This window comes from Lutra lutra, chromosome 2, assembly GCF_902655055.1.
Source record: "Lutra lutra chromosome 2, mLutLut1.2, whole genome shotgun sequence".
Lineage (NCBI taxonomy): Eukaryota > Metazoa > Chordata > Mammalia > Carnivora > Mustelidae > Lutra > Lutra lutra.
The window spans coordinates 131,114,995-131,259,173 of NC_062279.1; the positions used below are offsets into that span (position 1 = coordinate 131,114,995).

The 144,179-nt window shown below is 34.8% G+C and overlaps 1 protein-coding gene and 1 long non-coding RNA gene across 5 annotated transcripts; one reads left to right on the forward strand and one right to left on the reverse strand.

The window, feature by feature from the left end:
• Positions 1–11,764: 11,764 nt before the first annotated feature.
• On the reverse strand, positions 11,765–23,220 carry LOC125093389 (uncharacterized). 3 transcript variants are annotated; one of them, XR_007125226.1, is made up of 7 exons: positions 23,025–23,220; positions 21,834–21,949; positions 21,350–21,426; positions 18,030–18,085; positions 16,408–16,493; positions 12,316–12,568; positions 11,765–12,085 (listed from the first exon to the last, which is right to left on the reverse strand). It is a non-coding gene; the product is annotated as an uncharacterized LOC125093389 (long non-coding RNA). The 3 variants fall into 3 exon arrangements; XR_007125228.1 differs by having other exon boundaries at positions 11,765–12,568; XR_007125227.1 differs by having other exon boundaries at positions 11,765–12,568; positions 16,408–16,496.
• A 217-nt stretch (positions 23,221–23,437) lies between these two features.
• On the forward strand, positions 23,438–84,468 carry PCDH10 (protocadherin 10). 2 transcript variants are annotated; one of them, XM_047718443.1, is made up of 5 exons: positions 23,438–26,936; positions 28,484–28,542; positions 29,097–29,203; positions 36,885–37,190; positions 84,029–84,468. In XM_047718443.1, exons 1-5 carry the CDS (start codon positions 24,306–24,308, stop codon positions 84,094–84,096), a joined length of 3,171 nt encoding a protein of 1,056 aa, XP_047574399.1. In that variant the 5' UTR covers positions 23,438–24,305; the 3' UTR covers positions 84,097–84,468. The 2 variants fall into 2 exon arrangements, with proteins under 2 accessions (XP_047574399.1, XP_047574400.1); XM_047718444.1 differs by lacking the exon at positions 84,029–84,468 and adding an exon at positions 63,948–65,202.
• The last annotated feature ends 59,711 nt before the right edge of the window (positions 84,469–144,179 follow it).

Sequence of the window (144,179 nt, forward strand, 5' to 3'; positions counted from 1 at the left end):
TCATTCTCCATTCTGACTAAACCTATCCATTCACCTTCACGGAGCTTCTTACCTTCCTAACTAAAAATGCAAGTATTAAGTTGAATGGTGGTTCAGAGTAGAGATCCTGACTTTTTTTTTTTTTTTAAGACTTGTTTGTTTATTTATTTTTAGAGAGACAGAGAGCAGAGGCAGCAGGGGAGGGAAGGAGAGAAAGGGAAAGAACCTCAAGCAGACTCTGCGCTAAGTACAGAGACCAAAGAGGGGCTCAATCTCTTGATTCTGAGATCAGGACCCTGAGATCATGACCTGGGCTGAAACCAAGAGGTGGTCACTTAACCAACTGAGCCACCCAGATGCCCCTAGGGAGATCCTGCCTAATTAAGAAGAAATAGGTAAACTGTGATTATGAGTTGACAAAGGGTTTCTTACGTATAAAATTCTTAGGTCTAGTATTTAGCAACTCCGGGTCTCAATTTAAGTCATTTAATCTTTCAGACCTAAGTTTATTCATTTATAAAATGGAGATTATTATACCTACAGAAAAGGGTTAGTGCACATAAAGCATTCAATACATTAATAGATAGCATCACTTAATAAATATTAATTGGTCCTCAGCCTCAATACATCCTCCATTTCTGAGTCACCTTTTTCTGAGTTAGCTTCATTCTTCACAAACCCTGTATTTTTGGACTACTGTCCTATCTTCTTTCTTATATCTCATCCAAGCTTTTTGAAGGATTTTTCTGTTTCTCTTTAGTTACTCATCTTCCATTTATTGCTCAACACACAAAAATCTGACTTCGAAATAAGGTTTTTTTTAATATACATGCTGTGATTTATATATATCCACATTTCAAAATGCAATCTATATGCTAGTGACTTAATAGAGGCCTGTGAGATGCATACTCCATCTTCCATTCCCTTATTTCTATTTAAATATAAAAAGTCATTTTTTTGTTTTGTTTTTAGCTTTCCATGTTACCATACAGAGTAAAAGATAATATTTCCAAGGCATCCTGGTAACCTGATGAGATACAACTAAATTCTTGTGAAAAAGATATAAACAGAATGGGGTGAAAATTTGGCTAAGTCTCCTTAAAAGGGATGAGTTATGCCTTCTTCCATTTTGCTACTGGATACACCATTGTGATGGAACATTTACACTAGAAATTTTGAATCCTATGGAAGGGGTGCCACACCTTGGAATGGCAGAATGAATATCTGAAATAAGTCTGGATGAATGACTTTTTAGTGTTCAATTCAGCCTAAGTTGACTTCCACTATGCTTCTTTCACAAGTGAAAAAAGTTAAGTACCTGTGATATGGGAGTCTTCCTGTTCTGTAAAGCTTAACTAATTCAATCAATTCTATATACTTGAACCAAACCTTTCTGATGAGGTCCAGTCCTCATCAGATTGCTGATTGCTATTTAATATTTCAAAAGATTAAAGATTATAGGTTGCTATTTAACATTTCCAAAGATCCTCAAGGTTAGTGCATCTGAAACCAAAACAGTTTTCTCTCCCAAACTTCTTTCCCATATATCTCATAAACCTACATTCCCATAAACCTACATTCCTTTGGATGTTTCCGCTCTCATTTGTAATATGAAATAGTCAACAATATTACCTTGAATTGACTTGAATTCATCTCCTTCCAGAGTTTACCCCCATTTCAATAGTATACTCTTATCTCTAGCTCATTTATAGAAATTTAATGCTACATATGAATATGCTCACTGAATTTTATACATTTGAGCAGGACATTTTATATTGGCCAATGATATCAATATTTTTATAAGCATTAGTGATGTCTGAAACATGGACAACAACAGTGGCAGTTTTTCTAGAAACAACAGATTCCAATATTACTCATAGGACGTCTCATCCATACACTTTTAACATTTGGAACTGAGTACTTTAGAAAATCAATTGAACACTCTGGTAGGACTGGTGATACATTTTTACTGATGAAGGAATTCAATCAGTATATAAATATACGTATTTTTTAAATCATCTTTATTCCAGTAGAAGATCTGATTTGAATTCTGTTATTAGCAAGTAATAATTTCTCACAAGAACATTTCACCATCTCAGCTAACATAAAGTTATTAATGTGAATTCACTAAAATAATAAAAATTTTGAATTACCGAATTGTTTTACAAATTAAAATTATTCTACGTGACTTCTGGTTGAACATGGTTTCCCTCTGATGCCTCTCAAAACTGTATTAAAATGACATGTAAAAAAATAAATAAAATGATGAGTAAATTAATTTTTAAGAAGTTACATATACAGAAGAGAAAGAGAAGAAAAGACAGCGGATGAGAGATGTCACGAAATTTTTTGGTAAAAGAAAAGTAGATGGATACATGATAACTGACATAGCATTGCAAACAAAGCCAATGCTAAAGTGTCTTCACAGGAAGAAAGTCATGTCCCTCCTTAGACACGAATGAATTGTTCAGGAATTGGAGTTACCAGTAGAGCAACATGGAGAGCACATGGGATAAGACTAAAAATAAAGAGATTTGTTAAAAGATGGAATAGTCACTTCTCAGATCTTTCTAATCATTCCCCCAGTCCTAAAAGTACCCCTTCCTTCCCTCAATACACATTAACTTTATGCAATTGGGAAGTACAAGAGGCTGTTATTTCTGGGTCACCAGACAAAGGTGACAGAGGTAGAGGTAAGGTACCCAAATAAAAACAAATGTTTTAACACGAAAATCTGGAGTCAAAAGTGGCATTTCCGGCCCATTTTACATCTTTCTGCAAGAGATTAGAAGATCCTGCTTTGTGCAAATTAGTCCCAGATAAATGATCCCAAACATTCATTTTTAAGAATCCCTGATTAGATTCTTCCTACTGTGAGGGACACATATTATTCTCACACTGACCCTTGTACACTGAGCATCCAGTGAACTCTTTTATTCTGATCATTAAAGCAACATTTTAGCTCTGCTTTAAAACCGAATTGATGGTCAACAAGCACCACACGTAAAACAATCCTATAAATTAAAAACATTGAACAAAATCAACAAACAGAAAATAGGATCTGAGAAGAAGAGTATATAGGAAAAGAATAATAATTCAGAAAAAAAATCTTTTTTTTTTTTTTTTTTGCTCAGAGAGGTATTAAAAAGGCACATTAAGAATAAAAAACCTCTTATGAGTTAAATATATGATAGCAGACATAAAAATACCCAATAGAAAACCTGGAAGATTAAATTGAGAAAAAAATTAGATAGCAGGAGAAAGATCACAAAGACATAGAAAATAAACAGGAAAATATAATAAAGTTAAGACACTGATTTAATTAAGTTTTAGAACAACAAAATAGAGAAAGTTTAAGAAATAGTATCAAAATATGTCCAAAACTGAAAGATACACGTAAGGGCCTGGTTGGCCAGAGGGAGCCATTTTGTTGCGGTGAACTGTATTGACCCTGCCCCTCCCAGAGGAATTTGCTTGCAAAGCCTAGATACAAGGGCGGGGCAGGCTGGATGAAGACATCCAATCAGTGGGGTGCGCGTATATCCACTAGGGTGAATTGAAAATCAATTGGCCACCTAGCAGTTTTTTCTGTATGTGGCAGACTTAGCATGACTGTGCAGTTTTCTCTGTATGTTGCAATCTCATTGGCCACCTGTGTATAGCCTGGCTAAACTACCTCTATAAAAGTTAGTCTGTGAGGCTGGGAGGGGTCACCTCTTTGCAAGAGACGGCCCTGACCGGTCATTTTAATTCTCGATGCTTGGCACAAAATAAAGCTTTGCTTGACCTTTGCTTTGTATCAGTCTCGCTCCTTTGATTACGGACCCTAACAATACACATATATATGTATATTTAAACAGATGTATTTTAAAAACACACACATTTTAGAATGCAAAATGGTCCAGTGAGTACTCAGCTCAGTGAAATGTGTTTTTGTTTTGTATTGTGTGGAGCAGCACACAGGTTGTATCATCCTGAAATTTCAGAATACCAAAGATAAAGAGAAAAATCCTAAAATCTTCTGGAAAGATAAATAAACACAACAGGTCACATTACACAGAGCTAGATTTAGAATCAGAATGTCAGATTTTTCAAGAGCAACCTTCGGAGCTAGAAGAAATGAAATCTTCAACTTTTGGAAAAATAAACATTTCTGAACTAGAATTAGATCTTCAGTCAAAATACAATGTTCAACAAAGTTTTTCAGAATTCTATGACCTCAAAAATGTGACTCCCAAGACAAACCCCTTTCTCATTTGTTTCTGGACAACACATTCACCTAAAATTAAGGAAAAACCTAGAAAGAGGATAAATATAAACTGGACAAAAGAGAACACACAGGAAATTTCCAGATGATGGTGAAAGGAAATCCTGGGATTGATAACTGTTTCTCTGACCTGCAGCTCAGCTGCCGCAGAACAGAGTAAGATGCTGGCAGTGAAAAGGGAAAAAAAAAAAAAAAAAAGAATCTAAAAGATTATCTGATATGTATGTACTGAGGGAATTTTATAGCATTTCTGGAGAATTTGGAGAGATAGGTATATACAAATTAAAGACATACTTTATCATCCACTCCATATAAAATCCATTGCACAAGAAAGCAATTATATTCATAGCATATGGCATTTGACTAAGATATAAACAAATTTCATACTTATAATAATGTAATCACCAAATAATATTTTAACCAAAATTATAGTAAGATTCCAGTGGGATAATGGAAGGTATAGAAGCATGTTTTAATATGTATGAATGCATTGTTAAAAGAGCTTCTACTCTGGGACATTAATAGCTATAAGCAGCCTAAAATTGAGAGGTCAAGAAATAAAAATATCAATGAAGTATCTAGATACATAGCTAGAAATAGCCAAAGAAAAAGCTTATAAAGTTCAAAATACTTGCCCTTGGTGACTGGGTATCTTGGATGGGGAGGGTGGGAGCAGAAAATTCCCGTTTTTTGCACACTGAACTATTTAGTTAAAATGTATGCAAATGTATTACATTTAAAAATTAAATGAAAATTAGTGACTTTTAAGCAACTGTAACCTGAAACATACTAAAATCTAAAATATTTCTTAGGAACATAAATGCTATGATTAATAAATAAGTTGAAACTGTCATGTCAAAGTGATTGAAAAAGAATGCTTTCAACAACAAAATAGAATGTTTTCAACATTTTCAACTATTTTTTAAGACTATGAAAACTGCTTGATCTCTAAGTATGTATACTTCTCATATATGATTTTTTACACTATTATTTGTTTCATATACTCTTTTCCACTGGGCCAGAAAAGTTCAATACTACACCAAAATTTTCAAAAATTCCAAATTAATTAAGTGTGAATTGATAGATGCTAGACAGCAAAATCCCAAATGCTGGCATAAATTTTGCCTTTGAATCAATCTCAACTAAAAAGTAGCAAAACTGAAAATAATCTCCATAAAAATCCAATATTTTACAACACAAAAAAATCATTGGTAAGGAAAAAAAAAGCAGTCTTCATAATCTATTCGAGTTGAGGTAGGAAACACAAACAAAATGTTGCTCTTTCTATTACTTGTGCATTCAATTCTGCAATTTATGTTCTCCCTGTCTTGTGTTCATTTTAAGAAAAGTTACCCTGCTTTTTTATTAAAGTGAGAGGGAAAGGAAAACATTAAAGGGATTGGCCTAGTATAATGCATTTGCAAAGGTGAAACCTTAAAGTGAAATCGAATGGGGCACAGGAAATCAAATGAGCTTAAGGATTTAACTATAACCAGGGAATAAAAGGTTATTCACTTTTGCAAAATCAAAGCAGTCTCTGACGAGTCTAATTAATGAATAAAATTATTGTTTCTTTTACAACAGACCTTTAAACTATTTCTACTCAGCAGTCTCAAAATGATTTCACTAGGAGCTACTGGAGTTATTGAGCTGAAATGGCAGCTGCTCTTTTTCTTAGTTTCCTTTATTCCATAAAAGGACTAGTAACTTAAATTGGGCTTCAAACAACTCCCCTCGGCTTTGTTTCTCCCCAAAAAGTTTAATCTAATTTAGAGTGTTCAAAGGGGGAAAGAATCAGGTTATTTTTATAAAGTAATTAAAAGCATGATGCTTTTTATTCAATTGCTTCTAAATTAGGACTGCCCTTTCAGAAGAAATATTAAGCTGAAACAGGTAAAGTTCACCTTCATAAACACTACAATTAACTGGGGACAGAAGGATCTATATGTAAGCCAAGTTCTCCACACCTGTGGTTTACCAATATCCACAAGAAAGATTAAGCAGCTCTTGAACTACATTTTAAACTAATCAGTAGATGTCAAAATATTAAATCCCTTACTCTTAAAGATCAATGAAATCTATTTTCATATTTGAATACATCTTTATCAAAAAAACATATTCATGCCTTTCTGGTAACAAAATAAGTTAGATATTGGCCCTAGATTTGACCATAGAGAGACTTCAACAAAATATTACTTAGACAAAAGTATACAGTCTGGAATTTTTTAGTGAGTCATTTAGAGTGACTAAACCTAAATCAAATGAGTAGAGAGAAATGTAAAAAGGTGAAAAATCCTCTGATTCAATTAACTAAAGGCAAGCTCCCTCTGACTTTTTACAACTAAAGATTCTTCTGTGGATACAAGTAGGCTAATTAAATAGGTAGCTTTATGCTGCTTAATTACTCACATTTCTCCCAGAAAGATATTATTTGAAATTTAACAATTATTCTATAGAAACTAAAACACATATTTCCAATATGTGATAAAATTATTAGAAACAAGACATCCACAAGCATATATAAGATAATTACATATATGGTGTACTGTACTGAGCTCAGTGTATGTAAATGCAAGAATGATTTAAATATGATTCTTTTAACATTTAGAATTAAAAATATATTCATTAACTGCATTATAAATCTGTAAAATAGGAAAATCTTTATATAAAAATAGGTTTGCAGCAAATCAGGTACAGCATATCAGTAAGCTAAATATATATGAAGCATCTTTTAAAAAATGTAGATTAAATACAATCTATAATGGTATAATTTATTTACCAAATTCTAAAAATATAATCCATACAAAATAATTTTCTTTATGAAAGAACTTTAAAAAATAACTAATCAAGGACTTCACAAACTTCTTAAATACATAAATGTAAAGGAGTATTACCATTAATGTAATTTATTATTAACTTTGTATAAATGTGAACCACTGTGTTGAAATCATTCTGAAATATATTAAAAATGTCTCTTTCTTATTAAAAGCAAAAACATTTAACTTTTTCTCTTTGTCTTCATTATGTACATCATCACATGTGTAGCACTTAACTGAATTTATACAGATACCTCTCTCTGCTTTCTGGTGTATCCGGTGTATCGGAAGTATCTAGTGATACTTCTACCCATATCCTGCCTGTCATCCATCTCTTCTTATCTCTATACAGCTATAAGCCAGAAAGAACTAAACCATGGCTCTCAAATCAGGTACTCAGACTAGTGGTATCACCTTACCACTTTTCATATGAAATTTTTTTACTAGAAAGTTTTTGTAAGCACTGAGCACAATGTCCCAAACATATAGGACTTTATTTCACATTTTTAAATAAGTGAGTAAATAAGTATATGAAGTCAGTAACAAATAAATATGTAAGCTTGGAAGAGAGGCATTTTACTAAAATAAAACTAGGAAATTTAGGCAGCAGAAGAAAATCCTTCAGAGCATTAAAGCAAGATTGAGCATTTTGTAATTACAGAGTACGCATTCACAGAGGACAGGACTTCTGCTTGCATAAGAATGGTATTTTTGCAAAGAGCAATGGAGGAAGGCTCTTGGAGCAGTCAAGTTTGATAAAGTTCTTTGTTGTCAGTTTCCATGTGAAATTTACTTGTTCAAATGGCAATAACTACATTTTCTTTTTTGCTTTTAATTTATTTTTATTATTGTTTAGCCATTCCTCATGGAAGATAAGGGTTTTGATAATGTAACTAACAAATTCTCCTAAGGTCTTCTGGGAACTCAAGATCTTAAACCAGAGTTTTACCTCCAGTGACACATTCTTAAATACTAACTTCAGTTACTGCCAAGGGAAAAAAAAAAAAAAAGGAAACCTTCTCTCTATCCAAATAGCCCTTTACACCTTTTCTTTAAAAACCTTCTTGCCATTAGAATGACAAAGTTATCTTAGTGGTTCTCCCACTAATTTAGTGTTTGGGGCAAAGCGCCTAGTGGGAAAACATTCAATTTAATGGCTAATGAGAAATCTACTTTAAAGCAACTCCTGAAGGAAATGTTAAAAAAGAACAGCTAAGGTTGTGTTTGTTTTCTCTTCCTATGGCAAAACAACCATAGTCACTTAATAATAACACACTCTATGTCATCTCTGAATTCTATAACCCTCATCAATTTCAGAGGTACTTAATTTTAAATTAAAGATCCTCTTAACCTGTTCAGTTTTTCCTTTTCTCCATAGCACTTTTCACCTTCTGACATACTAGATGATTTATTTATTTAATACATTGATTCGTTGTTGTCTGTACACACACACACACTAAAATGAAGGCAAGAACATTTGTCTGTTTTATTCACTAATATATCCCAAACACCTTGACACATGGTAGATGCTGAATATGCATTTCTTTAAGGAATAAATGAATGAACCAAAACTTCCTGCCATTTTTTATTTCATTTTATTTCATATTGAAGCATAAAGATGTATTAACTTCTGGGGAAGACCCTATATTAAATAAATTTGAGTTCATAAACTTGAAATCTAGATTATCATACAGATCTATGCAAGCACAACCGAAATAAATGATTTTTTCCTAGGCTCTAGACAAACACGCAAAATAAGTCCGCTGTACTCACACTGCAATATCTATCGGCATCTTGAACATGTTTATTCATTATTTATTTTTATTAAACCTAGGCATCTGTAGTGGGAAAGATTAAGATCTCAACTAATATAATAATAAAACATTCTCAGAAAGACATAATCTGTGGGAATATGATAGCTCCAAGCATAATATGTCTTTCAGGTGAAAAGATACTCATTCTTAACATAACTATTTGACTCAAAAGCTATCTGAAAGAGTAAATTATTCAAAAACAGGGAGGCTAATTCCTGGAGTCCACTGCATTTCTCCAATCCAAATGGGAGGAGATTGGGGTTTATTTTCATTATTTCCATTTGTTTTTCAAATGAATTTAGCTCAATACATTTAACTAAAGTCTTCTTATATTTCTGCAAGCCTATGCCTACCTCAGGACTCCAAATGCTTAAGGGTATTCAGACTTCCAAATGCTAGAGAACCACATCTTATCAAAAAACAATAAAGCCGGGGCGCCTGGGTGGCTCAGTGGGTTAAGCCGCTGCCTTCGGCTCAGGTCATGATCCCAGGTCCTGGGTTCGAGCCCCACATCGGGCTTTCTGCTCAGCAGGGAGCCTGCTTCCTCCTCTCTCTCTGCCTGCCTCTCTGCCTACTTGTGATTTCTCTCTGTCAAATAAATAAATAAAATCTTAAAAAAAAAAAATAAATAAAGCCTGTTGGAAAGTACTTCAGAAACACTCAAGTTTTGAGAACTTATCTTTTTGATCTTGAAAAAAATCTGAAGAAACAGTTTCTGAATTCCTCTACATCTACTTATTTCTTATTAGAATTAATAATGTTTCAGTATCAGCTTGAGAGAAACAAATGATCCTAAAACAACTGCCCAGCATTAATGTGAGCATTTGCAAGCAAGCAAATTTATTTGAAAATTATAAGTTACATATAGGCCCAAAATTGCAAAATAACTGACTGCATTAAAATAAATAAATTATGGTACGGAAAGGGACAAAGCAAGCAAGGAAACAAACATAAAAAATCCCCACAACAGAGAAAACACATATACAAAGTAAATACCACTTATTGGTTAGCAGTATAGTAGCAATACTGGGTAAAGTCAGCCCTACACTGCTAATTATTGACTTGACCCTCAGCAAGTATCTCAGTCTACTCAGTCTACTCCATTGTCAATTTTCTCCTTTATATGTAAGGATTTGGGATTAGATAAAATGGTTTTAGGTTAAAAGGGAAAGATTGTTTTACAAAGTTCAACATGTAAAACAAAGCAACAGGAAAATTGCAGGGCACCAGAGTTTGACCTGCTTGCCTCTTTGGCTCTCACCTCTACTCTGCCACATCTTCCAACCCTGCATGTCTCTGAGTAACCTTCATAAATCCTTTGAACACACTTTGTGAAAATTTCCGGAAGGGATGGTGTCAATGGACCACTTTAATGCCTAATGTTCTTATTCTCCATAAGATGGGTATGGGTATTGATCATCAATTTAAAGTTTTTCTGTTTCTCTACAACATGTATAATTTTATAATCATAGTCATGAATATAATACTTTCAGAGTGGATATGAGGCATAAAGAATAGCAATTTTCTACTTCTTCTCAAAGATAGATATCACACGTCAAGAAAGTAAATCAAGAAAGTATTGAATTTTTACAATTAGCAGTCAAAACACATTTGCTTGTAACTTTTAAAACAGAAGATGTAAAGACAGATTAAAAAATCTCCTATCACTGGTTTGATATATAATTCTAAGAGGATTTTCAGTTTTAAAATTCTGATGTTAATATTAAATCAACTGGTCAGTGAATATTATCTGTTTCTAATGTACCTTTAATAACATTACAAAAAAAAATCTTTGTATCTTTCAGAATAAACTTAAGCTTTAAAATACTTCCCAAGAGCATATTCTTATTTGAGGAAGTTTATCTGATATTTTTATATCAAAAACAAAAAGAAGAGGGGAGTTTAGAATGGAAGTTAGAATTACAAAAAGCTTAAATATGAAACTGTTAACCAACTGAGATATCTTCTATCTATCTGCAATAAAACAGAATTTAGCTATGTATACTGCCACCTATAATTCACTGAAATAAAACACATTCTTCTCAGATAAAAAAAAAATTTGCAAATGTTGCTGAACACAATACAAATTCAGCAGGGATTCTGTGATCATCAGCAATTTAAGAGAACAGCACCGTATTAAAAATATGTTCTTAAATGCCATAACGTTTAATTTTAATCTATTTTATTCATAATTATTTAAGTTAGAATAAACTATAAAATCAACAGCATTTCTATCCTTATATCTAAAATTCTTCTTCATATGTAAAATTTCAGAGCACAGAAATAGAGGCGTTCCTGTTATAGTCTTCAATCTATAAATCAGATCTCACGCTCCCATGAGTGTCCTTATTTTAAACATAAAAATGCTACATAAGTCATAAGAAAGTCAGCTAAGTCTAAGCCACCAACTTTAAGAGTAAGAAAAAAAGGAGCATTTGTTTAAATGAGCATTTATTTTAAAGTTATAAATGAATTTTCCCATCCTAGATTAATTCAGGTGTGCCATTAAAAAGAATCATGACAAAGATCAATAGATTTTTTTTTTTTGAGATTTTATTTGTTTACTTGACTGATCACAAGCAGACAGAGAGGCAGGCAGAGACAGAGAGAGGGAGAAGCAGGCTCCCTGCTGAGCAGAGGGGCCAAGGTGGGGCTTAATCCCAGGACCCTGAGATCATGACCTGAGCCCACGGCAGAGGCTTAACCCAATGAGCCAGCCAGGCACCCCAAAGATGAATAGATTTTTAAAATAAAGCCTGTGTTCTAGGTTGATATTTACCCTTTTTTTTTCTTTTGCTTTTCAGAGATAAATCTTATATATTTGATTGTAGAAAAACAGTTAAATAAGAAATGATATACTAAAACATGAAAGAAAAAACAAAAACATTTTAGACAAATTTTAATTTGAATTTCAGTAAAAAATAACCATAAAACAACCAATAACTTAGTTTTCCAATCAGAAGACATCGTCCAAGCTATCTATGCATGTTAGAAATACTCTCCACTTGGAGGATGGGGCGCCTGAGTGGCTTGGTCGATTAAGCGGTTAAGCATCTGCTTTCAGCTCAGGTCATGATTCCGGGGTCCTTGGATGGAGCTCTCTGCTCATCAGAGAGTCGCTTCGCCCTCTGCCTCTGCCTCTGCCTACCACTCGCCCAGCTTGGACTTACGTGCCTTGCTCTCACTTCGCGCACGCGCTCTCTCGCTCACTCGCGAATGAATAAATAAAAAACAAAAACAAAAACAACAACAAAAAAAAACTTTCCACTCAGAATCTGAAAAACAGGTTATTAGTTCAGGATTCCCTAACCGAGTAACCTCTTACGAGTTTCTGGAATCTCAACACCAAAAAAATGGGTATTTTTCTAACCCTGGTAATGAAGAAAGGCTCACAATATTAATTCCCCTCCTCCCACATCAATGTCAAAAGGGAACTCACATTGCAGTAAAGAGAGGTCCAAAAAGTTCAAGCCTCGATTTCCCCTTCCAGAATCTCCATCTGTTGCCACCATTAGCAGTTTTGGTTAATTGGGGTGGGGATGCCAGGAGTGCCTCGGAGGAGAAGGCTACTGTTCTCCCTTGGAGGGCCTCACGTAGTGGAAGAGCACAGTTTCTGCTATCTCTCACATATTTGTTCCGGAAGTTTTTTTACTTGCCTTCGGGAGTAAACCCTAAGAGCACAACGTTAAGCCCTATTGGAAGAAAGGTATCTGAGCGACCTAAACCTGCCGCGTTTGAAAGGATTTCAGTCTAAAACCGAAACCAAGCCTCAGAGGTTCGGAGATGCAGAATCTCACGCATGCGCTCTTAGGGAAACCTGGGATACTGATTTGCTGTAAAAGCCCCATTTAAAAAAGAGGGAAACTTATCTCTGGGCCAATGGACATCCGCAAAGAATCTCTCCCTCTTCTCAAGCCAATAAATTTACTGCTTAGATTCTGGCTGGACTCCCCACTCTTTGCACTCCTTGTCCATTGCAGCGCTCTGCAGCCCTCGGTCACAAAAACTCGGTAAGTTTTGCCTTCCGATCTGTAGTTCTTTTGCTATTCCTGAATAAACTCAATTTCTGGTAATTCGAGTTTACCTCTTTTTTCAGTTGACAGATGCTATCATAAATCTAATTATCCCATGGTTTTATATATTTTAATTAATGCTCAAATCCTGCAGGGAATTCATTTTCATTTATCATGAAATATGAAAAAATAAACCTTTCTTTTCACAAGAGACATGAAACTTCTCCATTTTAAACCAAGCAAACTTCTATATCACCCGATGTGTCATCTATCCTTTTCCAATTGGTACTTTTTTTAAATTTTCCTATATCAAAAACATAGTTTTAACTACTATGCTTTTTTTTTTTTTTTCCTAAAGTGTGTACTTCACCTTTACACTGAAATCTTTCATTCTGGTCAACTAATCCTGACTTTATTAGTCTGTGAAAAACCTCACAGGATTATTCTGAATCTTGCATATGTAAAATAGTTGTCAGACTAATGACAGAATTGTTTCCAAACTCCATAACATCTAAACTACAATATGGGTCTGGCAATTATGGAATAAGGAAGCTGGGGAATATGAAAGAAAGATATATATATAGATATATCTATATATCTGTACACACTAAGACAACTGATAGCCTTTTCTTGAAGTGACATAATTCCATTTAGGGAGATTAAAGAATAGAGAAGCTTAGAAGCAAGACAGTGTCCCCTCTGGCTTGAAATTCAGTATATCACTTAGAGTCTACAAAATTAATCAACATTTTTTTAACTTAATCCTGAAATACTCTTCTAAATTATAGTATCTTCTGATTCTGTCTGAGGCAGCAAATGTCCTCCCATCTCATCAATGTTTACCCTTAACATCTAACATTCTAATCACAGAGAACTCCTTAGTTTGTCATGACCTTATAAAAGGAATAAAACAATTCAGAATATCGGCCATTTTCCTTGCTCTATTCATATTTGTATATAAGGTCAACATAGTATATATGAAATAGGGTGAAAATTAGAAAACAAAATCATAATGATACATCACTTTTGAGTAGTAATTGGAGAGAGAAGAAATGCATTTCATTAGTTGTAAGCACTTACATGGTGAACTTTCCATCTTGTGTTTCTTTGCAATAACCAACTTAAAAAGACCTTTCTCAAATACAGATTATTAAAAACATAGATTGTGGAATTGAGCAAAATATCTTAGAAATACCTTTTAAGATGAATAATAGTAGAAAGTTAAAAGGTCAATCATTCATTTATTTAATCAGCACATTTTTATGAAGTACCTGTTATGCTGCCAACAAATCCATCAAAAATGTGACCAGTTAGCTGAATGTCTGTTAGGTTCCTTAGACTTAAGTAATACTTCTCTCTCTTATCTGTCCAGCAGAATGAAAATATGTTTTTGTTAAATTAGATACTTAGGTATTCTGAGTAGGAAAGGTTAAAAAATGGTTTAAGAAAATCAGCAATCAGCACTTCATCATTAGATTAACAACAGCCCCAAGGTCCTCAAATATAGATGCTAATGAACAAGCAATAATATTACGTTTTATCATAATTCTAATTCTAAAGCTGAACTTTGGCTATTAGCCCAAACCATACCAAAAGCATTACTCAGGTATGTATGCTGAATGAGGATATCACCCTTGCCTGCTGACCTTAAATTTGGCCAAGTTCTTGCAGGTGGTGATGGAGAGGAAAAAAATCCAATGAAACAAAATTAAGGCCTTCTGACATGGTAGACTTAAGGAACTGAGTCCAGGGTCAGGATATTGCCCCATAATTGAAAAGATTATTTTGCTCTTTTTATGATCTCTACAGAAAGCTTTCTGCTCTCACTGCCTTCACTTCTCCACTGTGCAAACCCCTCTACCCTGCTTCAGATAGTTTTGAATCATAACAAGAGGCACTTGGGTGGCTCAGAGTGACTGATTCTTGATTTTAGCTCAGGTCATGATCTCAGGGTCCTGTAATCAAGCCCGGGGTCAGGCTCTGTGCTCAGCATAGAGTTTGCTTGAGATTCTCTCTCTCCCTCTCCCTCACCCTCTTTCCACCCCCACTCGTGTGTGCTCTCTCTCTCTCAAAAATCAATCAATCATAACCAAAAATGCCCTTTAATGAAAATCTGTGCCGAACTAATTGGTTTTATTGTAGTCTTTTCTTTATCTGTTATGCACTTGGTGGTCATAGTCACTATATGTTTTAACAGGTTTTTTTCATTCCGTTCAATGAAGTTATTCAAACCTTTTAATGTATGTTCTTTATATTTCAAATTGAGTATGAATCCTTAAAAAAATATATCCATGATTTACATTTTTTCTATTCTTTCAGTATTCCTATGACTATGCTCCTATCACACTAGCACCCATGCATGTTTTTGCTTCTAAAATTCTAAGAAGCTGCTAAAAGAATACAATACTAATAACAGCAATATTAGGCAGAAAAATTGCAAGGAGAAGGATGCTGAGGAGAAAGTCAAATACGATTGAAGCTTGAGACTCAGAATTGAGTCTAATTCTAACAAACTCATTCTATCTTAAGTAACTGATATTCACTAATTTGTTTTTAATTTTGAGAATTTTAGTACTCATCAGCATGAATAGAATAATAGGTATGAAGGCTTTACATCAAAGAACTGGAAGAAAAATAAGTGAACCTATCAAATAAGTGTACTTTAATCCTAAAATTTCGATAAAAACAGAAGTAAGAAAAACAAATTTTCACAATGAAAGAGCATGTTCTTAACAAAATGATTTTTAAAACCTGTCTATATGTCAGTATTATATAAATTAAAAACATAGAAAATTCAAACTTATCTGGAAGAAAACAAAAGTTTTAAAATAAAACACGACTATGAGAAAAGGTCATTATTGATTTTTATGTCTTGGTACCTAATTAAAATGTTGGTTTAGTCTTTTTCATATATTATTTGCATCCAATTTTCAAAATTATAATTTCCTATAAAATAGAAACAATGTGAAATTGTTTTTGCACCTCAAAGTAAATAGTTTGTGTTTCATGAAGGAGATAAAAGAGTTAGGAATCAGTGCCAATTATTTTCAATAAGCATCCTATTTAAGGACACTTTATTTCAAACATTTTGCTATAATAATATTTAACATTTATTGAGAGTCTACTATGGGCCAAGAGTTTTACATAGAACATTTTAGTTAAGCCTCACAATGATTCAACAAGGTCAATATATATTATCATATTTTAACAGATGTTCAGCATGTTAAATACACTTTCACAGAATTTCAAAGGAATTAAGTAGAGTGTTCAAGTTCAAATATTTTGAGAAGCAGGGATTTGAGCCTAGTTTGACTTGATTCTCAAGTTTATGTTCTTCATAATTGACTGTACCATTGCCTTCCACAGTTGGGTACTTTTAGAAATGAGTAAGATATAGAACCTACCCTGTAGAGTCTACATTGCACATTCTCTGAGTGACTGGATACACTTCTAAAAGAAATATGATATTTTCCTCTGTCAATACTTATTATCAAAATAATAATACATATTTTACTTACAGTAGGTAAATAAGATTCCATAATCATCTTCCTTTGATTATTTCTTTCTGTATTAAAATTATTTTAAAGTTGTTTCCTTTCATTTTCTGCTGGCACAAAATTGTCAAATAAATTTCTTTAACTTTAAAATAGAAAGTTAAAACAATCTTTTCTGAGCAACACTGAAGAAATTAGTATAAAATGATAGTAGAAATTTTGCTCAAAGAAAGTTTTCCTTTTAAATTAAAGACAAGTTCAGAAACCTATACAAAATAAACACTAATATTTGAATTGTAAAAATCTGATATACTTCTTGGTTTTTTTCTAGCTTTTAACAAACTCTAGTAAACTAAGACAATACTTCTGGAACCACTGATTAACATTGTATTTTTCAGGACTGGATGAAGCAGAGCTGCCTTCCTTTTGGACATATTTGTTTTATCAATTTCCATTTTTAGTTATTAAAACCTACAATTTACATATCAAACACTTCTGCATGAGAAAGAGGTGGGTGCTAGAAACCATTCAATCTTGTAAGAAAACATATTCAAGCTTGGGTTTCCTGAAAATACTCCCTCATACATACATACACACACACACACACACACACACACACACAACAGCTCCTTAAATTCATTTATGAATTTCTCCATGGCTCAACTCAGTTTACTAGCCATTTTGACTAGGATAAAACCAGCACTATTGCCGTACAAAATCTGGATGAACCCCACCTCTAAATTAGCTCATTGTTTGTTTGTTTCACCTCTTAAATAAATCTAACTCAAACTAGAAAAACATCATGGTGTAGGAAAGTGAGCCTCAACATGAGCATCAAAAGGCCTGAATGTGAATTTTGTATTCATTCGAAGAGTTACTTAAACTCTGAACAGCCTTAGTATCTTTACCTATGATGTTGAAATGATAAACTCATTCTAAATTCTCATTTTGTATACTTATAGATATGGGGAGGGATATGATAACTCATGTAAGAATGCTTGGAAAACATTGGCTGTTGTTAAAAGTCATTAGTCAAGGGGCGCCTGGGTGGCTCAGCGGTTAAGCGTCTGCCTTTGGCTCAGGTCAGGGTACCCGGTTCTTGGTTCTTGGTTCTTGGCTCTTGGATCGAGCCCTGCATCAGGCTCCCTGCTCTGTGGGAGGACTGCTTCTCTCTCTCCCATTCTCCTGTTTGTGTTCCCCTCTCTCTGTATGTCTCTTTTCATCAAATAAATAAAATCTTAAAAAAAAAAGTCATTAGTCAATTTCACCTAAAAAGCCTCCAAAAATTGTAATAAAATAAAGCACTTTACAGTGTAGCATCCTAGGCCCATTGAAATAAGAAATCATGAAAATCAAGTTTCTGATTTATAAAAAGTTATACTAAGTAGGGTGGCAATCAAACCGAAATAGATAAATTTTTATTGAAGTATCTATTTACTGTTTACTATTGTAATTCCAATTATTAATTACTAATGTAATTCTCAAGTTATGTTTGATATTCTTTGCCTGGTGTCTGTCTCCAATAACATTTTCAAACTCTTCAGAAAATAATGCTATGGCTTATAACCCTAATCACAATTTGGGTAATCTCATTTTGTATTTACAAACTCAAGGGGCTTTCCCTTAAGAACACAATTTATACTTACCAGACAAATGCTAGCATTATGCTGACTGTATCATTGTCAAATAAGAAGCAAACACACTGGGGAAGAAAAAAACACAGAATTCTAAACATCTTTTTTTTTCTTACTTATATAAACTTAATCAGGCCTTGCAATTACTTTTTGAAATTGTTCTGAATTGATCCTAATGTTTCAACCTTCATTTCTACCATTGGGCTCCATCAGTAAAACCCACACATCACTTATATTAGCAAAGCAGCTTGCTTTTTAAATGTGATATCTTGTAGTTCTTATTTACAATCCTAATCACTTCATTGATTTCAGTAAGAGTGATTATTAATGCTGTCAAAAGCAGAAGCTGTGATTCAATTTTTTTCTTTTTCTTTTTTTATAAACCTGGATAATTAAGATTAAGCCTAATAATGTGGCTCTGGAGGCCTCTGGGTAATTAGAAGTTTCCTGTGGTTGAGTACATAATACAGCAAAGACAGTCTTCACTTAAAATTCTACCCATGCCCTAAAATACTTTTATAAGCCAAAAATGGTTAAATAAAAGTGCTAGGAGTAGACACTCATCATAACACAGAGGTAACTAAACTTTTTTTTTTCCAGACTCAAAAAACAAGCACCACATAAAATTTAATCTGATTTTTTTTCCTGTAATTTATGACAGCCATAAAATCTATTCTGTCTACTAAGACCAAAATAAAACCAAGGTATATGACCTTTTTACTAACTCAGGTGTGTCTTTAACACACTAAGGAATTAAACAATGTTCTGGAAAAATAGGATAAAACAAATATGAAGAAGGTAAGACACATTTTGGAGAAACCAGATTTTTCAATATCAAAAGCAATGAAAGGAAAAGGTAAGATGAGATTATGCATTTTGATTTTCAGAGAATGAGGTCATGATGTAATAAAGCTTGTCATTCTAAATTAGATCTATTTATTTGCATTCTGAAAGGTGTGGAACAAAACATAAGTTTCCAAAGGACTATTTATCACCCAAAGACACAATATGTGAAGGAGCTGCTAGAATATTATTATGTTCAATGTTCACCCCCTGCCCCATACTCAGAAAAAATATATATATTTGGAACCCATATCAGACACCATTGCCTAATTTAAAAATATTCCTGGACCTCTTATTGATCAATATCTCTTATAGAAAGGATGAGAGTGTAGCATCTGAACTGAAACAGTATTATTAGAAAATGATATCGTGAGCATTAGGATGTATAATTCATGTTGCTTTCATTTGCTCAGACCATTGTAAAAATCCATAAATCATTTTCTTCTTCATGTATTGCTTAAGTGCAATTTGTCATTTTGCATTAGAGGGCTGCTTCAGCTCATCAGTGCTTTTAATTCACTGTTTAGAGTTTAACAAAACACTGGCCCTGTCTGATAACTGAAAAAAACATTGAAATGTGAAGCCGCACCAAGATTAACTAGGTTAAACAAAATGGAGAAGAACATTTCTACTTTGAACATAAGTAATGTTTTAATGGAATAGCTAGTATTCCCAATCCTCAAAACATGGATTGGTTTGTTCTCTGTTGACCAGAACATTATAACACAGTATCTAAAGAGTCACCTAAATGCTTATAATAGCATAAGTTATAAATCTTTTCTAGAAACTCTAGTCAACATTCTCTTTCTAAAGTAGATGAACAAAACTAACACAGTGTCTTGCCCCCAAAGCCTTGCCTTCCTACCTCTTAAGTTAGGTTACACTACTACAAATAAACCTATCTCATGGATACCCATAAGAAATGCAGTAAGGTCCAGGTCCTCTGAGTTTGCTCTCTGCACTCTCCTTGCTGGGAAGACAAATGCCAGGAACCACCTAGCTCAATCCTGGCTGGATCTGGTGTTTGAAAGACTTCTCATTGACGATTTAAATTTTTCTCTTCCATTTCTTAAAAAAAAAAAAAAAAAAAAAAAAACCTCTCAAAGCTCTGGGCACACTGCAATAATAAGAGGATTTAGAAACAAATTGCTTTCAAGTCAAGTTAAATCACTGCAAACACTCATTTATACAAACGCTGGTTAACAAACTTGTTTCCCTCCCGCCTTTTCCAGAAAAGGGTAGGGAAGAAAGCAACCCTGTTACCTAGTTTTGAAGTTTGTAACTATGTATATAAAACGCATTTGTGGGATCCTTAGCGCCCCCCAGTTTCTGCTGTACTTAGAGGCCAATGAAATACATGAGTGTGCATTATCATTCTCATACACCAACCAGGACTTTTATGACAATTGATTTTGATACATCCCTCGAAATAATAACTACTTTCCCCTTCTGGTTTAGGATGCAATTTGTTTTAGCCCATATGGTTGGCTCCCCTGGAGGGGATGTTGAGGGTGGGGGATAAGGTTGTGTTCGCTAGGCGTTACTGCTCCCTTCGCGGTCCATAATGGGGGGAGGGAGGAGAGTGGGACGCAGTATCACAGGATATTCTGCACTTCAAAGAGGTCGTGAACCCCTCTACCAAGGTTCTTATTTTTGTAATCATGGCCTCACTAAATTCCGGGGTTCACCGAAGGAAATGTAAAAAGAAAAGGAATTAAGAGGCCTTTTTCAAAGGCCTTTGTTTTGTGGGTGGCGGGGTGGGGCTGTGTAATGGTTCCAGGGTAAAGAGGCAGGGAAGGCTATTAACGCCAGTATCTGAATCTTGGCCTGAACAAAATACTCTCTCAATTGCCCTTGGATGGAGCTACCTAGAGGGAGGAGGACGGCTGGGCTCGGGTATGTTCCCTCTGGCAGAAGACCCCGTCGTCACCCCGAAGGTCCCGGGGCAGCCTCAGAGACCAGAAGTCCGAGAGGCGAGACCTCTAGAGGACCTGGGCTGGCTTCGCCGGCGCGGACACAGGCCTTCGCGACCCAAGAAATCCTGCAGAGCCCCCAACAGGCGAACCCTGCCAAACGAGAAAGCGCCAAAGAAAAATTCTCTGGCTTGCCCTATGCTGCTTTCGCCGCTAGGAGACGCCTGTAACCCACGTTTACAGAGAGAATTCCCGGCTCAAACACAACAGCTACCAAAAAAAAAAAAAAAAAAAAATGCAGCTCAAGTGTTACAGTGGATGTAGTGATTATTTACAGGCAAATCTGGCCATCTCTCCACGTTCTCATCTTCACCTCTGGAAGCTCTGTGGCTCTCAGCGAACGCCCCAAGTCGGCTCAAACTTCATCTACATTTTGAAAACACAAACCCTCTTCCTCAAACAATTTCTGGATCTGCATTGTCATTCAGCCACACGTCTCTCACATGCAAACACGCGTGCACTCGCGCTCACACACAAGTGTTTCCAAACGTATAAATGAAAACATTAGAAAATTACCGTCATTTTAAAAATGCTCCAGAATTCTGATGAGTCAGTTGAAAGAGCTCAAAATATTTCATTTCAATCCCGCAGATCTAAAGAAAAGGGGGGGGGGGGGTAGAAAATACAGAGGCAATGCCGTTATTAATATTCAGATACACTATAATCTCCTTTTCATTGATCCACAGGTCCTTTTTATAAACTGCCACTCCATTCTCAGCGGTAGACACGATGCTAAAATCATTTTAACTGCAGCGGTTTTCTCTTGGCTATGGCCAGTAGTCAATTTACTGCTGCTGAAAAAGGATTAGCCATTTTTGCTGGCATCTTTTCCTTCTAACCGCTCAAAGGCAGGACCCATCTTCATGAAAGAGCCAAGGGTGGGGGTGTCAGGGCACTAGACACGCACTCACGGGACTCACAGAGCCATGCCTCAGTCTGTAATCACGCCTGTGGGCACTCGCTCTCCTTAATTCCTTGCCACGAAGAAATGTCGACGTACCTCAGGATTGGGTAAAGGGCTCTCCTTTTCTCGCAGGTTGTGGCGGTGTTACTCTCGGGTCATTCATTACCAGGAAGCCGCAGGGGACCATTCTATATTGTGGCATAGGAAGAAGACTGAATAGGGACAGCTTTAGTGAATAACAACCCTCTACAGCCCGTTAGTTAATATAAAAAAATACGCTTTAAAAAATCTTTTTCTTGGAGAATTGACATTCATTCCACTCTCTAGCATTGAAGAGTTCGCGCTGTATTTTAACTTCACAAGAACTGGATGCATGGATGCGCTGCTCTGCCCCCGCGTCATGGCAGTGGGCACTCAGAGCTCCTCAAGCGCATCCTTCGAGATCGGGGTGTGTGGTTTGGCGCTCCGTTGGGGCTTTGCACAGTCTTGTGCACCGGGCCAAGGAGGATGGATGCGAGCACCGTTAAGTGTGCAAGCGCATTTTCCGATACCCGGAGCCCCACAGACTAGGGCACTGCATGCGCTCGGCCCCTGCCCACCTACCCATCCTCAACCCGGCCCGTGTTCTCAGCCGCTCCGCTGTTCCCATCCAGCGGTCTTGTCTCAAACTGGGCAAAAATCGGTGCCACGGTTTAGCATGGGGGTGAGGAGGAGGATCTCCAAATGTCAGAAAAAGCAGAAAATAGCCTGAGCGCGCCGCTGCAGCGTAGCACTTGGCGGGGTGAGGCGCAGGGATATCCGAGGCGCCTCGCAGCGCCCAGCGATGCTAAGATGCCAGCGAGTCGAGCCTTAGGCTGGCGTGCTTGAAGGCAGTGCTCAAATGAAACTCCTCAGTCATTGATCAAGGCGCTCTCAGTTTGAACTCGGTCCCCAAGGGATTAATCTATTTGGTAAGAATGTCGTGGATATACACCGAGGAAGGGAAGAGGCAAGTCTGAGGGTTCTGCACATCTATAGTACCTGTCCTCCCACATCCCTTGGCGTGAATCCCTGGGCGTTTCAGGACCCACCTCCGCCCCACACTCCAACCGCTTCACTCCTTTCCACACAGCCCCTTCAGACCCTCACGCTTAGTTTTTACACAATCCATATCTCTAAAAAAAAAAAAAAAAAAAAGCCAAACTCTGCCAGAGTCCCTTATTAGGTAACCCCTGTAGTTAGTGGCCCCTCTGCAACTTTTTCCCTTCCCGGTGATTTATTTCCACGATTAGTAGTAAAGGAAAATACCTTAAAGGAAAAAGAATGTTAGCGTCATTGGAAACCCCGCTCCGGAGAGAGGACACCGCTGCTGTTGCTATTATGTTTTCGCATTTGCTGATGCAAACAGGGAACCTCTCTATTCCCTCTCCATTACCTGCGGCTGGGGACTGGGAACTTTCCGCGGCAGAGTCCCCAGCCAGCGCCTCGGGACCTGCGAGGCTGTTCTCACTCTCACACTCACACTCACCCCGGCCGCCAGCCGGGACACTGGTTCCATCCCGCCCCTCCTAGCTGCCGAATGACGCACCTGCTTGACAGCCAGGTTGGCCAATTAGCGGCAAATCGGTGGGTGGTGCTCCTCAGCGATTGGTTGGCAGAATGAGGGCGCTGCGCAAAAACAGAAAAGCGGAGCGTTCGGAGCTCAGAAACTGCCAGCCGAGATCACAGGCTCTAGGGCTGAAGCAGGAGGAGGGAAAGACTGGAAGGAAGAGAGACAGGTTAGAGGGAAAGAGGCTTGGGAAGAAAACAGCAGGAAAGAAACTGGTCATCACACTTAATAGAGAGGCAGATGATGGTGGAGATGAGGACAGAGGGAGACAGAACTATGAAAGCCAAAAAATACAGATAGAGCGAAAAGAGGAGAAAATGCCAAGAAGAACATCCATCCGGAGAAATGAAGAGAATGAAAGTTTTATGCTGCAGAGCCGTTCTATGTTTTTCCGGCACAAAATTCTCTTGCTGTTTTTAAGCCCTTTTGCATTTGCCAGCCGTTGACATTGAGGCATGTTCAGCGGTGCCAGCAGCATCTCCTCTTCCTTCTCCTCTTCCTCTTCATCTTCCTCCTCCTCCTCCTCCTCTTCCACCTCCTCCCCCTTCTCCTCCTCCTCTTTTTCCTCCTCCTCCTTCTCCTCCCATCAGCAAGAAGACAAACCGAGGACAGTCTTGAAATATCGAAATTTCCTCCTTGGGATTTGCCAGCGCCGCGTTGCGCCAAGACTGTCGGGATAAAGGACGCTGACTATTGTATTATTATTTTATTAATTGGTCAGTGGGAAGATTACAGATGAGGAAAGGGGACGCCTGTCACCCTTCCTGCGCTAAGATTGAAAAATGAGGCTGATTTGGGGGAAGCCCTAAAATGAAGCAAAAGGAATAAGATTTTTAAGGACAGAAAGCCACAGGAGCCCCCCACATAGCGCACTTTTATTTGTATTTTTTTTTTCAGATTTTTTTTTTTTTTTCGTGGTGGTGGGGGAGGTGATTGGGTGGCTGGCTGGCTGCGGGAAGCTGCTTCCTTTCCCTTTGGAGATGATTGTGCTATTATTCTTTGCCTTGCTCTGGATGGTGGAAGGAGTCTTTTCCCAGCTTCACTACACAGTGCAGGAGGAGCAGGAACATGGCACTTTCGTGGGGAATATCGCTGAAGATCTGGGCTTGGACATTACAAAACTTTCAGCTCGCAGGTTTCAAACGGTGCCCAACTCGCGGACCCCTTACTTGGACCTCAATCTGGAGACCGGGGTGCTGTATGTGAACGAGAAGATCGACCGCGAGCAAATCTGTAAGCAGAGCCCCTCCTGCGTCCTGCACCTGGAGGTCTTCCTGGAGAACCCCCTGGAGCTGTTCCGGGTAGAGATCGAAGTGCTGGACATCAATGACAACCCCCCCTCCTTCCCGGAGCCGGACCTGACGGTGGAGATCTCTGAGAGCGCCACGCCGGGCACCCGCTTCCCCCTGGAGAGCGCATTCGACCCAGACGTGGGCACCAACTCCTTGCGCGACTATGAGATAACCCCCAACAGCTACTTCTCCCTGGACGTGCAGACCCAGGGGGATGGCAACCGATTCGCGGAGCTGGTGCTGGAGAAGCCGCTGGACCGAGAACAGCAAGCGGTGCACCGCTACGTGCTGACCGCGGTGGACGGGGGAGGAGGGGGAGGAGGAGGAGAAGGAGGGGGAGGCGGCGGGGGAGGAGGCCTACCCCCCCAACAGCAGCGCACCGGCACTGCCCTACTCACCATCCGAGTGCTGGACTCCAACGACAATGTCCCCGCCTTCGACCAACCCGTCTACACTGTGTCCCTACCAGAGAACTCGCCACCCGGCACGCTCGTAATCCAGCTCAACGCCACAGACCCAGATGAGGGACAGAATGGCGAAGTCGTGTATTCCTTCAGCAGCCACATTTCGCCCCGGGCGCGGGAGCTCTTTGGACTCTCCCCGCGCACCGGCCGGCTGGAGGTGAGCGGCGAACTAGACTATGAAGAGAGCCCAGTGTACCAAGTATACGTACAAGCCAAGGACTTGGGCCCCAACGCCGTGCCCGCGCACTGCAAGGTGCTAGTGCGAGTACTGGATGCTAACGACAACGCGCCGGAGATCAGCTTCAGCACCGTGAAGGAGGCGGTGAGCGAAGGCGCCGCGCCGGGTACAGTGGTGGCCCTGTTCAGCGTGACCGACCGCGACTCAGAGGAAAATGGACAGGTGCAGTGCGAGCTGTTGGGGGATGTGCCGTTCCGCCTCAAGTCTTCCTTCAAGAACTACTATACTATCGTGACTGAGGCCCCTCTGGACCGAGAGGCTGGAGACTCCTACACCCTAACAGTGGTGGCTCGGGATCGGGGCGAGCCGGCGCTCTCGACCAGTAAGTCGATCCAGGTACAAGTGTCAGATGTGAACGACAACGCACCGCGGTTTAGCCAGCCGGTCTACGACGTGTATGTGACCGAGAACAACGTGCCGGGCGCGTACATTTACGCGGTGAGCGCCACAGACCGCGATGAGGGCGCCAACGCCCAGCTAGCCTACTCAATCCTCGAGTGCCAGATCCAGGGCATGAGCGTCTTCACTTACGTGTCCATCAACTCCGAGAACGGCTACTTGTACGCCCTGCGTTCCTTTGACTACGAGCAGCTCAAGGACTTCAGCTTCCAAGTGGAAGCTCGGGACGCCGGAAGCCCCCAGGCTCTGGCTGGTAACGCCACTGTCAACATCCTCATCGTGGATCAGAACGACAATGCCCCTGCCATTGTGGCGCCCCTCCCTGGGCGCAACGGGACTCCAGCGCGGGAGGTGCTGCCCCGGTCGGCGGAGCCGGGTTACCTGCTGACCCGCGTGGCCGCAGTGGACGCGGACGACGGCGAGAACGCCCGGCTCACCTACAGCATTGTGCGGGGCAACGAAATGAACCTCTTCCGCATGGACTGGCGCACTGGGGAACTCCGCACCGCGCGTCGGGTGCCGGCCAAGCGCGACCCCCAGCGGCCTTACGAGCTGGTGATCGAGGTGCGCGACCACGGGCAGCCGCCCCTGTCCTCCACTGCCACACTGGTGGTGCAGCTGGTGGATGGAGCTGTGGAGCCCCAGGGTGGGGGCGGGGGCGGTAGCGGGGGGTCAGGGGAGCATCAGCGCCCCAGCCGCTCTGGCGGCGGGGAGACCTCGCTGGACCTCACCCTCATTCTCATAATTGCGCTGGGCTCCGTGTCCTTCATATTCCTGCTAGCCATGATCGTGCTTGCAGTGCGTTGCCAAAAAGAGAAGAAGCTCAACATCTACACGTGTCTAGCCAGCGACTGCTGCCTTTGCTGCTGCTGCTGTGGCAGCGGGGGCTCGACCTGCTGCGGCCGCCAAGCCCGGGCGCGCAAGAAGAAACTCAGCAAGTCGGACATCATGCTGGTGCAAAGCTCCAATGTACCCAGTAACCCGGCCCAAGTGCCGGTGGAGGAGTCCGGGAGCTTCGGCTCCCACCACCACAACCAGAATTACTGCTACCAGGTCTGCCTGACCCCTGAGTCCGCCAAGACCGACCTGATGTTCCTTAAGCCCTGCAGCCCTTCACGGAGTATGGACACTGAGCACAACCCCTGTGGGGCCATCGTCACCGGCTACACAGACCAGCAGCCCGACATCATCTCCAACGGAAGCATTTTGTCCAACGAGGTAAGGCTGAAGCGAAAGGACCACCATCTCTCATCTCCTCCATCTGAAAGCCTTCTCTAGCCCGGCCCTTGTATCTCTGGTGCACTGTGTATTTATATTTAGGATATTAACTTATTTGTATCTTTGTGGGGGCAGGAATTGGGGGGAGGCTATCCCACCCCTTCCTATGTAACCTAAACTTCTTGTTGTCCCTAATTTTCTGCGCTCCCCCCCCCTCCACATTTACTTTCATTTCCTCCCCTTGGTGCTTTGCCACCTTGGACCCTCCTTCTTCCCTCTGGCATCGTTCCTTTAAAATCCTAACCCCTTCTCAGTCCTTTCCCTTCTCAGAATTCTGAGGGGAGCGAGGGAACTGCGATGGAGGGACTTTTTGGTACTGGCAAAGGTCTTTTTGCGTTTGTCCCAGACATTAATAAAGTTAATTCTGTTTGCTTTGTTTATCGATGCTTTCAGTCGCGTGTAAAGTAAGCTATAGATTGTTTTAACTTCGCACAGTTGTCTAAACTCAAATGCATGTTTTAGTGAATAAGTTATCAGATCCTTGTCCTCTGAACTCGGGTTGCAGAAAAGCCTTCAGTTCTCCTCTGGACAGCATTTACAGACGCTCCTCAAGTCCAACGCCCACACAGTGTGAATTTGAATGAAGTTGCTTTGGCACAAATCCCTGTAAGCGTAAACTAACAAAAGGCTTAAACAATTGTTACCTTAAATACATCTTTTAGCTAATAATCACATTTTGCCACTGTTCTTGATAAATCACTGCTGTTGGCTTTCCTTCCTCGAAGAATTTGGCTTGTCAATTCTGATTTCTTTTTAAAGATGGAGAAGTGGCAAAGTTGGAAGGAGGGAGGGAGGGGGAGAACAGAGTTGATTTATGTACAAGAAGGTTTGGAGCAGAAAAGGTGTGTGGATGGTGGAGGTGGGGAGGAAAATGCAGAGGGTGTTTGGAGGGGGAAAAGTTTTGGAGGGGGATTATGAATTCCTTTCTTGGCAGGTTATTTTATTTATTTGAGTCTTAGATATTATTAATTGACTTTCATGAATATTTGTACAGCTCATTTGTATCTTAAGCACATTTTGAAAATAAACAACAAAATAATTCCATAAAATATCCAAACTTTTTCTTATTGAGCGTGCTGTTTTTCTTGTGTCAACCAGTATGCACCTAAACACTTTTTTAGGCCACTGGAAGGAAGACTGCAGAGTATACCTAGGTTGACTCTATTAGGGACAATAGTTTATGAGCCCTATTAATGAGGTAATTTGCATTCTCTCATTAATGACACACACACATGCACACACACGTTTAAAATTGGCCTTTTATTTTTGCAATTTTTTTAACTTTTACTGAAAATCTAGACTGACATGTCTCTGCATATAGCCCTTACCTTACCCAGTAATCACTAGGATGAAGTCTTAGAACAGCTTGAAAATTCATAAAACTACACACAATTACTTAAACTAGACTCAGTTCCTAACCTCAGAAGAAGACTATTAGTTAAACCCTTAGCATTCAAATGCTTTTGATTTATTTATTTTTTTTCTAGACTAAACACCAGCGAGCAGAGCTCAGCTATCTAGTTGACAGACCTCGCCGAGTTAACAGGTATGGACTTTTTTTTTTTTTCCCTAGCCATGTGTGGACAGTTTACTACTTACTAAAATTAGGAATTAGGTGTATTGTCCAGTATTAAAATATAAGATGTATAAAGCATCTCCAGCTAGGTCAGAACATAAATACTGATTATGTTGGGGTTCCTGGACAATACATTAAAAATATGGATATAATTCATCTATATAAAGCTTACTGGATATATTTAAATATTTTAATATTTTATCAATTTATACTCCTACACTGCTTCTGATAGCCTCCCTTTTCCAGGTGAATATATACTCTTTTATGAAAATGATATACACATATACATAACGCTAATCATAGAATAATGACTAAAGTGATATGTCTTAAGGGCTCGAACTGACTGTTCAGCTCAGTTTTAAAGAATTAGGCTTAAAGTGATGAAAACTAGCTTTCTGCAGAAATAAAGCCAACTTAGAGGTTTATGAACCTGCAGCACCATTGGTGACCATGTGGTGGCAGAAGAATGTTTTCTGTGTTTCTTCACATTTTTTATTCTAATATTCACGTTTTTGTACTTCTAGTTCTGCATTCCAGGAAGCTGACATAGTAAGCTCTAAGGACAGTGGTCATGGAGACAGTGAACAGGGAGATAGTGATCATGATGCCACCAACCGCGGCCAGTCAGCTGGTAAGTGTGTTCAAAAGGCAATGCTGACTTTTAGTTTGTTGTTGTCATTGTTGTTAAAAGTAAATCTAGAAAGAATGATGTCCCGGGTAATTTTCTGTAGGTTCAAGGTTGGTAAGTCCACAGGAAAATATGTGTCATCCTATGTTGATAATTGTATATTCAAGGAGGATTATAAAAATCTAATGTTCCTTTGGGTAAAGTTAGAGATTCGTTGTGAAATATGATAGAATATGAGCTATTTCTTTTTTATGTAGTGTTCTTTAGTGTAATCATATTGCATAAAAAAAACCCTATAGATTTCTCACCTGGTCAGGCCTTGGTCTTCAGTCAACTAAGGTATTATTAGACTTGTTTATGGATGAGGTAACTGAAGATGAATGAAATTAATTGACCTGCACAAAATCACAGAGAATAAGTGGATGGTTGGGAAATAGAATCCAAATTTATTCCTTTTGAGAGCAACACATTTTGTAAGCCACTGAGTATTGAATGAGAGAAGGAATGGTGATTAAAAGTCATGAATAGGCTGAAAGAAAGATTTCCAATGCTGGGTTCTTAGGCTTCAGGTCATTAGTAAACATTTCATAATGTGTATTTTCTCAAGCATCCTAGGTTTCCCCATATTTTCAACAGGGTCCCTGACCTGTCAAGTGTTGAATCTCATGTGTATTTGTATGTAAGGGTAATGATAGCCACTGATGGGGTTGCAGTATAATGCATATATTTTACATTGTTTATTTTACTTTTTTCTATATAAATTTAACTGTTAAATTTTATAAGATGCTGATAACTCTGTTTACTAATCTGTAAAGAAAACACTTTTAAACATAAAACATATACCTTATAATGATGAAAATGATTTCACAATGGTTGGATTTTCTTCCCCCTTCATTTGCATTTCAACTAAGAAAAGTGCTTGTTGATTTTTTTTTTTAACTTTTTATTTTTTGATTGAGTTTTGTGTTTTTCTGACTTATAAAGAAATAGAAAGGCAAGTTAACCTTTGTAACTTATAAAAATGTCCATCACTGGGTTATCTCTAGATTCAACTCTGTTCACTTGATTTTGAGCTTCATTTTGGTTAATGATGTAACCACAGAGAGATAGAGCCCTCATTTTCAAGGTAACCTTGGTCCTAGAGAGCACACATTCCTTAACACACTTGGTGGACCTCTGAATGGTGCTGAGGCAGTGTGTCAAAGGGCAGTACCCGCCCCATGGTCTCCTGGCAGCCGTGGTTACTGCAAGCCTCTCACTTGGCTAATGTGTGCTGTGTCTGAGGCTGCCTTAGCCTTGGGAAACACAGGCAGGAGGAGGGGGAAAAAAGGCTGCTCAAGGGTCTCTTTATATTGCTGCAAGTCATTAATATGCAGACCTAATGAGACTTGAGAACTGCCAAGAATCCCCGGAGGTCCCTGCCCCTTGCGGGCCTTCACGCTAAGTGAACAGAGCATCTATTTAGTGTCTGGGAACCTGACAACAAACCAGATCTTGCCAGAAGTTTATATTTGAGTACAAAGTCCCTTTCATTTTTGGCCTATATATGGCATATGATTTATTGTTATCTTCAAAAAGCTGTATGTTTAGAATTGTTCACTCCTATTCGTTTTTCAGGGTTTCTAATTTAAGTTAGCCTTTTTAAACTTTTAAAACAAAATGTTTAATATTTAAACAGTATCTGCGGCATGTTTCCTTGGGTGCATTTTATTCTTTTCCCACTCCCCCACCCCCTGCTTTGTTTTTTTCTGTAGCACTCCAGTCTCAATGAACATTTCAATTAGCTTAGTCCCTCAGACATAATGAGCTATAATAACCTAACCAAAGAAAGAGAAACGAATAAACATCTGCAAAAAGTGCTACATTTGTAAGATGGTTGGGAATAGATTCTTATCAATGCGTCTTCCCAGTACCTATTTTATTTCTCAGAGACTCAATGTTGCCATTTTGGTAATATTTCTTTCAAATTATTTGAGATGTTAAAGATTTAAAAGGAAAATGAAAATGCCAAATCGTGTCCTGGAAAACATTTTTAAAAAGCAAGGCAGTTTGTATTTTTCTTTATCAATAGCAAAAAAAATTTCCCTATCCCTTTACATTCTTAAACATGAAAAGTGTTACAGAATTAATTTATTTTTGTATTTCATTGGTGGTTCCAGGGCAGTTACAGCATACTGAGCACAATAATTGCTGTTGGAGAATTGTAATGACACATTTGTGTTAAGAAGTAATCTCACCTTTGTGTACTGAATAGCAATCAGATTTAATATGTCTAATTTTATTGTAAGAATGATTCTGAAGTGTTTTCATTTTTAAGTATAAAACCCTAAATGCAGAGAATTGAAATACATTTACTTTTATGACTTTCTCCAGTTCACACTAATGTTGTATACCATAAACTTTATAGCAAGCAGCTGTAATATTTCCTTAAAGTTAAATCCATTTCAGGTGAATAAGTACCTCTGTTTTATTTTCTTGTAAAGCCAGGTATTGATGACCTTCCAATTTTGTAATATTTAGGAAATATTATTCACAGCACATCTATTTCCAGGTTTACGATATGGAAAAAATTCATACCATGACAAATTTTACTTGGGCACTTTTTAGGGGGAAAACACCAGGTTATCAAGGAAAAATAATACTAGAAAGTCATAGACCCTGAATTCTGTCTTTCAGTCTGTACCTCATTCCATATTACATACATTATATATACTACTGAGCTTAGTGTTTCACCTGTTTAAACTTCTTTACTTGCTGTTTATTCTCAATTTCTTTTTCTATGTTAACATTATTTTGTATTTATTTATTTAGATATGCCTTCTATTTATTCTTCTATGAATAGTTTTCTTTTTTGTTCTTTCTCCCCTACCCCCATTGCTTTTCTCCTTTCTAAGCCATTTGCAGTCACCAATCTTGTTCATAGAAGGGCTTTAAACACGGAGGCAGCTGCACAGAGAATCACATAAGCTTTTTCAGTTTTCTACTGCACCTGGCTCCATGTGTGAAATTCTTCGGCTTGACCACTGCTCTGTGGCATTTTCTTTCTATAGCCTTGTCAAGGTGCTTTCCGTTTTTTTCAGTGCACTATTGATGTATTGGTTAGATATGGCAGAAGTCCAGGGAGATGTGGTAAATATATGCATAAAAGAGGAAAATCACAAGAGGAAAATCTGATTAATCACAACTCAAATAGCCAAAAAAAAAAAAAAAAGTCAAAGTGTACTTAAAAGAAATATAGTTTCACTTTTGTTTAGTATCTTATTAGATTAAAATAATTTTTTTTTCTGATTTGCAACACTGATATAAACAGTTTAGTTGTATATTCTTAAACATTTTAACATTATTGCAGGTACATCTGAGGAGATTTATTCAATTGTAAGAATGGTTTTTGCCTCGTTTTTAAATATTTGCAATATGCATACTCCTGGAATTAATTGCTCCTTCTTAAAAAGTATATTGAAGAAGATAACCCTAATAAGTGATTCTGTTAATGTTACTTGTTATGGTGTACCTGAAAGTTGTCAAGTCACTCATTCTTGAAATTTCTTCTTCCAGCTACAGTTAGCTTCTAAGTGTGTTTATTTTTTAATTAATTCTTGAGCTTGATACATGAAACAGGTCAATATTAGGCTATACGTAAAAACAAATAAAGTGATTTGAATCGTCAGTATCTTCAAACTAGTAGGTAAAGTATATCATGAAATGTGTTCAGCCATTGCACAACTATTACATTATCAACAAGACAATTTATGATTTATCGAAAGTACAAATTTCCCTTTCCCAACTCCAGTAAGAATTTAGATGCTGGTTGATTAGTGTCTGGACTTACAAATAAAATGAATTTACATGATTGTTTGCAAAAGCTTATTCAGGTTTCTGGTGAAAACCTGAACTACAAATTGATGTTACAGAAAGATTTATAATTGGAAAAATATATGACAAAATATTAGAGAAAATAGAGAAAAATATAAACATTTTGAATGATAAGTAGGGAGAAATTTTGATGTACATGTTTTGACTTTTTCATGAGTGAATTATGTTGATAAATATCTGACTATGAGCTATATTTTCCTAAAAATTATAGCAACTTTTGTGGTTGTAATTAATATCTCTCCATTTTTTTGGTGCTAAGTGGTTAAAGGAGGACCGGAAATTTCTTCAAAAAATTAAGTATTGATTTTCTTTGAAATTAATTTATCATGTTATGAAAAATTAAACATTTTTATGAAGCTTTGATGCATGAGGAAGAAATGTACCCATAACTTCATATTATTACATTCATCAGAAAACAGCACAAATTGAATACAATTATAATATTTTTGAAATGACAATTCATTCTCGGTAATACTATTACTGCCTCTGACTATAAGGAACAAGTTACTTGCTGGTTAAAAAATATGTATTTTAAAATTGGTCTAAATATATCTTTGCATTAACAGGCAGTCTATCACGTCAGCTGTCATGCCTTATAGAACAGATTATTTCTGAGAAGTTGTAAAAATAAATAACTAGGAGAAGAAATTTCAAATAATATATATATATGTTGAGATATTTCTTAGAAAATACCCAAACTTTGAAACTGAGGTTTGGTTGGCCTGTATTTTTCTGCTGTGCTAATCTCATAGGTTCTATAGTAAGGGCATTTGAATAAGAAAAACTAAAATCAAGTTAAATTTATTTTCTCTTGGGACTTCAATTTGGGATATTAAAAAATTCCAAGAGCAATGTGAAAGGCATGCATTTTAATATGTCACCTGCCCTATAATACCAGGCATTCCTGTATATCATGTAATTTATCACAACAAAATTGAAATATAATTTTGTTTATTTGGTCATTAAAGAGTATGTTTAATGGGCCTGGGGATAAATTTTTAAAAAGGTAAATACTGTTAGTCTTTTAGAGACTCCCTGAAGTGAGGAGTGATAATAGGAACATTTATCTGGTTCTCAAACTATACATCTAAAAGGCAAATGATTTGAAATTTATTGATGTACTGTTTGTTATTTTTCTTTTAATTTTGTTGCTATGTCTGATATTTTTTTCCTCATGAGAAATTGGTACACTTGTTTTATAAGTAAAACTGGTGAAATATATTCATGCACAATTTGTGGCACCAAATTTCTCATTCTGGTCATATAAAGCTGTGTGTTATTACTATGGGAATCACACTTTAAAAGTACTAATTCATAAATACACTAAGAACATTATTTACAAGTGTTTTCTTTCTTCTGTCAAGTAAGATTATTCTTCCAACAAAAACTTTATCATATTTCACATTTTTCTTGTTATGCACACGACATATTTTCTGTACAGTTTCTTAACTCATGAGAACTTGATTACATCATCTAAGGGAATTTTAACTAGCCTTTAATAACTAAAGAAACCAAAAACCAGAAAAACCATTAGCTTCAAGAAGAGAAAATGGGCAGAGTTGCGTATACACTATCTATAAAAACCAGTCCTACTGAAAGTAACTTCTAATATAATCAAACATCTTAATAATGTTGAGAGACTAGTTTATTACAATTTTTCTATAGATAGATGATCATATTTAAGAATATGAGAGTCTGGGTACAGGTGCCCGAAAAGACATAGAAGATTATTAATGGTTCTGTGTAGTATATTTAAAATGATATTTATCAGTCCACGTGAGGAAAAATTGCATTAATTCCAAATTTTGCATTGGATACCTATCTTTATTAGGGTCTAATAATACAATTTGATCTTACTATTTGAATTAATTCCACCAACTTCAAATTTAGTGCCTTGAATTTAATTTTCAAACAAATGATTGCTCATAATAATTGGACTTTTAACAGTAGTTCCATCTATCAAAAAATCTTTTTTTCTCTATCACACTGCAAATATGGAGCAGTTCTAGTACAGTATTTACAGTATTCAAAATACAAATCTCTCTGGTTCTATAGCTTCTGCCGACTTTTGTATGTCAATGTGTATCAGGGACATTGTCATTCCCTTACTCTTTTCCTTTACACATAGCTCCTTGAAGAAATTGGATAAAAAAACTGAGCTACTCTGGTGTCTAGAAAAACATTGACTTGTTTTACATGCTTTTTTAGTCTGGGTCCTTATCCTGGTTTCAGCTCACGTTTTAAGTTCCTCAACAGTTCACTGATCAGTAATTTATTTCCCGGTTTATGCATGACAATTATCAATGGAACATTATAATCGAAGTCAGACTCGGCATTATACATAGTTTAATTTAAAATAAAAAAGTCATAAAGTGAGATTAATATAGGATAAGAAGCTTTGTTTTATTTCTTTAAACATAATTTACATAATTCACTGTTCTGAACTCCAAAATACTTGTGGATAATCTAGAAGATTAATACTCTGAAAATTTTTTTTTCTATATTTTATTCATACAGATGTTAACATACACACACAAACAAGTAAAGCAGTTTGCGACACAATACCATCAGGAATTTATAAACTAAAGCTGACTCAAGAGTTCAATCGCTCATGGTATTTATAAGAAGAAACAATCAGATGGGTTCATTAAACAAATATTAATCTGTCAATTAAAAAAAGAAATCTATGCTCATTTGAGAGTTTCTTTTATACAGAATAATCACACTTAAATTACTTTAAATTGATCCTGTTTAAAAATAAGCACAGTAAATGTGTTGGTATGTTTAGAAAAATATTAAAATGTGATTTGGGTTTATGTACTTGTTTTTCTGCATGGGGTGTTTAACAAAATAAATATCAAAAAGTATTCTATAGTGCTCAAAAATTGTTATGCTCTGCTTAAGAAACTGAACTTTCTTGAGTCATAATCAGATAATGTTGAATAATCTTGTTAATCTGTGGGAGACAGTGAAATTTGAAGATTTCATTTGAAATCTTAATATTCTCGGATTAGTGGGGAAACAGTTCTGTGTTGACGAGGACAAGTGTTTTTCCAATATGGAACAAGTAATAAAGTATTTGTCAATAGTATCTGCACCTGACTCACAATACACTCGATTACCCTGGTTTCACTAATTACAGTCGTTTGTTCTGGGTTTGTCTGCAGTGGTAAGTGATAAGTGGTTTGTAGTAATATGGGCTACGAGAATGTCATTGAAATATACCTTTTAGGGTCATTTTCTGAGAACCTGAGAAAGCATGCTTTTGGCCACTCATGTAATGTTTCATTCTTGTTATTTATGAGTTTATCAATATGAGTGCTGTATTTCTGTTGAATTTCACTTTTTATTTCATATCCAGATTTCATAATCTGTATATCATCATTTGTGCTTCACATAGTTCGATGTTTTTGTCTCTAAGGAAGAAAAAATGTTGGATGCCTTATCATCATTAGAGATTATGGATTATAAAAGATATACACTGTGCATTTTTCTCTGTTATGAATTTCACCAGAGATTTAAAAAAAAATATTTGTCCTTTTTCTACTCACCATTCCCTAGTTACTTAAATAATTTAGAGTCAGACTTTTTTCCCAATACTCTGAGAATTTTAGAAACATCTACCTCAGGGTCCTCTTTGCTAGAAGTCTAACCCTTTGGAAAATAGTACAAAGACATTTTTGGTTCCTATGAGGTTAAGGCAAGAAAATTTGGGCAAAATGCATTCACCCAGCACTCTTTATGTTACCTGTAATCTCTCACATTAGTGAAATCTGAATCTGGAGTTTCTTTTTTTTTTTCCGGGTTACAGGTATGGATCTCTTCTCGAACTGCACTGAGGAATGCAAAGCTCTGGGCCACTCAGATAGGTGCTGGATGCCTTCTTTTGTCCCCGCTGATGGACGCCAGGCTGCTGATTATCGCAGCAATCTGCATGTTCCTGGCATGGACTCTGTTCCAGACACCGAGGTGTTTGAAACTCCAGAAGCCCAGCCTGGGACGGAGAGGTCTTTCTCCACCTTTGGCAAAGAGAAGGCCCTTCACAGCACTCTGGAGAGGAAGGAGCTGGATGGACTGCTGTCTAATACACGAGCGCCTTACAAACCACCATATTTGAGTAAGTATTACATAAAAGGCTTTATCAAAGTATTCCCTTTGAGGGAATAAGTTCAACATGCCATTCTTCTTAGTAAAAATAGAGTTCAGGTTGTTTTCCGAAACAAGATAAAAGTGACTCTTGGATGCAGGCAGCCCTTTACTATGGAAAAATGAATATACGTATCAGGAAGACAGGTTCCTGTGTTAGGACATGGTTGTTGACAACAATCAAACATAACTTTTGATCTTGAAAACATTTTTCAAATGTGCTTCATATTTCCTTTGAATATTGATCTCTTGTTTACTTGATTTCCATGTGTTTTGAAGGGCTTAATTAAGATGGAAGAACATCTCTTGACACTTGAGTCCCTGAGAGATTTTATTTATTTATTTTTTTGATGCCAGCATTATCACATAATCATCCTTTTTCCATAGTGACATTAAACATTTTAGGCTAAATTAGGAAATCAGTGCAGCCATCACTTTGGCCATTCAATGTAATTTAGAAATATGTTCATATGGAGTAAGTCTCTGATCAGAATCAGAGGAACTATGTGAAGGAAACATAGAAATAAAGCAATAATCTTCATTTACTTAAAATAATATGTTCTTCTAACATGGAGACATTGAAACCTGTACTCAGCTCTTTCAATATTGGGACCATATTCTCTAAGTGGATTATTTTATACAATCATTGTGAAAATAAAAATGCTTAGAGATTTTGTGGTGTATTTCCTTTGAGGATCTTGGCAATGAAACAATCCTATATTCTCTGCTACATAGTTATCTTTTCCTTTAGTTAATGGGTAAATGCCACTGACAATTCAATAGGTTGGTCAAACCATAGAAACTAATGTTTGATAAAGGTGAAGCTCATAAAAACTCAGTCAAAAGATGACTTTTATCTTAAATAGCAGATCCAACATACATGATGTTTTCTTTCTTTCCTCTTCTAGTGTAAAAAAATCATAGAATCATAAGCTAGGAACAAAAATGAGACAGATTGCTGATGTGTCATTTCTTTTATGATTTATGGATGGGAGGGAAATCGAAAAAAATACTGAAAGGAAAGAAAAAAGCTAGAAGAACATATATTTTAGCTTTTGTGAATGTAAATATGAAAGGCATTTCATTGAATGCATTGGGGACAAGATTGCTACTCTAGATATTGATAAGTCCTATGAATAAAGGAATAGATCTGCCACTGGATATATACATTGTGATGGCAACAAGGATTAAACTGTTTTATGAAGGATTGCCTCCAACTTTTCAAATTACTCAGAAATACCATTACCCCACACATGATATAGTAAGTATTTTAGCATTTTAGAAACAAATAATTGGTCCTAAACTATTAGGAGTATAAATATAATTGTATAAATATAATATGTATGCTGTATATTGTATTGAGTATAAATAATTGCTCCTAAACTATGCTGTCTATAAACTATTGATATTTGTTTTGCTTTATCTTTTGAAGTTAAAAAATACAAGAAGAGCACATATACTTAAGGGAAGTGTTGAAATGTCAAACGTAGTAACTATGATGAAATTTGGATGCTTGAGTCCTAAAGTTTAGCTCACACATCTACACACATTAGTGATTTCAAATAGCCTAAAATAGTTATGTGTGTTGCTAGAAATCAAAGAATGCATATGTTATTTAATTAAGAAAATTAAGATTTGTTTGCATATGATGCAGATATGGAAAAATAAGTTAGGTTTTAAAAACTATTTTATTTTTTCTGTGTTAGCCAACTCATGCCACTTAAAATTTAGGGTTTGGGATGAAGTGTGACCTGGCTGAAAAATAAGCAGAAATAGAAGTATTTTGTTGTTTTTACTTATACTATCCTTAGTTCTTCATAGAACTTCAGCTTTCAGGGTTTAATGCTATCTTAGACTCACACAATTATCTTAAAAATTATATCATGGTTCTGATTTAATAGACATAGATAATTTTATGGTTAATTTGATAGTATAAACTACAAATAACAACCCTGACCATTTTGCCCTCCAAATTCACATGAGAATAGTTGTTAATACTTGTACTATTTATCTTCAGGAATGGAAATATTCTCACCTTCTAAATTGAAAAGAATGTCCCTTACATAATTAAACTAAGAACTTGGCACCTATAACTTGTGTTTAACCAGAATGCTTAAATAATTATTGGGGTAGTAGTTTTCTTTTGTTGGACATGCATTTAGTTTTTTAGTGACTAGAAAGTTTACTTAATCTTAAGAAAGTAGCTGAATATTTATTTATTTTTGTAGAGCTCTAAAAATAAAGCCCAATGAAGCTACCACTGTCATTTATAAAATGATCAGGAAATGATAATATCCTTAATAATACAAATGAAATCATTGTCTATACCCAGGAACTTCCCATTTCTTTTTTGTTTTGTTTTGTTTTGTTTTAAAGATTTTATTTATTTATTTGATAGAGATCATAAGTAGGCAGAGAGGCAGGCAGAGAGAGAGAGGAGGAAACAGGCTCCCTGCTGAGCCTGCTGAGCAGAGAGCCCTATGCGGGGCTTGATCCCAGGACCCTGGGATCATGACCTGAGCCGAAGGCAGAGGCTTTAACCCACTGAGCCACCCAGGTGCCCCGGAACTTCCCATTTCTATACTTCTGATTATTAAATTTAAAATTAAAAATCACGAGGAACCAACTTCTACACAAAAGTACGTGTATGCACATGCTAAAAAACAGTTTGTGTTTTTTTAAAATGCCCAAATACAACTATGTTTCCTTTTTTTTTTTTAATGTGTAAGGAAAGATCCACAAAGAGTATGGATGATGAATTTAATGAAATGGAAGTTATTTTTTAAATCAAGAATAATTTTGAAAACGTCAATTCAAACTCGTTAGTCATGAGCACTTTATGAGCATGCTTGCTCTTATTTTTGTTGTAATGTCATAGTTTGTTAATACTTTGATGAAAACCAAAGGGATACACTGAAAGATTAAATAATTATAAACATGTAAAAAATGGTTGTATTCAAAACTCAGTGTTTTGATTTATCTTAAAGTGCTAGTGAATTTTAGCATAGCTTTACCTTTTCAGAGTCATAAAAAATACTAAAATATCACCTTAACTTTTAATAAAAATTAATCACTGTTTTTGACACTTATTAAAATAAAACATGAAAAAAATTATTACCTGGAGTTTAAAAATAATACCACATTTTATTTTGAGGAATTCAAGAATTTCTTTAGTATTATAGACATCTTATTTAAAATAACAGTATTTCAAATGACACAACGTTATACAGAAAAAAAAAGGAGCATAAAAATAATTTAAGTTCAAGAATATAATACATAAAAGCTATATTTTTAAGAAAATTTAGAAAAACCCAATAGTTAATACAACACCTAAATATTACTCTTGCAATCATTCTTACTTATGATTTTGGCTTCACATTTTGAACAACATTGCTTACAACTTTTGTTAGTAAATAAGCATATCTTTTGGTTCTAATCAGCATAAACAGTACAGTAGTAAAGGTGTAAGGATTCATTGGAAACTTGCTGATTTCTTGTCATTAAACCTAATCAATGCCTAAGAATTGACAACAATCAATAGACAAATAACCAATGAAATTTCACCTAAAATATATTTGTGAAAAATCCTTCTTTCATTTATTTAAAGGGTCATACAGTAATAAAATATACTGAACGAAATGAAAAACATACATTTACATAATAATTTTTTAAACCCTTAATCCAGGAAATTTTCTAGACTCACAGGGCTGTAGGTAGTTCCCTATTCAACTATTTATTGAAGGGTCGTGGTTCATCCTCTGTTCACATTACACAGCATTTAGACTAGTCGGTATGTGCCAAAAAATTACTGGTTTTCTCCTGACCTAATTTTATTTTTGCCTACTTTTTGAGTCCTTTTGAAACTTCAATTCAACTCAATCTTAACATAACACAAGAAAAGATGTCAGAACTTTGAACCATCCCATTTGAAAAATTGCTGACATTTTACCTAGACTTTTTTCAATAAACATCATTTTGAGAAAGTTCTTTTGGGCATCTGTGTTATTTCTATGGTGCACTTCAAGTTTTTAGTTGATTAAAATTGTAGAGCATGTTTTGTTTAGACACATCTCTCAATCTCTTCATTGTCTCGATCTGCCTTCTCTGTGATTTTGTAATTTTTTTAACTCAATAGTGTGGTTAAGAGTATACATAAGATTCAAAATAAAACCTCTTTTCTTATTGGTACACATTACCATCATATTTATGAATCCTTGTATATGTTTTCTCTGGGATTTCTATATTCCTGTAACGTCATAAACATAGCATCAGTTTATCAAATAATGAGGTCCATAAATAAGCATTATTATACAGGGCCTTTTTAACGTGTCTTTCTAGGTCCATACATCACTAAATGAATGGACATCTTTTTCAGGATATTTTTTTCCTAGTACATATGTTAATTTTAGTACATATGTTCCCTTTTTCTCCAAGTTGTGTTACTTTTTAATATCTTATTTCTGAGACTTTTGCTTCTCTCACTCTTCTTTATAAGAATAGCTCTGGATTTGTGAACCTAACTTTTTCACTTTTTTAGTTTAAACCTTTGTGACAAATCCCTGGTCTTTGAATCACACCAGTCCTTCTGTTTTTCATTAAATTCCTTTGTTTAGTAATTAAAAATTGATCTCTCATAATTAAAGTAGTTTACTCACCTCGGTTTTGTGAGCAGGAAATAAATGATAACTCAGGGTCAGGAAAAAACCCAATCCCAGTTCATATTCTCTGTATATCTACTGTTAGATTTAATGTTCACTGAAGTTTATGATCTTTTACTTCTTTGAAAAATGATAATCTATTCACGATTTGTATTCTTACTGCAGTTAGCTGATGCAACAGCTGTCTGGAACTTTCCTGCAACTCCAGATAACTGAGATATTATCACATTATCTTATTTCTTCTGTAGTTGTTCAGTAATGGTCTACCTCAATTAATACGACTTCAAGTGAAAGCTATAAAAATCCTTCTGAGGTGAACGCTCATTTTGCATCTAGACATCTGGCAATTTCTGTAAGCAATTTGTTCACTTTCTGACATCAGTGCTTCTCAGTGACTTATCACTTGTCATTTAAAACTTGTGCCTTTGGGTGCATTGGAACTGGTTGGTATCTAATACTCTCTTGGAGTATTTAGACTCATTATCCAGCTATGCATATTATAAATGCTAAAAAATTATGTGATAAAAAATGAATGAATGGCTGAATGAGTATTTTGAAGTACCCAAATAATCTTTAATGCTATCATTATACTTTCATTCACACACACGTCTGTACACAGTTTTGTTTTTTCATCTCTAAGCAAACTTTATTTTCTTCCAATTCTTAAAATATGTTTTAAATTAGTTATCCTTCCCTCGTGGCTATTACAATACTACAAGTTTTTATAACGGGAAGGAGATTGTGAACTCATTCAAAATATTGATATGCACATATCCAAGGTGCTTTGTAAAATATGTTGGAGTTTTTCAATACTCTGAGATTTTAAACACCTTTTGATTCATTCTAAGAACTTATATTCTAAAAAGGTGTTAAATTTGTTTCATACTTGTTAACTCTCTTAGAATTTAAAAACTCGCTTTCGTACCAGATCTTTGAGATAATCTTCCTTGACATATTTTATTTACTAGCAGCTTTCATAGTTTAGGTCTTATCTTTCACTTCTTTGTAAAGCTAATAGATACAAATTTTCATCTAGTGTAGTTACTTATTTTTCTTATATAATTCCCATGTAGGAATTATTTATTTGCATGTTATTAATTATATTTTTGAACTGACAGATACTTGGCTAAATAAAAAATATATTCAAGGTTTTTAGAGAAGACTTAATTGAGAAGTAATTAATATCTTTACTCAATATTTTACAATCCTTAGTATATGAGTCTCCACCTACTATTTAAAGAAGTTTATTTCATGCATACTTTGCATTTTATTGGGCTAACATTTAGCATGTTAATATTATTTATATACCTCATTTTATATTACAGATTATTTCCATCTTCTTTCTTATTTTGTAATTGGAAGTAAATCCATATAAGCACTTGTCCATCATGTGAGCCTAAGAAAGGAAGATTATCAATTAAAATATAAATAGAATTATTCAATGAAAAGGATTATCTACTTGGGATTTTTTTCCCTGCTTCATCATACTGAAGATGTGTGGGTCAAAATTCAAATGCATTAAGTAAAGTAAAGAATCTGGAATATATAAATTCAATTGCTTATAAACATCATTCAACATTATTTAATACTCAATGTGCCAGACATTTTTTGGGTGAGTCTGCGTCTTCTAAAGTCCCTTTAATAGGAATTAGATAGCATCATTTAGACAATATAGCTTGGAAATTTGGACTGTGAGGTTCATTCTTCAGGATTAAATAGTACTATCAAATTAGGACTAAACTCAGCATAATGGGAGTCAATTTAATGTTTCCCAAAGTATAATAAAAAAATCTTGGAAGTTTTCTATCAAGGTCCAATAAGACTCCCTAATTACTTCATTAGTGGTCCCTAATCACCTACATCAGTTTAGGTGAGGACAGTATGGAGGATTTGAAAACACTGAATCCCAAATGTAATTGCACACCAAAGGACATGGATAAGGACAAATTATAAACTAGAAATTTTCACAGATAAAGATCAGGGTTTTATTTCTGAATCTTTCATCAGTACATTTATGACATTATACTTGTACATTATACCTAGGCACACACCATTTTCTTTTTCCTAGGAATATCTTTCTTTTAACTATGAGATTGAAAAGATTATATGTGAATTTAATTTCAACAAAATTTCCATTATCTGTACAGTAGAGTGTTATTACAAAATTTCCATAATCTGTAGAGTGTTACTAAATTATCAGTGACAAAAAAATTATCAATGATAACTTTTAAGTCATTGAATTCGACAGGTGATTGTAAACATATTTTTTGTGTTCCATTTCATGATTCTGTTGTGTGGATACATTTGTGCATATAGATATCTCATATAGAAACATTATATTTTTAATATGATTTAATTTTTAATTTTATCTCCCTATTATTTTAGCATGATTAACTAATGGCTCCTTCATTATCAGAAGCTGCTAAACATCAGAATATAGTGTTTTTTTGAGAAACAGATAAGTGATGTAATAAATTTTGGTCTGTTTCTTTATTTTTAAGATACTGATTGTACTTTTTGAGGACCAGTTCACACTGTGTATTATAGTAAAATTAATCATGACAGTGTGGAGGAAATAGAGGCCTATATTCTGAGGAAAACATTATTGTTACTGTTGGTAAAAATGTTATAATAAGTAGGACTTTTTTCCTCTTTTCATGCTGCTATTAGACACAATCCTACCCTAGAATATTACCTGTGTTGGATATTCAATGGTGTATCTTACACATACTAGACAAGTGAGTTAGTTTGTCATCTAGTGGTGTTAAGTTTCATTTTATGCCAATAACTGTATTTCAGCTGCAAGTTAGATAAAGACTGCATTATTCATAAAAAGCGTATTTGTAAATATTTTTTGTTAAAATTTTCAAATAAGTGTCTTAAAGAGGAAAAAAGACCCAAGCTGAGGAGAAATACATAAATAAAGTCAATATCAAATATATATTTCTTGAGTTTAATTTTGAATCATGGTGGATAAAGAAATAGCCATAATGAAGGGATTCTTTGCGAGCTCACTAAACATAACATTGGTTTTTGTCTCAAAGTGCGGCACGTGGTAGAAAGTTCTGAGTCAACAATGACAACAGTATATAAAGTGTACATAATAAGTTTCTGGGATACACTTGATAGTGTATATAAGATAAAACATTTCCCATGTAGGCTTAATCAAAATAGTGTTAGGAATTGGTCCATAGATATGAAGGTGAATGTTAAATAGTTTAACTGTTGCTGTCATTTCATTCTTACAAAACATATAGAAAATCTGGAGGCTGACCTGTAAAATTAATATAAAATTATTGTGTTCTTTCTTCCCTACTGTTAATAAACCTAATGCCAAAACTAGTCCCCTTGCTAGTCACTGGTGGTGTGGGTTTAAGATTTATTTGCCAGAGAAGTACTCATCAGATGATTATACTGAAGGTCATGAAATCAAGATGTTTTGGTAGCTGTATCTTGATTCTTGAATTACCTCAATCTTTTTTGATAAGAACAAAGGTAATAGAAAACAATACTATGTAGAACCCACAGAGTTCTACTAAATTATACTTTTAAACATAGAAATGATGGATAATTTCATGCATATACAAAAATTGAGTAGTACTAAACTCTCCATATTCTCCAGCCTAAACAGTGATCAATTCTTGGCCATACTTGTTTCATCCAAATGTGAAAACACTGTCTTTTCACTCAGATTTTTCAAGCAAATCCAGAGATCCTACAGCTTACTCCATTAATATTTCAGCATATGTTTATTAAAGATAAAGTTTATTTTTAACATGACCACAAGAACAGTATTCCTCTTTAAGGAAAGTTCTTACTATCATTGGTTATCTCATTAGTGTTTAAATTTCCATAGTTTTTTCATAAATATTATTTAATTTTACATTTATTATTTATAATTTTCTCATAAATATTATTAATATCACCTATATTTTATTAACTTGATTCATAATTAAAATAAGCTCCACACATAGCAACCCATTTTTAGTTTTTTATTTTTAAATTTTTATTAAAGTATAAAATACACGTAAAAAGGTGCAGAAATCACAAATGCATAACCCAAATTTTCACAAAATGAGCTCACTTGCATAATCAGCGATCCCAACATTAACTTGGTACCATGTCCAGTAGCCAAAAAGTCCTAGTACTTCAAAAAGTACCTCAAAAAGCCCTGTATTCTGTCCTCTTCTACTACCACCAGAGGAGGCGCCACTGTCCTGACCTCTAACCAAAAATGAACTTTTCTGGATTTTTGAATTTATATAATTTGAATAAATGAAATAGAATAATATTTTTGTTTCACTAAAATATAATAACCAGATATTCCCTCTGATAATATAGGGAAAGCAGTCAGCAGAGCCTAAAATACACCAATATGTAAACTAAAAAGACAAGTTAGTTAGCATGTGCTCCCCTTGAACATGATTGCTCTTAACTATCTTTGGAATTCTTATCATGTCTAGTCTTTCACAAATGCTTGGTACCTGTCTTTATATCTTTCTTATTTATGGAAACATTATCTGTTAACTTAGTGGTGTTTTATAAAAGCAAATATTTAAATATGTTCATTTGAATACCAGATTATTTGTCTGTATTTCCCATTTTTTTGAGTCTAGGTTAGAGGATTGTGGCAAATTGGCACTCAGGATGCTAAAGGGAGACTTACTAAAATAAAGAGATTAACCTTTTGGAAAATGGCATATCTAAAGAGAGTTTAAAAGGATTGAGGGACTGTGAATTGAGAAGAAAAGGGGAGAGGTGACTTAACAAATGTTAAGTGTTTAAACAAATACTACATAGATAAGATAAGGATCAGTTAATCTGTCTTTATTGAGAGCAGAAAGGAAAAAAATGGATCTATATTGCATCCTGAGAGATGTGAATTACACATTATGGGAAATATCCTGACCCTGACATTGGTATTTGCTCCTGAGAGATGTGGAAACACTTTACCTAGAGAGCTTTACAAACTACAAATGTAGGCATATGTCAGCTGTGATTTGGTGGAATAGCGCTTTCTAGCCCTGATATGTATTTCCTGCAGAACACGCCTTTCCCAGCACTGGGGCTGGTGAAGGAGTGAAGCGGATGAGGCTCAGTTTTCCTGGAGGACAAAGAAAAGGCAAGTGAGAAAGCCTAGGTTTTTATACATTCCCTTCCCTTTCTGTTTCTGTGTAGATGGCTTGTATTCCTGAAGGATTTTGAAAGGAAAAAAATTGGATTCGTAAAGCCATTTTTGTCCCCCTCACATTGAATTGCAATGGATGGTTAAATATCCAGGACCAGAAATTAAGAAATCATAGTTTTAGAAGGAAATTTGCGGACATGTGTACAGGGCAAACGTCAAGTATAAAATGTCTATTACATTTATAAATATATACAGAGATAGATATGCAATATATAACATAGATCATGTCTATTGAAAGTATGTGTTACAACTTAAAAATGTATATAATAATAATAAATAAAAGGAAGACAGATAACTAAACTTTAAATACCTGACTTTGTCAAATACTGAATCTTCATTGAGCTGCTTTATTTCTCTTATAATAAGAATTCTCCACTTGTGGTATCATATTATCTTCTGCTGAATTTTAAGGAAAATCCTTGGTATCAGTTACTGTGAAATGGCTCACGATTAAATAAAAAAATGAAACAGACATTAATAATGATTCAACGTCAAGTTGCCTCTTTTCTTTTTTCTTTTCTTTAATTTTTTTTTTAAGATTACATTTATTTGAGAGAGAAAGAGATAATGAGAGAGAGCAGGAGCAGGGAGGAGAGGGAGAAGCAGGCTCCCTGGAGCAGGAAGCTTGATTCCAGGACCCTGAGATCATGACCTGAGCTGAAGGCATATGCTTAAACCGACTGAGCTACGCAGGCGCCCCAAGTTGGCTACTTCCTTAAACCTAGTAGTAACATGTGTTTTCTTAATTATTTTGGAAGATATTACAACACACTGTATATGATCATTATATTTTGGTTACTTTGGAGAGTAAATTAAAATGTAGCATTGGCCTGAAAACAGAAATCATGAATGAATTACATACTTAAGAAAAATAAAATGAAAAGAAAAATAATCAAATGGGAAATTGTATTAGTTAAACATTAAGTCTAAATCTAATAACAGTAGTAGCTACTACTGAAGGTCCATTTTACAGGGAAGAAAAGATGAAATAAGACACGATAAAGGCACTGATTTCATAAATACACAACCAATGTTATAAGGTGATAGTTATTTTTATCTATCAAGGGTGATGAAGTAATTTTTGAATTAGATATAGGAATAATTTGTGATTATATAAATATACTTAATTATATAGAGCCAAAGGGGTTGTTTTGTATTAGACAATGTAAAAATGCCTTTTATTGATAGACTGGAATGAATTCTATCTCCTTTGAACTTTACTAAGCTAAGTATTTGGGAAATCAGTATTTTTTAATTATATATGGGATGGTGTGAAGATAATTATTTCTCAAATTATAAGAACAAAATATTGACTCATTGAAATTACTGAGAAAGGAAATTTTTTTAATGCAGGCTTACTTAGAATTATTTTTAGGAAATACTTGATTTTAAATGATTTAATTTTCATCTCTCTCATTTAATATCGAGCTTGGAATCTAGGGACATAATTCTTGGGAACTTAAATTGCTTGCTTTGTATGAATTCTTCATAGAAATTATATTTTCATAATGCTTATAGGGAAGGTGTGCTAATATATCTAAAATGGGGAAATATAGTCTTCCCCTTAAGTAAAAACATTTAAGGTAGTTTATAAAAGATATATTATATTGCTTTGAGGTTAATTTTAATTCTATGCCCTTTATTAATCTTTCAGAGTTTTTCATATTTCAATTACTTCCTAATTTCAGAAGGATGTTGATAGGTCCTATTATTTGTAATAGTATTATATATTGTAAAGTAGTGCCATGGTAGAGTAGAACTGTAAGGAAAGCGTTTAGCTAGCTGCTTTAGGCATGTCTTCCCAAGCTACTGACAAAAACAGGGTGACCCACATTCAAGAAAACTTATTGTTAAGAACCTGTTATATTCCACGCATAGTGGCTTTCAGTTTTGTTCGCCCTAGAACTATATTACATAAATGTTCTCTAGGCCAACTATATAGGAAAATGATTATGGCTCATGAACTCATCACCGTCACATGCGAAAATAAGATTAATATCTTAATTTCAATACATATGTAATAACGGAATCAATTGAAATACTTGAGAGATATCCAGGAGGAAAACAGAAATATTATGAGAAGTTTGGTTGAAAAAGTAAAGGGCATCAGGTCAGGTTCATTGTTAGCGATCATACATAGCCTTCTGCATCATCCTTAGGTAGAAGGATACAGTATCTTCTGCATAGATCAACATACTCAGATCAGGTCATCTCAGAGTCACCTGCTCTGCGCCAATCTAGAAATACGCAAAAACATATTTAATTATTGATATCTTCCCACCCTATACCTCATGCAAACTACCAGCCCTCTTCTGAGGTAATTTTGGGGAAAAAAAAAAAAGAGGCATATTACAACACTAGTAAAAAGTTCTCAACTCCCTCTTTAAAATGTACATGAAGCACAACCTTATTTACTTAGTTGGATTGTGGTCTTGGCAAATACTTGAAAAATATTCTAGTTTTGTTTTCAGGGTAAGTTTCCCCAAGCATCACCAATTTTATCCATTTTGACTTTATGATAACTTGAAATTATTTTCAGCAAATAACACTTTCTGATTTTGTTCTTATGGTATATGTATACTTCCTTTGGACTTGTAGCCCATGATACAATTACAAGAGTAGGTCTTTATATCTGTCCTCCTATCAGAGATGTGATGTGGTATAGTTAAGAGCGCCGGTTGCAGGGCTGATCTGCCAGGGTTCCAATACTGATCCAGCCAGTTACTAGCTGGGTGACCTCTATAATTTCTTTAACCTTCCTGTAACTCATTTACCTCCTCTGTGACATAGATCCTCAAAAGCTCATTGTAGAGATTAAATTATTTAACATATCTGAAACAGTGAGTGCTTGGGCCCAGAGGAAGCACTCATTAAGTGTTCAAGGCAACCATATATTCAGTTAAAATTGGAACAATGACATCAGCCTGAGTATGGAGAAAATTAAAATTCTGGCTCAAATAGAACTAATTATGCTTTCTTTTACTTCCAGAGAAAAATCAGACTCCAAATGTTCTTTTCACAATATATCACTATTTTACATCTGCAGTATATATTCTTTCACATAATACATATTTTTTAAAAGTACAGTATCCCTATTTTTCTTTTATATCTGTGAAATCAATGAAACCGATTGAATAGAACCAAAGGTGTAATGACCAGCAAAGACTAGGTTTTATTCATTTTATGGTGATGTTAGTCACAAAGTGTGATTTTTAAAATGTCATGTTCTCATTATTTTACTTACCTTGTGCATTTACAATGAGTAAATATACTTGATCGTGTACGACAAACAGTAAAAATAATCTAACAAAGAATATACTTTTGAGATGATAGATTCTTATTTCAGTATAAGCAGCAGCCATATAATATTTGAAAATAAAGAATTTATATTTCTTCAGGCCAAAAACAAAAATTTTAAGTGATACGAGTAGATGCCCATATCTAATTTGACACAATCTACATTTTGACAATCGTACTAACACATTAGAGTAATTTCTGGCCTTAGGCAGGGCATTGTTACTCCAAAGAGTTCTGATATCCTTGTGTCAGAGACGCAGATGCCCAAAGATCATCACAAAGTAAATGTGAAAATTGAGTCTTTCTATAGGATATACGATAGATATCTCTGTCTGTCATAAATCAGTACTTGAACATGCAAAAGCTCAGATATTTTCTTGCCTCTTTCTCCACTAAAATCCCATTTGATAAACCTAATTCTCTGAGGCGTCATTGTATATTTATGTTTTTGTAACTTTGTCTTTAAAAGTCACATAGAACTAGCAAGTGATGTCAGAAGCTCATTTGAGAAGTGCCATGATTCTATGATTCTATGTGTTTTCTGTCTCCTGCCTTCCAGGTTGGTTTTGCATGTATATCACTAATCTGCCTGAATAACAATAGCCCTAACAACTAAGTTTTAGTGCCTGATTACAATCCTACATTATATATTCTTTTTATGTGCATATTTCATATGTTTTCATATGAAAATAAAAATTTCTCATCTTTTTATAAAATGGTGAAAATTCCTGCACTTAATAGAACTGTTGCCCAACTATGGGGAAAAAAATGGAATTTTAAAACAGATTTAATTGGTTTTTTTTCATTTACATATCTGTGAATGAAATCACAGCGTCAACTGCAATTAAGCGTTTTCTCTCTTCTCAAAATGCACTGTTTTTCAATGATTCTACTTTAAGTTTCTCAGCTCATTAACAGATACAGATACACAAGATATTTACTTTATTATAATAAATGCCTTTGGCTATCATTGGAAAAGATCTCTCAGAGTGTAACCAAGGAAGGATTTATAGAATTCTACTTTGGGGCCATTATTGGAGCACTATCTGAATGATTTTAACTGATAGAGAATAAAAGGTGTTCTTGGAGTACAGAATTGAACAAAAGTGTGGAACTGGAGAGCAAAAGTATATGAAGAAGTGAATAATATAGGTTGCCAAATCTATAACATAAATCCAGGGGGAATAGTTTGAAATAGTTTAGGGAATAGTTTGAAAGTTATGTTTTGGAGAGATTAAGACTCATTTTAAGTAACAATACCAATAGTAATAGTAGCTAACAATTGTTAAGAACTTATCAGCCTAGCACTCGTGATTCTAAAAACTTTTCAGATATTAATACATATAAGCCTTACAATAACCAAATGAATTAGGTATCTGGCCCATTTACAGATTATAAAATTAAGAAAAAGAAATGTTCAGTAGCTTGTCCGTGGTCTGATGGCTAGAGGGAGAGAGCTAGACTTTATTTAGAGACCACCTGATTCTAGAGGGAGCATTTGTTTGTAACCCATTCACTATTTGAATCCCAGGCTTAAGAAGTGAGCACTGTTCAGAGGGGGTCAGAAAGGATGTGTTGGGTGGTGTTTTTGGTTTTGTTTTTTTTATCAGAAGAGTGTTATTGGCATTGTCAGGCTTTGTGGCAATAAGAGCCTGGTGGACAACGACAATGAAAGGATTACTATTAGAGAAATTTTGAAAAAAAAAAAAAAAGAAAAGAAAGAAATAGAAAGTATTAGAATTCTCAATGTAGCAATAAAAGATAAAGAAAATAGTTATCCAGGACCATTCTGAAAACTTTAGACTGAATGATTGGGAAAAGTTTGCACTCCCGCTTTACTACTACTGAGGATCACGTGCTAGAAGGCAATACGTGTTTTTGTTTTTATTTTCTAAGATTTCATTTATTTATTTGATAGAGAGAGAGAGAGTGCGAGTGGGGGTGAGGAGCAGAGAGGGAGGGACAAGCAGACTCTGTGCTGAGTGCTCAGACCTACAAAGGGCTACATCTCACAACCCTAAGATCAGGAACTGAGCCAAAACCAGGAGTTGGTAGCTCAACCCACTGAACCATCCAGGCACCCAGAAGGGACTACATTTTGATTGGAAAACTAATAACCAGCTAGGAGCACCCTTGAAAGTACGTATCAGTAAGATGGAGAAGATGAAATATGGGGTACTTTATTAAATTAATATTTAATATTTTTGGAAATGAAAAGTAGATACAAGGAAAGATGATAACTGAAAATATTAGTAGGTTGAGGTTATTTTTGGATAGGAAAGATCTGATCAACACATGTGACCTTTAATCACTTAAAATATATTATTTTAAATGCCATAATTAAAATTATCCCTGTGTTTTCACTATTTCTGTGAATTGCCAACCAGATGTTCCCAGGATGAGACTTACTTGTGCGTCTCCGTGAAAGAATAAACCAGAAGCTATATTTTACTTAAAAAAAAATCAGTTTCACAGTTATAAAGTAAATTTAATGTTCGTTTATGATCATTACCTGCCTTATTTTTTTCTTTGTTAAGATGTGTGGGAAAAAATGTTCCGTGCTTTTCTATCGGTATTTAGCTTTTATTGCTACTGATACTACTCGAGGCTTGAGATTTGGGACAGAATCACTTCTTTGAACAGCTCCTTTCACCACTTTTTTCTTTCACAATTACCTTAGTATTGAGTGATCAGCTCCAAAACACCCAGGTAATCATTTGATTGCAAAATATTTTGTTAAATTTGGGAGATTTAGGGTGATGGAATGCAAACTATTTCCAGATTCGTAAAGTATAAACTCTGGGTCTTCACTGGGCTCTGTGAGGAGATGCAAGTGTACTTTCTTTTGCATTCCCCAATCTGAGTCCTTTCTAACTAGCTGGCCAAAATTAACAAAGACCCCTCTGTTTTTCCATCTGGCTTCTACCGCCAAGTAGAGTATTAATTTATATTTATAGACATTTGACTTCAGTAGCCTCCTCTGAAAATTTTGGGAAGCTCCCTGTTGTGACCACAGTAATGTTCTCTAGCTTTCAAGTTTTTTTATGTTTAAACCCTGCCTACAGTCTTTGCTTCGTGTCATTCAATGATTGTCACCTTCTTGATACACCATTTTCCCCAGGTCCTTGTGCTTTGACACATTCTGTTCTCCCTCTGGAATGCTCTCTCTTCTCCAAAACTGCTCCTCATTACATCAGTGTGGCCATCTCTTACTCATTAATCAAAATTCAACTCATTTTACCTTTAATAAGAAGCCTTTCCAGACAAAGACAGATACACCTTCTTCTTATAACTTCTAGATTTTTATACATGATTGCTGTTTTTAAAATATCTTGTGAAACAATTGTTTTTACTATTGGATTGTTAAATCTTTTATTTTTTTATTTATTTATTTTTATTTATTTATTCGACAGAGAGAGAGAGAGATCACAAGTAGGCAGAGTAGCAGGCAGAGAGAGAGAGAGAGAGAGAGGAAGGGAAGCAGGCTTCCCGCTGAGCAGAGAGCCCGATGCGGGGCTCGATCCCAGGACCCTGGGATCATGACCTGAGCCGAAGGCAGAGGCTTAACCCACTGAGCCACCCAGGTGCCCCGGATTGTTAAATCTTTTAAAGCAGAATCTATGTGTATTCATTTTAGAGTCTCAAGTCCCAGTAAACACCCATAAATGCTTATAGACTATACCAATGAATCAACAAATGAAACATCCTAAAGCTAAAGAAAGCAAGTGCTATTTTTTTTTCTCTTTAGTTATCTAGGTAGGCATCTTCCCAACTTACACAAATTAATATAATTAAAATAATGTCTTAATGCCAAAACAAATAATCAAACAAACCCCCAAACCTAACCATTTTCATTCTTAACATAGTCTTCCCTGATTTCACCATCTTTCAAACTTCCATAATTTCCATGTCCTTTTTATTCTGGCCTTAACTATATTAGTCCTTTTGTTCTTTTTTTCTGATTGATCACTTTCTCTTTAAAAACTCCTTAAGCCTCAGGGTGACTGGGTGGCTCCCTTTGTTAAGCATCCAACTCTTGATTTCAGCTCAGGTCATGATATGAGAATCCCTGCAGCAGGGAGTCTGCTTAAGATTTTCTGTCTGTCCCTCCTTTTGACCCTCCCCCACACGCAGGATCCTGCACAAGCACACCTGCTTTCTCAAATAAATAAAAAAATCTTTAAAAAACAAAACAAAACAAAACAAAACAAAACCCTTAAGCCTCATGTTTCACCATCACCAACTGCTAATTTCACTAATATATTTTTTCAATGGTCTGTTGTGTGTCATTTGCAAACATGTATGTAAAAATTTAAGTAAATATAAGGTAATTAGACGTGAGCATAAATGGAAATCCATTGTATTACATGTTTACAGGCAGGGACAGGATAACTATGGCTACAGGCAATTTATCTGACTTTCCTTTAGCTTTGGGGAGTTTCAGTGTAAGAATTTTTAAGTGTTGGATATTTTCACTCATCATCATTATTGCATAAATCATTTCCAGATTGGTTCTTAGACAGTTATTTTTCTGTGGTCTTGTGGCAACTGAATATCTCAGATTTTTTTTTTTTTTTAATAAGACAAAATTTTGATTTTTTTGTGTGTGTGTGTGTGAGAACTTTATTACATATGCAGGTAGGTTTGTACAGTTATCATGTTTTAATAATGTTATAGATATATATAAACATACATTGTCAATACTATTTAACTAGAATCTGTTACTGGCCTCAGCAAAGGTTGATTATTTAAAATTTGAACTCTTTCCTAGATTTATTGTGATATTTTTCATAAATAGCAAGTGTATAGCATGACTTTTATTTATTATGTGGTTAAATATTTATAGTAATTAAGACGAACTCTATTGAAACACAAAGTGTAAAGTCATGAGAAGTAATTTAACTATTTAAGGATCCAAATCTTGTCACTTAATTAGTATATAACTAAACTTTAACAAGCATGATATAGTCTTATTTCAATATTTAGCATTTCTGAGATTTTTTTAAAAGGTGAGTTTGGCTCACTATCAGTTTTCAAAGATTTTATTTATTTATTTGAGAGAGAGAGAGCATGAGAGAGCAGGAGTGGGGGCAGGGAGGCAAGGAACAGAGGGAGAGGGAGAAGCAGGCTCCCTGCCCAGCAGGAAGCCCGGTGCATAGGTTGAGATCCTGACCTGAGCCCAAGGCAGATGCTTAACTGATGAGCCACCCAGGTACCCCGCCTATCAGTTTTCAAATCTTTATTTATATGATGGTAGGTTAAATTGAAAGGGCAAGGGAGAGGTGGTTTAATGAGTTTCTAGGGGATAACTAAAATTAAAATGTGCACAAAGGCTTAGATTTTAGAGTAAAGTATTTAAAATTATATTTATTATGCAAAAGAAGAACATTTTATCTAATATGTTATATCTATCTCACAAAAACAAAGACTTCATTCAAAACAAAGTTAAAATTTAATCCTGCTACAAAGAACTAATTTAAATGACAATTAAGGGTCCATCTATGTATGATATTTAATTCACTAAATATGAATTTATATTGTAGATAATGGAGTTTCATTTCTCTATCTTTTTTTGAATTTTATTTGTATTTTTATTTACTTCTTTTGAATTTCAAATCTTAATTTAAATTTACAAAATTTTTTGGTATCTTAATTTTAAATCATTTTAGATGGAAAGACATATAAAATATATGAATTACAGTGTTATAAAATAATTAGAAAACATAATGCAACATTTTTCTAGGAAACACCGTAATATTGGCCTCAGTGGTAACCAGTGTCATCTGCGGTGTCATGAAGCAGACGCCTTAGGGTAGGTTTGCCAGGTTTAGCAAATAAAAGACATGACACCTAAATACTGCATGGGACATATGTATACTACAAGATATTCATTATTGATTTGAAATTCAGATGTACCTGGGCACTCTGTATTTCCTCTGCCAACCTTGCTCAAAGGGTTTTGGAAGTCCATATGTAGTCTTGGGGTTCCTAACCTGTTTTAGTGTGAGTGGTCAGCCTTCCAACCCCTCTCTGAGCCAGTAGTTCCTGTTTTTAATCTGCTATTTGTTTTGATGTAGAAGCAACTGAATCATGTTAGGGGAAATCATATCATTAAGAATATTAAATAAACAGCCATTTTTACACACAGTTTCTAAGTCGTGTGTATTGTGTGTATTGTGTGTGTCTTTCTTGAAAATAAACTTGTATAAATTGTGTTGTAAGTATTTTAGTGACCAGTCCAGAAGATTTTCCACTTATTTCCATGGCTTAATTATCTAAGGTTTTACTTAAATTATTTTGAAATTGTATCTCTGTTTCAGTAGGTTAGTAGTGCTTAATTAGATGTATGTCTACATATTTTTTGAAGGAAGGTCTTATGTATTTATTTTTGAAGTTTTTCCTATCTTTGGTGGAATTTATGCTTGGTTTTCATATAAAAGACAAAGTTGCACACATCACTAATAGTTGATCGAATATCACGGTACAATGATGTTTGTTGCGGATAGATCTATATGATCTCTATACCTGTAGGAATGACCAATCCCATTCAGGCATTTTTTTCATGCCTTCTGCTTTGAAAATTAATGCTAATTTCAACCTTACAGAGAAATAACTAATTTGATCTTATAATGTTGTTTTGAAGGAAATTAGTTGAAATACAAGTGTCTAAATGTCAGTAAATGTTATCACTCATGATTCTAAAAGGAAAAAAGAACTATTTATTCTTTAAAGGAACATATAGATATCTTGTTAGAATTCTAGATACATAGAATAATGTTATTTATTTAACTTGAATGAAAGTATTCTTTGTTATTACTAAAGTCAGATAGTTGAGTGGATTGTCTTCAAAAGAAATTTCAAGGATACTTCTTCATTGCCAGTATAAAAAATGTGATTTTCAAATAGTTCTGGAACAAATCAGTGTTCATATTTTAGTGGATTATGATTCCAGGAAAATTTTAACGATATCATAAACATAAAGGGCCACATATGTTAGAGTTCCATTGCCTCATTATATACCAGTGTAGGGTGGAAGCATTTAAAAACTAATTCAGTCTCCAAACTCCATTTTAAGACACCAATTAGGCAAGGTGGTTTTGTTCATCAAAGAGAGCCTGATAGAGTGGCCAGAGTGTGCTGGGTAGGGTCATGTCCTATTAATTTTTCCCTTCAGAGAAAATTTGTTAAGCTTCTGAGTCATAATTTTCCACATTTCTAGATGAATGTGTAATAGATCCTTTCAATCTATAAAATTTTATGCAATATCTTGCCATAGTAGATTTTTACTTTTCCCCAAATATTTTAACTTTAAAGTGTAATGTTTTTAGCATTTAAAAACAGGTATTTAGAATATTGACAACTCTTGTGTTTAGATGGAAAAATTATGCACGATTATTGTTTTTAGCTATCTTGCTTAAATCAATTTAGATAATGATAATAATCAAAGTGTATTGTCTAATTAAAGGAGCTGATACACTATCACTGGTTTTTGCTATAGAGTTCAAATCACTCTTAATTAATCTAGTTAATTGGAGTCAAAGATTTTTAAACCAAACAAAACTGAGTTACTATAATTTTACATCTACCCTGTCAAAAATATTAGTGGTACTTGCGCGGATGCCGTAACCCACAGACCAGAAACTTTCTAGTGAACTAGTTGTAAATGTACCAACACCTTTGTGTGAAAGTAATTTTAAATTACACATCCCACACACACACAAACACATGCAAGTATATAGAAACTTCTAAAAGCTTATGGATTCTCTATCTAGAAGGAACCCATGATGTTTCAGGGGATTCATTTCCTCATGCAAAGTTATGTGAGGGTCATGGTATATTGTCACAGTTGTGGAATGTACTTCTGGACAAATGGAAGCTACTATTTTCAAGGTTGTTAAGTCTTTTAATTAACAATAAAATTTAGCTTAAAAATAAACTTTGAGCAATAAATTCTGAAATTTTCACTGATAGCAAATTCAGGTCTTTGCACAATGCATCACTCTACTTGATCTTGGGGGGCACATTCCAGCTTACGAAATAAATTCCTTCTTTGCACATACCATTCTTAGTGAGCAAAGTCATTTTTAATCTGTAGCTTCAAATTAGTATGCGGTCTTCATCATAACTAAAATAGAGCAGTACGGGTTATGCTGACTATTGTTCAGTAACAAAAATTTAAGGGAGTACATTTTAAAGATCTAATTGGCTTTATTAAATGATTCACAATCGGACGGCATCCCTTCTAGCAAATACAAGAGCCCTCCAAGGAATTTTACACAATGGAAGGTTTTTATAGAAGAAAGGTGGGGCAAGAAAGTTATTAGCAAAAGTAAAGGATTGTTCCAGGCAAGGCTGCTTTCCCTTGGGGGAATAAGATAGGGAGGGGTCTTAACATGCAGATTACCTCATCTTCCTTTGGGGAAGGGAGAGGGCACTTGTGTCTGACTCACTGGTGCTAATCGCTCATCAAAAAGTTTCTTCTGACTGGTTAATACTACATCTCTCCGGGAGACTGAAACTGCATTTAGATTAGGTATGAGGCTCCAGTTTAGGAATTTGATCTAAGTGATGTCATTTTGAAAGATGAAAACGACAGGCAGTGGTTTTCTTTTTAATAGTAGTTAAGGGTGCTAGAATTGCTAGAGCTAGAATCCAGTCTCTGGAAAGAATGTGCTCAACATGCTAGGCTCCTCTCTTAGAAAAGATCCATTTTACTCATTCATTCATGTCAATTTCTCTACCACAAAATTACACTTGCCAATTTCTTACCTCTTCAAATACGCATGAATTTATCTTTTAACAAACACTTATTAATTGCAAATCACATTGTAAGCACTACGTACACATATAGACTGACCTGAACACTTGGCTTTAATATGTATCTTTCTTGCACGTGTGTTCTGAGGGATTATTTGAGTCATTTATTTCACAAAGTTTTCTTTCTAAAAGACTAATCAAGTTTATATCTGGGAACCACTTTCTCCAGATGAACTCTTGTTTTCCAGATATATTCTATAATCCCTTACTGCTTGACGGAAGGAAGAAGGGAGATTTAGCATGAGGATGTTGTGAATGTTACAAAGTAAATGTAGGAATACAAGTTTATGATGCACTAAGCTAGTACTATTGGACAAAAGACAATATATTATATTAACTGAAGGCTTTGGGTCTTTTTATAATTCATAATAAACTATAGCATTTAATCAATTTTTTCATTATATGTATCTTTTTTTTTAAAGATTTTATTTATTTGTTTAGCAGAGAGAGAGATCACAAGTAGGCCAAGAGGCAGGCAGAGAAAGAGGAGGAAGCAGGCTCCCTGCTGAGCAGAGAGCCAGATTCGGGGCTCGATCCCAGGACCCTGAGACCATGACCCGAGCCGAAGGCAGAGGCTTAACCCACTGAGCCACCCAGGCGCCCTCATTATATATATCTTAAAATTTAAAATCTTTCTGTCTTTTTTTTTGTGGAAAGGAAACATCTACAATATGAACCATGTACAATTATATTTTAAAATATAAAAGCAAATCTAATACTGTTCAAGGGGTGTTCAAGCAGTGACCCACATTTAGTAGTTACCGCTACTATGCTTATTGCTGGACTTTACAGTTAAACAATAACAACAACAACAACAAAAAATTAGCAAGATTTTGAAAGAGAATCCTCGAAAATATCTCAAGAATAAGATAGAGGAAAGTTAAAAGAATTGATTATTCAACTGGACAGATCTCTAATGGAGGCTTGCTTTTAAACGATATTTCAGTTTATGATATGCTTTTACTCAGGGAACAGAGGGCAGGTGTTTCTGACTTCTCTAAGGGTAATGGGCTTTAACTCTTGTCTGCTAGATTCACTTTACATATAAAGAAATATCCTGACCGTGAGGCTCATTAAACATTTTAATGTGCTTTGGAGTAGGTTACTGATCTCAGCCTCTGGAAGTTTTTTACTGCAGTGGAGTCTCAATCATCTGGGATATTTGAAGGCTGTTCTTTCTTTCAGTCACAGAAATAGGTTAAGTCCCTTCACATATGTATATATTTCTTTAGCTTCTGTGCTTCATACTGTCATAAAGTATAAAAGGTATTTTGCTTCCTGTTATGCAAGTACAGAAATGTGAATATTTAAATTATTACGTTGTCTTTTTAATATATTACACCAAACTATTTTTCACCAAGGTAATTATACTATTATACATGGTATAAAATAGGATATCAGTACTGATATTTTTACTATTGTCTTTGCAACATACATGCTTATAGTCATCAATCAGAATTTATAGAGTCCCAAAGTTTAATATTATACTTTACAAATTATCAAAGGCAATAATAGGAGTCCACAATATGAGGAAAAATATGCATCCTGGAACTTTTATCAAAAAATATGTTAAATATATGCATACATATGTATTAAATATAAACACATATATATGTGCTAAAGTACAAAAAGTACATATTTGAGTATCTCTTTTCCTTAAGAGTGATTTTTTTCATCCATAGTTCAAACAATAAGATAAAGCTCTTAAATGTGAGATTTCTGTGATTTACTTTGAAGAATAAATGCAATGAATGAGTAAGTAGAAATAAAAAGAAATACTAACAGTCCTTTTCCTATTACTTTAGATTTGACTGAAAAAATCTTTCATCTCTATCAAGTGACCAGTTCCCTACATATGCTGATGAATAGCTAGGGGAAAAAAAAAACGCATTTGTGAATTCAAAAGAAAAAGCAGAAAATTTTCAAGTATGCTTTCATAATTCCGAAACACATGTAGAATACATCATAAAACATAGAGATTCAATGTATTTGACCCATTCTCTATAGCCTGAAATGCTTCAGCAAATGCATAGCCTTACTATTTAACGCTGTGGAATAGCTATCTTTGGCACTGACTCTAAAATGTAATAACATTGCTTTTTTATATATATGTATATATTTGTGTGCTACTTGTCCAACATTAACCCAGACAACCCCCAAAGATAATGAGTATTTAGTATTCAAACTCAGCTCTTAAAAGCCTTGAAACAAAAATGTATGTGACTGTAACTGTAGTAATAATATTTCATTTTCTCTAGTTTGTCTGGCAGTACTTCACATTTGGGAAATTTGCTTCGGAAATGGAGGAAATCTTTCCTCCTTGTCCTACTTTGTTCTGACCTTCAACTTCAGCCCTTAACACTTGTCCTATTCAGATTTACATTTCTGAATTAACAGATAGGTGGGAGAGGTAATTTAATAAAAAGCGATTATATTATTCATACAACTGCTGAAATACGTGCACTTTTAAATAAAAGCAACACCCCCGTAACTCTAAGTAGTAATTAAAATATGCATTTAAGCTTATGTTTAGACTTAAGATATCAAGTATAATCTGTGTTAAACTTCTTTGTTCTTAAAACTCTGGACTATTTTAATAATATAATTTCATTTTGTATCTTGCTTGAATCAAATGAACATATAATATCCATGCTAATAGCTTTTCCTATAAGTAATCTTTTAACTTAATTAGAAATATTTTATTGATTTAAATATGTATGGGGTTGGCTAATTTCTGCACTATACTATGATGTAGTTTTTCAGTATATTAAGTTTTGCACATAATAAACTACTTTATAGGTTGAGGATATGTCACTCTTGAGTTTCTTTTGTCCTCAAACTATAAGTGTTCGAGATGTTTCCTATAAATTAGTTTCCGATAAATGACCATTTTAAGATGCTTCCTCTAAATGAGTATTTTAAGAAAAAACTTCATCCTATAAATAATATCTCTAACTTATTTTTAAGAAAAGTAGTATTTTTATAAGGTGTTCATATTTCCTGGTTGTCCATGAAAGCATAAGATTATGTCTTATGTAATTATTAATAGTATTCCCTTTTACTTACAAAATTGTTCATCTTGGACAATAAATTATTTGGTCACTGTAATTATTTGTCCAATTCATTTTACAAACCTGAATTTCTACGGTGCTTCATTATTTGAATTTACTGAAGAATTTTAAATTCTGATAGGTATAAACCAAATATATTTATAAAAATCAGATATACTCAAGTATATCATGAAACAGGAAATTTGAATTCAGCAACATAGGAAAATAGGATTTGACTATTTAAAAAGACCAAATTTATATTTGTTTTTATAGAATATTCTCTGTAGCATTATGACCAGGTAAGTTATAATAACTACCATGTTAGAGCTAACTCATTTTATAATTCATGATGTTATTATATAATATTACAAACCAAAATATGTTTTGATTGTTTTTGATACTAATTACTATATAGTACATGTGTATATTCGTTTTCACTTTATTTCTGTCAATGGGTGGTGCCTGACTTTTACAATTTTAATTGATGTGTCAGCTAAACAGTGGCCTAGGGAAGAAATTTTTCGTAGTCTGGTCACAAACTGAGCTTGTGAGGAAAAATAAATGAGAGAATCAGGGAAACAAATTAGGAAAAACATATAACCAGATAATCTACTTGAAACTAATGAAAATACCATAGATGAGGAATTGAACTGACCTGTATGTTCTTACATTTCTGTCAAGAAACTGCAAAAAGAAACAAAAAAAAATCCAGCTATTCACCAGATTGAAACAATTCAGTTATGCTCTTTAGAGTAGTTCTTATTTTTTAATTCTCTCTCTCTATATATATAATTTTATTATAATTGATTTTCTGCAACCAAATTGCCTCTTATCACAATTGTACACAGTTTTCAATACCTTTTTATCATATGTCTGCTATGTGCCAGATACTGACCTAGGGGATGCTGTTTCTGTTCTCATTGTGCTCATTGCCAACTATAAAGATTATGGATAGGTGGGAAGAAATACCCATTATCATTATAAATAAAATGCTTAACATCATAAAACCTAAATGATTGAATTTAGAAATTCTACTTCAGAACTCAATACATTTTATAAGACTGGGCCAAATTCAGTATTTTTTTCTCTTTTCACTCTTACCTTCTTTATAAGAAAACTGATTCCTTTTAGGGGATGAATTTTTTTTTTAATTTTGTAGACATAAATAGGTTTGGTTTTTGCATAATTTCAAAGATGAGATAAAGTAAACCTAGAAAATGTGAAATATCCTTTAGCTTTTTAACTACATAAACATTTTCTGATATAGTTTTCTGTATTATATATTGATTTAATAAATATAATTTAGAATTTATTGCACCAAACATAAACCAGTTGTTCATAGTAACAACTCTAGAATGTTTAAGAGCCACACATATTTTTCTACACTCTGATCATGCATAAGTAGTGAAGTGAAGTAGGGATTGTTTAGTATGTCACTTTAAAAGGTTAGTCTGTACATTACTGGTGGTTGGTATATAAAGTATACATCTCCCACACAAAACTGATTTTTTAAAAATCAAAATTGTCATTTTTAGAAAGCCAAGCCCTTGACTATTAGAAACCAAGTTTACCACTGAAATATTTTGACACTACATGGGTCTGGTATAGGGACACAACTTATTTCCAGTTGTATTTGTTTCTTTTACAATGACATGCACTTCTAAAAACTCCAAAACCCAGGCTCCTTTTCTTAGAGTATTTTTCTTTCTTTTTCACAGCACGGAAAAGGATATGCTAGTCAATTCTACAGGATTTACCTGAAGCAGCATGATTTGCACAAAGTCGACCAACAAAAGCATCAACTTTTCAACTTCATTATCTTGGCCATCCAGTTAGTTGTGTGTAACTGAGTATTAGATTGCCGGCGGAGTCATCGTGGCCAATTATAGGACCTAATTGCTCTCAGCAGGCCTGAGAAATGAGTTGAAATGTGCAGAACTGTAGAAACTTTAGAGGCAACTGATTTTGCCTCTCCGATCAGTGTGTGCCTGTTTACAGCACTATATATCTTTCTCTCTCCAAATGTCACTGAGCCCTTTAGATGTTTATATTCACCACGAGAAGCCAGTCATAGAGATAAAGGAAATTTGTGCATTATAAATGCAATATCACTGTTTTAAACTTGACTGTTTTATATTATTTTTGTGTGATCAAGTGTTCCCCAAACTATTCCAACTTTACAAGAGAGATTGTGATTATGTTCTTTTCACCTGTGGGTTATAAAAAATGTTGTATTCTGAAGACCCACAAAATATCAAAGACATTCTGTAGTTTATACACCGTGTTGCAAAGTGTTTACTGTACTATTTCAAAGCTTCTAAATAAATATAAAATATATATATTATATTATATAATTTTCCTAAAATGTGGTACAACTCAGTTGGTTTTTAAATGGATTCATACAGTCCACATCATACAGTAAAGTAAAAGGTAATTCAGGGTCCCAAAGATAAACTTACTAAGAAAAAAAAATCATTAATAATTTCATCCCAATTTTCATATCTTACTCAACCCTGTTTTTCCTTGTTTAAAAGAAAATGAAGCTCTAAGCTACAAAATTTTGTCAAGAACTCATACTGAATTTTCAATGCCAAAGATATAGCTGTCGATGTTATCAAAAGAGCACTGAACATGTAATAATATCAAAATCTCTAACAATCTACATTCTTTCGATTCTATTTCTATGGCTTTGAATTTAGAATCATTTAAAGTTTTTATAAGGAATCTATAAATTCTCTTGTATTTGTTGTTAGAAAAAAACAAAAGCAAATATTGGGTGTCTGTACATTTTGTGATGTAAAATCTGACATTGAGATGACTATTTTAAGAAGTCCTCAACCATAGAACTCACACAGAATTTTATTTTACATAGTTTTACATAGTTTTGTGTCTCCTAATAACACATGAATATAAAATCTATTTATAACTCTATATGAATATATAGAGATATATCAATATCTGAACTGGTAAAAAGTAAGTGTAAGATATAAGGGATCTCTAAATTTAAAATAAATAAATTTGGAGATAGAAACATGATATGTTATTGTTTCAGTATTATCTTACATGTGAAAGTTTTATAGCTTAAATATAGCCAGTGTTTTATTAATGAAACAAATTCTCCCAGAGTCAACCTTGAAAGGTTAACCTTGCCTCTTATTTTGGGGTCAATGAAGTTAATTATTAAATCTGTTAAGATGTACTTCTCTTTCTTTTACATATTTTTCTTTTTTTTCCCCTGCTGTTGTTTATTGCTTAACTAAGAGAGAAATTAAGAGAGAAATATCCGAGAATTTGAGATAATCTTCTTAGCAAAAACCAGAATTCTCATAGCTCCCCTCTAAAAAAGCCTTCAACATATCTGAATGTTGTCCAATACAAATTACAGATCAATTTGGCAATATTTACCTTAATTGTCAACTGATCTTGTGAATTCAGTGGTAGTTTGAGCTGTGCTGTATTATTAAGGAACAGACTAAAACTTAACACATAACAAATGTTTCCCACCCAGTTTTATGGTCATTTAAATGGGAATATATTCCTTCGATTTAACATTAGAATGCATACACATATTATATGTCCTTGATATGTATATATTTGAGTGGATTTTGGCATCACTCATTTGACTGTTATCGAATTATAGATATTAATACATCATAACCCCAATCATTTTATATATTGAAATAATATGTGTAGTGTTCCAGCCTTTTGGGGACCCTTTAAAATATATAAAACTAATCCATCACATACGACACAAAAAGCACACACATTCAAACAAGTGCAGCAGTAACATTTTCTCAAACTTTTGGCACTACTACATTAATATTTTGAATGATAGACTATTTTAGTAAGGTTCTGTTTCTATATAATTTAGTTGGATAAACGTCTGTTTGTTGTAATTGCTTTTTAAACAAGAAAATGGTTTTCTTGTTGAGTCACTCTGCTTTAATTAAAACCTTTCATTCATCATTTTACAATTATGGGGAAAAACACACATCCATCTGCCTCATCACATGCATTAAAAATAAGGATATTCTCACTTTATGTATTACAGTTATATTCATTCGTTCAACCTTAAGAAAGTTTCTTTAATTATTTAGCCCTTTATGTCATTGTGTATAATCTCACTTGAACAAATTTTTATGCCGTATATTTATGCGTTAGTTTTTTATGTCATAGTAACAGTTCTAATTTGCATTTAAATTCTTAAATTATATCATTAATCTACAAAAACAAACAATAAGAAAAAAACAAGGAAACTTTACCTAATATTTGGGAAAAATAGAATTATTTAAAACAAAACACTAAATTTTAGTTATTAATCAATTTTCTATTGCATCCAGAATAAATCAGAAATTACAATTGAGTAGATATAATTTTAGCAAATTGGCTAAAGTGTTATCTACCGATGATGGTGGAACTATAAAACAGAAAAATGCAATCCTCCAATAGTAAAGGTTTCCAAGTTAAAGTTTATTAGAGTAGCATGAAAAGGAATTTTAGAATAGTTTTTCTATTTAATCCAGTTGTCCTAGTATCCAGTCTTATATAACTTTATACTTATCAAAGGAAAATAATATCTAAATTATTAGACAATATTTCATCAATAAATTATTTCCAAAACAAATAATCATGATATTTACTCCTTGATAACATGGTTAGTTTTAAAATAGTAAGAATGTCAAAATATTTTCCTGTGGAAACAGTGTCTTAATGTTTCAAAGATATGTCAAACGACAATTTTTAGAAATATTTTATCCACATGTGAAATTCTAATTTTTACCTTATAAACATAATTCTGTGAAATCATTTTAAATCCAGTACTTAAATATCATGTCAGAATTACTTAACAGATATAATGGTGTCACGATAAGTGTATCATCTTTCTTGGGAAATATGAAGGGAATATGTTATATTGTTTTTTGAAGATATTAAATGCAATGCCTTTATCAAACATTGCAAGTTAAGTACTATAGGAGAAGATTTAAATATTTTAATTACTCATCCTCTTGCTTTATTTCTTAATAGTGTTATAATTTGACATCAGATCTTCTGTAATGTAGAAACTCTCCTATCTCTCCGACAAGAGGAGGAACAAAAATCATCACAATTCTCAACAAAAACTTTAATAACGGCATATGCATTGTACCATTTCACCTTACAAAAAGTATTTGCTAGAGTAAAGGTAATATTTAATATAATTACCCAGAATATTGCAAATGTTAGGCAGGATAAAGAAAATTATGATACTGAAGGATAAGAGCACTGTTAATTGTCATTTCATGTGGTTTTCTTTCTTCCCCCTCATATTTCTACGTGTGCTTTTAACACCCCAGGAAGTCAAAAATATTTAAAACATTGGTATACTTGATAATTTTTCTGAAAATCCTATATTTTTCATATTGCAATTTCTTGGGTTCTTTATCTTTTTCAGCTAATTTTGTAGTGGTAAAGGCTTTGCACTTAACATCCTTTTTATGTTCCTTTTTAACAAGGAAAAACAGAAAATGACAGAATTCCATATTTTTTATGTCATGGAGTAGTAAAATTATTTTATATATTGTTAGCACTTCAAAGAATTTCCCTCTGCTAGGTCCAACAAAATGCTGATATAGTAATTTGTGAAACTACTGTTCAGTAGAGTATTTTTTTTTTCTTCTAAAACTTGGCATAGGTTTTAGATTATAGCATTCTATGAGGATGCTGGTAGATGGGAGCCGCCAGAGTATTGCAGGCAATAATATGACTAAAATTCTGATACCTTTAGTGTGCATGCATGTATTTCTAACCACTGTTATTTTTTAAGTATTTGTAAAATTAGAAAAATGACTTTTATTTCTTGAAAGCTTGTCACATGCTTCGTTTGAAGTTTTACACTCCAGATGTTTTTGAGTTGCATGAAAATTTTGCATTAATGATGCAATATTAAAATTTCACATGAGACTCAAAAATTTCTGAATGATAGAACTCAGACTTCCAATACATCCGTACATCGTGGAGCTGAAAGTAAGCAGGGAATTTCAGCTCTGAACACATTTTGAGACAGTTATCTGTGAGTGAAAACAGGGTATTATAACAAAAGATGAGTTTAAATCTTAACTATAGTGTTTGTTACTGTGAATGCTATAATAATACATAAGTAAAATGAGTGTAAATGTAATATATTATTTTATACTGCTGTATACATATGAAATAAATAAAACTAGGATACATATTATGCCATTTTTCCATGCATGGATCTTCCACCAACGTCCGTGGGAGCTTTGAATAAAAATCAGTGGCAAAATATGGCCCTAAGTTTAAAAACAACTAATGCTGATTTAGTAATTTTAGTCTTAATATAACAGGTCTAAGGGGACATCTGTTCAAAACTGAGTCTTATTCAACGAAACATATGCTAGGTTTAAAGGATTTCATGATATTTATTCTTCTGAAAGTAGACATTTAGATCCATATGATTCTCATGATTCCTACAATGAATATTTTAAATATATATATATATATATATATATATATTTCCACCTAATGTAAATTTTTAAAAAATTTTTTTTGATTTGTAGCAATACCAAGGGTCCACAGGGAATGATATAGAGAAGTTGTACACAGGATATGAGTGCCTTCAAGCAATAAGAGGAAAACATTTTATCTAAAATTTTAGAAATTATTTCATATTTAAAGTCAAAGGAATCATAAGAAAAAATAAAATACAGATGGGTATCATTATTCAAGAAGAAAATATAAATTATGGAATAGATTTTTTTATAATGTAAAAATAATCTGAATGAATCTTACAGAAATTTACAGTCTGAAACAGCTAAAAGGTAATAGAAGAAATGTGCTTTGTAATCTCGTGTGGTTTATGTAACTGATTTTCTTGAGTTCAGACTACATGTATCTGGACAGAAATTCATTTTATGAAGCAATGAGAGACAGGACTAAGTTCTTCTCATATTTGGACATCAAATAAAGCCAACCCTATGGTGGAAAAGTACTAATTGAAATACACAGGAATGATGATTCTCAATGAAACGTTGACAGCTATAACAGCAAGTTACTTTGTTCCCCTAGACCTGTGCCTCCTATCACTTCACTTACTTTTACCCTTTCTGGGAATCATATCATGGAATCTTCCATTTAACCAAGACTATGAATTTTCAGACACAAAAATTAACTTTTATTAAATTACACACCTATAGTAAGGTCCAACAATGAGGGGAGGTAAGGATGGATGGAAGTAATATCTGCCTTCATGAAAATTCTAGTTTGCCTTGAGAACCAAAGAACTCATAGGAAAATACTGAATAATTAAATGGTCAAATAATTAAGTAATCAAATTTGTGGTCAAAACCCAACTGTGGACATGAGAGTAATTCAATATATTAAGATGAGAACATAAAACAAAACTATAAGTAAATAGAATAGTAAAAATGTAGAATAGAAAAGTATGAAAGCACATCACTCATGGTAGAAAACAAATAGTTCTCTGTGAAACATTTTTTCTGATACATGTGTGAAATAGGTCACAATGTGAAATATATTTCTTGTTGTGAATCATTGCCCAAATGTTTGAAAAGCACTGCACCATATGATCACTATTTCAAATTAAATTTATTTAATGCTGTAGAAAGTGAAGGAAGATCTTATCAAAAAGTTCTTTAGCATCTGAATCTTGATCTTTATCTTTGTAAAATATGAAGTACACTTAGCTGTAAAAGTCTTATGAGAATTTAGTGAACTGACACGTGAAATGCATAGCACAATGCTAATGCACATTAGGTAGTGTATTTTACTATTAATATCACTTTCATCCTTTTATCACTATTCTTGATTACCAGAAGTATGGAATACAGTCTACAAATGGAAATTATTCCTTTCTCAAAACTCTAGACTGCTTTCAAGTTGTATTTAAGCAGTGCTTATTGCAAAATCTCAACATGCAAGCTGACTTGCCTTTGGTATCCACTCATTAGCTCAGTTCACCTTTGCCTCTCTATTTATTGGTGGTTTGGAGTCCAGGAAATAAAACTCACAGATGCTGAGTTCCAGTCATTTCCCTTTGCAACTCTCAAATAGCCCTCTATTCCTACTATTGAAAAATATATGTGTGTGATTGCACTAGGATATATTTACCTGATTTTTCCCCCTCAACCCCTAATGTGCTTTTTGAATAACTTTCTATTTCCATGCAAATAAATGTTTGTTGGAATTACTGAATAACTGACAGAATGATATTTTTTTGCATATGATTTATATTATGAAATGAATTTGGGAAGTGTGAAATAACAAAAATTCAACTGAGTAAATTTTAAATATCTGACTTCATTGAACAATTCATAAATCAGGCAACATCCCATCTAAAAAGTAGAAGAGAGCTCCGAAGTGCTACAGAAAGGGAAAAGTTTTTAAAGCCAGGACAAGGGAGTCATAAACAAAATAAAGGATTATTTCAGGAAAGATCACTTCCCTTTGGGGAATAAAAGGATCTTATTATGTGGGTTACTTCACTGGTGCTGAGCAGAAAATTCCAGACGGACTAATTAAGATTGCATTCCTGGGGAAGGTTGAAACTGCAATTAGGTTAGGAATAAAGCCCCCATTTGGTGATGTGGGCCTAGCAGAAGTGAGTGCATTTTGGACCTGTGGCTTCCTTTTTAACAATTTCTTCCTTTTGATCAGACTGTCAGCTTGACTGAGAGATGTGATCAAAATTCAAGGCATTAGCACCACTCTCAGCTACCACTTGGCAGTTTCTGTTGTTTCTTTTTGTGGTATCCATAGGTCATGGTTCCAGGTTCACAGTCCTTAAATTTGTCATTCTCTTCGCTTCTTTTCTGGAATTCTAGTCTTAGGGAGATCATTTTCTTGGTGGTTAGCAACTGTGAACATGCATTTAAGGCTTTTGAGTGAATACAATGCACTAGGGCGATTATTACAATTATAATAGGCGGGATATTTTTAATGTTTGGAGTGCACTTTGGAGCCATGGTCCCCAAAACCCAAGCCAATCAAAATCAAACGAGTCAAAGACCCCATTAAAGGAGTCTTTTTAAGCCAAGTGGCTTGCTCAGGGATCCAAGTGCCCAAGATTCAACTTCCTCAGAAGTGTTAATCCAGGTTCAGCAGGTGATGGTGGCCACAGCACAGATACCTCCTTACTCAGCTGAAAGAAAATCGAGGACTTTCTTGTTTTTAAGAATGACCGTGTTCAGAAAGTCTAAGTCTGAGTTGTTGGGTAGCTACTGTCTTAGCAACAGATTCTACACTATCTTCAAAAGTTAGGGAGAGGGTTCTGATCATATTCTCATTGACATTTATTCCTAATTAGGGAAGTATGGCCCTGCCAAAGGAAGCAAATTCTGAGTCAAATTTTGAGATGAATACATTTGCCCCTTCAACCCAGGGATCAGTTGGATTTCAGCACATTCAGAGAGTAAATCTCATAGCCTAAAACAGTCATTCTGAATACCTTATAAAGATGTGTGCTGCTGGAGAGATCTCTTAGTGATTGGGAGCAGATCCAATCTAGATACTCATGGGAATATGAGAGTGTGATTGTACAAAGATCTACATAGCTATATGAGTTGAATTGCATAAGTAGAGTTATAATTGGAGAAAGGAAAAAACAAGGCACTAGATGTTCTGTCATAAAAGTTGAACTTGGTAAAAGACTTCTAAGAGGGACTGACTGAAGCTCACCACCATTAGCATGGTCTGGGAAGTATGGATGAGGGTGTTAGATTTCCAGGCCAATGCTAGAGTAAAGGAAAGACACAGAAGAAAAAAAAAAAGCTTTCATGTTTAGTTAAAGGAGGAAGTTTTAATCTGGTGTGTTGGGTGGAAGTAGTCTATCCTAATGTCAGCTACTTGTATTCTTTGTCAGTTTGATTAAGGGGTCTTCAGTGTCTGTACAGGACCAGATGTCAGGTAAAGCCTTCTTTAGCTGTGAGATGTGTATGTACCATAGACTTGGTGCCTTCCAGTTTTGCAGCAGTGTTGGTGGTTCAGAGTGCTTGGTAACATCCCTTCCAGTAGCGTTCAAGAGGAGTCCTCTGATGATGATGTTTCCAGAATATCTAGTCACCAGGCTTCAGACAATGGCCAACAAACAGGATCCTTTGAATTAGGATCTGGGAGGGGTTCTTTAACTGATTGATACTCTTCAGCATAAGGCATTAAATAGTTGCAGTAGCTAGCTATACTAGCAAGACAATGCGGGAGCAGCAGAAAGTTGTATACCAATAGACATTAGTGTACCAGTGACTATCTCATGTAGAGTTAGTTTATGTTTCCCAAAGGGGGTCTGAGAGCAGTCAGCAAGGCCAGAGGCAATACTGTAGGTGAAGGGAGTCCAGTAGTTTCAACAAGCATAGAGATTTTGTGTTTGACAATACCGTTAGTTTTCTCGACCTTGCTTGATGATTGAGGATGATAGGACTAGTAATCATTCCAAGAAGTCTGCAAGGTTTTTGTTAAGGTTCAGATGATTCATCCAGTGAAGTGGGTGCCTCTATCACTGGAGACTGCAGAAAGTAATCCCCAAGTGGAAACACATTCTCTAATAATTTCTTTGTCACTCTGAGAGCATCAGCTTTGAAGCAGGGGAAAGTTTCAATCACCCAGAAAACATGCAGAAAATAACAAGTACATATCAATAACCTACAGTAAGTGGCAACTGAATGAAGTCCAGCTACAGGTGCTTGAAAGGACCAGAGGGAGTAAGTCTGAGGCCTCGTGGGACAAAAATAGTTTCTCTATGATTATAGATCTGACAGGCTAGATGTTGGTAGTAAACTATTTGCACAATTTTATGGAAGTTGCTACACCAATGTCTATTCATAATTTCAGTAATGTTAAAGGCACTGTGGTGGATAAAGGAATAAAAACCTGAAAATTGGGGTTTACTAGAGGGCTGGGAAAAACCAACCTCTTGGGTTTCCCATTGCCCCAACTGTTTATTTAATTTACAGCCATTGTTTGCCCATCTTATTTTTTCTGATTCAGGATCAGACAATTGCTATGTTACAAGTGTCTCAAGATGACAAAAGTCTAGCAATGAGGGGTTATTTTTTGCTGAAACAGAAGGAGTTCACCACCTGAGTTGTGACTTTTACAGATTCCATTGTTACTGTCTCTGCATGAAAGTTAGCTAGATTTCCCTGACGTTCAATTTCAGTCTTTTTCATGCGGACCTCAATTTTGATGACAGCAATTTCAGAAGGTAAAAGAATAGTAGTAAGAAGTTCATTTACTCATGGTCCTTTTTTGATTAGGGTCTCAGAGGACATAAGAAAATCCCCTGGTTTCTATAACATCCCCAAATCATGGATTACCCCAAAGGCATACTGGCTGTCAGTATAAATATTAACAGTTTATCCTTCCGATAACTGGTATGTTCTGGTAAGGGCCTGGAGCTCTGCTAGTTGGGTTGACTTAGCTTGTGGGAGATTCCCCTTTCAAGTAGTCCTTGATGGATAGTAACAGCATAAACAGCTTTGATTTCTTTCTTTATTTCTACAGTATCATCTTTAAACAAACAAGATTAAATCAAGATAATAAAGGAGTGCCATGTAAACCCTCCGTATTCAGTATCTGTTGCACTGAATGTACTTTTCCCCCCAATGGTTGTAATTGTAGACATCTTGAAGTTGTCATTTCTTAGGTTGGCAGACCCTGTTCCCTAGATCTGTCCTTGGGTGGTTCAAAATTGTTTTATTTTTTTCTTTTCTTTAATTAATCAAAGCTTTTATTTCCTCATAACAAAAGCTAGGTTTTTAAATTTGCCACCAAACTAAAGCAGTTCCCATTAATCTGTGACTAAATTAGTGTTTCTAAAGGGGTGCTTAAATTTTAAAAGAAATGTAATTAATTATTAATTACTCCATGTAAAAATTCTATTGAGAATATTGTATAGATGAAGACAGTTTTTAGTTTGCTTCATCTTACATATTTACTTTTCTTTGAGAGAGTAGTTGCTAATCATTGGATCATTGCTCACCTAGTCTGCCTGGGAATAAGAAACATTTAATGAATGTCACAATTATCTAATTTGGAACACCATCTCCATCTGCTTGCTTCTTTATCGTGATGAGTGACTCTTCTCTTAATCAATGAAAAGAGGGATGAAAACAAGCATTGGTGTAGTGAACTACATAAGACTGAAACTGAATTTTATTCTAGAAGTGTGAGAGTTTTTAATATTCTTGTTGTGTTTCCTAATTAATAATGGAATGAATGGCCAACTTCAAGATTTTCTGGCAATATGCTTTTCCCAAAATTGATATTTGTGTGTGTGTGAGTGTGTTTCTGTGTGTCTGTTTATGTCTGTATGTATGTGTCTGTGATGGGGAGAGATATTAACCAACACAAAGAGACTCATGGAGGAATGCATGGATAAAATCATATTATAGGCAAACATATATTCCTTACACTCTATTAATTAATCTTTAGACTATCAGAATGTCTGGTTGGAAGGCAATGATATATTTGATCTTCAAGAAGCTGGCACGACCTTTTCCACATGTAGGAAATCAATGATCCAATTTCTTCTGGCATTTTGTGGTCACACCCTTATTTTATACTGGCTACATGGATCACAAAGAGAGAACACGATGGTTATAATAAAATATATTAAGTAAAGTTGAATTAGAGAGAGAAAGTGAGAAATAAGAGAGAGAGGGAGAGAGAATACAACCATTGCCTTCCTTCATTCTCCAGTAAGCTTTAAGAGACTGAGAAACAGTTATGATTTTTAAAGTTTATGTAGTCATATACATATGTAAGTTAAAACAAGGAGAAAGCTACTGAAAATAAATGATGGTTGGGTAATTCTAATTAAAATATGATAAAGACTGAGGTAAAGTGAGATACCTTAGAAAGGAGTAAAACAGGAGAATCTGGGTGACTCAGTTGGTTAAGCATCTGCCTTTGGCTCAGGTCATGATCCTAAGGTACTGAGATTCAGCCCAGTGTCAGGCTCCCTGCTCAGTTGGGAGCCTGCTTCTCCCTTTCCACTCCCCCACAGCTCATGCTCTCTCTCTCTCTGTCTCTCACTCTGCTGCCTCTCTCTTTCTCAAATAAATAAATACAATCTTAAAGAAAAAAAGGAGTAAAACAGAGAAAAGATATATAAATTTTATTTTAAAATATACAGATACCAAACTATCTCATTGGGATATTTCTGTAGAGGTGTGTTTTATGTCCATTGTTTCTCTGACAAGGATGTATGGATTTACATGACAGTGTTTGCAATATTTTAAGTTCAAAGGTGTCTCAGTAATCTTGAGAAAGTCCACTTGCAATTATAGGAACCAGAACAGGGGAGAAACTGGAAATGCCATTAAGAGATCTTGCAGAATCATGTGCACTGGCATAACATTTCATAAAGTTAGATGACAAGTTTACAGCACTGTGATTATTAGTCAAGAGTATTGCTGCTGAGATGGTAAGTATGTTTTCAATTACAAGTCAGGTAGGTGGAGTGATCAAGGATATTAGGTATTTTTAAAATTTAGATATGTAGCATAGTTTTAGTTTCGATATAATACTTCCTTTAAGACTCTAGAAGAGTCTATTCCAGTATTAGATATAATAATAATTAAGAGATGAAAATAAATGCTGCAAATAATGACACTTTATGATTTAGATGATGTTATGAGATAACTCATAACAATAAAAACAGAAAAAAAAGAGAAATTGGGATAATGAGAAACCTATTGTTGTAAATCTAGCTAGGAAGCAAGTGAGCACGAGTAACTTACAGACTGGACTAGTAAAAATGGAGGTGGAAGGACAGAATTGAGAGACAATTGAGAAAGCAAACAGATGGTATTTCCTCCCTGGGTAGGTGGTCAGATGACTGATGAGGGAGAGGGAGAAGTAATTATGACTGGGAGTTTTGGCTTGTCGGAGTGGATCATGCTGCCTTCAAGGAAGACAACATAAAAGAAAGAAAAGGGTAATTTTATTTGTAGGAGAGGTTGTTAATTTTCTATCATTCAATTTTTGCTATGCTTGCTGTCCAACTGGAACCCAAACTGCATTATATTTAAACATATTCAGAATATTTTAGATTTTTACTCTTATAATCAAATGACAGTCTCTACTGTATTTTACTTCGTTTTCTCTGTGGTAACATTATTATTATGACCATTTAAATTAAAACTCTTAAGTTGAATTTTTTCTTTATGATTATTTGAAAATAATTCTACAAATACATAATATGTAAATTAGAAATATTTTGAAATGTTTTCTTTTTTTCCCATGTGCAACTTTGGCTAGTGTTAATGCAAAAGTGATCTTGATTAATTTAAAAAGGAGGCAGATTAAGTCAAAACCTCTGGCTCTTTTTGTGACATGCATGACACTACATAATGAAGAGGAACACATATAAATAAAAATAAACAAGACATGATAATTGTAAAGTAGTTATTTATCTTTTATCTGTTTATCTTTTTTAATCTATTTATCTTCTATTATCTGTTTGACCTGTATTCATCAACTCCTATTTAAACTCTATTAGCAATTAATTTTCTTTTCTCTTTTCTTTTTAAGTGGACCCCATGGAATAATAAACTTTTAGTGCAGAGCAGGTCCTTGAAAATATTCTTGTCCTTAACCTACCTATGAAGCAAATGAGACAAATATAGACCAACTGATGGAAGAACATAACCATAAATGTAAGGTCCAAACTCTTTCTCTTGACTGAATTCTTAACCTATGCCAGGCTACATCTCTAGTCTCTGTGTCTTATTTTAACTTGAAATTCTAGGAGTAACTATATTTGAAAATATAAAAATAAGCTATAGCATCTAGAACTTCACTTTATATTTTTAAATTTCAATGCTCTCCCTACGCCACATGCTCATTTCTAAGGATGATTCCCATGTAGAAGGCACCATGAAATGTGGCCTAAGAAACTAAAGACAGTTCTGACTGTCCTTTTATGATTTATATTTAGAATAAACTGTTTTAATATATGCGTTTTTATTCCTCTTAACCACCATGTTATGTTGGCAGTGAATAAGCAAAACTAGAGTCAAATAGAAGTACATCTCCCAGAGAAATGCTATTAACAACTGCTACTTCATTAAGAATAGGTCTGAATAACCTGACTTTACAAAATCATCATCATCCCAGCTAATAAATTCCCCCAGCCTAGCTCAACTTACTTCAACTAATTTAGTCAAAATAAGAAGTCAAGTAAAGGGTGATTTTAATTGTCAGCTATCCACCCTATTGGCGAGGGAGAGATTTTCACCTTAGGGTTTTGGAGATGGGGAACACAACATCTGACGCTAGAGAGACAGACAAAATTGACAACAATTTATGAATCACATATTCTCACAGACCAGGGGAGAAGGACACCACACAAAATACAGGGCCACACTATGGGGGGTGTGGTGGGGAGGCTATAAGAAGCAGGCTGTTTTGGTATCAAAAGGGAGGGGTTCTCCCTGGTTTCTGCTGGAGGATGTGACCAGGGAGAATTCAATGGAGCTAACAGGGAAATGAAACCACGCTACTTAAAATCAGCTGTAATCTGTCCCCCTGATAGGCAGAGCTGTTTGGCCAGGGGATCATATCTTTCCGAGAATGAGGAAGGTGAGGTTAGACCATTCAAGGTACTCCTAGATAGGCCTGATGGCAAGGTAGAACATAATATTGGGCTTCAATTTTAGTCCTTATACTTTAATTGACTCCTTGCTATCTTAATACCAATTTTTACCTTGGTGATGAACTGAAATTTCTAGGTAGTAGAAGTACCTCTCTAGGACATGAAGTAAGCACTTGACCAGGTAGAAGACAGTGTGAGGAGAAAAATAAATATTTTGAGTTGCTTCCTAGGCTTTTCAGAGTATGATAACCCTGTTCTTGCAGAGAGTCTGGATGTTTAGATCAGGACCTGAGCTTAGGATTCCCACCAGAAGTTCCCACTTTGCTCTTCCTGGGACACCTTTTAAACTGACCACTTAGAATTAAGCCAGTGAAAAGTCAGTGACGTCCACTGCAACCCCTTTTTAGGTGCTTGCTACCCCGTTCTCAATCACCTGCTTACTCATGGCCTGGGACAGGGATCTGCCTTTCCCTGGCTCTTTGACCACAGTCCTGAGATTTGTAGTAATAAATCTCGTGACTTGACTTCCTTTGTGTGAGTGTACTGAAACTGTTTTTGATCAAAATGACTGTGGTTTCACTTTCACAAAGTGGGAGTTTAGATGCTGAAGGAGATATCTGCCAAATTTGTGAGGATGGATTATGCCTCTTTATTCAGCAGATCATAAACTGTATATTTTCAATTGAATGCATCGGCCATGTTTCTTCCCAACACAGAGGGCCACATAGTGAGGTGAACTTCAAAAATATGAACTTTAGAGGTTTTTCCCTTAGAGGTTTTCCCTTTATGGCCAATAAAGGAAATTGAGGAACATGCGTGGCATTAGTACAGGGAGTGCATGTCCCTAGGGAATGTGGATTTAAACTAATTCATACCTGTGGAAATAGCATAGTGTTATTTGCTTTCTTTGGAATTCTTCCAAGGAGGCATTAAACCTCTCAACTAAACGGGCAGCCTGAGGCCTATAGGGAACATGGAAGTTGTATTGAATGTCTTCTTTCAGAGCCTAACGGTGTCTGTTTTGAGAAGTGAAATGAATGCCTTGGTCACTATCAATAATCTCTGAAATTCCAAAGGGGAGAATAGGAATGTTCTGGTGAGGCCAAATTGTGGCCTTAGTACACATAGTGACATCTGTTCCTTTGATTTATATTTTAGGTCTCTGTGAGACAAGAGATTGCTAGAGTCCTTTATCTCTAAGGGAGCAATTCTTATAAAATACACCAAGAGTTTAGAAAAATGTACATATGGAGCCATTTTCTGGCCAGGGTATCTGGTGCTAAGATGACTGCCTGATATATGGTCAACTGTGCTGATCCTTAGATCCTGCATTATCTGGGACATCCTAGATAGGGAATAAAAAGCAGAACATTCCACCAGGTTCCATCATATGTAATGGTGGCAATATGTTCCAAAAAGTGTATAAACTCCATTAATGATTCACTAACTTGCTCCTATGGGGCTTTCCATGTTGCTAAGGGGGCTGGGAGAGGGTTGACCTCCTCTAACACCGTGGTATCTAGCAAGAATCTGAGGAGAGGTGAGGTTACACCTTCCTGCAGATGGGATATGTCAGAGGGTCAGATTTGACTCCAGCTTATAGAATGGAGGGCTTGATAACTATGCAGATCTTGTGAGTGCTGGTTCCTTGACCCAAAGCGTAATGACCAGCGTGGTATGGAAGAATAGATGCTCAGGGTCTGTGAGAGACTGTTTGTAGAGGAGCTCGGTATGTGGCCAACAATTACCACTGCTAGTCAATTTGTTAGTTGAGTGGTCAAGCCCCATGATTAGATGATTAACCCTTTGGCCTGCTGGTAGCCAGCAGCACAAAGACAAGTCCAGGCACAATGGCTAGGGACGTTTCATTGAAACAGCAGTTGTGTCACCTCCTCCATTATTTGGGGAGAGCCTGGTACCCCATGTTCTTTCCCCTTCTTCTTCTTCTTCTTCTTTTTTTTTTTTTGTCCATAGGTTTGGTCCATAGGTGCCTGGTCCATAGGTTGCCTGAAATGTATACTTGGGATAGCAGCAAGGAGAATAGCAGCACAGGAAATGGGCAAGGTATCTGTACTTGCCCAAACAACTCTTTTTTTTTTTTAAGATTTTATTTATTTATTTGACAGACAGAGATCACAAGTAGGCAGAGAGGCAGGCAGAGAGAGAGAGAGAGAGAGAAGGAAGCAGGCTCCCCGCTGAGCAGAGAGCCCGACGTGGGGCTCGATCCCAGGACCCCGGAATCATGACCTGAGCCGAAGGCAGAGGCTTTAACCCACTGAGCCACCCAGGTGCCCCCCAAACAACTCTTATTAAGTGACTTAGGTGTCATGATTAATTCTCGCTAAGGTGGTGATCTTCTCCCTTTCCACAAACCTCATAATGAGCCTCCCCTTGACTCCCCATGAGGGTGGACAATCACAATAATGTCCAGATGGCTGCCCCAAGTAGCTAGTGATGGTTCTCAAGTTAGATGCAGTGACTGGAGTGCTCTAGCTTATCTTTGTAAGTGGAACAGAAGCACCAGCTGATCAGGTAAAGTTTTGTATTGTCACTGCCATTACAGGCAGAAGTCCCAGAGACTCTTGCTAGACATAGACTGACTCCAGTAGAACATATGCTGAGGAATCGTTAATTAACAACAGATCTCTTCTTGAGGACAAGAACATTCTGTGGTGGGAAGGGAGGGCAATATCTGCTAAAGACAACACAGTGGCCAATAGGCCAAAGTGCAAGTCCACCAGCAATGACAGTTTGGTTCCAGGCAGCCATGCTTATATCATGAAACCATTTAGTTATCCAGGAGCAGTTAATTTAAGCTGACTGGGTGTCCTTGGTCATGGTTGTATCATCATGTAAAGAGTTGTTTTACTTACGTCTTCATCACCCCTTTCGTGAGGGAGAAATTTCTGTCCTAGAGTTATGGGGTTGGAAAATATGTAGCACCTAATACTGGACAGAAGAAACCAACAGCAATTTACTAGTCACAGCCTTGGGCAGGAAGGATGCTGCACATGGCCATAAGGGATTGCATTTAATAACAGAGTGAATAGCCAGGGGCTGCAGGAGGTATGCTTTGTAGTATCAGTGGGGAGGCATTCCTTGGTTCTGGTGAGATAGGATTGGCTTGTTTGAATTGGCTTGTTCTATAAGTGAGCAAGGAACTGACACCCACCTTCAACCGGTACCCCTGATAAATAGGGTTGTTTGGTTAAGGGATCTTATCTTTGGGAGCAGAATGGAGTGAGAAACTTGGGAGTTAGGTTATTTGAAGTCTTCCTTGTTGTGCCAGATGTCAAGGCAACACATACATTGGGCTTAATTTTTTTTATACCATAAGAGTGAGTGGTATGCTGTTGGAGAGGACCAAAATCTTGAACAATTAAGTCTTGGTTAGGCTTGCTTCAAGCCAAATTTGTCAGATATTAAGCTTAAGTTCTTTGAGAGGTTTCCTGCATTGCCTTCCAAAGTAGAACATTTTCCAAAGTAGAAACTAAACTTTTTATGAGCGTAGGTCCCCCAGCTCCTATGGAAATGTATGAGAGGGTCTCTTTGTCATCAAGTTCTGAAATTTCATAGTTATCACATGATTTGATGTAGATCTGTTTCCATCTGAATTTCGGATACTTAGTACACTCTTTCAGTCTTTACACCCAACCTTTCAGTTTTTGGAAATTTTCTTGAATTATTGCTTTCATCATTTCTTCCCTTACTTCTTTTCATCTTTTTTTTAATCTTAATATTTAGATATTGAACTTCCTCTACTGACCTACCAATTTTCTTCACTTTTTCTCTCCTACTTTCTACAGTTTTTTAATCTACTTTCTCAGAGATGTTCTTATCTTTATCTTTCAAACTTCTACTGAGCTTTTTATTTCATTATATTATTATTAAGACTAGGAGTTTTTTTTAATGTTTTCTCAATATTCCTCTCTAAAGGTATTTTGAACTCTTTTCATGTATACAATATTTTCCCTTATTCACCTGAAGAGATTAATGATAGCTTATATTACATTTTATTTTATTGCAATAGTGTCTCTTTCCAGGAATCTAAAGTAGAGATTTTTTTTTTTTTTGCCAGTGTCTGGTGATGCTTAGCTGTGTGTCCATAATTAAAAATGATACTCTAAAAGGCTGAAGGTAAACTCTGCCCTTGTATGGAAAGCTTGTTGAGTATGTTTGTCTATAGGGTGATCTTGCTGGATCATGTAATTAAGGAAAACCCAAAGTCAATATGTTTGGTATATTTTTCTTCTTAGACTAGTTAGAGGTATCCAGAGAAATGTGTTCAGATCTTCTGCCTGGAAGTATAAGCCTTTGTACTTGCATTCTGAAAGTTAATTGGGGAAAGACGTCTGGGAGACCCAAGAGCCTAAGTTTTCTGGGTATGATGATCTCACATTAAACCGTACCTGCTGTCTTCCAATGTAGGCACCTCTGTTTTCACCTCCTTAGAGAATAAATTTCCTGTCTTCTAACCAGAGAGGATAATTGATCACCTACATATGCATAGTCGATGAAAGAAACCTGGAATCTAATTGCTTCTCAATGACATTTTTTGATCCTTCTCTTTATTTTTATATTCACTCCTACTTCAGAACTAATTTGTTCTATTAATTCCTTAGCCTTTGGAATATTCTGTGGAATAAATCAGATTTCTTTCCTCATACTCTTAACTTCCAGCTCAAGATTACATATTTTTAAAACTAGTACTTTGATAGCAACTTACTGATCCACTTCCAAACTTCCAAAATGTTGTTATAACTGTTTGCTCACTTGTTTTTTTGTCTTTTGCTTGTTCTTGTAGGCTTTTCTGCAGAAAATGTTCTTTTCATTTATGTGAGGTTTTATGAAAAGCAAAGGTTTGTGCATGAATTCATCTCTTCTCTCTCTTTAAATGGAAGCTTAAAAATAAGCTTTCACATAATGAGCTGTCTTACAACACAAAATCATGAAAAAATCGGCTCTTAGATTATGGAGAGTTTGTGGGATTCTTGCTAGAAGTACATATTTCTTTGTTAGAACCATACAGAAGACACGTATACGCTTCACATTTGGTTACATTTGGGAATTAATTAATGTAAGATATACATATTTTCTCTTTATATATCAATAAATGAAATTATAAAAAATGATATGCAGTTTCTATTTCCCAAATGTGACTATTACAATGATTTATTTTTCTTTTGGTTTGTAACAAGTTTAACATTATTTTGAGTTTTAAAATTGATAAACTTTAAACTTGAGCTTTAGATTGATAATAGTAAAACCAAGTAGATGATATGCATTGTTATATTTGATATAGATTAGAATTGTGATTATTTATTCAATTGTTTTTAAGATTATAATTATGTATGAATAGACATTTTGAAACCTGATAGTGCTTTTCTCTTACATTAGTTTATTCACCATATTATTCTATTTTGAATAATGCCTGAAATTAGTGTCCAAAAGTATCAGGCAACTTGCAAGCTTTAGTACTTGAGGTCAATTTAATTACACTGTGCATGACAGAAACTAGGCCATTTGGGTATTGCCTTTGCCACCAGCAATTGACACCTGAGTGTTAATGAGCCGGTAATTAAGAGCTGGCACATACAGACACATTTTACTGTTTGGGACTAGGATAACCATATGCTACATAACTTCTTTGCTAAGTATTTTGCTAGCTTCAGAATTTACACAATTATGTTTGTGAGGTGTTTTTTTTTTTTTAAATCTTTCTTTTGCCATGGTAAAAACAAAAAAAGATTAACAAAGAGTTACTTTAAAGATTTAAAATAACCGTACTTGTCATTTTCTAGTTATGAAATGTTTGAAAACTACTAAAGTCATATTTGGAGAGCAGATATTTGGAAAAAATAAATTTGTGTAGTGGCAATTACTTTCAGTTTAAAACCACAACTACAGGACTTACATTTTCAAAAGTCTTCTGTAATATAACAAAATACCAAAAGCAATTTAACATGAATGTAGTATGTAGGGTAGGCAGCCTCTAGGATGGCCCATAATGATGATCACCTCCAGGTATTGAACTTTTTTGAGTATCCCCCTCCTCCTGAAAGTAGTTGAGCTATGGAACCCCTTCTATGAAACAGAATTTGGTTCTGGGGTTAGATTATATAAAGGTTATGTTTTCCATCTTGGAACTCTCCTTGTACACTTTCTCATTCTCTTCTGAATTGCTTGCAGAGATGTGGAGGCAGCTCTGTGGTGAGACCCATGTGTCACGAGATCGAGGCCCTTCAACAAACACATGAATGAACTCTGAAGCAGATGACCTTTCCCAAATTTCATCTTCAGAGGAGACCACACCTTCTGCCAACAGCTTGAGTGCGATCTCAAAGGAGCCCTTAGGCCGAGGTTCCCAGTTAAAGTGCACTAAGAGTTTTGAATCATACAAATTTGGAGTATAGTGTTTTCCAGCAACATATAACTAATACAATATGGAATTGGCAATCCTATTGTCTGCCATAGCAATATGAATTATTGATTTTTCTGATGTGATGTGTATAATCAAATAATATGTATAATGTACCTGCATCATGTTTTTGCTGTCCTCTCCAATTTTCCTTTCTTACTCTCCTCCTCCCTACCTCACAAAAAAAGTCCCCAACACTTTCTTGATTAATCTTCTATTGGTTTAAAAAAAATAAAACTGTTCTCATCAGATGAAAAATGTATTAACTTTTGTGAATTTTAGTTGTGGGAATTACTTCTAATTTTCTTCTTTGAAAGAGTTTGCTTTTCCATCTAACCCTCTGTAGGACATAGAGCCTTTTATATGCAGATTGGTATAATTATGCTTTGAAATATCTTTGAATTCCCTGTAGCTTAAACTGAGAACATGAAAGGCCAAATGTTATATCGAACTGAAGGATATAAAAGTGCACGTACATCAATCCAAAATGAGATATAGAAATGAACAGCTCTTTACACTGTGATGTCAGTTTTTGACAGATTATTGAAGGATCTTTATAACTGCCGAGACTGCTTTGGGTAGCATGAAAACTCTGCCTGGGGATAGTCTTATCAGTTTGTATTTTTTATTCTTTCAATACCAAAAGGTGAGTAGATGTTAAGTGAAACAAGAGAAATACTCTCTGACAAAAGCTTTAACTCTCTTCCCCAAAGATGACATCTGGCCCCAAATGGTAAAACATAGTGTGACGCGATGATGGAATCATCCACCCAATCTGTCATGCTAGAGCTGGCAGCCTGGATGAGGAGGTTACATTTTAGGAAGTCGACAGAAAACCCACTTGGCAATCATCACCTCCGGAGAGATCCCAGTGACAGACAAGGGTCTCTTCTGCTCAGGAGGGGAGTTTATTGTGCTGGTGACAGACATGTCAAGAGGATTTAAAGCGCCCACATTTTTTCTTATAACTAACAGGAAGATAAAAGCATAAAAGGAACCCAGTGAATTTTTGTATGTTCAAAACCTTGAAATCAATGCCATGTTTATTTACAAGCAGATTCTAAAAAACCTAACTTTTATGTTGAAAGAGTATGTACTGCTCGCTTTTAATATCCTAACTGCTTTGCGTTAAGTAAAAGTACATCTTAGAATTGTTCTTTATATCAGTCATGAATAGACCTTTTTTTTCTGCTTAAAGGGCAGAAATTATAATCCAAACAAAAGAATGAAATATTCATCTCTTCTGGGTTTGTTAGTAAAGGGGAATAGGTCTTAAAATTGAAGATGAAAATCTCCTAAATTCTGGTGTTTCTAGAATGTGCAGATATTAAGTAAGTATAATTGAAATCAGATCAAGGGCAAAGGGTAAAACTTTGAGCAAAATATATACTTTGATACTAATACTGATTCAAGCAGAACTGAGTGGATGATGAATTTAATACTTTTGTATTCAGTCTAGGCTAGGGAATTGTACCATGTTTGGCACTTTGCAAAGCTTGCCACTTATTAATCTGCAAAATATATATGAAAGGAGATGATGATAACTTAAACAGTAGTTGTGAAAAAACATAATCGTTAATTAGTTCTGATACTATAATCAAAAAAACATATATACCCATATACTAAAATGTCTCTTTTCAGGAAAGGATTGACATGAATTTAAAAGAAAATTCAAAGGCTTTAAACATGTAACTTAATGTATATATTAGATTAGTACCACTCTTAACTTTAATACTATAGAAAATATACAAACAACATGAAACGGGCAGCATAATGCCTCTGAAATTATTTCAAACTAGATTATCTCCTAGCTCTACTACTGAAAATCTTATGACCTTGATAGAGTTCTGCAGTTGATTTAGAGACTCTGGGGAGGGGGGTGGGGCATGGCATACTCATTCCATAAATGCATGTGAAATCCCCTGTTCAGTAGAAGTTCTGGGTGGGAATAAAAAGTAAACTAAAAAATTCTTGCAATACTGTGAAGGACCTATTAGAATGGTTCTAATTATTAGTGATAAGAAGGAATAGTTATATTTTAAATTATATTGGCAGGTGTGACTAAAAATCTTTTCTTGATAAAGGTGGTATATGACCACCTCTACCATGAATTTTTTTGAAAAGATTTTATTTATTTATTTTACAGACAGAGATCACAAGTAGGTAGAGAGAGGCAGGCAGAGAAAGAGAGGGGAAAGCACGCTCCCCGCTGAGCAGGGATCCTGATGCAGGGCTCGATCCCAGCACCCTGAGATCATGATTTGAGTGGAAGGCAGAGGCTTAACCCACTGAGCCACCCAGGCACCCCTCCACGATGAATTTTTATACAATTTCAAATTGTGGCACAAAGCAAAGTTAACATAGAGGACTCACATTAAAAGCAAAACTATGATAGTTTTAAAACTATAATAAAAACTAATATTTATTAACTATTCCATCTGTGACAAGTACTGTGCTATTCATCACAACATTTATATGAAAAGTGATACTTTCAATCAATTTGCAGTTGAAGAAACCATGAGAAGCACGTAAACTTGATTATTTCTTAATTATAAGGCTAGTGAATGTTGAAGCTTCAAAATGACTTCTGATATATGGATCCTACTATTAGGTGCTTTAAATAATATGGCAGAAGAAAAGATAAAATGAAGCAATTAAGCAAATAATGTTTCATTAGAAATGCCCATAATAGGTATATGCTGAAATTTAAAGGTAAACTAAGATATATACATTCCTCTCACATTTAAACCACATGGTCTTGTGGTCTAAAAAAAACTTATGGTGCAAGTATTAGAAGTGATAAAAAAAGACTAACAGATTTAAATTGTAGGTTGTATGCTTTTTCCTGCAGCTTCAAACTACAATAGTACATCTCACACTATCCTGATTCTGTGTGCAAGTGAGTCTGTGTGTGTGTGAATAAAATGAGGTAGGAAGTTGATGGTCACAATATCAGACATGAATAAAATAGTATACAATAGAGTACAGTCGAATATGTTGCAGTAAAATGTGATTTAAAGATCTCCTTGCCTAAAGTTTCCCAAAGCATGTCACATGAACCTTCAGTGTCACTTGATCAAAGGTGGGAAAAAAGGCAGAAGTTAAGGAATTTTCATTTTCAAATGGATATTGCATGCTACAGCCATTTCTGAAAGATTTATAATTCACCTCAATGTGTTAAGAGTCTCACAGGAATCTTTTAACTTAAAAAGGTCCTGTTTAATACTTTTTAACCTAGTATGTGTGTATGTATACACACACACGTATATAGGCAGGTATGTTATATGTATGTTTATATACATAATGCATGTACATATATAAAGTTTAATAGACATTTCACCTCATCATCTAAAAGGGTGTCTATCATCCTTCAGATACGCTGTGAAAAACAATGCTTTTTGTTTAAAAACAGATTATTTGTAATTGATTTGTACGAAATCAAGACTAATAAGGAACACTTTAAGACACTGATAAATTGCATTTATTATTTATTCTTAATTAAAAGGAATAGAGAGAGGGGAATTAATATAAGCATTGGGAAAATATTTTGAAGATATCCATTTTTTAGCCTTTCTAACAGGAAGCTCTTCTAACATGATTTATCTAATTAATACTTGATGTGTGCAATTATCAGTAATACCAGATCATGTCTACTTTTTCAAGTTTGAATAGTTCATCTAGGATAAGTATATATATATTCCCAATTCAAGAACCAAATGATATGAAAATTAACATAAAACTTATTAAACTTATTTTTCTGAGAATACTTTCTAGTAAATTGAAAATTTGACAATACCTTCTATAGTTAGTTAAATTTCATCAAATCAGATTGCACAGTCTAAACATTGCAATGTAATCTCATTTCATACTATTTTCTATTCCTTTCCTTTTCAATATTAAATAATCACAACTTTCTTCAAGCCTGAAGTCCAAGCCTGAGTCACCTGTAGTTTTCAGTGGATGACCTTGCTTCTTAATTCAGAGAGATAGTTTAGTCATCAGAAAGGATGATATAACTTCTAAAAGTCTCATAATTTCCACTTCGCCTGCATCCGTCCTTACATCTTAAAAAGAACATTTTTTTCACTGTTTGTATTTGTCAAGACTCCTCATAAGCAATAGGATGTCAACCTACATGGGCTTAAGAGGAAAGGATTACTTTCACTCAGGTAACTGAAAGGTCTACAGATGGGTGTATTCAAGGATCCAAATGTGAAGACGAATTCTTAAATTCCAAGGTTAATCTATTCACTGATGATTTTAATCCCATTGCTTCCCTCTTGCCTCTTGGACATCTTGCTCCATTCAGTTGTCTCCTCCTTTCCTTCTTCCTCTCCACTGTTTGTTCCTCAGTATATAAACATGTTCAAACTACCCTAACTTAAAAATTACATCCTTACACAACATCTTGATTCATATATGTATAGTCTCTCACTTTGTCTCACTAGCCCAACCACTCTGATGTCCCTTCACTTCAAACCCTCATGTTTCTCAGGCCAGTTCCACAAACTCAATACACCTGGATATTAAAGCCTCACTCTGGACCCTGTAGAACTGTCCCAGTACTGCTGACTTTCCTTTGCCACAAAAGGGGTCAAGGTACTCTCCAAAGCTAGAGCCTATACTTCATTCAATTCAATTCTCAGAGAATCCTTGCTTTCCAGCTCTTCTGTTCATTCTTTAAGGTCTCACTTCTAGCTCAAATGAGCCAAGGCCTCCTCTTACTAAGGTAATAGCAGGCATATGTTGCTTTATTGCCCTTCATCTAAGTGCATCTTTTACAAATTGAAGATTTGTGGCAAGGAACTCCATTGTGGAAGTCTTCTGGTGCCGTTTTTCCTACAGCATTTGCTCACTTCATGTCTCTGTGTCACATTTTGGTAATTCTCACAGTATTTCAAATGTTAATTATTATTGCATTTGTTATGGTAATCTGTGATCAGTGATTTTTTATGCTACTATTGTAATTGTTTTAAGGCACCATGAACTATGCCCACATAAGACAGCAAACTTAATTGATAAAGGTGTGTTCTGCTTGCCCCACTGTTGGGTGATTCCCCCACCTCTCTTCCTCTCTCCAGGCCTCCTATTACCTCCCAATATTTCACCGATATTGAAATAATCATGTGAAAGGAAGAGTCACATGGCTCTGACTTTATTTATTTTTTATTTATTTAATGGCTCTCACTTTAAATCAAAGCTAAAAATGATGAAGCTTAGTGTGAAGGTATATTGAAAGATGAGACAGGCTGAAAGCTAAGCCTGCTGTAACAATTACCCAGGCTGTGAATGCAAAGGAAAGGCTCCTAAAGGAAATTAAAAGTGCTACACCAGTAAAGGTATGAATGATAAGAAAACAAAACAGCCTTATTGCTGATTGTGGAGAAAGCTCCAGTGATCTTGATAGAAGATCTAACCAGCCACAGACATTCTCTGAAGCCAAAGCTTAATCCAGAGCAAGGCCCTAAATCTCTTCAATTCTATGAAGACTCAGAGAGGTGAGGAAGCTGCAGAAGAACAGTTTGAAGCCAGCAGAGGTTGGTTTATAATGTTAAGGAAAGAAGCTGTTTCCATCTCATAAAAGTGCAAGGTAAAGCAGTCAGTGCTGATAGAGCAAGTTATCCAGGAGATCTAGCTAAGACAATTAATTAATAAAGTAGATCTAGCTAAGACTACATTAAACAACAGATTTTCAAAGTAGATTCTCAAAGAAACATCCTTCTATTGGAAGAAGATGCCACCTTGGGCTTTTTAAGTTAGAAAGGAGAAGTCAGTACCTGGTTTCAAAGCTTTAAAAGACAGCCTGACTCTTGTTAGGGGTTAATGCAGTTGGTGACTCTAAGTTAAAACCAATGCTCATTTATCATTCTGAAAATCCGAGGGACCTTAATAATTATCTAAATCTACTCTGCCTGTGCTCTGTCAATGGAACAACAAAGTCTGGATGACAACACATCTGTTTATAAGATGATTTAATGAATATTTTCAGTCCACTGTTGAGATTTACTGCTCAGGGAAAAAAAAAAAAGAAAGAAAAGAAACAAGAAGATTCCTTTCAAAATAGGACTTCTCATAGACAATACATCTGGTCAACCAAAAGCTATGATGGAGATGGACTGTAAGATTCATGTAACATCCATTCTGCAGCTCATGGACTGAGAAGTAATTTCTACTTTCAAGTATTAAGATTTAAGAAATACATTTCATAAGGGTATAACTGCCATAGATAGTGATTCCTTTGATGGATCTGGATAAAGTAAATTGACAAAACTTCTGAGAAGGATTCTAGATGCCATAAAGAATATCTGTAATTCAGGGCGCCTGGGTGGCTCAGTGGGTTAAGCCGCTGCCTTCGGCTCGGGTCATGATCTCAGGGTCCTGGGATCGAGTCCCACATCGGGCTCTCTGCTCAGCAAGAAGCCTGCTTCCCTCTCTCTCTCTCTCTGCCTGCCTCTCTGTCTACTTGTGATCTCTCTCTGTCAAATAAATAAATAAAATCTTTAAAAAAAAAAAAAAAGAATATCTGTAATTTATGGGAAGAGGCCAAAATATCAATATTAATAGGACTTTGGAAGAAGTTGATTCCAACCCTCATGGATGACTTCAAGGGGTTCAAGACTTCAGTGGGAGAAGTCACTACAGATGTGGCAGGAATAGCAGGAGAACTAGAATTAGAAGTGGAGCCTGAAGGTGTGACTGAATTGCTGCAATTTCATGATAACACTTTAAGAGATGAGGAGTTGCTTCTTATGGATGAGCACAGAGAGTGGTCTCTTGAGATGGAAACTACTCCTGGTGAAGATGCTGTGAAGGTTGTCGAAATGACAACAAAGGATTTAGAATATAGTACATCAACTTAGCTGATAAAGCAACAACAGGCTTTGAGAGGACTGACTTCAATTTTGAAAGAAGTCCTTCTGTGGGTAAAATGCTTTCAAGTTGAAATCATTCATGAAAGGAAAAATTAATAGGTATAGCAAACTTCACTGTTGTCTTATTTTAAGAAATCGTCACAGCCACCCCAACCTTCAGCAGCCACCATCCTAATCAGTCAACAGCCATCAACATCAAAGCAAGACCCTCCAGTAGCAAAAAGATTATGACTTGTTGAGCGCTCAGATGATAGTATTTTTAGTGATAAAGCATTTTTTAAACTGGGTGTCTGGGTTGCTCAGTCAATTAAGCCAGAGTTCCAGAATCGAGTCCCACATTGGGTTCCCTGCTCAGCAGGGAGTCTGCTTCTTCCTCTGACCTTTCCCCCTCTCATTCTTTCTCTCTTTCACTCTCTATTTCTCAAGTAAATAAATAAAATCTTTTAAAAAAAACTCTATTCAAAAAAGTATCTTTAAATTAACGTATGAACATTTTTTAGATATAATGCTACTGTGCACTTAATAGACTCTAGGGTAAACACTGGACAACCAAAAATTTTAGTTGACTTGATTTATTTAAATATTGACTTTATTGCTGTGGTCTGGAACAGAATCCACAATACATCCACAATATCTCTGAGATATGCCTGTGTTTGCACAAAAATAAAGCCACTATCTGAACACAATAAAATATACTTAAAAGATCTATCACTTGTGCTGGGAAGTGGTGCTGTGAAAGAAGGATAGACAACAAGAATTTGGATATTTGACCTGCCCCTTCAACTACAGACATTCCACTTTTGTCTATTTTGGGTCTAAGATAACAGATAATATTTTAGAAGATTTTTACCGGTAAAATATTTTAACGCCATTAACTTACAGGATAAACTAGAAACAACTTCAGTTCATACCCTGACCAATGAATTCAACCTTTCCTCTTCCTAAATTTGCCTCACATTTTTCAGTCTAGGAATGCCAAAATATATTTCTTCTTAGTTGAACAAACGTTCCTCAATCTCTTTGCTCCTGGCACTTGGTATTCATTTTGTGTGGAACAGTCTCAGTCACATTTTTTTGTCTAATGAATCCCTAATCATTTTTCACTCCTCAATGGTTTAAATGCTAATTTCTCTGTGACATCTTTGACTTACCAAGATAATTGTCTACACTTCTTTTACTTGATCTTTTTGTTCTTTTTCTAGAAGTGACTTGAAAACAAAACAAAAGATGACTTTTGCCTTCACGGTGTTTATAATCTGGACATATCTGAGAGTCACATGAAAAAGGCTTAAGAATGAGGAAGACAATTTACAAATCATTGTTTAAGTAAGATATGTTATGAGGTAAGAAATTATGGAATAGGTCTCTGTAGAGTTTATTGGAGAAGACTTATTTATAGAGATTAGTTTTAGTGATTATAGAAGACAAAGGAAATTATGTAATGTGAGCTCTATTATAATATCAGTAATAAGCTGTATGTTCTTTATAAATGTGGTAAAGGCCACTTCACTTTATTTTGTTAATGTAATAATGTGTATATATTAAAACAATATGTTGAAAAATTGAACAATTTAATGTAACAGTTGTGGAAGGATTTTATATTGCTGTATGAATAGTTAATTTTTTTTATTTTGCTGAATACAACAGTTACCATCTTATCTGTATACTGCCATCAAAATAAAGCCTAGACTTTTTAGAACATTAGAACATTAGGCATTTTGGGGTTTCTTTCCCATTTTCTTTTTCTTTTTTTTAAATTTTATTTATTTGTATGACAGAGAGATCACAAGTAGGCAGAGAGACAGGCAGAGAGAGAGGGGGAAGCAGGCTCCCCGCTGAGCAGAGAGCCTGACACGGGGCTCTAGCCCAGGACCCTGAGATCATGACCTGAGCCGAAGACAGAGGTTTAACCCACTGAGCCACCCAGGTGCCTCTTCTTTCCCATTTTCATCTAAACTATTTGGGAAGGATTTTCCTATGTCCAAGGTTTAGTTTGACAGTGGTATTATCATTATCAGGAACTATAAAGAATTCATTTTATCATCCCAGGAGTTTAGCATTATGGCCAATATTAGTATATATTAAATATTCATTTTAAGTTAAAAACCTTTATGAAAGAAACAGCTCAATTCAGGTTGATGTTCAGCATCAATATGAGAAGTAATGCAGTTTTTTTTCCCCCTAGAATGCTATATAAAAGTAGAGAAAGTTTATTTTGACAACAGAAAGAATATGTGGACATCTTTCCAACTCTTTGAAATTGTTTCTTCATAGTATGACTTAATTGCCTTTAATGAAATGATATGAGTTCTTTGAATAACTGTACCCTCTAATTTTATAGAGAAAATTATATTTAGTTGACTTGTACAACATGAGTTTGAACAGCAGGTCTGCTAATACATGGATTAAAAAAAGACAAATACAGTACAGTACTAGATTTTCTTTTTCTGTTTCTTTATGATATTTTTACTAACATTTTTTTTCTCTAGCTTACTTTATTATAAGAATGTAGTGTATAATACATAAAACACACAAAATATGTGTTCACCAACTGTTTGTGTTATTAGTAAGTCTTCTGGTTGACAGTAAGCTAATAGTAAGAAGGGATTCCTGTATGTCTCTTTTTTGTTTTTGTTTTTTCCTTTAAGACAGAGTAGAAACTTGAAGAGACACAATAGTTTCAGTTGTAGAAGCAGAAGAGTCAGTAAATCCCTATTGTGTTCAGTTGACAAAAATGAGAGTTGGGGAAGGCAAATAGTAACAATGTTTCATAAATCCCATAGGGCAAAAAATGATATCTCACACTGAAGTAGCTCTCTATTATTCACAGGGTTCTGTGTTTGAGCTCCGCATCGGGCTCCCTGCTCGGCGGGGAGCCTGCTTCTCCCTCTTTCTCTGCCTGCCTTTCTGCCTACTCGTGATCTCTCTCTTCCTGTCAAGTAAATAAATAAAATTTTTTTAAAAAATGATTTTTTAGACAAATCTATGTTCAGTGTTTGGTTTTGCCACTTTCTATCTTGGTAATTGTGGGTAATCTCAGTGAGCCTCAGAGACTTCATGAGTAAATTTGTGTTTGTAATGCCTTTCCCCCCACGCATTTGCTATGGACAAGCTATATATAAAGTGACAGTAATCAGTAGATTTTTTGCTGCTATGATGTTGATGGTGACAAGCATGATGATTTTTTTTAAAGATTTTATTTATTTATTTGATAGAGAGAGAGATCACAAGTAGGCAGAGAGGCAGGCAGAGAGAGATGGAGAAGCAGGCTCCCCGCTGAGCAGAGAGCCCGATGCGGGGCTCGATCCCAGGACCCTGGGACCATGACCTGAGCTGAAGGCAGAGGCTCAACCCACTGAGCCACCCAGGTGCCCCAAGCATGATGATTTAAGTGAGCCACCATACCAACCCTGGCTAAGACTATGTAATACAATGATGAGTAAGACGGTTCAGAACTTCATATTCAAATGTTCCTACGTTGTATAAGTATTCCATGATTATGAAAAAAACTATAGTGCAAACTGGACAAGACTGACTGAATTGTGTTCATCTGGTCTGAAGATTTCACCTTTTTTTTCATATCAGATGGAGCAGAGTAACATCTTTTTTACTTAGAAATCAATACTTAGATGAGTAAACTTGGAGGACATCCAAAGAGAAGTTGTATTTCTTCATTCAATCATCAAGTATATCTTATGTTCTGGACTCTGTTTAAAAGCTATCATAAATAGTTTTACAGAGTCTCTGAACTACAATGGAGACATCAGAATTTTCACTTATGAAAGTAAGAATAAGGTCAACACCCCCAGATTAAAGTAAATTGCAACTGACAGTAAGGAGAAATTGTAAAAAATAGCCAGAGGTATCTTAAAATTTCCAGGAATTTGTTTTGTTTTTAACTTTGTTCAAAAGTATATTTCATCACTGTAACTTAGTTTATACCTCAAACATACCTGAGGACTCTTCATTTCAATAATTGTGATACTCACTACCATTTGTTGTATATTAACAACATCCCACTCATTGTGTTAACCAATTTACATTACATTTAATTTTTACACCACATACTATTGGTCAAAACACATTAGAAAGAAAGAAATCCTCTCTAGGTATATTAAACAGAAAGAAATTTATTACAGATTATGAAATGTCTCACATAATCCTAGGGGAGGTTAAGGAAAGGGATCTTTGGTTGAGAATTCAGGAACCCTTGTTAATATTTATGGGGCAAAACCAAGTTCCTAAGAGAACTACCGCCTTGTCCGTGATCAGAGGGTGTCTCAATACTGTCACTGCCATAGTCAGGAAACTGCCATTCTCAAGAAACTACCACTACTTTGGAGTAAGCAGTATAGTTTTTAGTAAGCAATATAGTTCTCTAAACTATATAAACAAACTAACGTACCCTCTGGTTTATATTATACATGTAAACATACAGAGACTCAGAAAAATCTGTCCTCTGTATAGTTAAGGATAGTATGCTCATTACCTGTTTTCCTAATCGCTGTGGAATATGTTTCTTGAGCATATTCTCTGGTTTGAGTTTTGCTGTGAGCTCCATAGTACATAAACCATCTTTCAAGTTTGAAATCAAGACTGAAATGAAGCAAAATATGAGGATTCTACTGAAGCTTTTATTAAATTATATGGGCAACAAATGCTGAGTTTATTTTCCCATCAAAGCAAGTTAAACATCAGTGGTAATTGATCTACATACTTAAAATGCCAAAAGAAACCTCTGATAATGATAAATTCATTGATTCCTTTAATAGTTAACTATGGTTGTTCAGAGGCAGATTTTATTTATTTATTTATAGAGAATCTACTTCTCTTTTATGTATTTGTATATGACAGATAACTTAAACTACCAATGTCATTTTACTCACACACTTTAAATAGTACAACTTTGATATTTCATTACTTGGTTTACAAATATCCTGAGCCATCTAATGAATTATAGTAGAAATTATGTGTTCAACAAGGGAGACTGCTGAAATCTGTTGTGCAAATCTGCTGCTGATCTTATATTTGTCATTTCATAGCTGCATTTTTTAAAAATTTTCAGTCATTATATCAGACTACATGTTCTTGGCAAATAAATATGATGGGTTATATAATACAAGGTCAATTTGAATATGTATAAAAATTTATGAAAGAAATAAAGCTGCCATGTGCAGATTAATAACTTGTTATCCTTTCAAATTAATATTCTTTATTTAGTGGACATTTTTGGAAAATTCCTAAAGATTTTTATAGGAGAAACATATTAAAAAGTTTACATTGTATAGTTTCCCTGATTTCTCGTGAAAAGCCTCACTAGCCATATCTCTCTATTACAACAGCTCGCTACTCTGCCTTCCAATCTTCCTGTCTCTATTTCCTTTTATCCAGGGCTCTGTATTCTCTGTGTGGGTATCCCTTTATTTATAATGAAGATGAAGATGTAGTTTGTGATCCTCTGTGTAATTAACTCTGTCCTAGGTTTCAGGATGGAAAGGTATGCTCTTACTGCAACATTTTTTTTCCTTGTTAAAATTGTAAGAAAGTTTCCAAGGTTTAAGGTTAATAATTAAGAAAATTAGCTCTAGGGTGCCTGGGTGGCTCAGTGGGTTAAGCCGCTGCCTTCGGCTCAGGTCATGATCTCAGGGTCCTGGGATCGAGGCCCGCATCGGGCTCTCTGCTTAGCAGGGAGCCTGCTTCCCTCTCTCTCTCTCTCTGCCTGCCTCTCCATCTACTTGTGATCTCTCTCTGTCAAATAAATAAATAAAATCTTTAAAAAAAAAAAAAAGAAAATTAGCTCTATAAAACACAGTTTTAGAAGTCTATCTATTAATGTTGTACAAGTAATATATATAAACACATGCATATATGTATACTTACATATATATACACACAAAAGCACATACATACATACTCTTACCTTACATCAAAAAAAATTGATTGTCGATTGATTGCGTATTTTAGAAGAAAATATCTTGCAATATCTTTGTGATTTTGAAGTAGATAAGATTCTTAAACAGACCTAAAGATAAGTGAAAATAATTTGGATTCATCAAAAATAAGAACTTCAACCTTCACGGGACACCAGACACTCGGTGAAAAAGCAACCCATAGAAGGGAGAAGATTTTACAGTACGTATTTTCAAATAAAGGTTTTTATCTAAAATAAAGAACTCTTACAAAGAGTGAAAATACATACACCCAATAGAAATATGGGCAAAAGATTTCAACAGATACTTAACAAAATAAAAAATTCGAATAAACAAAATCAGTAACATAAGTGGCTAACTGCATTGGTCATCAGATAAATGCCAATCAAGATCACAGTCAGATACATTATATATTCACTGTACTGGCTAAAAGGAAAAACTGACATGACAAATTTGGCGGCAGGATGTGGAGCAGTAGGGACTCTCACACAGTATGGAAATATGGGTAATATTTACTATAGAGCATAAACATTTTAAGAGCCAACCACTCCAAAGAAAGGTTTACATGAGTACACCAAAAGGCATGTTTGAGAATATTTTTAGAAATTCTATCTGTAGTAAACATACACTCAGATATACAAATACACAAACAAAAAATAAAGCCTAGTAAAACAAACAAGTTACTCTGAGAAATCAAACAGAATAAAACTATTCAAATGGTCATCAAAAATAGGTGGCTAAATATATTTTAATTATAAGTATATAATGAAACATAGCAATGAGAATAATTCATCTATAATTGCACATAATGATATGAGTGACTCTCACAAACAGAATGTTGAGCTAATCAAATATGACACAAAAGAGTACACATTGTAAAATTCTGTTTGTCTAGCATACAAGAAGAGGCAAAATTATATACGGTGTTAGAATTCAGGGCAATGGTTATCATTTGTTTAGTAATATCGAACAAGCCTAAGGAAGGATTTCAGGATGTTGGTTTAATTTTATGGCTTGATTCAGGTGCTGATTATTCAGGTGTGCTTAATTGGGGAGCAACTCTATTATTATATGTGCAGTTTTCTGTTTGCAGTTTAATTTCAGCAAAAATTTAAAGACACTAAAGAACACAATTATTCCATAGACATTCAAAACCTTCTCAGAGATGTTGGAGAATTCTGTTGTGGAAATAAACTGCATCTGACACAAAAACAGGTAATATCCAAGACAATTTAAGGGGAAAAAAATGACAGAGCTAATCATCATTTGGGCATGAATTGCCGTGTAACATGGAGGTACAAATGTAGCTGTTATCATGTAACTCTAAGTTAGAAATAGCTGTCATTAATAGAGGAGTATTTTCTCTCATATGGAAAGAATTATGCATGCCACTGTTCCCAACTCAGTAACATTTACTACCACTTGTCATTTCAGATTACCAATAACTGAAAATGGTAAATTAAGAATGGATAGTTTGTTCTTGATGGAATGATAGCCACCAACAAGTTGGATTCTATTTATTGTTCACTAGGTAGTCACGGCTGTATGGTTGATTTGTGTGCTATAGGTACAACATGCTGCATAACATATGTGTGCCAGAAACAGTACATTTTATGATTTCCCAAATTAAATTGTATTTGACTCTTCTATCACATTTGCCAGAGTGGACAGATGTCCAACTAATGTAGATTCTTCCTCTTATGCTACTGTTCTTTTGACAAGAGCAAGAAGTTGTACGTGTATACTCCTGTCAGTAGAAAAAGATTTATGTGAAACAGAAGCTTTTCTATTGCTCCAAAAGTAGAGATTGTCTTAGTTACTAAATTCAGCAAGCATTTTGAATTTGTTTCCTAACTTGATATATTGGTGGCATTTAAAATATTTTCTCACCAGATGCTTATCTGTCCTTTTAATTGTGTTCTGAAGAATTATTCTTTTCTGACTTTCTTAGGCTTTTTCATTTGTTTGTTTTTTAGCTATAATTTCTCCATCTTATTTTCCCCCTCCTTTCCCATTTAATATTGGGTTTCCCCAAAGATCTTTCCCGGACTTTCCATCTCCTTCTGTGTTTTTAGGTACTACCTGTATGCATCTTCAGGCCTGACAATTTATCTTCGCTCCAATCCAGGATTAGCTACTCTTAGCTATTGTTCTGTAGGCACTTTATAATCAAGAGGAATAAAACCAATTCAATTGTTATAGCAAGCATGTTCTTTCTTCTGAAATACTGACATGAACTTAACTTTTTCTTAAAATTTATCATTACAGCATAGGTTCTAGCTCCAAAATCTCCTCTTCCATCCCGATATATTTAACTTGACTGAAGCTTTTTTGTACAACTCACTGCAGTTTTTTTTTCTTTTTTTTTAGTAGAACCAACCTTAATCTTTGTTTTTCTTCTAATACACAAGGCATCAAACTTTTCTTTCTCTCACATTACTTGCTTTACTAAATTCAATCAGAGATTCCCCATGTTATAGCAGGTGAAGTATAAACTCCCACCGATGTGACAACACCATTTCAATCTCACCTTTACTACTTTGGGTCACACACTTTCCACTTGGGAAGAACAGATTGTCCTCTTTTCATGTTTCCTTGTCTTTTCTCATATCAATGTTTCTTGCCTAGAATATTTTTCCTCTCTAGGTACGTGGAAAATTTCTCCTCTATCTCTTAGGTTCAGGCAGTTTTCACTTGCTCCGTGCTGTCGCTCTGATAAGTTTAAGTACTGAGAATAAAAGGATACACAGAAAGACAAAGTCCCTGCTCTCAGGGAGATTGAAGTCCATCCAGAGCTAGAGAGAGACCATAAACAGGTGAACAAATAAATACATGAGAAAATCACATATTATTATACATGTTTGGAAATAAATAGAAAGTTTCAGGCACTTGAACATAACTAGTTGGGGAAGGAATTTTAGAGAACATCCTCTATGCTTGAGCAGAGAAGTTGAACTGGGGCTTTGTACCAATCAGTAATGGCATTTAACTACAGTAGCATAAAAAAGAGTGTTTTTCCTCATTTGAGAATTCCAGAGGTAGGTGGTTGGTATGGTGTTTTAGCTAGAGGATGGTGAAACCAGTGACTTACTTATTCTTAGTTTGCCGGCTTTCTCCCTGGTGCTTGTTTCCTCATGGTTACCCAATAGCCACTGCATTTCCATCCATCCCGCTTCTGTTCAAAGCAGAAAGAACTAGAGAATAGTTACATTTCTTGCGTGTCTTTAGGGAAAGGACAGATTTCCCAGAGAAGGGTCCAACAGATTTTTACTTACATTGGATTGCCACAACTGGGAAATATGTGTATGTACTAATAGCAAAGGAGTTTAAGAAACAGGACTATCTTTGCTATATCTGGCTTTGAATGAACATCATCTTTGCCTCCATGCAAAATTTTAACCAAAAAGAAGGAGATAAGCACACAGATTTAGCAACTATTTCGTGAATGCCAAAGACCTTAGGTTGAGAAATAGCTGGTTGGTCATGTCAAGCATCCCAGGCAGAGACAGCCTCCAGCACAGGCACCTGAGGTGGGAAAGTCTTTTGTGCTTCTGAAGAATAAAGGTAGGCTATCATGACTTGCTAGGAGTGAGGACGATGGGGTGTGGTGGATGACGGATTCAGAGATATAGGATCCTCAGTTACTTAAGTCGAAGAGGAACTTTTTATGCATTTCTTTATTCTAAATATCTTGCACAATCTTAGGCTGATAATAAGTTTCTTTCTTCTTTTTTTTTTAATGAGTGAATTAAGGACAACACGTTATATAAATATATGAAAGAGCTCTGTGATTTCCTTGTTTATAAATAACTTTAACTGTATTCACAGGAACATACGTTAATAAGTCAAAATCATCTCATGACTGGTAATCTTCATTTTCAGCATTGATTTGTCTAGAGTTAATCATGTCATTTGAAACCATAAAGGCCTAATTCTAATTGTCAATTACATCAATTCCATAATTCCTCTCTACATATGTTGTTTTGGTTTGTTTTGTTTTGGCAAAAGAAGTCATATGAAAAAAATATACATATTGGCAAGTTAGTCTCAAGTATCAAAATAATTTCATAAATTTTCTATTTATTTTTAACTGTGGAGTTATGATCATATTTGATATTTCACAGCTGTGAAAAATTCACAAATAACTTTGTTCAATAGTATTTGATTAAGAAATTACAGACTCTGATTTTTAAAAGTGGGCACTGAAATTTGGGTAAATGGTCTATTTAACCAAATGTTACAGTGAATATGTGAATGTATTAACCCTAATTTAACTGGTGTGCAATTTTTTATCATATGAACTGAAAAGTAGTGATTGACCCTGTTATTTTCAAAAGCATTATTCTAAATTGCTACTAGTGTTAACACCTTACATCAAATAGTACATATTTCTTTCTTTGTTATTGTCCTTTTGAATTCTTTAAAATATAAAGCACAAGTTCCAATGAGGAGAATATTAGCCATAATTTTCCTTATAGTCATAATTAAGAGCTTTTGTGGAAAAGTTTATAATATGTTATAATTGATTAAATTCAGCACCATACTATGTGTTACAACATCCGGAAAGGTTTTGTGATTTTTAATAAATTCTACAAAATCAGTGAATCATTTTCATTTTGTTTCACTTAATTAAGAATAAAAGTGTTTGAAGTGTGTGTGTATATATGAACACACACAGACATGTATATGTCCACACACAGAGTATATCCACACATGTATATATCCATACACACACACACACACACACACACACAAACACACATGCTTTATTTAATTTTTTCCATGTGACTCCTAACATAAAGTGTCTTTGGTAAATTTTAGTGTAATTAATAATAAATTTTTTCTAAAGCACGGAGTTATTTTCCAGGTTCCCATGTACCTTATACTGAATTATTTTGAAAGTCTAATTTTTGTTTCTTGTGTTTCCCATCTGGTCTTCTTACATTATCATCCTATGATCTGTTTCCAAAATAATGCTGGGAAATGGAGTGTTGATTTCTTCTTTACTAAAATATATTTTCATTATTTTTAAAGTAATGAAAACATTTCTATTTTTGTTCAGTTAGCTGGCAACACCTTTTTCCATTATTTTATTTTTAGCTGGCTAAGTTTAAACTTGACTGTGTGCTTTTTAAAATTCAAAGTGAAATAATCAGACCATTTTACTTCCATTTGCCATCAGCTGAAGGATTAGTTACTTCAACTAGGGGACAATATAATCAATAATGTCTAAATTTATGCCCAAGATGACCATCCTTGAAGATATCCTTTTCTTTCTTGGAAACATAGTAAATTCCATCATAAATTTGGCCAGGAAAAAGACCCTTGATTCCTTTAAGTGTCTGTCACTCTTTTACAGTCCATTTTTATGGAAGGGAGGTAAAATGATAAATCACAAACCATTAGTCATGAAAGGTTAATCATATCTTCCCAAAATATACTATTCTACCACTTAAGTCCCAAATAGTTTTTATATACAGCTAAGCAGAATATTTCTTATCATTTTCATATTAAAGCGATCACAAAAAAATTGTACATTCAAACTTGGAATTATCAGGATGATTTAGATCTACATTATTTTCTTGGATTAAAAAAGAAAATTAATTTAGCAGGTTTATACTTCCTTTTGTTAGTGACCTATAATTTCTATCTTCATATTCTTTCAGAAAATGCAAGCTACAGTACCTAATAAAGATTAAATAATGATTCTAATACTTAACAATGCTTTCCAGGTTCACAAACAATTGAAGCTGAAAGCAAAATTCTACTGTGTTTACCATACTTGTTCTAGAAACATGAAACTGCATCAACAATTGATATTTTGAGAAAATACAAAAAAAATGACATAGTATATAATCTCTCATAACTGGAAGCAAAATCTGTTTCATCTCCATAAACTGTTACGTTTGGTTAGTCTGTAAAAAAAAAAAAAAGTCATGTATATTTATTTTTCTGATAATAAAACCACTTAAGTAAGATGCTATTTTCCTCAATTAAACATTGGCATTCCCTTAGGTACCATACTATGTATCTTTATAACTTCCTACCTTTTTCTATTCCAAACAAATTCAAACACATAATTTACTTCGTTAGTCACAAACCTGTTCTATTTTTCCAAATTAGAATTCAGCATTTCCTAGTGAAATATCTTTCTGGTATTAACTTCTTAATTTCCATAGGTATGTTCCAGAGAAGAGTCCATGTAAGAGACCTTCATGTAAGGACTACTAGAAGAACTACATTAAATCGTATTTTCTATAGACTGAAGACTTCTACTTTCTTGAATCTCTCATTGCTGTGTCAAATCTTATAGTATTTTTAACTATCTTTCGAACTTTCCTCTAAGAGCTTTCTCTTGAAGTACATTGTTCAAAAGTCTACACATTCTCTTAGGAAAATCATGACCACTACTCATGATAGCAGACGAATTGCTATATTCTGTTCCTTCATCTTGCATCACTATATCAGAGTGTATTTAAATGTTATGCTTTTCAATCATGTATGCCTTGACACCATTAATTTTCCACTCCTCACAACACATTGCTCTCTTGGTTTTCATGGTATTGTATTCCATTACTTCTTTATGTTTACCTCTGTATTGAATCAGTTTCATATATACACCCTTTTCCCTTTATTTATATACTTCTTTTCTTGAACTTTTCCTCTGATATCAGTTTCTCTTTACTCTTGTTGGGTTTAAGACTCATGTCTTAAGTGATCATTGATATAACTATTCACTATGGATTGAATTTCATTGTTTCTCCATATCTGCCTATCCTTTAGACATCCCCACAGGGATATCTTAAGATCTCCCTCCCAGTTTTTCCTTAGCACCTCCAGGCCATGGTATTAGCTATCCCAAAATGTCAAAGTCTGAAATCTGGAAGCCATTTTGTATCCAAAGTGTCCTTGCCTTAGTTCAGAGAGTTCCCTTAGATCACTCACATAGCTTCCTTATCCTTTTCTCTGTCTGTAATTTCATATCTACTTCTCTTTCCTTTACTGCTGACCTTTTCAGTTTATTGTTAAAAATATTGGCACAGTATTTTCAATAATGTGCCAATTAGATGATACGCTGTTCCCCTTGCCTACACTACCTTTTCTAACTCTCTGTTACTAGTTTCATGTAAAATATTACAAAATGTTTCCTAACTTCCAGGAAGTCTCTCCAACATCCCATCTCAGGTTTCCATAATGACTTTGATTGCCATCTTCTTGAATGCGAAGTGTTGATTGTAATTTCTGGAATATGACTAGATTCCAGTGGTGGACCACAAGACAGAGACATTGCACTTCCATGTGAATTCCTGTGACTTAGTGGAGTGCATGGGGCAAGGTAAGGACTCAATAAATATTTGTCAAAATCAATGAAGTGAATGAATGTATAAATAAATACCTACATTCTTCACAGGCAGAGTTTATCAAGGTAAATAGCTATAGTAAGGCAGGTAATGCCAGAAACTTACATTTTCTTAGTTATTCAGAGGTTTTATATGCTAGGTAAGTATTAATGTCGTCTCAATTTATATGAAATATTTTATTTTAAGAATTTATTTAAGGAAACTTGTTTCACAACTTTGTAAATCTCTTTAGTATCTGCCTATTAGAAGAAAGTTGGATTTTCAGCCACTCCTTCCACATTCAATCTCTTACTGTATATTTTTATGCCTAACCAATATGAAGTAAATGTCTGTATAAGGCACATGGATATGTAGTTGAAAATGAAGGGGAATTTCAGTAATTGTTTGGGATAATTATGGGTATTTTTCTTTGACATCATACTAAAACTTGACAAATAGTTGTTTCTAAAGGTTAGTGGTAATGCAGAATCTGAATTAGTGTCAATAAACTTCTTCAAATTCTATTTTTAAGAAAAAAAGCTTTGACATTGTGGACCCCATTAAAAGTGTCTCAGAGACCTTGGGAATTCCTGGACCATTCTTTGAGAACCATTAGCATATAGAATCACAAAATTTTAAAGCAGATTGTACTATATATAAGGCATGGTATTAGGTCTCCAGAAGATTACCAGGAGGAAGGCTAGCTAGTTGAGACACCACAACATTAATGTAGGAGAATGTTGGTTAGGACAAGTGCTAAAATAGTGAAGGTTGTGGAAAGCTGATTTTGATAGGTTTTGACTTTGTTGGATTTAAAGAAGAAAAGAATTACCCTGAGCTCTCAACATTTCATTACCTGAGATATTGTTGCTGATTTCAGTAAAAGGATCCCTAGTTTCCAAAATTGCCTCTCACATGTTGTTTCCTCTAAACCTCCTGCATTTTGATCACACTTTCCTGGAGGAATGCTAATTTGATAGTGTTGGAAACTGTGGTCCTAAAACAAAAAACAAAACAAAACAAAAAAAAACCTCCAAGTAAGTGGATCAGTAGAGTATCAGTATGTGAGATCATTAATAATGTGAAGAAATTTGAATATATCATTGATTTGGAATAAATTATTAATTGTGTCCTGGAATTAATAACTTATTCCTGACTTAGTCTTTTCATCAATAAGATAAGTTGTACCTAGAAATTACCTTTAGGTCCTTTTGGTTTCTTCATATAATACTATGATAAAATTCTACCATATTATTAGTATTACATGCTCCTTAATATTAATATAGTTTAATAATTCGTTACACATTACTGGGAAATCATCATTAATTAGTTGAACACTTTCTTTAAGTTACAATGAATATCACTTCCTGTCAGTAATAATATATTAAGTTGATTATATTTCAGGCATTATTCTCTTAAACAAAATTGACTCTTAAAAATATCTATGAATGAAGTCAAAAGGTTAACACATTCAATACTTAACTGACATTCTTTCTAAAATATCATAATTTATTCCATTGTTGATCAAGATGAACATTTATTTTATTTTAGTTTCAATAACTACCTAAAACAAAAATAGAAATAATAAATCTTTTTTTTTTTAATTATTAAGCATACAGGCATTCATTTTCCTAACTTGTAACAACTCAAAGTCTTCTCTATTGCTATTAGAACACTTATTCTGGGTCTGTCTAAGTGTTTTGAGTGAAAGATAGTTTAGGAGAAACCCATTCAATTTTTCTTTATTAGTTATGCTATTAAAATTTATATTTGGAGTCAAATTCTACCTATTTATGACTTCCACTCATTACTCCTAATGGCCTTTGGAACTTCCATGGATATCTTCTTCTAACAAAAGATTCTTCAACTATTTGTTGATACTTTTTAATCCTTTATATTTAAAGTTTCTGACAGTTAGGACTTGTTTTCTTTGTTCTTCAAATTAATTACAGAATATGAGTTTTAAACATTTAAAAATCAGGCCAGCTTCCTCTGAATAAAATTAACTTATCCACATCTCCTGAATCTTGGCCCTCTAAATCGTGCATAATAATAGTCCAGAAGTGGCCTTGCATATGCTAGATATCATGATTTATACAATAATAACTTTTGAATTATAATGTGAAAGAAAATGTTTTATTTCTTCATATAGCTCTTAAAATTAATATTATATCAAGAAAAATAATAATTTTGAAGCCATGAGTGGCTCAGTCAGTTAAGTGTCTACCTTTGGCTCAGGTCATGATCTCAGGGTCCTGTGATTTATTGGCATTGGGCTCTCTGCTCAACAGGGAGCCTACTTCTTCTTGCTCTGCTCCTCCCACCCCACCAATCTTGTGCTCTTTCTCAAATAAATACATAAAATCTTAAAAATAATAATAATTTGGAAATCATAAACAGAACTGACAATTTATTTTTTTATTTTTTTTATTTTTTTGATGTTTTATATTTATTTATTTATTTATTTATTTATTTTATTGATTTTTTATTTTTTCAGCATAACAGTATTCATTATTTTTGCACCACACCCAGTGCTCCATGCAATCCGTGCCCTCTACAATACCCACCACCTGGTGCCCCCAACCTCCCACCCCCCACCCCTTCAAAATTCTCAGATCGTTTTTCAGAGTCCATAGTCTCTCATGGTTCACCTCCCCTTCCAATTTCCCTCAACTCCCTTCTCCTCTCCATCTCCCCTTGTCCTCCATGCTATTTGTTATGCTCCACAAATAAGTGAAACCATATGATAATTGACTCTCTCTGCTTGACTTATTTCACTCAGCATTTTCTCTTCCAGTCCCGTCCATGTTGCTACAAAACTTGGGTATTCATCCTTTCTTTTTTCTTTTTCTTTTTTTTTTTTTTACAGCTTTATAAACATATATTTTTATCCCCAGGGGTACAGGTCTGCGAATCGCCAGGTTTACACACTTCACAGCACTCACCATAGCACATACCCTCCCCAATTTCCATAACCCCACCCCCCTCTCCCAACCCCCTCCCCCCCAGAACTGACAATTTAAAAAATATTGTCATTTCCTGAGTTTGTGTGTTTTAAAAATGCTTGACTTGATGATTATGATTGTATATTATTATTTTATGGCAACAAAATAAAATTGTAAGTGCTATACTGTATGAAAAATATATTAACTTTATATATCTCATAGAAGGCTATAGAAGTTTTAAATACCTTAGTTGTAGAAGATGTAGAAATTGTACTTTTTATTTGTTTGTTTATTTTGTCTGCTTATCATGGTTTCCCATACATTTTCTTCTAAAGTAACCCACCATGTTTCCTTTAGAGAATTTTCCCACCATCTGTGGTATTGGTGGGATTATCATTCACTGAACCTAGACTTGGGGTGTAGCCTTTGGTGAAAAGGTAGAAGTTTCCCACTGTCTAGATTTTTCTGAAATGTGAGGAGGTTAGTAGTTAGTAGTTAGAAAAGTTAGTTTCTTTTCCTTTTGGGTTTTTATCTCATAAGGGTGTTAAGGTGGGCTGCTGGAAGTCTACCCTCCCCAGAAAATAAATGCCGCCTATTTGAAGAAGAAAAGAATGCAACGAAGAGATAAAGAAAAGAAAGACAGGCAAAACTAAGCAAATGAGAGAGAAAGATATTTGATGACATTATTTATTTGCCTTTTAGAATCCAGATGAGATAAATGATTTTTTTTCATGAATTACTTTGCAATAGTATTCTATTCTTTGCAACAAAATGCATCTTGATTAAAACAGAAGGTACTTAATAACTTTTCTTCAAATGCATATCGAACAAAGTAAATCAATTTTGAAATTATCTATGGTAAATTCTTACTTCTTCCACTGTATAGGATTTATGTATCTAAGAAATATTACCTGGTGGAGATAATGGAAGATAACTCCATGTTCCGATTCTACCTTTGTAATACTATGGGAAAGTCCTCTAATGTCTTTTATAATAGGTCATCATCTGTGCCTTTTCTTTTGAAAAGTGAATATAAACTCTGTCATTTCATTTAATATTTGATTTATAGAGTTTCCCAAATGTATTCTATATTACTTTTTTATTATGGAATAATTAACAGTAGAAGTAAGGAACAGATTTCTATTGAGAGCTTATATATCACTTCTAAGTTTCTAAAAATATTCAATACTTTGTTAAGATTTGGCCACAAAGCCGACAATTAGCTCCTTTCTTTAAAAAATTGATTACACTGATAATGAGCACTTATCTTAAGTTTGGCAAATTTACCTAGTGGTTAGTACTGAAAATGAAGTTTTCTGTGTCCTTTCCATGGGTTCTGAAAGAGAGTAGAAGCTCTTCTAAAATAAGCTTCTACATAATGAGACATTAATCGGTGCCATTTAGCACACTACTGCTACAGTGGGCTAGTTTACATGTGGCAGTAACATTTCCGAGCAAATGTGCCTTTTGAAGTATCTATATTTTTACTAGGCAGTGATTTAAGTTTCAGAATGAACAGAACACTCTATGAGCTAATTTCCATGTATATTTTAGGTTTTCTAATATAACACGGTGTTAAAATAACTTTATTTTGAAAAATCCTCTATTTATTTAGAAAATACTTCAACGGGAAAATAAGTTTCCAGAGACTGCTTCACTAATACTGAAAGGAAAAATGTGTTTTTTTTATTGTATAACCTATTTTGTATGTACCACACAACAGGAGGAAAAGTTACCTGGTAATATTTTGGATATTATTGCTCTCAATCTGATTTAACAGAGACTGGCAGAAAAGACTTCATGCTTTATTTTCCATTACATGAAGTTAGAGATGTAAAAGTTCTTTCGTTTGCACACTCTCTTTTTAATTTTGTTCTTTTATTTTATAGATTCTTGAATATATAATATCACATATCTTTTATGACATTGCTGCTATTTAAATGATTATTTTATAATAAATCCAGAAGTTTGTACAAAAATAATAGATCAGTTATTCAACATTGGACCATATACCTTGGTTATGGGTTAAATCGCTCTTAGTTATTGTTATTGTCTACAAAAAAAAAGTTTACAAAGTTCTATTTGATAGAGCTTGCTCTCAATTGTTTTCCAACTCTTATTTTTAGATACAAAAATATAAATTATTAATACATGATTCTTTAGATCCAAGATATAAATTTGCTTATCTGTGATTAGGTATCTGCCTCTGCATAAGAGGACCATTTATATGGTCAGATAGTACACTGCACAGCTCTAGAGTACTCCATTAACATAGCCAACGTGGAAATGATGCCCTCTAAAGATGTAGAAAGCACAATTTACACAAAATGTCTAGCAGACCTGAATGGATCATGCTACGTTCTGCTCTTACCCTTATCTCTTTCCTTAGACTTCTTGCTCAGGCCTAATTTCTTGAGAATGGAATTTATGTCCAAGTATCACCATCCTGATTGCTTAAACTTTTGTGGATTTTTGGTCTCTCTCTCTCTCTCTTTTTTTTTTTAAGATTTTATTTATTTGACAGAGAGAGAGATCACAAGTAGGCAGAGAGGCAGGCAGAGAGGGGGAAGCAGACTTCCCTCTGAGCAGAGAGCCCAATGTGGGGCTCGATCCCAGGACCCTGATATCATGCCCTGAGCCGAAGGCAGAGGCTTAACCCACTGAGCCACCCAGGTGCCCGATTTTTGGTCTCTTAACAGTGATGCTGGCAACTGACAATTGCTCAGTGTGGAACTCTAGTCTTGTCTTTTCTACTCTCTTTATGGCAAGGCTATGCTGTATGACAGAAACACAGCTTGAGTAGACATAGAAATTTTCCACCAGGAATATATAAGAATTTCAGTTGCTCCACATCTCTGCGAACACTTGGCAGTATCAGACTTTTTAGCTAATTTGCTGTGTGTCATTATATATAAAGTAGTTTTAATTTGTAGTTTTCTGATGACTGTTGAGCATCCTTTTAGACATATCATTTGTCTACTAGACTTATCATTTTTATATTATCCTCCTGGGGTCTATTCCCAAGAACTTCTGCCATCTTTTGAGAGCTCAGAAGTATGTATTTTGTTACCACGTACAGTTAACTGTGAATTTCACCTGGGAAAACTAATGTTACGTTCATTAACTTTGATAATCAGACAAAAGCTATTCACCAATGTGGTATTTTGAGTGTTAGTCCACTACATTTATTTCCACTGTTAATTCTATGTATTATTTATTTCATACCCTAAATAGTCTATTGGTGGAAAAAAGAAAAACCACTGAAGTTGGAATACTACAATATTTAAAAATTAGCCTCAACATAAACTTCAACGGACCTCCAATTTTTATTCATATGACCAAACAAAAATATTTCAAACAAACAAAAAAATATACATGTCAAACATATGTAATATTAATATTTTATACACATTATATATAACACATATATAAATATAATATATATATTATATATTATATATATACTACTAAAAATTAGGGCAGAAAACAACACTGTATATAGATGAGTTTGTGAATGGCCATGGGGCCATAATGATCCTCAAGTGGATAAGTAGCAGAGGGAATGCTATAACAAATACACACCTACTGATGTCACTCAATTGTTGCCTATTTTCCCACAGGAAAAAGGAGAACAACCTTAAATTCACAAAGAAATGTAGAATATTTTTATTTATTTAATTAAATATAATACCCTTCCCTTCCTGGGTATGCAGTGCATGAGTTTATCATAGTAAAAGCGATAGGTATACAAACTATAAGAAATATTCTAGAAAGATAAGTTATGATAGAACTAGCAAAATGGTACTGCAAAAATACTGAATCATAGGTGAGGTGGATTACAGGAAAGGACTTCAAGCAAGCCTGAAGCCTATTTCTTTTTCTCCAGTTAAATTGCCTCATTTCCTCCTGAATGAAGGTAAACATAGAATGTGCTAGAGTTTAAGGGCTTGGGAAGGTTATCTGAAATGCAATGTACTGATCTGTCCTCTGTTTTGTCTATTATCGTTTCTCTTTTTACAGAAAGGTTAAAAAAAAAAGTCTTTATATTAAAAGGACTTCCAGCCTTTCATTGTTTTTGTTGGTTTCCTAAATCAAGTGCTGTCATTCCTATGACAAAATTGCTATCAAGAAAATAAAACAGAATGACATTCTAAATAGCGACTGGTGTTACAAAAGGCGATAGTACTTTAGTTTGGAGAGTAAAAGGAAAGTTTCTCACAGGGAGTGTCATTGGAGCTAAGACTCGCTCCTAGGCAAGCCCGCGAATTCAAACGTAAGGAATTAAGTAAATAATTCAGGATTTCATTTAGTTAGTTATAAGGCAACAATAACAGCACTAACATAAAAAACTATTGCCTCAATTTCCCCAGGGAATTGGAAGCCTGAGTGCATATATTTTAAAAAGCGTAGATATGATATGTTAAATTGTATTTAAAACAATTTTGTTAGATAGCTAATATATATCTGTATACTTGGGAAAAAAACATGTTTTTTCAGTTTGAAAAACTGTTTGAAACTGTTTGAAAAAACATGAATTTAATAAATGCCAAAAATGAGGACACTTTCAATTAAGATGGATTTATAAACTGCATTTACACTATTTTTTTTTAAACATTTTATTTATTTATTTGACAGAGAGAGATCACAAGCAGGCAGAGAGGCAGGCAGAGGGAGAGAGAGAGAGAGAGGGAAGCAGGCTCCCTGTTGAGCAGAGAGCCGGATGCGGGGCTCGATCCCAGGACCCCGAGATCATGACCTGAGCCGAAGGCAGCGGCTTAACCCACTGAGCCACCCAGGCGCCCCATATTATTTTTAACTATAATTATTCATCTATAGGGTGGACAAATTTTTATTCCTTTGAAAGAAAGACATCTTTCTTCATAAAGCATATCATTGTCCTTCTGAGTAGAATTGCATACCAGGCCTTAATTAATGAGTGGGTTATGGTTAACTCTAATACACGTTCATAGACTTATGTGAGATTCATTTTTAAATAATAAACAAAAATTATACAAAAAATATTTTTTATTCTTTTTAGAATAACAATACCAAAAAAGGAAAAAAAAAAAAAGCTTCTGGATCAACTTGCAGAAAGTAGAAGCAAATTTTGTGTTATTATTCTAGAATCCTCTCCTTGTCCACAATTAGGAACCCCTTTTCATCTACCATAGTCACCTTACTCAACTTATTAAATTTTAGTGACTTTTGATCAGATCGAAATATCCAGTTAACCTCAGAGGACAAAGTTTTGTATTACTTTATATTTAACATTAAGGATATTAAGAAACACTGCAGGCCCTCAAATGAGTTAGAAAAAAATAGTTTTGAAAATGTTTGAATCAATTCAGTAATATTAAAATAAGTACCTTTTCCTTTAAAGTGCTTCATGAAACATTATATTAGCTTAAATATCATATGTTTTTAAACACCCTACTCATGATCCATAAACATATATTACAGCAAACATTTCTTCTGTTCTATGACTTTTTCTTTGCTGTATTTTCCTAGCAACTAGACCTGCACTGGGCATATACTATGTACTCAATAATATTAATGAACAAAGTGGCTCTATAATAGTCCTTATATAATCATGTTTTCATAAATTATGACATAAGTTAAATGTTATGTTGACCAAGAGGAAATAGCCTTTCAGGAAAATAAAAACTTTAAGAAAGTAACAGTGCCATTTTAATGAGTTATTGATGAATTGCTCCAGGATAGCAGAAAAGCATTTATACACTGGAGCTAGTTTAAAGACAGGTGACCTTTTAAGAGATTAGTTAACCTTTCAGCAATTTTGGAGAGTTACTGTTTTGAAAGATAAAGGTCAGAGTAGAACTCAGAATGCAGTTATTGTCTTCTCTGTTTGTCTCCATGCCTTTAATTTTCAATAAATTAATTCCAACTGTAGAGTCTGTTCACAAATAGATTTATTTTTAAAATAAAAGGACAATATAGGTTACAAGTATTTATCAGGTACTCAGTATGAATAATCCAGACATGAAAACTCAAAATCTTAATTTATTTATAAATTTCACCTTTCATCTTTCTCATGCTAAAAGTTACTAAGACAAAAATGCTTTTGAAGAAAGATGCAAGATGTTTTTAGTCATTTTTTTCCCTCCTTAAGAAAACTTCATTTCATTTTTTTGTTTCATGCAAAAAAAAAAAATTCTTTTTTTCAGATTTAGTCATTCTAATTCTCTTCATCAAAGTCCTTGTATTCCTAAACCTGGTGTTATATATCTCCTTAGATGTGTTAACACCAAAAGGAAAATTGGGCTGGTGCTTAGAAAACAGTTTTTCTGTGCAGGGTTTCATATACTTTGTGCAGAGAAAATAACCTAAAAATATTTTACCATTTGTAGATTTTGGTCAGGTTGTGATAAACAAACGATCATTAACCTGACCTACATGCTCTCTTTCTTCTTTGTAGTTTCCTATATCCATATTTTAAAATGCATATGATTTATTTTTTGACTTATTCATTTCAAAAGAAACTACCCTATAATTTGGAAATAAAGAAAATGTGGTTTTCTGCAAGATTTGATGATATTTACAAAGAGGTTAAGGCAATTTTATATTACCTGGACATATAACTTAGTTTCTGATGTTTTATTCATAGTCAACCACGAAACAAGTATAGATGATACAGTGCCCAGACTTAAGAAAGCATAAAATAAAATGGCTAAAAGTCATATTATAACAACTCTAGTCCTGTTTGAATGAACTAGCACTATATTGAGATGGCAATAAACATACAAATAGAATTTTCATGTTCAAAGATCTATCAGTACTCTTAAAATAAATTTCACTTTATGTGGTAATTATTATTCACCAGTTCTCATCATTTCAACATCAATGCATTCTTAAAAATGAAGGAAACCCTGATTGACATTTGAATTGTCCAGTCATTCAGTAAAGTAGAAAGTAAAATGAGAAGAAAATTGAAGTTAGGTGAAAGATGTTTTAAATAAATAAGAGGTTTTTTTTTTCTTTAATGTGTAATTTAGCATTGACTTTATCATTGCCTTATGTGAAATTCTCTTTCAGTGGGGAAATACCATTGAAAACATGGGCATAATCCTCATTTGTACACCATTCTGTAAGAGGGCCATACTGAGGGCACCAACCAAGTGTTAAAAAATAAGAAGAAGAAGTCAGAAAGTAGTTTCTGGTTTGGTAACCAGCTTCTTTCATCTCACCATTCTAATATTTCTGAATGTGTGAACTTTGTGCTTATGGGTCAAGATGACTGCAGTACTTTCTAAAATTACATCACATGGTAGGCAGCTCAATGGAGGAATGCACAAAGACAAAATGGGAAGTGGTGTGCAATATCTATTTTTAGTTTTCAGTTGACTCTAAGTGTGCATTGTACTTAGTTTCAGTTTTTTGTTTCTATTTTTGAGCATTTCTAACTATTCATAGTGATTAATTATTATTTTCTTTGAGGTCTTCCAAAGATCGGAGGAAAAAACATCATTTTCTTTTGTATTACAATCAAATTTATTGTATCTGGCAATTACTTGTCTGTGTCCACAAGATCCTCTTATCAATCTTAGACACATTATGTTCTTAACTTCTTTTTGCTATGTCTTAAAAATTTTTGCTCTCTGTCATCTTAGGAATTCTTTCATCACTCATCAATTATTCCAAGCCATGCTAAGAAAAAAAAAGATGGTATATGAAAAGATGCTATAATAGTGTCACCATCCTTCAGTCTTCTTTTCAGTTGTCCCAGGTATTGTATAATTATTTCAAGAAGGTATAAAGAAAGTTGACAGTCTGCTATTACCTTTTACTGACATAGTTGAGACTTCAGATTTGCAATTTCCACCTATAATGACAAAGAGAAGAAATTTGGTAAAGTTAAATGTTTTGTAATTATTGGAAAATAGGCGCAAGGAGACAGAGTTGTCTTAGAGCTATACTATCCAACATGTAGCCACTAACAGTCACATGTGACTCTTGAGTGTCTGAAATGTGCTCAAATTAAGATGGGCTGTAAGCATAAATTATGTACCATATTTTGAAATCTTAGTATGAAAAAAAGGATGAAAAATATATCATAATTTGTATTTATTTCATGTTGAAATGATAATATTTGGAATGTATTGGGTTAACTAAAATATATTATTAAATTGATTTCACCTATTTCTTTTTACAGTTTTAATGTGACTATAAACTTTTTAAAATTATATATGTGATTCATAGAATTCTGTTAGCACTCTTCTAGACTCTAACAGTGATAGTGAAGCATTTTTGTCAAAGATTCTAATCCAAAATTTGAGGGAAAAAAATGTGAACAGACCCTTTGCCAGAGACTGGTGCATGTTTACTCCAATGTTTACTGTCCTCTATTATTTAGAAATAAAAACCTCTAAGTATTTTAATGAAATACAGTCATTCAAAATAAATACTGCAGTTCCTGACAACCTTCTTACCTGGGGTGTGACTAAGTTCTGCACCATAAAATATGTGAATTATTAAGTGATACCTTCTGGAAAAAATTTATTAACCAGATTATCACCAGTTACGATATGCTTCCAGTGAACGTTCTGAATTCTTTCTTTCTTTCTTTCTTTCTTTCTTTCTTTCTTTCTTTCTTTCTTTCTTTCTTTCTTTCAAGACGGCTCCATGCGCCAAGTGGAGCCCACCCTGGGGCTTGAAGTCATGCTCCTGAGATCAAGACCTCAGCCAAGATCAAGGGTTGCTTAACCGATGGAGCTACCCAGGTGCCCATTTTGAATTTTTTCAAGTCATTTTATAAATAATATTCTAGACAAAAAAGTAAAAGAGTTTTTTAAAGCTTTATTAGAAATTTTAATAAAAAAATAAGTTCACCATGAGTATAGCTATCGTCTTTCACCATACAACACTATTATAATATTATTGGCTATATTCCCTATGCTGTGCCTTTTAATCCCATGATTTATTCATTCCAAAAAATTATTAAAAGTAATAAGTGAGGGGCACCTGGGTGGCTCAGCGGGTTAAAGCCTCTGCCTTCGGCTCAGGTCATGATCTCAGGGTCCTGGGATCGAGCCCCGCGACAGGCTCTCTGCTCAGTGGGGAGCTTGCTTCCTCCTCTTTCTGCCTGCCTTTCTGCCTACTTGTGATCTCTGTCTGTCAAATAAATGAATAAAATCTTTAAAAAAAAAAGTAATAAGTGAATTCAATAAAGTTACAGGATACAAAATTACTATCCAGAAATCAGCTGTGTTTCTATACACTAATAACAAAGTAGTAGAAAGAGAAATTAAGAAAACAACTTATTTACAATTTCACCACAAAAAAATATGCCTGATCAAGGAGGTGAAAGACCTATACTCTGATAACTATAAAACATTGATGAAAAAAACTGAAGATGACAGAAAGACAAATGAAATATGTTATGCTCATGGATTAGAAGAACTAATATTGTTAAAATGCCCATACTACCCAAAGTAATCTACAGATTCAGTGAAATCCCTATTAAAATACAAACAGCATTTGTCACAGCACTACGACAAATCATACTAAAATTTGTATAAAACTGTAAAAGGCTCCTAATAGCCAAAGCAATGCTGAGAAAGAACAACAAAGCTAGAACTATCACAATTCTAGATTTCAAGATATACTGCTAAGCTATAGTGATCAAAACAAAATGGTACTGGCACAAAAATAAAGGCATTCTTAAACTTTCCAGTTAAGGTATCTTAATCTATTATTTGAGACAGTATTTCTGTGTTAACCAGTCTCTTCATAACCACCTCCATCTCTCTCTCCCTGTCCCAGAATGGGTTTGAGTGTGAATGTTTCCATAAACCTTGGAAGGAGGAGGAGACTCCTTGACATAATACAGAGCTTTTTCTTTGTCCTTGAGCTGGACTCAGCTCCAAGGCTTTTGGCTTGAGTGATCTCTAAATTGCTGGTACTTTTATCTGTCAGGATGACCACTGATGACATTTTCCATTCTCTTGTTGGGTGAATGCCCAGTGCTTTCTGCCAGCCAAACCCAGATTTAATCACACAGACTCAGCAAACTCCTCTTGAGTTTTAGCCATGGCCTCCACCTGGAGTCTGGCTTAGGATGTTCATCCATGATCACCCTCTGGAGCAGGGTCATCTCTCCTCTTGCATGACAGACCTGTGGGTCTCAACTCAGCCTTGAGACGTACTGAAAATTGGAGGATGTTCCTGATGAACAGAATTTGTAAGAACTGTTGGAGTGCTTCTCTGGTCCTCTCTCACCCTGCCATGTCATGATGCATTTTTGGTTTGTTTTAGGCCCTCCCCCAACCCCCACAGATTTTTTGGGAATGCCTGCTTAGTGGTCACCTCCAAAATTCCAAAACTGGATCCGGGCACAATCTCTTGCCTTGCTATCTAATTTATGTAGCATCTCTCTAGAATTTTGTCATGGAGGATAGCAGCCAGAACAAAGTTGTCTAATTATATGAATTCCCCCCATTTTTTCTCTCTCTCCTTACAGGTATGGAAATATCTGTTCTACTCTTTATTTGTATCTGGTGTAGACATCCTATATAGCATCATAGCCTTCTCCTTGTCCCATTTGAATTAATCTCTTTTATTTCTTGCAGTTAAAAACAAAACAAAACAAAACAAAGCAAAGAACAACAACAAAACAACAATAACAACAAAAAATTCCCTAAGCAGGTTTATGGTAAAATCTTAGCTAAAAAACAAAAATTATTTTTTGAGAATGTTTTAATCCCATTATGAAATTGCCTATGATTAATTAAATAAGGTCAAGAACAACTAAGAGAAGGTTAGGTTTTTATCAGAACATCTATGTCCAAGGTGATTGGTAAATGCTTTTCAATACACAAAAAGTTTTACTCAGTTCCAAACCTCAAGTCTCAAGTACATGGCCAAACAGCGACATAAAGCATTAATATGAGAATCTTAGACAGCATGTCACGTGACAAGGGAGTTCTATGGGAGCTTAAAAGAGTTAATAATGGCTTCTGGTCCAGAGCAGGCAGCACAAAGGCGTAGAGACACAAAGGTGGCCTTAAATAAGTGCTCATCTAGCTAAATATAGAGTAGAATTGGAAGTTATTTGGATTTGATTATGACTGCAATTAATGACCAGTGTTCAATCTATTGAGGGCTACATTGGATACCTATTTCTCACTAGGAACATATAAGAAAATGGTATGTAAATTATCCCATCTGGTCCTGATGGTTTTGGGGAATGGCCACCATTTACAGTGATGTGGAAGAACTCTGATATGGCAGGGATCTGAAGAACAGACTGAATAAGGAGATACTTGAGATAGACTACATACTTAAAGAATGCCTAAACATTACATAATAAGAGCAGTGGTAGGGGACAATAATGATGTGTTTGAGATCTATGAATGCTGTAGTTGTTAAAGCATAAAGAACATGGGTGACGGAGTCAGTTATAGATAGGAGTGAAACTTACACACATTTCCTAGTTATATGAACTTGGGGACTTTCTTTAACCCTGCTTCTTTGTTTTCTTACTTCAAAAATGAGAATAAAAATAACTAGCTGACACATCCATTGTAATGATTAAGAAAAAATTTGAAAAGAAAATGTAAACATAATATCTGGAAAATTTATAAAACCTCAAATTGTTTTAAGTATTGATAATACTAACTGATTAAGTGGAAATGAAAAAGGTAATAAATTTGTGGATCTAAAATTAAGGCACTGTGAGACTGTTGAAACATTGTGAGTCACAAAAATGTAAACAAACTTTTGAGATGGACGTGGGCAAACCAGTAGCCCAAATATCCATTCCTCTACTTCGGGCAAAATCCCAAACCAGAAATGGGTTTGTGAGGCATTATGCCCTGGCAAGCCTTTTTATTTGCTTTCACTCTAGCCTAGGACAGGGATAGACATAGACATGCTTTCTGCTGTTTGATTGTGTGCAACTCCCCTGTGAATGTCAGAAAGTAATTTTGCCAAAGTATAATAGTTTGTTGTCAGGCCAAAGGAGTTTGGACTGTAGAAAGAGAACAAGAAGGAAGTAGCTTTTATAAAAAGTTTTACATGGATATATTGACTAATTCTAGTTAATTTTAGATCACTTCATAGAGAAATAGCCTTGGTTCTTCCCTTGATATATTGACATTTTTATGCTCCTTTAGAAAATATTTTTTAGAAAAATGTCATAGGTTTATCTTTGCCTCTTTCAGTTCCTATATAACCCAGCATGCCCTGTGAAATGCCATCTATAGTTTTTCTGACAAAAACAGCACCCCCTGTGTCTGGAAAATTCTCCTAAACATGCGTTCAAATGGAAGCTTTTACCTTCTTAGAGTCTTTGGTTTGGAGGTAAGTATTTGATTTAGGCTAAGGCGGTCATTCCCGTCTCCATTCACAGCTGTTTAGTCCAGGCATGAGGATCTGGGTCAAATAGTGCAAATCAGCAAGATTTCCCAACAGTGACCTGCACTTCTTTTCTGGTAGTAAAAAGATGTGAGGTGCTAAGAGCTTTTGGTAGTCCTGGCCCCTGTCAAGTTAAAGTATCTGGTCTGCAGATACTTCAAAAGAAGGACATCCAGAAACACTGACAACAGAGGAAAAGGGGGTGGGGGATGGGGAGATGGATGAGGGACAGAAAGCAAACTGAACAGATGGATAGAGTGATGGGTGGAGGGGAGAGAGAAGAATAGTTCTTTGAAATTCCTCCCCCCCACCTTTTTTTTAAAGAACATATTAAGTTAATCTCAATTACAGTTGAATTAAAAAAAATTTCACAATTACATCTCTGTTTTCTGAAATTTATATTAATATTTCCACAGTGCCCATGATGATTTTTTAAAATAATTTTTGGTAAAGATTTTATTTATTTATTTGAGAGAGAGCATACACACACAGAGCAGGGAGAGGAGCAGAGAGAGATGGAAATGCAGACTCCCTGCTAAGCAGGGAGCCTGGTGCCATGGGAGGGGCTAAATCTCAAGACTCCAAGATCATGACCTAGACAGAAGCTAGACACTTAACCAACTGAGCCACCTAGGCGCCCTCCCCATGATGATTTTTAAATGACAGTTTAGCGAACATGGTATTTTGTGAGAGATTTATATAATGTCTTTCTTTCTAAGTTGAATTAATAATTTGGTCACAAAGAATTACTAAGCACTGACTTCAAGTATTTTTTTACCTTTTTACAGATTCAATATTTATTATGTGAATAAAGAATTAGTCACCTCAAACTACTGAACTAGGACCTGCATTTGAAAACAAGTTGACATAATGATATTGCTGGAATTTTTCTCTCTCGTTTTATAAATCTCAACCTATTTTAGTATTTTCTGACTAGTTTTCTATACTTCGTGTCTTATGTTCTCAGTCTAATGTCTTCTAAATTTCATATTAGCAAGATAATTTAACTTGCATGTTTATACAGACTATCATCACTTTATCTCTGAGACTTTCAAATTAGTGTTCTCTTACAATGAATCATGCAGTTGAGCAAATTACTAATCTGAATATGAATCTCATTGAATTAGTAAAAGTATTGAAAAAATGAGCAAATATATTACGTTTTAATATTTTGTCAGCTCTGTTCAATTAAATACCTGATGATAACATTTAAAATAACAAAGTTTTAGAATGTTAAAAAGTTGTAGTGTTACTAAGAAAAAGATATCTAGCAGATTGTTTTCTGTTTTTCTCTTAAAATTATAGTTTTATCACTTGGAATGTCTTTTTTTTCCCCGGCCAATGAACTGGATTAATGCATCTGCAGTTTAACAGATTCTATTTTATTTTATTTTATTTTTTAAAATATTTTATTTCTTTGACAGACAAATCACAAGTAGGCAGAGAAGCAGGCAGCGAGAGAGGGGGAAGCAGGCTCCCTGTTGAGCAGAGAGCCTGATGCGGGTCTCGATCCCAGGATCCTGGGATCATGACCTGAATCAAAGGCAGAGGCTTTAAACCACTGAGCCACCCAGGTGCCCCCGTTTAACAGATTTTAAGAACAATCTAAAAAAAAAAAAAAGTTATAACCTGCTTATAATTTTCATATATTAAAAAATGTCATTAGTAGTCATTCCTAGAATGTCATATTGAGGAAAATGAAAATATGTTTATTTCATTGAAAGTGGTATTATTTTTACTACAGTTGAATTAATTCTTGCAAATGAAATACAGATTGATAACTCAGCTAAATACTTCTTATTTGATTAAAAGATTACTTTCTTGAGGGTGCTGGGGTTATGGACATTGCGGAGGGTATGTGCTATGATGAGTGCTGTGAAGTATGTAAACCTGGCGATTCACAGACCTGTACCCCTGGGGATAGAAATACATTATATGTTTATTAAAAAATTAAAAAATTTAAAAAAAAGATTACTTTCTTGCTTTTCTTCTTGCTTTAGCTGCTCTTTTGTCCCCCACCTCCTTTCCTCACTTTCTGCCTCCCTTCCTCCCTCCCTTCGTCTAATCCTTCTTTCTCTCAAAAACAGTATTAAATGTTCACTCTGTGCTAAAGATTCTACTAGAAAAAAGGAATGAGTACATAAGAAATGCAAACAGGGCGGGGCGCCTGGGTGGCTCAGTGGGTTAAGCCGCTGCCTTCGGCTCAGGTCATGATCTCGGGGTCCTGGGATCGAGTCCCACGTCGGGCTCTCTGCTCAGCAAGAAGCCTGCTTCCCTCTCTCTCTCTCTGCCTTCCTCTCCGACTACTTGTGATCTCTCTCTGTCAAATAAATAAATAAAAAATCTTAAAAAAAAAAAAAAAGAAATGCAAACAGGGCAATTTCTCTTACAGGGTAGGGACTTGGTCCTAAGGTTGGATAAATTCACATTTGAATGTTCCAGATTGAGTGTTCTGGGAGTCAGAAAAGGCAGTCTCAGGGAAGGAAAACTTAAACTGATGGGTGAATCATGTAGGTTGAGGAAAAATTGATGAATGTGATGGAAAAATATTTCCAGGTAGAAGACAGTTTTCTCAAAAGGTAAAGAGGTAAGTTAGGACATAATGAACCTGATACCTTAATGGCACTGAAAATAATTCAGTAAGGTACTTAGCTTGTAAAACCGGCTCTTGCTCATGAAAAACTTGCGAATCACGTTAAGAAGTTTTGACATAAATCAGAAAAATTTAAGGATTTAAACAACAGATGAGTATGGTCAGACTTGGAGTTTATAGTGGTTTTGGTGACTGGGTGAAGGATGGATTGACTGGTAGGCTTGAGATAACTACAGGGTTCAAGGAGACCAGTCTAAGCTTGTTGCTCTAATACGGCTGAGAACATGGCCAAAATAGGATAGCAACAACAGACACTGAGAAAATTAAATTACTGTTGAAAGTAATTTTGGAAGTAAACTTCAGAGAAATTAATAATTATTTTTGGAGTTAAGAGCGTGAAGACAATAATTTCAAGGTTGATATCTTAGGTAACAGTAAGTAAAATGGTCTATAAATAAAACGTATATGGGGACATGACAGTACACATTTGATAACATTTAGGCAACAGATAAACATTGTTTAGAGCATACAGATAGTTGAATATCCTATATACGCCTTTATAGGCAGTGTACAAAGGCCAAGGCCAAGACAATATAGGAGTGTTAGTAAAATCCTCTCTACAGATTTTATCACATATTTTATTTTTCTCTCTATATGAAAAGTTTATGTTGGCTTGATTCTCAAGTTAAAATTGAGGTTCAGTACCGATTGCTAATCTGTGTCAGGTAAGCAAGTAGAATACAAAACCACATCGGGACATGAATGGGGAAACAGGAAACAGAGCTAAGAATTCAAATAAAATTGTATCATTGAACAAGTGACACACCTATTTCAGTTCTTGTCTAGTACACGATAAACCACTGATGGCAGTGGTTGGCACTGAAAAGGATGTGGTCACCGATCATAAGAGTTGGAGGAGGCCACATGAGGAAGTCATCATCACTTTTTATCCACTCTTAGAATCCTGACAAATGACTAGCCTGTGCATTTTTTTTCCCCCTCTAGAAAACAAGACCTACTACATCCAGGACTTCCTTTTGATTGAAAAATGGAAACTCCATCTAAAAATAGAATCTAATATCTATTTTCTGGCTTAGGTAAAGTACTTAACTTTAAGTTTATGAGAGATATCCTATTTTAGTATCCTCATTTTACTGAAGAAACTATATATGAAGAAACTAATGATCAGAAAGCTTAAGTATCTTGCCAAAGGACACAAAGTTATAAAATGGGAGACAAGACTCCAAACATAGTTTTTTTTTTTTTTTAATTAACATCCAGTATTATTTTCTATAATAATTCTGCTGTCTTGGTAATTACTTTTTGTGAGTCATATGAAATTAGAGTGCTAAATTACTAATTTTTATAAATAACAATCATTAGATGAAAAAAATCAGTGACGAATAAGTTCTTTCTTTCTCTAATAAAGACACACATTTTTTTACAATACTGTACTGTATCTATTGAAAAAAAAAATCCACATATAATTGGACCTGTAATTCAAACCTGTGTTGTACAGTGGTCAGTTGTATGCACAATATACCTAAATATAAAGTCCTCCTGATAATAAGACAATCCCTTGTGTCAAATGTTCCATTTTTTTTCATTTCATTTTATTTCTTTTCTGTGTTCCAGCATTCATTGTTTATGCACCACACCCAGTGCTCCATGCAATATGTGCCCTCCATAATACCCATCATCAGGCTTACCCAACTCCCCACCCCTCCCCTTCCAAAACCCACAGTTTGTTTCTCAGAGTCCAGAGTCTTTCATGGTTTGTCTCCCCTTCTGATTTCCCCAACTCACTTCTCCTCTCCATCTCCCAATGTCCTCCATGTTATTCCTTATGCTCCACAAGTAAGTGAAACCATATGATATCTTTAGGGTAAATATCCAGTGGTGCAATTGCAGGGTCATAGGGAAACTCTATTTTTAATTCCTGAAGAAATCTCCACATTCCAAAGTGGCTGCAGCAACTTGCATTCCCACCAGCAGTGTAGGAGGGTTCCCCTTTCTCCACATCCTCTGCAACACATGTTGTTTTCTGTGTTCTTGATTTTGGACATTCTAACTGGTATAAGGTGGTATCTCAATGTGTTTTTGATTTGAATCTCCCTGATGGTTAATGAGGATGAATATATTTTCATGTGTCTGTTAGCCATTTGTATGTCTTCTTTGGAGAAGTGTCTGTTCATGTCTTCTGCCAAGCCCATTTTTTTTTTTTTTAAGATTTTATTTATTTATTTGACAGAGAGAAATCACAAGTAGGCAGAGAGGCAGGCAGAGAGAGAGGAGGAAGCAGGCTCCCTGCCGAGCAGAAAGCCCGATGTGGGGCTCGAACCCAGGACCTGGGATCATGACCTGAGCCGAAGGCAGCAGCTTAACCCACTGAGCCACCCAGGCGCCCCCAAGCCCATTTTTTGACGTGATTGTTCTGTGTGTGTTGAGTTTAAGGAGTTCTTTATAGATCTTGGATATCAGCCCTTTGTCTGTAGGGTCATTTGCAAATATCTTCTCCCATTCCGTGGGTTGCCTCTTTGTTTTGTTGACTGTTTGCTGTGCAGAAGCTTTTGATCTTGATGAAGTCCCAAAAGTTCATTTTTGCTTTTGTTTCCTTTGTCTTTGGAGACATATCTTGAAAGAAGTTGCTGTGGCCGATGTCAAAGAGGTTACTGCCTATGTTACTCCTCTAGGATTTTGAAAGATTCCTTCCTCACGTTGAGGTCTTTTATCCATTTCAATTTTATCTTTGTGTATGGTGTAAGAGAATGGTCAAGTTTCATTCTTCTACACATAGCTGTTCAATTTTCCCAGCACCATTTGTTGAAGAGATTTTTTTTTTCCACTGTACATTTTTTCCTGCTTTGTCAAAGATTCTTTGATCATAGAATTGAGGGTCCATATCTGGCCTGCCTACTCTGTTCCACTGAAGACCCACATTTTTTAAATGTATTATTTTAAGCAAACTCTGCCCTCAATGTGAGCTTGAATTTACAATCCTGAGATCAAAAAGTTACATGCTAGACCCACATTTTTTTTTCTTTTAATGGCTTAAGAGTACTAAGTTTCTAGAGATGTTTTCATGAGATAATAGTAAGTTAAACTTTCATTTTTTCATTATAGAGATGTAAGTGTCTAATCAGGACCATATACTTATTGTACACTACGGTAAATAAATTGATATAGTGTTTTGGGTAGCTTGGATTCCTTTTCAAATTATATATATTTTTGAGTAATAAATATTTGCATATTGTTTTAAAATCTGTTCATCTCTTAGTCTCTTCATAATTCTAAAACACATAGTATAAAGTAGTTGTGATCATTAATTTTACGTGTCAGTTTGACTGGCTAAGGGATGCCCCGATAGCTGGTAAAACATTATTTCTGGGTATGATTGTGAGAGATTAGCATTTGAATGACTAGACCAAGTAAACAGTAGCACCCTTACCAATGCAGGTTTATATCATCCAATCTTCTATCTTCTATATCTTCTATCCAGAGCCTGAATAGAACAAAAAGACAGAAGAAAGTCAAATTTTCTTTCTGGTTGAGTTGGGACATCCATCTTCTTTATCCCCTATATATCGGACATCGGCACTCCTGACTGTCGGGCCTTTTTACCCAAACTGAATTTCCCACTGGTTTTCCTGGTTCTCTAGCTTGCCCATAGTAGATCATGGAAATTTTCAGCTTCCATTAAAGCATGAGTCAATTCCTATAATAAACAAACAAACATGAATTTTATCTGTCTGTCTATCCATTGGTCTTCTATTGATTCTGTTTCTCTGGAGAAGGTTAGCTAACATATCAACTTTTACAACTATGCTCTTTAGTGCTTTGAAACTTTTCATTGTTCCTAGAATTATTTACTGATATTTGATAATACTTGATTGGGTTATTAATCTCTTGTGGAGTAGATTGTTGATTAGATATATGTTTTGGATTTATAACCTTAAAATCTTTCAACTGGATTAAAGATCTATTAGCAACACTTTAAAACTAAAGTCCAAAAGCTATATAAAAGATTTTAATATTGAGGTGTCTGGGTGGCTCAGTCTGATAAGAGGCTGCCTTCAGCTCTGGTCCTGAGATCCAGCCTCACATTGGGCTCCCTGCTCAGCAGAGAGCCTGCTTCTCTCCTCCCTCTGCCTGCCTCTCTGCCTACTTGTGCATTCTCTCTCTATCTCTCTGTCAAATAAATAAAGAAAATCTTTAAAAAAACGATTTTATATCCCACTTGTGGAAACTGCAAACAATCTTTACGGTTACATATGTTAAAATAGAGCTCAGAAAATTAAATTTCTCTTCCTTTCCTTAACTGTGTAATATTTTATATTTTAGTAGTTTTCAGTTAAATATTGCAAAACAAAAATGTTTCAAAAATTATTTCAAATTATTTTTCATGTATGATGATTTAACCATTTTGTACAGTTTCTGCTATAGGAATCAACTATTTTTTAGTTAATGAAATTTATATAGAAATTACATGAAATTGCTAAGACATTTTATAAATATATACTATCTTGACATTTTCATTTGTTTGAATATTCCAAATTGATATTATACAAGGTTATATGAAATTTCCAGTTCATCAGAAGTTAAATTCATTACCTTTTTAAAATTCCATCTTGTACTCACTGAAATTTATTCTAAATCACATCATTAGATCAAACACATTCCCTGAAATCTGGATAAGAAAAAGATTAAGCAAGTAACACTGAAAAGCCTAATTAGTGTATTTCACCTTCATCATCAAACATAAGTAGAGAAATGATCAAAACCTTTTAATGGTCAGAAGTGGGCAAGTTTGTGGGCATTACCTTTCATCTGAAATAACTCTTTCCTGCATTATCTCAGAAGGTTAGTTTTTTGGCCTTGTTTGGAAGAGGTTCAAAATTTAAGATTTAAAAGGAAATATGGAAAGATTTTTTAAACCTTATTTCATGCATATATTTTTCATGATTAGAAGTTTATGAAGTGGGAGTAATTAATGATCCAAAATTATTAAAAAGAAATAATTTGAATTTAATTGAAATTAAATCATGGTTATATCTATAGTTATTATTTTATTTTTTTAAGTTAACACTTTTTAAAAATTTTTTGATACAGAATAATTTAAGTTACATTTTCAAATGGAAAGTTTGGACTGTTGACATATACTTGAATCCTGAAAAAATGCAAGTTAAAATGAAGAAAATTATGAACAAGTTGAATATAGAGACTTTTGAAATATATAGATAATTTTGTAGCAAAGAATTTTTCACAATATTAATTACTAAAATTATTGTTTATTGGTTAAAGGAAAGTTCAAGCATTTCCTCTATATAAATTAACTCATATAATTATCTTGCATTAGTATTTCCTATATTTACAGGTGAAAAAATTGAGGCAAAACAGTTACGGGATTGGTCCTAGATAATTGTAAATGCCAATATTTAAATATGTGCTGTTTGTGCTTCTGTGAGTACTTTTAATTGCTTTATAAAGTATATAAAATATACAAGAAGGTATTAAGAGTTTACAGCTGAATGAATTGAACCAATACAACCATCTATGAAGAAATAAGACACTACCAATACCTCAGAACCTCTGATCTCAAGCTGCTTTAGAATTATTAGCTCTTTCCTCTCACTGGTACATATTACTAAATATTCTAATAAACTTTATTAGTTTTTGCCTGCTTTGGATTTACATAAGAAGGATTAGGTAGCATGTAGTCTTTTAGTCTTTAGTCTTTTGTGTTTAACTTCTTTTGTTCAACATTGTGTTTGTGAGATTTATGCATTTATGCTGAAGTAGTTTATTCTCACTGTTCTAGAGTATTACATTGTGTGACTATGTCAAAATATGTTTGTTCATTCTACTTTTGATGACATTTGAATTCACAAGAGCAGTTATGAATATCCTAGTACCTGTTTTGGTTTTATTTGTTTGGTGAACCTATGTATGTGTTACTAGGAGTTAAATTTGTTGCATTATAGGTTAAGCATATTTCACCTGAGTAGATACCTCAAAAACATTTCTTAAAGAGTTGTACCAATTCACACTCTCACCAAGAGTTTATATGGGTTATATGGGTTTCAATTGATTTTTTATGTCACCATTGTTTGATATTTTTCATCTTTTTTGTTTTAATCATTGCAGTATGGTGAGTTCTATGAAATGTGTTTTTTATTTGCATTCCCCAATGACTGATGAAGTCGAGTGTCATATGCTTATTGGCCATATAGTTATCCTCTATTATTGTCTTTTTAAAAATTTTCTCAATTTTGACTATTTCTATCAGGTTTGTGTCTTTTTCTAGAGTTTTGTGGGGTTTTTTTTGGATATTCTTGATACAATAACTTTAATAAATGTGTGAATAGCAAATTGTGAGACTGATTTTTTTTAAAGATTTTACTTATTTGAGAGAGAGAAATCGAGTGCACAGGAGCAGGGGAGGGGCTGAGGGAGAAGGAGAAGCAGACTCACTGCTGAGCAGGGAGCCTGACACAGAGCTCCACTCCAGGACCTCGAGATCATGACCTGAGCCAAAGGCAGATGCTTAACCTACTGAGCCACTCAGGCACCATAAGACTGATTTTAAGATCTAATTTCCTTTATTATTCTACAGGTAACTCTCATAGGTAAATTTTCTTTAGCATCCTAAATGTAGAGGCATAAAACAGCTATATTACTGTGCTTATTATGAGTCAAGAATCCAGGGAGGGCACAGCAGAGACAGCTTCTCTCTGCTCCAAAATGTCCAGGTCCTCACCAGAGAAGGTTTGAACTGTGAGTTCTGTGAGGCCTGGAATCATTAGGGAACCTCTTCCCTTAAGTGTATGACACTTCAGATGCCATGACTCTAAGGCAAGTTTCAGTTTGAACCGTTGAGTGATGCACCTTATGGCCTCTCCATGAAGCTTGTGCTTCTCACAGCGTCCAGCGGAGTTCCGAGAGAGGTTTCTGGGAGGGAATTTACCTAAAACAAGTATCTGAAAAGAGGCAGAAATCACGTGACTTCTTCTGACCACACTGCAGAAGGTAAATTGCATCACTTCTTCCACATTCTATGGTTGAAACAAATCCCAAGGCCATCCCAGATTCAAGAAGAAGGGAATTCAATTCCTCTTCTTGGAGGGAGGTATGTAACCATACCTCTATAGTATGGTTACACTATAGAAAAGCTTCTGGAATATAAGACACTGTTGCAGTCACCTTTGTAAAATATAATCTTTCATAGGATGGACTTTTAAAAATGTGTTCTGTTTGGGATGTGTCATGCTTTCTAAATAAGACGATTCGTTTCTGGTTTCTTCGTTTTGTTTTGTTTTGTTTTGCTTTTTGGTTTTTTTTTGGTTTTGTGTTTATCGATTCTGAGTCATTCTCAGTTATTATATTATCTTTCATTATAGCCCGCCCCTCATTTTCTCATTTTCCTTCTTTTTGAAATCCAATAAGGCAAATTTAAGACCATTTTATCATCTGTTATTTTATCAGCTCTTATTTCTGCTTCTTGTAAAAGTGTGCTACAAATCTGAGTAATTTCTTCAAGTGTGCATCCAATATCATTACTTCTCTTGTCATCCATACTACTTGACTATTTAACTTAGCCATAAATTCTTATTGTAAGATTACATTTGTCAAGTTTAGAAATTCTTATTGTAAGATTACATTTGTCAAGTTTAGAAAATGAACTTGACTCATCATCAAATATACTTGGACTTGTTTCATAATATCTTGTTCTTAAATCACAGCTGTGACTCCACATTCCATTTCTTTTAAACATTTACATGTACCTACTTGTATTTTATATCTGACTACTTAATACCTTAATTTTTGAGCAGATTAATTGTGCTGTGGTGTTGTTTTTATTCAGTCTCACTCATAGTTGCTTCCTTGTGTCTTTGATGATTTAGGGTCATGAGCCTTTAAGGCAGGATGTTATCTGCAGAAAGCCTGTGGAGCCTGCTTTAATGTTGTCTCTTTAGAGAAAAGTTGCTGTTTTAGGTGAGTTGAGATGCCACTATTTCATGTCATTTTAGGCTACTTTCTTAGTTTCTTAGTTTGAGAATTCCCGTAATACATTCAGACTTTAAATTCAAACTCCAGCGCTCCATGTAGTTAGGTCCATATTTTCAAGTTTTCATGGGCTATAGATACCCCAGTCAGTATCATTAGAAACTTCTGTTTCTAATCATACCTCTTTCTAAGTGGGCATATTTTTCCTAGTTCCCTTGTGATTAACATCTTTGTTTTCTACTGGTCTCAGATTTAACCCAACAAATTTTGTAGGCCAAAGGTACTATTTCTAATTCTCGAAAAAGTAATTAAATGGCAAGCCTCTTGGCTCTGATATAAAAAAAAAAAATACTTCCCCCCCCGCCTGCAAAAAAAATACTCTCCAAATAGCTGTAGTTCAGCCACATTTGGCCACCTCAGTTTGCCACTATCCTCCATGTCAGGGTCAAAGGTGGTGTTTTGTTTGTCTTTTGTTTTTTAACTTAGGAGTTCAATTACTCTTTTTTTTTTTTTTTAAGATTTTTTTCTTAAAGATTTTATTCATTTATCTGACAGGCAGAGATCACAAGTAGGCAGAGAGGCAGGCAGATAGAGAGAGAGGTAGAAGCAGACTCCCTATCGAGCAGAGAGCCCGATGCGGGGCTCGATTCCAGGACCCTGGGATCATGACCTGAGCTGAAGGCAGAGGTTTAACCCACTGAGCCACCCAGGCGCCCCTCAATTACTCTTTTTAAAAATGTTATATTAAGTCCAGACTTGTTGGTATTATGAATCAAGTTAATTTTTTATTATTTTATTTAAAAATTTTTCTTTTTTAATTTAAATTTTACTTAGTTAACAAGGTTAATTTTTAAGATGTCAAATCTGCTTAGTATCAAGAATAGAAATCCTTTTGAGGTCTATTTTTCAAACACTTTATAAATGAACAATCTATCTGCATTATTTATATGGAATCAAGGCCATGTGATTTTATGAATGTTATTCAGACTTCAGTATCACAAGGTTTTCTTTGAAAATTAATTTTATATATGACTTCTAATCATTAATTTAAGCATTTTGAGATACAAAAAATCTTAAAAATATGAACGTGTTTTAAATTTTTCTGAGGACTATTTGAAAATCTTCCAATATGAGTCATTATGCAGTTAAGTATAGGTTATTTATTGAGAAAGTTGAAATTTAATTACAATAATCTTCATAGCTCTTACATGACTAGTGTAGGTGATACTGCTTTGTCACTGTTTATGCTGGACCTACCCCGCCAGCCTTTAGCAGGACCTTTACATTATTTCTAGTGATGATAGCTTACATTGCAATACCCTAGCATTGACCTTTTCATAAAAGATTTATAAATATTGACTTGTAAGCAGCCTGAAGATCTGGGTTTCTGGAAACCAGAGAGGGCATTTTTGATGGTGGAGACTTGGCTTCAGGAAATCTTTCATTCTCCCTCTTTAACAAACCCATTGACCTTTAGAACCTGGGGCAGTACTAATCCTTTTGGTCTGGCATTTCTTAGCAGGAATTCACTAGAATTTCTTCTTTCTGGAAAATTTTAGTGGGTAAAATTAGCAGAAGTGCTGAACTTGTATTTTGTATATGTATGCAGAAGCCATAAAGGTATAAATATCTAAAGTAAATCTACCGGTTTGCTTCTCACAAGTGTGAGGCTATGTCTTATTAAGAGAGAGTTACCTTTCTTTGTGTGCTGCTAATTAGAATCAGGTAACCGCAGAATTAGGAGACATGAGTAAAAATTATGGACTCTACTCTTCAATGAAAGGATAATACTTAATAACTCAGACTGTTCAAGAAGAGAGTAAACATGCAAGTGAGAGAATAACACCCCTGACATTCAATATATTATACATATTTTGTAAGGATAGTTGTTCTTTGTGAAAGGGGTCTTGCATTTAGCCAGAGATATACCTGAAAACAGTTCTATTCTAAAGTCAGGGCATGTATCCATTATTGTGAAGCTAGATACCATAATACTTTGCAGCTTAAAACCAGAAGCATGTATAATTTCACATAGAAATGATTTGCCCCCTCTCAATCACTCTCATACTTCATAGGTAAACACCATCCTGACTTTTAAGCTTGCTGTTTTTTTTTTTTTTTTTTTTTTTTTTTAGTATTATTTAAGTGGAAGCACACAGTGTGTACTCTTTTATGTGGCTCTTTCAATATCTAAATGATTTGTTCCCAGATTTTGCCATATTTTGCATGTAACTCTAGTTCATTCATTATTCATCTAGATACTAATAAGTGTGGGAATATACTATAATTGCTTTATTAATTTTAGTGTTGGTGGACTTTTGGGTTATTTCCCACTTGACACTATAAAATAAAGATACAGATAATAAAATACAGATAATAAATTCTTTTTTAAGAATACAGATAAAAATATTATTATAAATATTATCACTGAAATGTATGTAGATATATTTATAGAAATATAACTATGACTCCATAAAGATATAACTATATAGAAATATAACTATAGAAATATATGTATGTATATTTACATATATTTACATAAAAGAAATTTACCCTAATAATTTATGTAATATAAATCCCTTAGAGGTTATATAGAACCTTCTGAAGACTTTCTAAATTTTTATTTGTCAAATTGAAAACATTCATGTAACCTACCATACTACTTTCCAATTGTCAGTCTAATACTTGCCTTAGGAAAGCATGGATATAAATCTCTACTGAAAGTACAATGAAGTATGTTACAATGAGAAAAAATGTAGTATTAATCCAAAATTATATTTGGCAGACACCACAGCCAAATCCACAAATAAAACTCTCTGGATTACCAAACATAACAATTGTTGTATATTCTATTGCCTCGGTCATATACAAGGATTTTGCAGTTAATTTGAGGTTGTACATACTGATTTCAAAAGGGGAGAATCAGGGCTTAGTTATTTTCTTTTTGAGAGTTTGGCTTTCTTATGTATTCTATTATAGGGGAGGGGGTAATCTCTCTTTTAAGTGATGTTATAATTTATGCTCATTTCCATTGCAGATTCAAAAGTAATATTTTTCACGACTAAGTTCAGGAAAAAACTCTAAGCTCTGTGATGTATTTTAGTATAATAGTTTATCTGGTGAATATTCTTAATGTTTATAAAGGGTAATTTACCTGTCAATCCAGCACTACACTGGCATACAAATTAGAGCCTGCAAAGAAAATATTTAAGCATAGAAACAGCAGGAAAATTGAAGAAGAGTAGGCAGCCTCCAGAAATGGTGCCATTGTATTTTCTCATTAAATGGAAACATTTATTCAGAGTCAAAAGATGGTATAATACATAATATTCCACTTTCTTACAATATTTACTAAAATATTAGTAGCCCATGGATAGTGATTTCAACTGTATGGTTCATAATGATATCTAGATGATTACATTTAAAACATTAATCTTTTACTTCATGATCACAACTGAATTTTATAACTGTTAATGATTCATCTTGCACTCAATATGACCAGGTTACTAGCTTCAAAATATAAACACCAATACAACTGTATACATTCAGTAATCCCCCCTCCCATTCTATAACAAGGTGCTACTGTTTCATATACTGATATTATAAATCTATCCCAACTTTATTCTGCAACCAATCTAAGTGTCGTCTAGCTATCACACTCATAGAAAATCAGGATAATTAGAAGATCATTGGTTTCAGGTCCCATCTAATAATCAAAAGCACCGTGTTTTCACTTAGTCATAATTACACATAACGCTAAAACCATCTGGAAAAGCTTGAATAAAATTTGATTAATTAAAAGAAAAATTCCAATTTGAATAAGTTTGCTTATTTCTCTTCTTGTTTTTAAAAATTCAAACAAAGTACTATATTTCAAATTCAAACATACATATATTTTTAGGGAAAAGAGTTCATTCCTGATATTTTATGCCATTAACACCTGGCAGTGAATTTATCTACATGTATTATCCGTATGAAGTAATGAAAAAAAATGTAATTGCCAAATATCAAAGTAGCATTTATTTTTATCTGCTCAGACTACAATGTGTTTATGGTATATGCAACCATTCCTTTTCAATATACAGTCCAAATCACTGAAGACAAATTTTCTTCACTACCTAGTCTGTATAAATTCCTCATTTGATTTGTTAGTTTTGGCAACATCTGTGTTTTCACAGGTCAACACATAAAGAATGAATTGCAACCTTAACGTCTCTAAAGGGACCTCCTTTCCCCTTTGTATAATCACTAGCATTTTTGGAAGGTTGAGCAGACATTCATCCAGTGTGCAGTACTGAGCATTTCAGGAATGTACTTGCAGCTGAAACAATTATATAGTACCATGGAGAGATGTGACAATAGAGATAATCAATCTCTCAAGGCTATAATGTGTTCTTTGTATGCACGGTTACAAGTCAGGGTGCCAGAGAAGAACACTAGGGCTAACACACAGGGCACCTGCCATTACAAACACATAAAAGGATATGGAAATGTTTCAACATGATCTAGTAAATGGATGGTACAGCTATTTCATCAAGTTTAAATCTAATTGCCTTAGCCCTTGTCACACTAATGGCAACACTGTTCCTGTTACTGCTGATTCAGAAACAATGCTGCAGTGTCCATTATGGCAGTCCTTCAATCTGAAATGAAACACTCTCCGTATACATTTATAAGATGGCTATGTAAAGTGTAGCTAGTTAGAAAACACATGGGAATCTTTCTCTGTTTTAAAGCATATTTGAAGCACTAATAAGCCTTAAAACTCAATGAGATACATGCAGAATATATTGAGTCAGGAAGGTAGCAAACATGTCAAAGGAAATAATAGTCAACACGCAGCATTCTTTTTGGAAAATATTCATGACTTCCTTTTTTTTTTTTTCCCACTAGTGGATACAACTTCCTCTCTGTGATCCATTTTATCTATTGTGAAAGGAATTTGAAAAATGTATTGACTTAAGGAAACTAGTAAATGAGCTTCTGATTTAACAGTAGTCAATTTTCTAAGTGGACATAGAATTGCATTTCTTACCCTACTCTTTTCATTCAATCCGTTATTAATTGCATTTGGCATACACTTAATGAGTACATATTCTGTGCTAAGTAATATGATAAGCATTCTGTTTATAGTCAAGGCCTATACACCAACCATTGTTCCTGCTTTCATAGGGGTGGCAATTAATTAGAAATTATTGCCAACTACTTTTTGCAAAACATGGTGCAGAGATTGGCAGGAAGACATCCTTTCTTTTGCAGATCTATATAGAAATTCAGGGAATCGTTTCTTTTTATTATGACAATAAGAGAGTTAATAAATTACTGGTGACCAGAAGTATTTAAACAAAAAATGAATTTCTTGTCTATTGTCACTGCTGGGAAAACTGCCACCTGGAATGGGAGTGGAGTGGGAAGATATATGCCTCACATTCACATAGGATCATTAAATTCCTTTCCCCTGAATGTCCACGGAGATAATTTTAGAAATTTGTTCAGGTATACTTGAATTTCTATTATTACTATTTATTGGCCATTAATAAGATTTTGTGAGTTGGCACCAGTATATAATCATTGCTGCAATTATAAGCTTCCTTAGTTCTAAATAATTGACTCACATAGGGCTCTTGGAACATAATTCCATTTGCAAGTTGAATATTACCTGCTTTTTCACTCATGGTGAAGAGCTTATCTTAAAAAAAAATCATACAATTACATGGAAAGGGATCCAACTCTTCTATAGAAAGAAGAGATAATTGCCACCCTATTCCCTATCTTATATGTAATACTTTCATTAATAATAAAGCAGATAGTTTTTATAAAAAAACTAATAAAATAGGTATAGGGAACCATGTTGTAATGTATTAAATTAAACATTAATGCAGGGGTTCTGAATAGAAGGAATATCAATATCCATATTCATATAAACATGTTTTCATATAGAATTATCAGTAGTCATAAAGATGGTATTTTCTGTTGTAAAACATTCTTGTTCTATTTGTATTCTAAATAAGACATGACATGAAATAGTGCATAGGTCTTCTGTTTGTTTCATTGTCTGTCACTTGATTTCTGTATACCCAAGGAATAGTTTTAGAGTTTTATTTCATAAAATACTGTTTTTTTAATCTTTTATTTAAAATATATTTTAGTCTCTTGTTTGTGAAATGAATAGCACTACAAACCTTGGGGATAGTATTAAGGGGGTCCAATCAGAATTAAATAATAATTTTAAGGGATTTATAATATTGTTAATGAGAAAAGGCAAAAAGTGAGAACTTCCTCTCACCAAATTCTAATTTCAAATCATCTTCTCATGTGACATCTCCTGATTTTTGATCTTGAAACATTGGAATCTAGATTTGAAGCATTCTTCAAATGTTCAAGTTTACAAAAATTATTTAGAAAGAAATTACTGTTATGGTTCTCAACTCAAGAGTGTGAAAATGTTATATACCGTAATAGTCAAAAGATTATGATCTTGAGAAACCGACTAACCAGAGCTTATCTCTTTGGGACTCCCTTGCATCTGTGGTATGGAAATTCTGCTCCTATTAGTGATAATAATTTGTTTCTCTCCACCACTCACCACACTTGAGAAAAGCTTATTTTAGCACTCTTCTAGTTCTGGCTGATCCTTTCCACGTCTGTGGAAGAATTGATATGAACTCTGGCTTTACCTCATCCTCTCCAATTTGTCTCCTCCACCTCCCTGATTTTATAACCTGATGCTGCTCTTTCAGGTAATTATGTTTGCCTGGCCTTTGGTTATTTCCTCATATTTGATTAAAATGACCTTTGAACAATGACCTGAAAAGAGTTCTATTTCTGTCCAAACTTTTGTTCAACTTCCATATATTGTTTATTTTCAGGTGGGTCTTGCTTGGTTTCAGAATGCATGTGACTGATAAATCCTGGAAACAGCTTATGAAACCACATGAAAGGTCTAGGTAATATGATACTGGAGTTCAGAAGAAGTAAATCTCCCTTCTATTTGACAGCTTCTTGGAGGAGTTGACATTGGGTTGCATCCTGAGAGATAGATAGGGTTTGAATCTGTATAATTAGAGAAGATTTCTTCATAGATGAAAGCAAATATATCTATAGATATAAAAACATATAGATATATAACCTCTCACTGCAAACAAGATTAAATAGTGCTTTAAATGGCAGCTTTGGGGGCGCCTGGGTGGCTCAGTGGGTTAAAGCCTCTGCCTTCGGCTCAGGTCATGATCCCAGGGTGCTGGGATCGAGCCCTGCATCCGGCTTTCTGCTTGTCCGAGAGCCTGCTTCCCTTCCTCTCTCTCTGCCTCTCTGCCTACTTGTGAGCTCTGTCTGACAAATAAATAAATAAAATTAAAAAAAAAATAAATGGCAGCTTTGTGGAGCAGTGAGAAGACATGCTTGATAATAAATGGGTATAAACTGCATATATTTGTTTCACACACTTGAGCATATAAATAGAACATAGACTTTTTTTTTTTTTTTCAAGAAACAGTTGAATGTCTATCCATTAGTATTATTTGCAAAGAATATAGTATGCTTCCTTCGGAGGCTCCTTTCTTCTTATTTGCCCAGACTCATCTGGCTCAAATATAGAGAGGGCAGGAAAATCTAATCCAATGGTTTTTAAACCACGACATACATGAAGTTAATTTGGATTTTTAGTTAACAATTCCCAAGTTCTTCTTCCAGAGTTCTGATGTTGGTGACAGGTCCGAGGCAAAAGATTTGTAGATCACACAGTATTGGATATGCTGGACTCTTCGGTCTCCCCTGACTGTTAAAGGTTAGTCCTGCACTATCCCAGAAAATTTTCCACTCCACATTGACACTTCTGCTTTTCCAGATTCAAGCGTTGCAAACTGTGGGAGTTTTCTCTTGGAGTCTAAAAGCAATCTTAGTATACCTGCATATATCTACATGTTCAATCTGCTCCTAATGGTTCCACATTGCTGGGATGGGAGGGACATCCAATTATGTCCTTTTATAGATTTGACCCTCCTGTGTACCTTGAGATACTTACCTGATTTGCGGCTGCCTCAAATCCAAAAACTTCTCATCTCCCAGTGAATGCTTTTATCAAGGACCTGTCTTCGTTGTGCGAACATTTTCTTTTAACCAGTGACCTGTTCTGCATCTGAAAGTAGTATAACGGTTGTTTAGATTACTGAAAATGACCATTAAATGCTAAAACTACTACTAACAACCATAACTACAACAACAAAGTTTGTCTTAAAACCTTCTTTTGGGACAAGAAATGAATATTGTGCTATATTAACCTAATTAATAAGGCCATTTGCATGGTTGCAGGACCAAGAATAAGTTCTAGACTTTGTTTTTTAACCTGTATGACATATTGTACATATATGTGTGTGTGTGTGTGTGTGTGTGTATTAGTAATTCCTTTCTAATTAGATTCATTTTATTCTGGGAAGGAGATAAGAACAATGAAAAAATAAATAAAGGACACTTCTTTTCGTTCTCATCTCAACATTTGTTTCTCATGGACAGAATTCTGTGATAGATAGCACATGTAATGATTTAGCAAAACTATAAATATTGAAACATAATTCCTGGATTTAAAGTTTTTACTTTGTGACACCTGGTGGCTCAGTTGGTTAAACATCTGACTTTGGCTCAGGTTTCCTTTCCTACTCCTTCTGCCCCTCCTCCTGCTCATGCTCTCTCACTCTCTTAAATAAATAAATAAACAAACAAGAAAATAAATAAATAGAAGTTTTTATTTTGTTTCTGATTTTTTAAAAGTCTTATAGCTATCTCTTTTTTTTATTCAGTTAAAAAATTTTTTTTTCTTATTTTTTATAAACATATAATATATTTTTATACCCAAGGGTACAGGTCTCTGAATCGCCAGGTTTACACACTTCACAGCACTCACCATAGCACATACCCTCCCCAATGTCCATAACTCCACCCCCCCTCTCCCAACCTTCCTCCCCACATCAACCCTCCGTTTGTTTTGTGAGATTAAGAGTCACTTATGGTTTGTCTCCCTCCCAATCCCATCTTGTTTCATTTACTCTTCTCCTACCCCCTTAACTCCTCATGTTGCATCTCCTTTCCCTCATATCAGGGAGATCAAATGATAGTTGTCTTTCTCCGATTGACTTATTTCGCTAAGCATGATACCCTCTAGTTCCATTCACCTCGTCGCAAATGGCAAGATTTCATTTCTTTTGATAGCTGCATAGTATTCCATTGTGTATATATACCACTTCTTCTTTATCCATTCATCTGTAGATGGACATCTAGGTTCTTTCCATAGTTTGGCTATTGTAGACATTGCTGCTATAAACATTCGGGTGCATGTGCCCCTTCAGATCACTACATTTGTATCTTTCGGGTAAATACCCAGTAGCGCAATTGCTGGGTCATAGGGTAGTTCTATTGTCAACATTTTGAGGAACCTCCATGCTGTTTTCCAGAGTGGTTGCACCAGCTTGCATTCCCACCAACAGTGTAGGAGGGTTCCCCTTTCTCCGCATCCTCGCCAGCATCTGTCATTTCCTGACTTGTTAATTTTAGCCATTCTGACTGGTGTGAGGTGATATCTCATGGTGGTTTTGATTTGTATTTCCCTGATGCCGAGTGATATGGAGCACTTTTTCATGTGTCTGTTGGCCATCTGGATGTCTTCTTTGCAGAAATGTCTGTTCATGTCCTCTGCCCATTTCTTGATTGGATTCTTTGTTCTTTGGGTGTAGAGTTTGCTAAGTTCTTTATAGATTTTGGACACTAGCCCTTTATCTAATATGTCATTTGCAAATATCTTCTCCCATTCTGTCAGTTGTCTTTTGGTTTTGTTAACTGTTTCCTTTGTTGTGCAAGAGCTTTTGATCTTGATAAAATCCCAATAGTTCATTTTTGCCCTTGCTTCCCTTGCCTTTGGCGATGTTCCTAGGAAGATGTTGCTGCGGCTGAGGTCAAAGAGGTTGCTGCCTGTGTTCTCCTCAAGGATTTTGATGGATTCCTTTATCACATTAAGGTCCTTCATCCATTTTGAGTCTATTTTCGTGTGTGGTGTAAGGAAATGGTCCAATTTCATTTTTCTACATGTGGCTGTCCAATTTTCCCAACACCATTTGTTAAAGAGGCTGTCTTTTTTCCATTGGACATTCTTTCCTGCTTTGTCGAAGATTAGTTGACCATAGAGTTGAGGGTCTATTTCTGGGCTCTCTATTCTGTTCCATTGATCTATGCCAGTGCCATGCTGTCTTGATGATGACAGCTTTGTAATAGAGCTTGAAGTCCGGAATTGTGATGCCACCAACTTTGGCTTTCTTTTTCAATATTCCTTTGGCTATTCGAGGTCTTTTCTGGTTCCATATAAATTTTAGGATTATTTGTTCCATTTCTTTGAAAAAAAGGGATGTTACTTTGTTAGGAATTGCGTTAAATGTGTAGATTGCTTTAGGTAGCATAGACATTTTCACAATATTTATTCTTCCAATCCAGGAGCATGGAACATTTTTCCATTTCTTTGTGTCTTCCTCAATTTCTTTCATGAGTACTTTATAGTTTTCTGAGTATAGATTCTTAGCCTCTTTGGTTAGGTTTATTCCTAGGTATCTTATAGTTTTGGGTGCAATTGTAAATGGGATGGACTCCTTAATTTCTCTTTCTTCTGTCTTGTTGGTGTAGAGAAATGCAACTGATTTCTGTGCATTGATTTTATATCCTGACACTCTACTGAATTCCTGTACAAGTTCTAACAGTTTTGGAGTGGAGTCTTTTGGGTTTTCCACATGTAGTATCATATCATCTGCGAAGAATGATAGTTTGACTTCTTCTTTGCTGATCTGGATGCCTTTAATTTCCTTTTGTTGTCTGATTGCTGAGGCTAGGACTTCTAGTACTATGTTGAATAGCAGTGGTGATAATGGACATCCCTGCCATGTTCCTGACCTTAGTGGAAAAGGTTTCAGTTTTTCTCCATTGAGAATGATATTTGCGGTGGGTTTTTCATAGATGGCTTTGATAATATTGAGGTATGTGCCCTCTATCCCTACACTTTGAAGAGTTTTGATCAGGAAGGGATGCTGTACTTTGTCAAATGCTTTTTCAGCATCTATGGAGAGTATCCGATGGTTCTTGTTCTTTCTTTTATTAATGTGTTGTATCACATTGATTGATTTGTGGATGTTGAACCAGCCTTGCAGCCCTGGAATAAATCCCACTTGGTCATGGTGAATAATCCTCTTAATATACTGTTGGATCCCATTGGCTAGTATTTTGGTGAGAATTTTCGCATCTGTGTTCATCAAGGATATTGGTCTGTAATTCTCTTTTTTGATGGGATCCTTGTCTGGTTTTGGGATCAAGGTGATGCTGGCCTCATAAAATGAGTTTGGAAGTTTTCCTTCCATTTCTATTTGTTGGAACAGTTTCAGGAGAATAGGAATTAGTTCTTCTTTAAATGTTTGGTAGAATTCCTCCGGGAAGCCATCTGGCCCTGGGCTTTTGTTTGTTTGGAGATTTTTGATGACTGTTTCAATCTCCTTACTGGTTATGGGTCTGTTCAGGCTTTCTATTTCTTCCTGGTTCAGTTGTGGTAGTTTATATGTCTCTAGGAATGCATCCATTTCCTCCAGATTGTCAAATTTGTTGGCGTAGAGTTGCTCGTAGTATGTTGTTATAATTGTCTGTATTTCTTTGGTGTTAGTTGTGATCTCTCCTCTTTCATTCATGATTTTATTTATTTGAGTCCTTTCTCTTTTCTTTTCGATAAGTCTGGCCAGGGGTTTATCAATCTTATTAATTCTTTCAAAGAACCAGCTCCTAGTTTTGATTTGTTCTATTGTTTTTTTGATTTCTATTTCATTGATTTCTGCTCTGATCTTTATGATTTCTCTTCTCCTGCTGGGTTTAGGGTTTCTTTCTTGTTCTTTCTCCAGCTCCTTTAGGAGTAGGGTTAGGTTGTGTACCTGAGACCTTTCTTGTTTCTTGAGAAAGGCTTGTACTGCTATATATTTTCCTCTCAGGACTGCCTTTGTTGTGTCCCACAGATTTTGAACCGTTGTGTTTTCATTATCATTTGTTTCCATGAATTTTTTCAATTCTTCTTTAATTTCCTGGTTGACCCATTCATTCTTTAGAAGGATGCTGTTTAGTCTCCATGTATTTGTGTTCTTTCCAAATTTCCTCTTGTGATTGAGTTCTAGCTTCAGAGCATTGTGGTCTGAAAATATGCAGGGAATGATTCCAATCTTTTGATACCGGTTGAGACCTGATTTAGGACCAAGGATGTGATCTATTCTGGAGAATGTTCCATGTGCACTAGAGAAGAATGTGTATTCTGTTGCTTTTGGATTAAATGTTCTGCATATATCTGTGACGTCCATCTGGTCCAGTGTGTCATTTAAGACCTTTTTTTCCTTGTTGATCTTTTGCTTGGATGATCTGTCCATTTCAGTGAGGGGAGTGTTAACGTCCCCTACGATTATTGTATTATTTTTGATGTGTTTCTTTGATTTTGTTATTAATTGGTTTATATAGTTGGCTGCTCCCATGTTAGGGGCATAGATATTTAAAATTGTTAGATCTTCTTGTTGGACAGATCCTTTGAGTATGATATAGTGTCCTTCCTCATCTCTTATTATAGTCTTTGGCTTAAAATCTAATGGATCTGATATAAGGATTGCCCCTTCTATTTTCTTCTGATGTCCATTAGCATGGTAAATTCTTTTCCACCCCCTCACTTTAAATCTGGAGGTGTTTGGGTTTAAAATGAGTTTCTTGTAGGCAACATATAGATGGGTTTTGTTTTGTTTTGTTTTTTTATCCATTCTGATACCCTGTGTCTTTTGATTGGGGCATTTAGCCCATTAACATTCAGGGTAACTATTGAGATATATGAATTTAGTGCCATTGTATTGCTTGTAAGGTGACTGTGACTGTATATTGTCTCTGTTCCTTTCTGATCTACTACTTTTAGGTTTTCTCTTTGCTTAGAAGACCCCTTTTAATATTTCCTGTAGAGTTCGTTTGGTGTTTGCAAATTCTTTCAGTTTTTGTTTGTCCTGGAAGCTTTTAATCTCTCCTTCTATTTTCAATGATAGCCTAGCTGGATATAGTATTCTTGGCTGCATGTTTTTCTCGTTTAGTGCTCTGAATATATCATGCCAGGTCTTTCTGGCCTGCCAGGTCTCTGTGGATAAGTCTGCTGCCAATCTAATATTTTTACCATTGTATGTTACAGACTTCTTGTCTCGGGCTGCTTTCAGGATTTTCTCTTTGTCACTAAGACTTGTAAATTTTACTATTAGGTGAAAGGGTGTGGACCTATTCTAATTGATTTTGAGGGGGGTTCTCTGAACCTCCTGGATTTTGGTGCTTGTTCCCTTTGCCATATTGGGGAAATTCTCTCCAATAATTCTCTCCAATATACCTTCTGCTCCCCTCTCTCTTTCTTCTTCTTCTGGAGTCCCAATTATTCTAATGTTGTTTCGTCTTATGATGTCACTTATCTCTTGAATTCTCCCCTCGTGGTCCAGTAGCTGTTTGTCCCTCTTTTGCTCAGCTTCTTTATTCTCTGTCATTTGGTCTTCTATATCGCTAATTCTTTCTTCTGCTTCATTTATCCTAGCAGTGAGGGCCTCCATTTTTTATTGCACCTCCTTAATAGCCTTTTTGATTTCAACTTGGTTAGATTTTAGTTATTTTATTTCTCCAGAAAGGGCTTTTATCTCTCCCGAGAGGGTTTCTTGAATATCTTCCATGTCTTTTTCGAGCCCGGCTAGAACCTTGAGAATCATCATTCTGAACTCTAGATCTGACATATTACCAATGTCTGTATTGATTAGGTCCCTAGCCTTTGGTACTCCCTCTTGTTCTTTTTTTTTGTGG

What these genes read in the sequence shown, in the direction of transcription:
- PCDH10 (XM_047718443.1), top strand. Translation starts at nt 24,306, where the DNA reads ATGATTGTGCTATTATTCTTTGCCTTGCTCTGGATGGTGGAAGGAGTC. An exon ending in GAAGCATTTTGTCCAACGAG is followed by an intron (nt 26,937 to 28,483) that starts GTAAGGCTGAAG and finishes TTTTTTTTCTAG; the next exon opens with ACTAAACACCAGCGAGCAGA. An exon ending in CAACCGCGGCCAGTCAGCTG is followed by an intron (nt 29,204 to 36,884) that starts GTAAGTGTGTTC and finishes TCCGGGTTACAG; the next exon opens with GTATGGATCTCTTCTCGAAC.